Here is a 141,185-nt window from a genome sequence, read left to right as displayed (position 1 = left end):
TCTGCTACTTGCCTCACAGTTGTCCGTCTCAAATTGAAAAAAATATTCATTCTGTGTGTTCACACGAGAGGCACGGATCGTGGGAGACACCGCCGGCTCGTACGCTTGTCTGTGTGTGTGTGTTTGTCCCCTGGAAAAAGCTGTGTTGCTCTCTCCTTGCGCTCAGCCTCTCCACATTTTCAGCCCATTACTCTCCAGGGGGACGAGCTCTGAGCGTCATCGTTTTAGAGCCCACACAAGCTACTTATGCTTTTCCCATGCGCAGTAGTCGGATCTCACTCAGCGGCTCATCTCGCCCAGCATCAGTGTTCCCACAGATATCCTTTTTTTGTTTATTGATTTGTTTTTTGATCCTGCTGATTTATATATATATATTAATTTTTTTTGTGTCATTTTACAATCTATTCTTTGAATGTTTACACAAGCTTAATCATTCGTGTCACTGTCTCGTCCCTGGGTCGTCTCCAGTCATGATGAGCGGAATCCACTGACGCTGATGCACACGCACACGCACGCACACACACACACACACACACACACACACACACACACACACACACACACACACACACACACACACAAAATGTGTCACATGATTCACATGTACAATTCAAAGAAAAAAGCTCTAAGATGACTTGCATAAAAACATTCTATACACCTTTTGCACTTCCGACAGCCACCGAGGTTGTATAAGCCTCCTTGTACAACATATCAAGGTTAAATGACAACGTCCATACACCAATCATTTTGACTTTTAAATCTTTTCTCTTCAAACAAATGCCTGCGGTAAATCCACGTCGACCTTCGTTCCACCTCAATCACGAATGCACATGAAAGCCCCAAAAATATTTACAAATGTCACTCGGTGTACTATCTCTTAAAACACAACCATCACTTCCTCATGTTTCACATTGTGATTATCTTTATCTAATATAATGTCAATATCATATTGAGACTGTAATTTAAGGCTGCTAGTCCAAAAATTTGATCTGTTGTAAGGGTTGGTTAAAAAAAAAAATGCATCCTGAAATGTGTTTTCCACAGATTCCTCTCTATAAAAGAGTTCTGTTTTGTGGGCTAGATACATAAAAAAAAGACCAATAACATATACAGCAACCTGTTGGCCTGTAATATGCTTCAATTCAATGCTCACAGTCATTTTCTTTTCTTTCTTTTTTTCACCAGCGACCGCCACCTCCGACTAATGCAGGGGATGTCTCATTTTGGAGTGAACACTTTAATTACTCAGTCATTATGTTGCCTTACTCGAACCATATCACAATGTGTCCTGGAGACCGGGTGGCGCGCATCCATTAGGGCTATTTTTCTCCAACACCTTTATCCCCGTTGTTCACATAACACACAAGCGTTGTTGAGGTTGTCAGCGGCGCAGCACAGCCACTCGGCCTCCCGGATGCTTGCTCTTCATGCTTCCAAAGTGTCTAAAAACAGACGGAGAGATGGGAGACGGTGAGACACAGTTTAAGCACTCCGTTTTAGCCTGCAGCCCGAAGGCGTATATGATATATAGAAGCCGTCCTTTACAGTACATTTACAGCTTTGGTGCATGAATCACAAAGTGACTCTTATGTGTATTTGTCTGGCTGTGAGCAGACAAGTCTGCCTTGATATGAACCGGGCTCTTTTGGTGCAAAGCTTGAAATTCGTTTGGCGACTGCGTTGTGTTAAGATATATCTACATTGTTTACTGTTCAATAAGTGTTGCGTTTGGATGTTAATGAGCAGGAGCAATATTACTTTTTTTAAGAAAGGGTCTTTGACCAACGTGAGTCAACACTTTTTTTTTCCCTCTTATTTACTGTTTGCACAAAACTGCATCCCCTTGTGTTATAACACTTAGACTCGAAATGATTGAAATGATTGTAAATTATTCAAAGTGTCTCCTTCACCGCAAATGTTCCAATTGGAAATAGACAAAAATTATTTATGTTTCCCAATGCACTTTAATTTTGTTAACACTTCTTGCTATTGAAAAAAAAATGGGGGTAGCCCCTATTGCTAACATACAGAGTGTATTTTAAATACAGTACTGGTTAAAAGCTTTAGAAGACCTCAATTTTTCCAGTTGTTACCGACATTTACAGTGTAATGTCTCATTGTTTCTGAACAAATGAATCATAAAGATTTAATCTGGAAAAATCAGAGCACATTGCTGTTTGTTCTTTTTACCTCCACGTGTTGGTTTCATGGCTGTACACTTCCATTGTTTTCAGGTTGCTGACACCATCAGAGCCTCCCACGGCCAGCAAGGCACCATTGAACACAACCAGGGACATCTGAGGCACGATACACAAGTCAGTATAAAAGAAAGAAAGGAATTTGTTGTTTGGACTATATTTGTTATATTGCAAACGTGTTCAGATGTTTCCATAAAGTGTGAAACCAGTACACTGTGCCATCATATACTTTTGTCACACCATGATTTAAATCATTTTAGCCAACAACTCCATATGGTTGGAAATGTTGATCCACCATTTTGGTCGAACAACTGCTGATATTAATTGGTGGCCAGAGGATGAAGTCTCGAAAATTTGGGAGCTTTTTTCTATCCAGTGAAAAGTTTAGATGTACACTGTGATGGCTAAGGCAATATTTTTTGGTGAAATAATGTTAATATTTGGGCTTTTAGGCAAAATATCTTAATGTGTGATGAATCAGTTGTCATGAAAGACACTCATCTCCCTAAGGATAAATCAAATTAACTTTTGAGATCCTCTCGTGCCTCATCTTGCAAAATCAAAAGGTCAAACTGTTAAATTATTCAATACAATACTAAACAACAACGAAAACAATTAGACTGTGGGGTCCAAAGACGGTAATCAAACTGTAAATCTCTTATTTAATATCAGTAAAGGAAAACAATGTCCCTCCCTCAGTCGTATCTCTCCATCTTTCCTGTTGTTGTTTTTTTTATCATTGAATGTAAATATACGCCTGAACATTGAATCAGAGCGGAGCCCCCAGACATCTGATCTCGTCCATTACTCACGTTGTCCCTCATGCTCCTCATGCGCTTCACAGGGGACCACCTCATGGTGTCGGGGTCGAACCTCTCCGCGGCGCACAGCTCCAGGCCGAGCTCGTCTCTGCCCCCGGCCACATAGACGTGTCCCAGGTAGACGGTGCAGCCGGCGTTCTCCCGGGGACTCCGCATGTGGGCACATATCGACCAGGTACCGTCCGCAGGATTGTACCGCTCCACTGGGGAACGTTTAGAGGGGAGGCAGAAGCCGGATGAGGCCGTATATTGCATATAATACACAGCTGCACATACTGTATGAGTAACACATAACCGGTGCTTATATTTATATTAAACAATAACCCATGTGTTATTGATCTAATGTTGTTTTAGATGTATTTAGGAAGCTGAAAATGTCAAGCTACCAATGATATTAATATCCATTGTATTTCTTTTTTTTTAAATGATCTGCACGATCTTTTTTGTCAGCGCTTGAACAAAAAAAAAAGTTCTGGGAATTTTACTGACGTGCACTTCTCACAGACGGAAATAGTCAGTGACAAGTGGCAGCACAACATAAACCTTGTATATCTTTGGCAAGGTCAACAGGCTGTGGAATGTGTGTGTGTGTGTGTGTGTGTGTGTGTGTGTGTGTGTGTGTGTGTGTGTGTGTGTGTGTGTGTGTGTGTGTGTGTGTGTGTGTGTGTGTGTGTGTGTGTGTGTGTGTGTGTGTGTGTGTGTGTGTGTGTGTGTGTGGGGGGGGGGGGGGGGGGGGGGGGTGTGTGTGTGAGTGTGTGTGTGCGCGTGCGAGAATACTCGCAGAGAAAGGTCGAGCTTGTCATTATGTGACTTAAGTCCTGCTGTGCCTCAAAAAGCTGTCAAAGAAAGCTGAGATATTTTTTCGGAATAATGGTGGGAATAAGTGAATTCACATAACAAAACTATTAATTATTTTTATTATTACTGTAATTCATCATTGTCATTATTCTTTTTTAAAATTTGTGCCATTTGTAACAGGTCACATTAACACACGAAACCTCAACGAGCACTGTCAGACTATTAAACTGAGAATGTAATTAAACTCCAGTTAATCAATTGATAAGACTTTTTGGCACAAGATTATGAAATTGCTTTTTCTGTCTTATATCATTGTAGTTTAATAACTTTGGATTGTGAGCTAAAATAAAACCAAAACGAGCAATTTTGGGGCTTGTCGCGTCTCTCACCTGAACTCAGAGCCATGTCACCGTCGTTCCCCCCGAACACGTACAAATGGCCATCCAGCACAGCGGCCACTGCTCTGGTACGTCTGCTCAGCATCGGAGCCTGAATGCTCCACGCGTTCATTTTCGGATCGTACCTAGAGAAAACGAGGCAAAAGTGTAGCGAGACCAGTGTGACAAATGGTGTGTCAATCATTAATGGTTGCATAACAAAATGTAATTATTTAATTTTTTTTTCTTCTTCTTCCTCTGAGAGTCAAAGTAATGTGAGATGACAGGTAATTCATATCATTATCTCCTTCATTCGAGATGTATGTACTGTACAGACACAGCCTTATTGTACCAAGTCATTTTTTTAATTAGGTTATTGGCACAAACAAGGATGTTTCTTCAAAGGAACCAAGCTAAAAAAAAACAGCAACAGATGGTGTGAAAGAAAAATCTGAATCACTTTTTCTTAATAACTAAAGGAGAAACCTTCTGACTGCAGGATTTTATGGTATTGTAAAAAAAAAGAAAAAAAAAAGGGATGAGACATCTTTCACACATTCTCATTTGTGGAATTGTAATTTTAAAGAGGAATCGCAGATATTGATCTGTAGTGTCACTCTACCTCTCCACAGTATTCATGGCCGTAATGCCATCGTGTCCCCCGATGGCGTACAGGCTTCCGTCCATCGCCACCAGACACACGCCGCTGCGGGGGCTGCTCAAGGGGGCTACGTCTGCACTCCAGCTGTCGGTGTCTGGGCTGTACCTGTCGTGATTAACGTCAATGCGTCGGTGGACGGGATGAAAATCAACGGCTGCTAATATCAGCTCGCGTAGAACCAAGACAGACACAAGCCGTCATAGGAAAAAAATACTTTGTGTTGTGTGTACTCGCTGTTGTGTGCGTTACGCACATATTCACACCAAGAGATAGTATTTGAGTTATGTGAGCATCTGTGTGAACCTCTGCCAGAGTGTTTCCTCTCTGCTTGAAGGCCATTAACAATGGTTTACCTCCCAGCTCAATGCCATTAGAAGAAGAAAAAAGTAAACCAACCAAAACCCAAACTCCTCCTTTTACTTTGCAAATAATTTTACCTGAGATGTCAGAACACACAACAGCACTGTAACCAGCCCTCAGAGAGTAGGTGCTCTCCAGTAACCCAAATGAGAGCTGGCTGGTTTCGGACCATTAACGGCAGATCCGTCTGGAGCAGGTCTTTCCCTACTGGTCTGCAGCCAGCCGGGGATGATCATTAAGAGGCGAACTGGCTGGCATTCGGTCGAGGAGTGACTGTGGGAACTGGGAATAGAGCCAGCCCCTCCGAGACAGAGACATCAGATAAAGTAGGAGGCGAGGAAGTGGGAGAAAATGTGCTTCAGGAGAGTGTGTGTGTGTGTGTGTGTGTGTGTGTGTGTGTGTGTGTGTGTGTGTGTGTGTGTGTGTGTGTGTGTGTGTGTGTGTGTGTGTGTGTGTGTGTGTGTGTGTGTGTGTGTGTGTGTGTGTGTGTGTGTGTGTGTGTGTGTGTGTGTGTGTGTGTGTGTGTGTGTTATTTTGGGCTTTCTCTGCCTATGAAGAATAAGTACCCAGGCAACATGAGTGGATGAGGCAAATCCTGCAAAATAAGGATTTTTGGCTGGTTCACTTTGGGTTATAATTTGGGTTTAATGTCAAAAGGTGTACATCTTATTCCTGCTGTGATGCTGACCTCTAGTGTTCAAAGATGGGAACAACGACTAATGAAAATAGATCTTCTATTCCTCTTGTAAAATGTCAGGCCAGTTTATGTGACACAGGAATTTTTAAAGAAGTGGTTTGAATGAAAAGCCTCCCGGGTGATGTTTCCCTCTGTGTATATTGAACATATCTGGAATTTTCCATTAAAAAAAACATTTTACATGTAAATATTCCTTATATGTAGGGTTGATTTTACAGTTAATGGGAACAGGATAAGCAGGGGGGGGGGGATTATTGATGCCTTGCTTCTGGTTAAAATAAAGTCATACAGAGGGAGCCAAGAAGCTCTTACTTGAATCATTCATTAGATGATTAATAACTGATGACTCCAGCATCATGCTCACTCACACATTACACATTTTTCCCACTCCTTGATAACCAGCGTGATGTCATGAAACGGTTAATCATGTAAGTTTGAATCATCTTATACCAGGAAACAGAAATACAAATTTTAATAAAAGAACAAAAATACAACCGCAGCGGTTTGATGTCTGAATTTAACTGGGACGTGTAATTCAATGGAGCAAGTGACAAAAATAAACACAATCCGTTCAAATGATGATGTGAGGTTCTTACAGCGAGAAATCCTATTGTAATCCTAAGTGTAGTGTGACAATTCAAGATTGAAAATATTTTTCCAAATTGAGACCACACAAATGTTAGTAGAAAAAATGTTTTGAATCTGTACTGTCTCTCACCTCTCCACACTGCTGTAGCATCGGACCTTGTCTTCTCCACCCACCGCGTATATCTTCCCACCCAGCGAGCCCACGGCCACGGAGCCTCGACTGTTGACCATGCGCGCCGCAGATCTCCACTCGTTGTGCTCGGGACAGAACTGTTCCACCAAGCAGGACGGGTCGTCCTGGGTCCATCCCCCGACTACCGAAGCAGAACAGGGTATTCAATACTTTATTTCAATTCGTCACTCAAAACATATCCACATGTACTGTCGTCTCTCTGCTGGCGAGCACCAGGTTTATCTTCATGGTGCTGCCTCGAAAAGAAAATCGAACTCTTCCTTGACGAAAAATGACAATTTAGATATTCTTTTACAGAACTTCCTCTCCAGGCTTCTTTTTAAAATCATAACTTCCTTTTTTGTGTTTTTCAAAATGCAGTAGAAACTAACCCTAACCCAATTTAGACAGCGGATTGGACTGCTTTGACCAGTTTCCATAGTGATGATTGTGGAAAAATAAGGTGTGATGAAAGAGAACTCCAAATTATGAGTGACCTCATAATAAAGATCTACTGATAGGTGGCTGATTAAAGGAAAAACCAAGGGCGTTTTGACCTTTGGAGAAGCTTTAGCGCTATTTGGCAGAGAAGTTTAACACGTCGCTGGCTGAACACTTTTCCCAACTGTGTTACATCATTTTTTGTTTTTTCGGAGACAAGTTGGTCCAGGCTCTCTTGTTTACATCTGCTGGGTTGACATCTGCTGACAGTAAAGGCCGCGGGATTTGATTTACATCATTTTATACTTGCCAAACTTGTGTGAGGACACTTGCATTTGTCATATACAGCCATATACAGCATATACAGCCCCCTCTCACATGATAAATAGACTCATATACAGCAGTAGTCATATACAGCCCCCTCTAACATGATAAATAGACTCCAAAGTTACAGAGGAGTCTGAATTTATTGACACCAGTATGCATTCGTGGCCAGACTCCTGCACCTGAAGGCTGATTAGTGCTGGCAGCCTCTGCGTGGAGGCCGGGGGATGTACAGTCGTTTGGAGACTTGATGAAGCTGCGGTCGATAAAGAGGCTGCACGGTGTCGCTCATTATCTACATCGCTAACTGTGAGCGTGCGGAGACAGACGTCTGTGTGAGAATTATATATTAGCTAAATAACTATCCTGTGAATATTAACAGGAGGCAACTGCTGTGGCGCATGCTCCTGTCCAGAAGGGAGTGGAGCGATCACAGTAAACCACAGTGTCTCTCTGGACCGTGTGGTATCTGTGCATAGACCACGTTTTGTCACATTGACACGTCTCACTGGAAGTTAGTCCCGTTTGTAGGTCGAGCTTCAACAACAATGGATCCTATTTTTCCCCCATAATGCACCTTAGCAGTAATTCTGCTTCAGACTTTATAAAACTCCAGAGCCACAGAGGACAGCACACAGCTATCTTCAAAGTCTGAGTACTGTTCCCCATATACTCAAGTATTTATCACATATTAAAATCTGTGGAGTACCCCTTTAAAAATGAAATATTCCCTGTTTCTGTTCGTAGGGATAAGGTTCCTGTATGGTTTAAAGCATACTACTCCTAACATCAGGTCTCATGGTTTCTGTAAAATATAATTTTGCTTTAACAGCAAGTAGGTATGAGGTAAAATAACGTTCTTCTTAAATCAGACACTCTCCCTGTGAGATTTACACGTTTGCAGGAACTGACCCATAAACATCGTGTTATCCAAGATGTCTCTGGGTGGACTTTTGCTGAGTCCTCTGTGGAGGGAGAGGCGGTGGGACCCTCCGTTGCTCTCTTTGATCAGCATGTGGTTGGGCGCTGGTGCCTCGAGGGCCGCTCTACAACATACAATAAAAAAAATAAAATGAGATAGCGAAGATGTGAGCAAATTGTAGACATTTTAAAGTCCTAACTTTATCACGTTCCTTAGAAAAATGTTTCATATTTAACTTCCTATCATTAATCAAAAGTTGCCATCATTTCATCTACCAAGTGTAAATGATGTATCAGCAACTATACACGCACACGATTATGTAAAAGAAGTCTGAAGTCAACTTTTAAATATTTAGGGTTATATTAGGCTCTGAATTTGGATTGACGCCCTTACCCTTGTTCATTGTACACTCCCATGTTTTATCTCCAGCAGTCAAGATTTGTCCCTCGGCCTCAGAGCTGCAACTTCGTGCCAGCCAGTCAGCCAGTCAGTCAGTCAGTCTCGTCTCTGTATACACTGCTTTGTTCCCTTCAACTACTTGTCACAGCTTTCTGCGCTGAGGGACATTGCACTTGACTGCTCCGAGGAATTAGACCTCCTCCCCCCTCCCCCAAAAAGTGATTCATCCCACCATCTCTTCCGCCTGAAATCCAAGACTCCTCTTCCGCACCCTGCAGCTTCCATACCAAAGGAACTGCTGTTGTCAAGTTTAGGTCCAGACGAGACTCTGTCAGTGAGTTAATGTGTCACCGGTGTGAGTTTAGACCACGTGTCACGGAAGGTCAAGAAGAGTATGCAGGGTTTATTTATTTCTAACCAGCATGAGTTCTTCCTTCCCTCTATGTAGATGAACTTGTGTGTTGAAGGATGTGTGCTTTTGTGTATTTATGTTAAGTGTGTTTCCCTGTGAATTTTTTATCATGAGCTGAAACACGGGGCTGGAGTTTGACCTTAATATGTGTGGGAGCAAATGTGAATGTTTAGTTTGGATTAGAAAAGTCAATGATCATTATTTGAAATATAATTCTAACCTTATACATAGTTATAACCTGGCTGAGCAATAACAATTTTTAGTGGAATAACATGGTCAGTTTCATTGAGCTTTGCAAAAACAATTGTGACAAAAATCTTGTTAAAATCATGTTGATGAATTATGTCTGATCTACTACAAAACAATGACGCACATTCTTTTTTTGAACGTCACATTTGGTTAGGTCATATCAGATTTTCCATTCATATCATATTTTAATCTTAATATTTTAACTTGATGTAAATCTTCCTTTGTTTTCATCAGCAGTTGGAAGATTGTGATGAAGACTATTCATTATGTTTCCAAGGTCAGGAATCAACTGTCACCATCACCAAGTCTGATTATTGACTGAATAAGGTAAAAGGATTTCCCTTTATTTATAATAAGAATACATGTCGTCACCATTTCACATTTTACACCAGAGGCGTCCAGATATCTATTACCGTCCGTCTGTCAGCCCCCCCTCCCCCGAATCTCTCACCCATTCCATCACTTCTTGCGTTCCTCTGATGTTTGCGTGACTTCCCCTGCTACATATACTGTCTGTATTTATATCTGTGTCCGACAGAAACCTCCTCAGATGTTTTATGTAATGATTCATGTAGGTCAAAATGATAAAGGTCAGAACACAAAGTCTATGTCACTGCTGACTCACAAAAATGAGATGAGAGAGAGAGAACGAAAGAGAGGGAGAGATAGATTTAAGATTTACAACAAACCTTTATTTGAAATTGGTTCCTTAAACACAAGTTTAAGCAAGAGAAATGGATAGATAGAGAATATAGATAGATAGGTAAAGAAGAAAGATAGAGAAGATAGATAGGTAGGTAGAGAAGATAGATAGAGAAGATAGATAGGTAGGTAGAAAAGATAGATAGATAGAGAAGATAGATAGGTAGATAGATAGAGAAGATAGATAGGTAGATAGATAGATAGATAAAGAAGATAGATAGGTAGATAGATAGATAGATAGATAGATCGATAGGTAGATAGAGAAGATAGATAGATAGAGAAGATAGATAGATAGATAGATAGATCGATAGGTAGATAGAGAAGATAGATAGATAGATAGAGAAGATAGGTAGATAGAGAAGATGGATAGATAGAGAAGATAGGTAGATAGAGAAGATAGATAGATAGAGAAGATAGATAGATAGATCGATAGGTAGATAGATAGAGAAGATAGATAGGTAGATAGATAGATAGATAGATAGATAGGTAGATAGAGAAGATAGATAGGTAGATAGGTAGATAAACAGACCAGGTGAAGAAGCTGCTGTGCTCTGGCTGACAGGTCCTTCTGAGTTAATCCAACAAGTGATGAGTCTGAGGTCTCGAGGTATAAAATCTCCCCCTAAGGCCCTAAGACTGTGTTGATTAAAGTTTGTTCCTGTGCGACGTCCTGAACATACCTTATCAGAATCAGAGGAGTGAGACCCAAGCACTTTGACTGCCAGCTCTCATTTGGCCACTTTGTGACCTTGGCAGTTTTGTGCCGCGCTCCTCCTGCCTGAGGCCACTTGAGCCATTCGGCTGTAAAATCCCAAATTTTCAGGAGGTCAAGGGTTTATTGAAGACTGTGAGGATGGAAGTAAAAAAAGAAGTGCAGGCCAGCCTCTGGACTCTGCCAAGTAATTGCAGTGATATGTGGTGACACTGAACAGTCCACAATTACTCAAAGCCCAACCCAGTATCTTTTTTGGTTTTAATATCTATAATATGGAAAACTACCACCTGCTCAGAAATCAAATGGGAGCTGTTGTGAATCTGGAATAATTTGGGCATGGTAAGATGCAGTTGGCATTTTAAATGAGGAACTGTGTAGCATGAGGCCAAATTAACAGTAAAGTGTCCACAGGAGCCAGTGGAAAGTAACAGATATTTTCCACACAAGACATAACAGATATCTGTGTGTGTGTGTGTGATGATAATAAAGAAGGACATTAAACATGGACTCTTGAGTCCACTTAGTCTGCATTCTGCAAATGTGTTTGTTTGCAATGTTACCCATACTGGTTCAAATAAAAGTTCCAAACAGCTTCAAAAGAGATATTTTACAGTTCCATTTGGTAACAGTAGATGATGATGATCTTATTTTTAAAAAGTTATGTAGCATATGCACCGGTTCTATTTCACGACCAACAGCTGGGTCTAGGCGCTGCCTGCAGCTATGATAAGATGCAAACACATCCTGAACTGTACTGGAGAAATAACCAGACCAATATGGACATTTGGGGGGGCAATGACAATATTTGTGAGTAAAAGATTTCTGTAACAGATAAATATATGTGTGTGTGTATATATATATATATATATATATATATATATCATTTTTTTCTAATTGGCAATGATTCTAAATGTCGTTATCACACCGAAATGATGTAAGAAACGTAATTTTAGTTTGATATTTTCGCAGTTTAACCTTAAACTTTATTATAAATTAAAAGAAAACACATATACAGCCCAACATATAGAACTTGAAATTAATAAAGTTTTTTTCATATCGGCGCAAACATAAATGCTGATACCGATATATGTTATATCAACCGGTTTTAGCACCCAGCCAATAAATCGAGCAGGCTCTATAAATAAATATTGATTTTTCTCATTTTATAAACCTAAATTGTCTGTTTTTTTTCTTCAAGACAGCAAAAGTAAATTTGCCGGTGCACACGCGAGTGCGTAAAACCGACTCATCATCATATGAATTGGGTATCTGGCCAGTTGACCGTCCGTCTTTTCAGTCAGACGTTGGGGATGTAGTTTAGAGGACAGCAGTCGCTCATGTGTGTGAGAAGAATCCATGCCGTCATCAGTCCTCCCACATGCCAGAGAGTCTCTCGGATGACACATAAGCCCACCTGCAGCTGTCCCCCGGAGACTTCCCGCCGGTCACATGCCACAACAATAAGGCGTGCTGCGCTGCGCCCCTGTAAGTGATCCTCAGCCTTAACACGTCATCACCCCCAACAGTAGGAGAAGACATACAGTACCCCTGCAGTATTAGTGGTGGAATATAAAAGCTGGTGTTGCTGGGTAAGATTTTGCTGATCTGTGATTCCAAGATGCTGATAGAAGAAAAGGAAGAAAGGGATGAGCAAGCAGAGAAGGGGACAATGGAAAAAGAATGGATTGACCTTTTAAACTGGATAGAATGCGAAGAAGCTAGTTATGAATATATACTTTTTATTCAAGGGAATGGAAAATGTGGGGATAAGTCTACAAATATATTGTAGCACAACCACAAAAAATGTTTTTGTAGTTATAGTGATGATAGAAAGGGAAGGTTATAAACTTTTAACAATTTTTCTTCCTCTAGCATGCTTAAATGTTATATGCTTTATTTTTCCATACATACCCACAACTTTTCATTTGAATGTGTTCTCTTGATTTGTAAATTTCCTCTTTTATATTATGTATTGAGTGTGTATATATTCACTTTAAGCTAGTTAGTTAATCTGGGTCGAATCTTTCCAGCGGTCATTTGTTGGACCTTTTATCTTTTAAATGGCTATTTAACTGGTTAAAAAGGATAATCTAAAAAATAATATAATCTTCCTTGATGGTACCTAAAAAAGAGATCAGAGAGGAAAAACAAACACTCTCCAGCAGTGCCACAGTTTTGTCTTCATAAACATTTAATATTTAAGATCTTGAGTCCGGATACATATGACGTGACCCTGCAGGCCAAGTATGATCTTGTCACATCTCAACTTCTTGCAGTTGTAAAAGAAAAAGTGCTGCAGTCGACACAAAAACCCCGTCGAGGAGACGGTGACATAGAGGTCATGGGACGGACCTCAGGAAGATGACCCTGGACACTATAAAGTTAACAGCTGTGCGCCTTCACTTGGTGACACTTTTGACAGATGATCTGGAGGCCTTTGAGTGTAGGGAATATCCTAAAAATGAGCCCTTGACATTTGGATGTAGAGATTTGTTCCTTTGAATTTGTCCACGGGCAGGTCAAGGTGGTGATTTATATGTTGGCTGGAAAGAACTCGTTGCATGTCTGTCATCACTTTGCACCTTGAAAAATCTGTACGGATAATAAGTCGATTGGTCTTTCCAGCAAATTGCAGTCAGGAAAATGATCCCGTTTTTGGTGTTGTTGTTGTTGTGTCTTATTTCTATGTATATGGCAGATGCCCACATTTGATTCAAAGCCGATGATTGCGATTGTGAATAAGGAATTATTAAAAACTGAGAAAATCATAAATAGGAAAATAAGTGGGTGAGTGGAACATTTTTTTTATCTCTACTGATTTTCCCCATCAAAGTCTGAACTGACCTGATGTCATTTGAGTCACTCTTGAGTTTAAAAAGTTTTAAAAAAACAAAAAAAACATCTATGGGTGGCGAGTTAGCGATAAGCGGTGACTTTAGATCTCTGCTTGACACACCTTAAGGGATAGCCACGACTAGCCGCTAGACTCAAATCTCTCACCCAACTTTCGGGGTTCGAGTTGCATTGTGGGTAATGCCAGGTTTTGTGTGGAATAAGATAGTTGTTGGCTTTGGTTCTGCTGCTGCATCAATTTTAATCTTCTTCTTTTTTTTTTGAGACAGTGTTATAGCAGTGCAAAGTATACATCAGTGAAGTATTCTCCACTATAGCATGGAGATTGGCCGAGTAATGAACTGACAGCAGGTCGTGTAGAATACCGTCCCTCCCAGACCTGTGCAAATTAAACACGGCAATGAAATGAAAATTGTCTCGCCATCAAGACATGACCCACACTCGCATTCTAATACTGCACTGAAAGCTCTGGTTTGTTTCGCTCACCCACCTCATTTAAATAACATACACGCCCTGATTCCTGTCCTCTGCGTTTGCGTGTGGATTTTCTATTTTCTTCAACACTGAGGAATTATTGTTATGCTTATAATCACATCATCGCTAATCCCTGAACAAACAGCCGCCATCAGAAACCATTACCGTGCGCAGGCGAGTGTGGGCAGCTCTAATGCTGCACGGCGAAACCAGAAGCAGGGCTCCTCCATTAGTGTGTTCCTGAAACGCAGGGGCTTAGTAATCAGATTCACATGCTCGCTGACTTCCCAGACAGGTCTCACAAGGGCCCTGTATCCGGCCCACACACCACTATAAAACTGCACAAGGCCGTATGCAAGTGCTACCTTTAGCTTACTGTACACGGGGGTATAATTAGAGGAAAATGCACCGCACTATTATACTGTATATCATCAAACTGTGAGTGTGCTCTCTGCCTTGTACCACAGGTTGTCAGACAAACGATGCGTACCTCCTGTCACCAGTAGAGGCGCTAATTTGAGAAACTGGCGATTCGGACTTATTGGTTTATGTTCACCTCAATAATGTCAAATCAAAATTTTACCATACTTTAATAGCTCTGTTTTTGGCCACCACCCCCCTCTCCCGAGAAAAATGTGTGGCCTTTTTAGCTTCTAGAAGCTCCACTACGCTCTCCAGCAATTAAGTGGCTAACTTTTTTTATTCTATTTCTATTCTGTTCACTTAAATAGTATTCAGACACCCGACAAGTTCGGCTTCCCCCTTAAATCTTACTCGGGAAGCAAAATGTGTATTGTAGCAATTAAGTGCCATAACCAGAATAGATTGAATAAAGTGTGAAGGAGATTAACCTCCATCAAGGAGGAAATCGCCCTTGGAATGCAAAACACCATTGATTTAACATTTTTCTTATGTCCCTGATTTCAGGGTCTGCCTGTTTGGAGAAAGAAGGAAGATGTTTGCTCAGGATAAGGACACTGCTGTGTGATGAATGGAGATGTAGAGCTGCGGTTGCACACCTTCATGTGAGATGCTCTAATCTCCTGTCTGTTACACTCCAGCAGGGATTTACCGATGACTGCACTTCACCTCCTGTCTTCTGAGAGCTGGAAACAATTCAAGGGTGGCTGTGCTGGTATTCACCCATCTTATGGCTCGTACTCCACTTTTTTACATTTCAGATGCCAGTGGTGATATGTGAGGATCTGAATCTTGGTCTCGGTGGGAAGAAATCTAAATAGAAATACTCGGTATCTTTTATTGTGACAAATTCCATACAAGAGAATTTATATAAAAAAATGCCACATATTGTATGAATTTGTAGTTAGAAATAAGCAACATTTGTCCAATGTAAGCAGTTGCTAAATGATAATGTCATTATCTTGTTGTCTAATAGGTCGGAGGCACTGCTACAATGGTGTCTTGGGAACCAGGGTCGACCACAGTAACATAATCACCTCTCTTTCATGATTGGACATCCATCACACTACCGGACTCAACAGCATTTTACAGTTTGAGGTTACAAGCACAGAGTCAAATATACTGTAGATATGACTTTATACTCAAACATGAGTTCCTCCACCCTGCATACAGGTTCTGGGATTATAACAGTAAAAAGTATAGAAATTAATTAAAATATTCCATGACCTACAACTATTTTTTATGTTTATATTCCTTATTCTTTATATTTTTGCATTTGTTTCACAATGTCCCTCTTATTTCCACTCGCACACACACTGACCTGTACACCTTCAACAGATTGGGTTGTGTGTGTGTGTGTGTGTGTGTGTGTGTGTGTGTGTGTGTGTGTGTGTGTGTGTGTGTGTGTGTGTGTGTGTGTGTGTGTGTGTGTGTGTGTGTGTGTGTGTGTGTGTGTGTGTGTGTGTGTGTGTGTGTGTGTGTGTGTGTGTGAGGAAAACCGACTATGCAGAACATCCTGAGCCACAGTCGGAACACACTAATTGATGTACAGCACACAGCGGATACGTTGATTAGCCGGGCTAACGTGGATAAACAGATTTAATAGACGGAGGAAAATTTCAACTGATGCACGTCCAGACTATTGGAGTAGGGAACATGCAAACTACAAATGTAAAGTTCATGCAAAGTTCACCCACACGATCATTGTGAAACCCTGAGCCGTCGTAGGCTTGGGTACTAATCACTGAGCCCTGACGCTGTTCGTAATGTGCAGTGAGTGATCAATACTTCGCATAGTTAAAGCAGTTCAGTTTTTTGTGAAAAATCTTCTGGTATACGTTCTGATACAGCAGCTTCCAACACTTTGGATAAATAACTTGAAATTCCTGTTTCGCCATCAAGCATTGCTCATGTCTAATGAACATATTCTTGGAGCTTATATAATATTAAGGTTTGCTTCCCTTTGCCGCCTGCTCCATCATGTCCTTGTGAATGTGCCAGCCTGCCACATGGCTCCACCAGTCTCCTGCTGCTCTGCACCAGACGGGACAGGCCACTCAAGTCATCCACTGACAAAGTGCGCGGATGTTGTGTTATCTTCAGGTAAGATCCCAGATGGATGTCATCACACAAGCTCCCTTTGTTTAAACCTAATGTATGTTGAGTCCAAACAATCTGTGCTTTTGTCAAAGACACAGCAGGGGTGTGATTTTAGCTTCCCACTCATGTAAAGTATTATCCAATGAAAAAAAACTAGTCAAATTTGTAACTAAAATATAAAGTAAAAGATTCTCCTACTTTTTAAGCTTAATAAACCATCCAAAACCCATATTGTGCATTTTTCACAAACTTGACAACAGGGCAGTTTATCTTAGTCCATTAAAAGTTTGAACATTTTGGAGATACGTGGCTTTCAAAGGACAGCATCAATAATAATATATGTAATTATTCATAATAGTTGCGACAGTGATCTACAAAGTAGCTGTGATCCTGTGAGAAATAAAAGTAAATTTACGGGCAATTTGTCACCGATGTTTGCATTAACTGATTCCGATGCATAATGAATCAGGCAATAAGCCAATATTCTTAATTAACGTGGAAATATATGCGGTGCTGAATATAGTCTGGTGGTTAAAACGCCTCCAGGGGTAGCTGCCTCTGCACTAAAGCAGTCGCAGCAGTGTAGAGTCATTGTGTTCTTAATTTTCCCATGTTGTTAATTCATGCATTGATCTTTTTGGTATCTCCCAGCAGGAGAGAAGAAGGCTGCAGCATAGTGGGGAGAGGTCATCAAAGGTCAGTAAATGATTGCTAATGTGAAGCAAAAAAGTTAAGCCTGACTAAATGCAGCACTGCAAATAGTTGTGGATATATGTATGTGTGTGCTGGCAAATCATTGTGCAATGAGCTTCAACCACTTGCCAGTTTTTTTGGTGTTTTTTTTTCGAGAATACAATTTCCCCTGCGCCGTGTACTCCTGCTTTTTCGAGTGCCGGAGCCAGGATCCAAACTGCTGCGTGCGTCCCAGACAGCCTGGCGACCACAGAATTGCGTGCTGCAGGTTCAGTATTTTTTTGGTGGAAACTCCACTGTGTACCTGCCAATTAGAAGTTCGAGTGGCCACAGTGAGCAGCCTTGAGTTTCTGACAGCGGGGAACAGATGATGCAGCACTTCAGGGAAGGGGAGAGGTAATTAGCCCCAGAGGAACAACAGAACACTGGGAGAGTTTTCAAGAGGAAGTGCCAGACCCACTCTCCTGCAGCATCATGACAAGAGAGTACAGGATGATTGGCTCTGTCCTCTAGCACCCTCAAGTGGCCAAATAATTACATTACAGGATGCAAGTGAAGACACTGCAGCTCATTCTGATGGTGAGTATTAACTATACATTTTAAATTTTGTGATATTCCCATCATATATTTTCAAAAAGTGTATGTCAAACCCCCACATGGCATGACACAAGGAGGCAATTTAAGACTGTTAAGTCTGAGCCATTGAGATGAATGACCTGAAGTTGCTCCATAAACACTCACTGAACGGCTTATTGATTATGATTAATAACTCATACTGTTGGAGGTTTGGCTGCTGCGCTCTTCACAAGAGAGCTTTATGTCAGAGAAAGTGATGATGAATGAATGAAAGAATGGATGAATGAACAGTTCACACAACATCACAGCTTCATACATGCCAGATCTAAAATAGCTGAATATAAACTTTTAACTACAGGTCAAAAAAGTCTGAATATAACGGAAACATAATCCATCAACTTTAACGATCAAATCTTCAGACTTTCACTGTCGACAAATAAATCAAAATTACTGGGGAAAAATATATAAAAACAGAAAAATCCGGTTCGAAATAATTACTGCTCATTAAATAATCCATCTTACCTTCCTCAAGACAAAGTTGGCAAACTTGAAAAATTACACCACTCCAATTTGTGATCATCTGCACACCATTTCACAGATAAACAACTCTCTTAAAAAATAATAATTGCATGTACAGTATAAAAAAAACACGATGGGACGAACTTTAACCTTTTCCTGCTCTGTGTATGAATAGTATATAGCGTATATATTTTTTCAAGGCTAAACTTGTTTCATATGCATATATGATATTTGTGTTGTGCTCTTTTTCCATCTTAACAAATTAATTTTTAGTAGACATTGAAACTTCACCAGATCAGGCAAGTCTGAAAGATTCCCAGTAAAACTATTGGCGACCGAGCAGCTCCACTCACAACATGTGGGGTTATTGTCCTGACGGGCGCCTCAGTGGTGCTAATGAGACTGAATGTGGAAGTGCTGCTCTTTGACTTTGACTACTTGCCCCCAAATTTGTTGTTCTGGTCCCACGATAATGAACTCACGATCCTGCTGTTCTAATGTTCAGGCCAACAAATCAAAATAGTTTGAGTAGATAAATGGTTGGAATGTCCAGCTTCAGCCACTCAAAGTGAGTTTCCTTGCGTTGAAATTACACGAAGGCCGTCGCCCTGTCTGCAGAAGCGGCAGGATAAAGAGGCACTTGACCACATGTGTGATTTGTTCACGACCGCTTCGAGCCACTGCTGCTTCATATTGGTTACAAATCACACAATAGGAAGAAGAGGAGGAAATGAAACGTATTCTGCTTCTTCGGTTCTTAGAGAAGCGTCTCCTGAGAAGCAGGATGAATGGTCGGTATGTAATCTCAACTGTCCCTCGAGTGTAGGATATTACATAAGCTGTCTGAAAAACTGGCTCTGAATCGTCGTCTGAGCGCCAACGTCAACAGTCGACGTGGCCACGCTCCCAAAAATTCACTGCAGCAACTTAGATTTCCACGCTGGTCATTGATGATTCGAGCCCTGAAAAGATGCTGAGCAGAGGAAAATGACAAATCATCTCGCCGTGGGGGGGGGGGCGGCGCTCACGTCATGCATCACATCATGGACGCCGGTGGGCGGAGGTGTGTGGCAAGCCTGTAATAAACTGACACATTGGCTCAGTGGACATGGCAGGAAGCAAATGCGGGGCTGCCAAGCCAAATAAAGTCAGACCCCCTATCAGTTATTTGGATGTCATTGATACAGTCTGCAGACGGAGCCCATTTGGCAAGCAGCGGCCCCTTTGGACGGGAAACTGCATGGAGCCGGTGTGTGTGTGTGCTCGGCAGGTTTTTTCGAGGGAGCTGAGGCGTGCACACAGTACGACTTATTCAAATAGCTCACAGAGGAGAGATGAAGCGAGGAATGAGTTGGTCTTTATGGGGAGGAACAGCAGGAAAATGCCCGTTATATAACAATAACATCATATGATGACAAGGCCTGCACAGTCTCTGGGTGACTGGTCGAGAGAGATGCTTGTTGGTTCTCTATTTACGGGGGGGGGGCGCCATCAAGTTATTTTCATACGTATTGTATTTACTGGAGGAAATATGGTGAGGGCGATCACATGTCAGGCTTTTCTTGATGCCTCCGATGAATGAGATGATTCCCTCTATATTTCTCCTAGTATGTCTGGCAACAGGCAGTGCACAGTCAAAACTTCCACAGCACTAATTCTGTCAACATTCAATGCAAGGATGGGACAAATAAATAAAGGTCAGGTCATTTCGAAGGAACACGTTTATCCATCTGCCGATGTGCCCTTGAGCAAGGCACCTATAGCTCCCCATCTGCTCCCCAGGTGTCGCAGCTGAATTTGCCCACCGTTCAAGGTGTTTGTGTGCGGCGAAGAGCCTCATAAATGACAGTCTCGTGTGGTCAGAGGGTTTTGAGCGAAGGTCGGGGGCCATTAAACATGAATGAGGGACCAGTGTCGTCAGGTGGCGAGGGGCCCGGTGCCCAAGGTGTGGGCCGCTCAGGTGTCACCGGCTGGCCGTGTGTGAAGAGAGAGAGAGGGAGAGAGATGGAGAGAGAGAGGGAGCAGAGAACAGGAGATCAACAGCTGAGGAGGTATCAGGTCACCTGGTGGAAAAGACGCTGTTCAGCTCCGGACCTGGACACGTCCGCAGGTAAGATCGCTGTCCTGGCTGGCTTTAATGGGGAATTAGTGAAATGGGGAAAATATAGTACAAAGTTTACACTTGTTAGTGTTGATAGAATTCAAAATGGACATACTGTAGCTAAAGATGAGTAAGAGTGGTGGAAATTAACTAAGTAAATAAACTTTTTTTTTAAACTGTTGAAGTACAGCTTTTAGAAATGTGTATTTGAAATTTTATAAAATGTTCCTGTTATTGTTATTTAATTTCCGAGAGAAATGTATTTTTTTTTTTAACTTTTTCCCACTGTGTTTGTGACACCCGCAGTAACTTTTAATGAAGAGGAAAACGTGAAATCCAATACAAAACAACTTATAATATAATGTAGGTAAAACTAGCTGCTCAGACATTAAAATTTCTGCAATAATAATAATAATAATCCAGGAATTTAATTATTATATAGGTATCTATTGCGCAGGAGAAATATGCCACTCTAAGTACTCGTGCATTTGATATTCAAAGTACAATTTTCTTTTAACACGTATTAATAGTGTTGTTGATACTTGCAGAGTTTATCTCTGTGACAGATGGTGAAGAATGAGGCTGAGTTACGCCTAAGTGTAAGAATCATTAAGAGAGAACAGGGAATAGTATCACGGCACAGGGCTTCAAGATCTCAAGCCAAACACATGCAACCATTTTATATATATATATATATATATACAAATGATATCAATTAGGTTTTACGGCTTTGCTTCTTTTCTGCTTTCTTGAATGTTCTGCTAAAGAGAAACGAATGTTTGCTGTCTTTCAACGCGTTGACGCAATGTACGATAACTGCAGTGAGCCTGGGGCGATTGCAATAAACCCTTAAGAGAACGAGATGGACTGACGATGAAGAAGCACAGGTCATAGTCTTTTTCTTCTAAATACCGTCTGAGGCTGAGGTGCACTCATGCGTAGGTGGGCCACTTAATCGGAGGAGACGGCTGGCTGCCTGCTGCCTCCTGACACCAAGGAGCACCAGCCCGGGCAGAGGACACGGCCGCGGATGCAGCGATTAGGTTACAGGCGCTGTAATTCACTGAAAACAATGGAGGCTTGTTAACGCACTGTGGAAAAACCAAAGATCGGTGTCAGCTTAATTTAGCTCCCCCCCTTCTTACCTTTTTTGGCTGTGTCAATTAAACCCCACAACCGCTGAGTCTTATTCATTGACATGCAGAGCCACAGGGGCTTGACCATTATCCTCTCCTATCAGCCTAAAGACCTCCGGCCGATGGAAAAGCACCTGCGATAACGTAATAGAGTGGATATGCAGAAAAAGCTCCTTCTTCTCTTTTTTCTTAATTAGGAAGTCTGAAAGGCACTTTATGGTGATTTTGACCCGCATGTCGCTGCTTCTGTCCGATGCTAATGAGTCAGTTCAGAATGGAGTCATATCAGAGGGAGTCAATGAGAAGAATCAGGAGGAACAGCAAGACTCTTCTGCAGGATCTTCTATACAAGGGAGGAGGAGGAGACAGAGACACGCCTGTAAGTGTCTAATTAGCATGTTTCGTCGTCTGATTGCTTGAAGAAATACTGTCCTGTGATGTCATCATTGCTGTGAATATTATAAGATGCACATCTCATTTCTTCTTCTTCTTCTTCTTCTTCTTTTGTGGACAGATCCCAGCTCAGCCCTGTAGAAATGCTAAGATGATCCACTCCGTCGCCAGTCTGATCCGGGGAAAGAGCAAACTCCTCCTCCTGGAGAGTCCGGATACTGTGGAGATCTACAAAGTGAGTAGTGAACATTTTGAACTGCAGCGAGAGACGCTTTCCATTTGCTGCTTCTGTTTGTTTTTTCCCCCCAAAAGGTTGAGAGCTCTAATTTAATCTAATGTATTCCTGCAATATTAATAATATGGAGCAGATTTTTATCATCTAAATGCAGCACCCAAAATACATAAACCAAACTCTTTATTGTAATCTAATAATGTACTGGATAGAGTTTTTTCCCCCTCATATTTTGCCATTGATTAAATATTCATGACAGAAAAAAAAACTTCTCCACATTCAATGTTGTTTTTATTAAATGCAAATGAGAAACAGAACAAATGCATATTTTATGAGTTTAATTCTTTTCTGACAAAATGCACAAAATGCATACATTTTATACCCAAACACGTGCTATAGCGTTTGGAACAACAAAACAAGAGGGTCGCAGGTAATATGTAGAACTAAAAAGTAAAGTAGTATTGAAATAACTTTATAAACTAAATAAGAATGATTCACATACTGTAACCTTCGAGTACAGAGACTCAAGATACTTTTTTGAACATTCAGAACAACCTTTGTCCTTTGTTGCGTCTCACGGTTGGGGGACTGTTCATTCCTCAGCTTGTGATTCTCGATTCTACAACTGTCGGAGACAATAGGAAGAACATGTGAACAACGTATTAATCCTTGCGCTTTGAGGAGACACTGTCCCCACTCCCATGTGTCTAGGAATTATAACAATATTCGCAAAATATACATGTTTTTCTCACCTTATCAAATTTATCAATAAAATAGAGAATGTGTTGAAAGCGGTAACCTTCGCTACAAATCACCTATAACTTGTATGAACAAGTTGCTTTGTAACTCTCTTTATAACAGGAATCCAATGTTCAGTACAGAGCATTCAGAAACCATTCATTGCATTTCACCAAATCAAAGTATGATTTTTCAGATGTTTAATCTCTAAGATCCCAAACCAAACGTTCGGGGCCATTTTAAGATTAATCCCTGTGGTTGTCGCGCAGCTGAATGAGCCGACAGCTCGTTCTACGAGAGCGGCTAAAGACGACGTCTACCTGCCAGCCATCGCAACGAAGGCTTCGAGTCTGAGCTCGATGCGAGGGGCTCTGAGCCAGTCCTGCCCTTACCTGTACGACAAGCGGCGGGGCTCGTTCTCCTCAGTTGCCTCCGGAGGTCACCCAAAAAAACAGGTGATTCGAAACATGTGAAGTTTCAATTACACGTGAAGTGAAACGTGCTTTGTTTTTTTTAACTCACACCTTTCTTGCTCTTTTCTACCCGCTGCTCTGTTCTTACCAGAGCAACCTAAAGGCGCAAAGAGAGGCAAAGAAATCCAACGTCACCGTAACAATGACCTACCTCGGACAAGGTCAACAGGGGTCAGGGCTGGATGAACTGAAGGTGCTTCAACAAGTCAACGGAGGGGAGAACATCTGCGTCTTCAGGGGCCCGCTGACCCCAGGAGGTAGGTGCTGTGAAATGCGACGCTGCTTTTCTAGCAATGGACGAGAATTACGTCTCCTGTGCATTAGAATTCTTATATTTCTGTCTTTTAATGTCTTTGTCAATGGCTTCATTTAAAAATGAATCATAGGGAATTTTTTTCGCCACCACATTAAAGAGGGCCGGAATAAAAGATGAGAGGACGTAGAGGTGTTAGAAGCATCTCCCCCATTGTCACACATTTAATTAGTCATCCTCCCTCAAAGCAACATCGTAAAAAAGGATGATGAGGATCGTGGTCTGAGGCAGAGTTTGAGCCAAAGATACAAAGCTGATGTGTGACCTGATAGACTACCATCACACAAAAAAAAAAAATCAGCGAACTCGACAAGTTATTTCATCTTTGCAGCAGCTGCCTGTTACGTCGTCACTCCAGGGACGGATCCATCACTCTGTCAGATAGTGAAGAGGTCGTGGCTTTCAGATATAATTTCTTTTTTACTTTGAGTAAAATTAATACAACAAAGGTGGAGACTATGCACATTCAAAACAGCCTTGATGACTTTTTTACACACCTAAATCATAACAGTAGTATTTTCTTTTGTGGTTTGACCTTCGTTGCACCGTTTAAATTGCCCAGTGTGGTCTGAGGACTGGTGCTGAGGTTATACCATGTTGAAACCTGTTTTTCTTTTTTCTTAGAATCAACAATATTTTGACTCTGTACCTGGAAAATGAAAGCAGCCATAGGTCGGTTCACCCAAACGACAGAGAGAGAAAAAGCATATACTTGCTCACTTAACTCCTAATGACGCTGAGTCACTCAGATAGTTTTGGGTTTTATTCTCAGACCTCAAATGTGTTTTCATTGGAACTACTTTCCCGGTTTCTCCGCAAGAGCTGACTTTGTGTTTTGTCACTGTGGGCTATGTAGAAAATACATTCGACTGGTTCTTCATCGGACCTGAAAAAGCCTTAATTTAGGTCTGGATTGGGTTTCCCTTTACTGTATGTCAGCGGTTCCCCACCTGGAGTTCAGGACCCCTATAGAAATAAAAAAAACAACAAGAGTTTATGGTAACAAGGTAATTAACAAGTCAGGAAAGAAGAAAAACTATATATTTTTGTCTATTTAACTTCTTCATACTACTCCCAGCATGAATATATACAAAACAACACCAAACACAAATAAATCTAAAAACAAAAAATATATATTTTAACAATTCAAATGAGAGAATGTGTAATAAGCCGATTAAGGTGAATCTACTCCAATATATATTATTGTTTGGCACTTACAACCAAAGGTAGAGGTTACGTAAAAAAACAGTGTTAATTTAATAACTCTGCTGCAGAAACTGCAAGAGACTGAGCGAAATGTAACAGCCTGAACGTACAGTTTCAATAAGTCCTCAATGCTGCGATGTTATGGAACGTGACCTGTTGTCTTAACTTTGAAAACAATCTGAACTGGGGCGAAACAATTTGAAAAGCAATTTTTTTTTATTTTCACTCCAACAGGCGACTTGTGACGAGAGGTCGCGAGTGGGTGTTGCTTGACCGCGAATGGTCACAAACCCAAAAACATTGGGAACCACTGCTGTGTGCAATTCCTGGACGTTTAGCGTCTCAAGAGTCTCATAAACACAAGAGAAACTATTCCTGTACCTGCAGCCAGATAACCATTGTACAGGGTCATTCATCCTTCTACAATATTGTCCCCTTTGTGTCTTCCAGAGCAGTTCCAGTTTGTCTCTCGGCGACACAGAGGCTTCCCCTTCAGCGCCACATTGTACGTCAATGGCATCATGGCGGCGAGGATCAGCTCCTGCTGCGAGTACCGCTACGCTCCCGGCTTCCAGCAGGGCAGGAAGAGCTGCTTCAGGCTGACGTGGCTGGCGGGCGGGACACCCTGTTACAGGTTCGATTTCCTCCTCTGAGGCACAGACGGCGCAACATTGGCAGAAAATTTGGAAATTAGTGCCAGTCATAACAAGATCGGCTAAAGCCATTGCTCTGCAGATATAATGTGTTGGGGGGGGGTTGGATGCATATTGCATGACATGGGGGAATGATGGTTGTGGTGGTGCAGGGGAGGAAATACGAGCCATGATGAAAAAGCATTTTTCATCTCTTTCAGATGCACAAGTCTCCGAAACAAATACAGCTCCTGCCAGCAGCTGAACAACGGCACAAAGAAGAACTTAATTCTCCCTCTCGAGCCGAGCCCTGGCAACGGTACAAAGCCTGGAAATTAGTGTCTCAATTTTCCTTCCTTAAGCTTATTCATCATTTATTTTTTTGACTTCAGGCCCAGTCCATGAGTCGAGTGGACTAGTTAATGACACAATGTCCCACAAAACCTTTCTTTCGTTCTGTGTCTTATGTGTCCCAATGCAGGAACCATTGAGTCATGTCCATCATCCCCGCTGTTTGTCCCGGCCAAACCAGAGACGAAACGGGTGAGGAGGATGAGAAAACACGTGAGGGAAGGAGGAGGTGGAGGGTCTACGGACGGCGAGGACCTGCTGGCCGTAGCCGGGTTCAAAGAGACCTCCAAAAAGAAACGGAAGAAAAGTCAAACTAATCGGAAAGAGGGCAAAGGCAGGACGGATGGAAATAACAGAGGGGAGGAGGAGGAGGGGCAAAAACGCAGGGAGGTGGAGGTCTCGCCGAGGTCAACGGTGACAGAAAAATCGTCTGAGAGAGAAGAGCAGAAACAGCAGAAAACGACCATCAGTGTCACATCCCTGCGGAAAGAGCAGCCGAGACTGAAGAAGACGAGCACAGATCTCGGTGAGCAGAAAGAGAGGGTGAAAAAAAGAGGGGGGGAATAAAATGCACCACACTTTCAGGTGGAGATGTGCATGATCTTCAATCCATTCGCATGTGGTATCTCGATTTAATATTCTTTGCGGTTAAAAACAAAACAAAAAAGATTTTTTTTTCTTTTTAAAGATTCATTGCAGGTTGAGGAAGCACTGACTAAGCAAAAGGCAGCGAGACCGAGGGAACGGGGATCAAATGGGAAAAGCAGAGACGGGGAAAGACTGAGGGACTTCTACGAAGAATGTGTGGAAATGAGTGGCGCGCTGGAGCACGGCCCAAACAAACACAACTGGTTCAAGGCAAACAGTGAGTGGAGAAACCGCAGCACAGTAGGAAATGGACTGGATCCCCCCAGGGTGCCGTAACAGATTTACAAAACAGTCTTTAGCAAGAAAAAAAAGGTTGAGTTTGCAACAAAGCGATGCAAACAGAACAGTGTCTGTTTGAAGGAAGACGGATGATGTGCAGGAGAGGTTATGCAGACATTGTTCACAGAAACAGACACACACTCTTGCATAAATAAATCTCAAAATGAATTTTGCATTTTTACGTTCTCACATCAACCGCGGGTACCGATATCGCTGTGTGCACTTGGCTGTAGAAGAGACAGATTTATTGTGTCTGCGATTTTGTATCCAAAGTCCTGGAGAGGTGCCGGCTCCAGAGGAGGCTCTCATCGTGCCCCAAAGCGCCGGGCTCGGATGTGGAGCTCAGTCCAGAGAGTGACACCATCCTGCAGCCGGATGAGGAGCCAGAGGAGGAAGGAGAAGGGAACCCGGGCGGCCCGAGCCCCGATAAAGAAGAGCCTGATACAGAACAAGAACTGCAGGCTCAGGTCTGTGTGAGACGAGAATCACTGCTGTGGTCACGCGCTTGCATGATTATTGTTATATTATGTAGTTTTCCACAATGATGCAGCAACTTGCTGCTTCACAGAACAAACAAATAAGTAAAAACCTGAGAGCGATTCACTGTGAGCAGTGACTTTGAGTCTTTCCTCTTTGGTACCAAAAACGATTATTTTAGTTTTATCTTTATTTAGTTGTAGGAAATTTTGGCACATCCAATCATAAATTCGGTCAATGCATTCAATAAGTAATTCTTAAGGGCCATAGTTATCAGTTGTTCAGGCTAAATGGATCTGTGTACAGTCAGCATAATTGTGATAGGAGATATTTTTTATTGTTTTGCATTATTTGAGCTAGTGGCAGCATGTATAGGTTGAACAGAAGAGGCCCAAGGATCGACCCTTGGGGAACTCCACACTCCAATAAAAATGGATACGAGTTGGCTAAAAAACTAGATATAAAACTCAGAAACAAAAGAAAAAGGAAATGGGCCTGGTGTCGTCAGTGTGGAACATCTGTTCAACTAATTAAAAATGGAGCAATTCAGGACAAATTCATTTCAACCTAAAGGATTATTTCAACATTTGGAAGGTTAATAGACAAACGGTTGCAACAAATGGTCACTGAGTTTTATCTGGGACATGCAGGCGTTTGGCTTTGTCGGACCCATCATGAGGAATAAAGGCAGGAAAATTCCTCACGGTCTCGCAAAGTGGCACAGTGGACGTGGGCCGCCAGCCACACCGTATGTCTCTCTGGTTTCTCACCCCCCCGCATCTCTGTGTTTTAGAAAACCCTCCAGCGCCTGTCGCGCTCACATCTCATGCCCGGGCCAACAACACATTTCGGGCCCTGTGCTGCTCTCGCACACAAACAGAAAGCGCTTAACGGTCGCACCGCTACATTCCCAGGGCCGTGGTTATTTCTTGAAGAGAGAAAAACGTATCTACATGTGCAACAAATTACATTTATGGGTTGTTGTTTTTTTTAACAAATGCTCGGAGTCCGGCGATTAAGGCGAACGAGAAGTTGGACGAGATGAATGTTATCTGTTTGTATTACTTTTTTTTTAAGTCTAGTTTCCCCATGTGGGAGACCATCTCCCCCCAGGATTATAGAATAGGGGGGGGAAGCTTTTAAAATGAAATAGATAAGTATATTGGTGTTATTGTGGTCGAACTCCTACAACATGTTTTCATCGTTCTTCGACACTTGGCCCTATCGTATCTTTCCAAATGCCCAGTGGACTCACTCTAAAATGGTTTCCAATCATTTATCATCATTGAAAAGTTGACCATTGGGAGATATTTCAAAAGTTTTCGAAGAGAACGTTTCTACAGGCCAAATGCAAAAAAATAACAGCACGGCTCAAACAACATACTACCACTGAGCTTTCCTTGTTTCTCATTCGCAGCTCGACGCCATGATGACGGTGCTGAGCACGTCCGACGAGGTGGAGCAGCTGGTCCTGAGGAACACGGGCCTGACGGACGACCTGCTGCTGAGCCTGGCGGGGGCCCTGAAGTCCAGCCGGTCCGAGGTCACCCTGCTCAACCTCAACCTCAACCTCGTTGGCCCGTACAGTGCTCACGTCCTGCTGGACGTCCTGAGCGTCAAGACTCAGGTTAAAGGCTTACAGTAAGTCCCGGTCTCCAAAAAGTGACACTACTCTGTCATATGTCCATTAGATATACAGCTACAGCCAACAGCTGGATAAGTTAACCTAGTAACCGAGTAGCTGCCAGGCCACTAGCAGTGACTCTGCACATAACTCCAAATTGTAATTTTGTGCTGTGGTTTTCGTATGGATCAAACAAAACTAGATAAAATGTTTGTTTCCACTTTTTTTTATGCTGAGTTCAGTGAAGCAGCTGCCGGCTGTAGCATAATACATAACAGACAGACATGGTGGTATTGATCTTCTCATCTAAACTGTTTTTCCCCCAAAATGTCAAACTAGTTCTCTTACTGTGCACCGCAGAGCCAACATGTCCGCGGAGCGGTTGAAAAATACTGACAGAACAAGGATGAAATCTCAACAATACCCCTGGATGCACCAGTTCAAACACGTCCCAAGATCCTTAAGATCTGCATTTGAATAAAGACACCACATATGTCTGACTCAGTGACAGGGAAATAATATCTGTAAGACATACAGGAAGAATTTTCCCATCAGATGAGATGTTTGTTCTATCTTATAATTGCCGTCACGCGAGGGACGACTTCAAGTGAGCAGTTCCTTGAGGAAACCGACACTCATCTCTAAGGTGACCACTTTTTTTTTTTTAATTCTCTTTCTACAGCTTGTTTGGAAACAAACTGCGTGACCACGGAGTGCTGATCCTGCTGAATGGAATAGCTGAGCTGCAGGAGCAAACAGCGAGAGCTGCTGCCGCCGACCAACAGGCCATGCTTCTTCCATCTGAGCAAAGCGTGCCCCTGCAGCTCCCCACCGGGTGGAGCTCTCTCAGGAGTTTCGCACTCTTGGAACTGGATATTGGGGGAAACGGCTTGAGCAGCGAAGGGGTGAAGGTGTTGGCGTCGTTTATGCGGCACCGCTCGTATCTCCGCTACCTCGGGCTGGCGCAGACCAGCGCGGCCGACCTGGCCGCATGGAAGGAGCTGTTCGACAGCCTGAAGGCAAACGCCTCGCTGACTCAGATCATCCTGGACGAGAACAACCTGGGGGACCCCGGGGTCAGGCTCCTGGCCGACATGCTGAGAGAGAACACGAGTCTGCTGCAGGTGGACCTGGACGGGAACGGCGTCAGCGACGTGGGAGGGAACGACATCATGGGGGCGCTGCTCTGCAGGGCGCAGCGGCCCCTGAGGCATCTGAGCCTCCAGGAGAACAACATCAGCGAGGGGCTAATGAGTAGGATACAGGAGGAGGTGAAACGCGGATGAATTCTGACCGCGGGAGTGGAAGAATTCCCTTTGAAGCCACGAGAGCGGTATGCTATACGTGATAAACAAAGCACTGACTTGAGAGGATTCTTTGTTGACATTTTGAGGTCGCAAAGGGAAGAACTGACTCATTTGACTCGTTTGACCCTCAAACACACACACAAGGATTTCTTCCTTCCTGCAGTATAACTGGGTGGCCCCGGCTAAGGCATGCTGCATCTCGATTTAGCCCAGGCAGGTAGTGGAGGAGGCCTGTGTGCTCCAGGGCTGCACTGTGGTCTGCTTGCATTTTTTCCAAAGAGATCTCGATGATCTGAACCGTTTTTCTTCTTTGTGGTGGGGTTACATCTTCACCTTGATGTCTTTCTTTTATACCTCTTCTTCCCACCAGCGTTACCCCTGACGACTGCACAGCTCTTACTTTTCTAAAAAACCGACACAAGGCTCGCCGATCCCTCGGTCCTTTCAACAAATCAGTTTCTGCCGCCTGACAAAAAAAGAAAGCAACCACAGTGATTCATTCCGCCCACGGTATTTACAGGTCGCGGATGACTAATCCGCAATTCTCCCTCCAACAACAACCCCCCGCCAGAACATTTCAGTAGCCACCATTACTGTAGATCCCCACTTCTACAAATCAAAGGAGAGTTACGGACAGCTAAGCCATGCCACGTCAACTATACCTTCATTTTGTTGTTCTCTTCTCAGACAGTAATTCTATTCAGAATCCCAGCATGACGGGAGAGGGGGAAGCAAAACTAGGGCAGATTCATCTGAATTTCTGGGGCCGTCATCTCATTGTTCTATCAACGCCGACATTCTGAGAATAACTGCACCTGTGATCAAAGCTCGTCAAAGTGGTAATTATCTGGTCCTCGTGGGGCTGCCAGCAGTGACTCGCTGAAAACCAATCCCCTCCATATTTCATCTGTAAGTCTTTTTGCGAATTCCTTCTCTGCGGAACCCCGATAAAGACGCTCTGCCAAACCCGGGGAGGATGACAGATAAATGAGGTGCACCTGAAGATTACATCTGCAGAAGTCAATCCGCACTCACGTTGGGTATGTTTTGGCGTTGTGATATTGCACATTTAAAACTCTTGCACAGAAAGAAAAGACGTCTACAGTGCATGTTGTCGCATTTTGTAATGTCATTTATTTCTATCTAAAGTGCAGAGGAGATTCTGTTATCGGCACTTAAAAGACTCGCCTCTTTTTGACTGTTAATCTTCGGAGATCTCAACAGCCACGTTTGTGGCGCGTTGAGTCCGGCGCTAAGTGGAAACACCGCCATGCCTGGCTGAGCATGAGCCTGCAAACAAGAGCTGCACTGTGATTCGCCGACTCCTCCGATAAGGTCTCTGTTGCCTCTCTGTTACACGTAGAAGTCGGATCAGTGACCCCATTGTCCGTCTGCTAATGTTGTCTGCATTTGGCCTGAAACAAATCCCGCGGTGTTACAAACATCTTTCAACATGGTCTTCAAAAGGAAAAGAAAAGGTCTTAAATCATAGACGCTCTGTATGTTAGGAATTTAAAGGTTCAGTCGAGGAACAGTTTCCCCTGTAAGACCTTTGTAGTCGCACGTAGTGCTGCGGTATCCTCACCTGAACCCTTTTAAAGAGAGAAAAGTAGCATGTCTGCGTCTCATACTCAGACGACCGATGCTGTTCTGTGGGGAAAACAAGAGAGTGAACAGTCTCTGGAATTCAGTTACTTGACTTGGGGCAAAGACCAAACAAAATGAAGTGAACAATGATTACTTAATGATTGTGTTTGGTTATTCTGGCGTCCATTAAAAGTGGAAACAGACAATTTTTTGACACCATTAGCATTTACATTGGTTCCCTGTGAGCCTCGCTTTCACTAACGCAATTCTGTGACTGGGTACAAAATGTGGTGGGGGGGGGGGGGGGGGCTCCCTCCATTTACTCAATGGAGAGAACCACGTTTCTTTGTGATGCAAATAGCAACTAGGATCCGAAGAAAAGGAGGGATGGAATAAAAAAAGAAAGACCCTGACACGGATGCTGCAAACTAAGGGATATGTTCTCTGTAAGGGATCAGGACAGTGAGCCTACGGATTTCACGTTCTGTGGTTTGTGTGACCGGAGTGACCTGAAAGATATTTTTCCTGGAGCGTGTGTTTGTGTACAGCCGGCCAGGTGGTGCGTTTGTGTTTACGGAGGCCCGGGGAACAGCAAACTCTCTGTTGTGGCTATTCTGACCGCAGGCACACTCTGATTTGTTTCATCTAGTTCGTTTGAATCCAGTGTTGCTGATGCAAGGACATTTGTTTTTAATACGAAAAGTATTTCATGAGTCTTGAAACATCGCCTGGCTTCGTGGCAGGTTTAAGATGATGACATGCTAATCAGGTAAGTGTCCACAGAAAACTATGATACGTTCTTGATTAACAGCAGCAGCTTGAAGATCTCTGTCTTCCTCTCGACTGTTGCAGCGGACCGTAGGAAGGGAGCAGGAAGTTGACGTTGGCCGGCGCACACCGGAGCAGAGGATGAACGTGGACCGGCCTGGCTGCTGATGAGAGCGTTTCCTAGAAGTTCTCTAGATTTACGAGATGTAGTGCGGCGGTGAGATCTCTCCATAACAGATGTCCTGGAATATTGGTCGAGACCAGGAGGGCAATTTACAGACCAGATATGGTGTCATGGTGATCCATCGGAAGCAACAGTTACTTAAGAACAAATTGTTCTCTTTGCTGTAACATCCAGTGACAGACTTAGAAATTATTTTCTTATTGGATCTTGAAGACTGAACAAATTGTTACCATGTGGTTTGACCTTGAAAAGTGATGCCAATCCTCCATTGATACGCTTGAGCAGCCTCATTCCAAAATGTTTGATTGTTCAGTGCTTCCTCTTGGAATTTTGTCATATTGGTGGGACTGGTTCCTAACCTGGGACCCACACAATATGTCAAAAGACGAAAGTTAGGTAAGTAAAAAGTTATTAATGGGACAGGATAATCAAATCATATCACCATTTTTTGAGATTCTTTAAAAAGATATTTAAAGTAAGCAAACTACATTCTGAATTAAACCTACGATAAAGTAGTCAGACAGACGATTAGGACATTTTAAGTGCGTATAATAAAAGTCCCAAAAACTTCGAAAGTACTGATCACACTAAAAACAAAAAAATCATCTAGTTGCAGAATGGGCTTCTGTCCTGTCTTCAGATTATAAACCAATTGGTGTTCAGTACACTCTGTACCGCCAGATTCACTGCATTATGTCACAAAGCATTTTGATGATGGTGAAAGGAAAGTTTTGGAATCCGCTCCTCGAACAATGGCTCCTGCTGCTGTTTGACATTTGGCAGAAAGAGCAGCTTTTCAATATGGATTATTCATCAGCGGTTTGATCCTCCACTCAAATGTCACCACAACAATGCCTCCGACTTGGCAGCAGCGTCAGTCTTTCCCGCAGCTCCACGGGATAAGGAATTGGCAATAATTACCACATCTAATGTGGCCTTCAGAAAGATTTAGACTTTGTGTTGAAGCACTCCTGCTTTTCAAATTACTATTGGTACCATTTTATTGAGACTTAAGGAGAGAATTGAGAACCTACCTACCGCATCACTACACTGTTGCGCTCTGACTTGGAATAGTTGTAAAATGCAGGAAACGTATGGCAGCTGCAGCAGAACACGGCGTCTCAGGTGACTGATGGATGCAACAGACCCGAGGCCACAAAAATGAAATGTCAAATTAATTTAGCAAACGTACAACTCGACTCCAAAACATGGTGGTAATAAACATGCCGTTCATAAAATAATGCCCTGATATTTAATAACTCATGATTTATATAGAAAATACTTTGAAACGGTTCTTTGAGGTTCATCACTTTCTCTGGAAAAACTGCTACATCTTTCATTTGGATTCATGTTTTCACGGATCTAAGTGCAATATTCAGTCTCTTTTTAACTTTGTTTTGGTCTCCACCAAGGTCATTCCTGCCAAGTACCAAACTTGGCAGGAGTGACCGGCGTCTTTTTTCCTAAACTTCTTCACAAGGGTTAAGGTTGTAGGGTTAGCTGCCCACTGTGGTCCCAATCGAGGTGTGAGTGGTGGAACTGGTGGGGTAAAGTTCGGACAGGTCGCCAGTCTATCACAAGGCCACCACAAAAAAAAATAATCACACTCACATTCACATATACAACTGGATATAAACCCATGGTTCAAACCCAGAACCCTCTTGGTGTGAGGCAACAGTTCAAACCACTGCACCACCAGGCTGCGCCTAAAACTCTGGGCCCCCCCCCAAAACAATCCTTTATCTTAAAGATGCTTACAGCAGAGTCAGGTTGTCATCTTCTGCTCGGGCCATCACTGCGTCATCAGTGTATTATTGTGGCTTTTGGTGACTCCCAGTCTGATCTGATAATCCTATTTTGTTTGAAATACTAATTTAATTTCTGGCATAAACAGTACGAATCAATTTGCCCACATAATATTCATTTTAGGCTGAAAACTAATTATTATTTCTGTCTTTTGATCATTTTCTGAAACCACTGATTAATTCTTTTGGTCTCTTAACACCAGAAAATAGTGATCCGAAAATTACCCAGAAAATTTCCCAAAGTGCAGAGTCCAAAAAATCTGTTCGAATGGATTTGTTTAATCCGATTGCTCCGCCCAAACAAACGGACAAACAAAGCATTAATCCCCAAAATATTCAGTTTTAAATAACAGGAGGCAAATTGAATGCAGCCCACTTGAGATACTAGAACCAGTAAAAAAAATCTGTCATAAATGCTTGGGTTCATGCTAACTCTACCCCTAGCCCATAAACAATTAACTATCAAAATCAACCCTCGTTTCACCTCTAATGTATGTGTTCATGGTTAATCCACTGGGATTCAGAGTTTATTACGCAACTTTTAAACCTATTCAAAACATCCTTTTAATTAGGGGATACATCATTTAATCCGGTGGCCGCAACCTTAACAGAAAGACACTATTATCACTCTAAATGTGGATTTACCTAACAGGAACGAGTAGAACTTCTCTTTAAATTTCCTGTTCTATGTATGGAATGGGTGAACAGAGCACCGGGGCACTCTCTTATTGGATCCAGCTGGGCCTGCACAGAGGTTGCTGCATTCATCTGGCCCCAATTCCCCAGGACATGGGAGTAAAACAAAAGACCCTGTGTCTATCAGACAAGAGAGTTTCCATCGCTAAGGCATGACATGGAAGGACTCATGCTTTTGCACAAGTTCATATTTTAAGGCATATTATAAAAAAACAGAAAGGGGGAGAGGAACAGCCTAAAATGATCATAATCCCTTCATGTCTTTTTTCGCAGCCACAGTCAATGGAATAAATCACAATAATCCGTGCGCACGCCCCGATATGTTACCCATAAATCATGGGACTTCTTTATTAACTAAAGATGATTCATGTGGATATTGTATAGGGACATGAGTTACATTGACACATTGTCTCTCTGCTGGAGCATCCTCCCAATTTCCTGCATATATGCTGAACTTCTAATAGCCATTGTGATGTTGGGATGTACGGGCCGACTGTCTTCTATCACCCACCACTGGTCTGGCGTCCAGTCCCAGTCCTCGAGCCACACGTGCCAATGGTTATAGACGAGGTCCAGCATGGCAGACATATGTGTCTGCCCCCCCCCCCCCTTCTTCACCCTCTCTTTCCACCACAGCACATCCATGTTTTCCATGAACCAGGCTCTGGGCTCTCGAGACAGAATGGAAGGTCTTTGCTTGGATTGGAACGAGGTGCTTGTCGAACCGCTGTCAGGTAGGAAATCCGTGATAAAATTGCGGTTCTCTTGCCCTTCGGGCTGCGGTGTCCCGAAGGCCGACGTGAAATGGGCTATCGAGTTATTGCCTGTCAAGGACCACCAGCACAGGAGTGAGTACCACAAACCCTCCGTGTCCCAGAGAAACCATATCTGGGAAGAGTTTACATAACAATTACATAACTCTCTACATGCCTACGTTGCACGGGAAAGGATGGACGCTGACAGCTATTACTCATCCCCCTTTTTTTCCATGTGCATTAAAGAAGTCTGTCCTTTCCTTTCCTAGGTAAAGACAAGTATATGTGTAGCAAACGCTTATTCCTAGAGCTCCATGGTCCAAAATGATTAAAAACTATCAGGATAACTAATCAAACTTGGACTTTGCAGCTCACAGTCTTCATGCTAAGCTAAGATAACTAGCTGCTGGTTGATGCTTTGTGTTCATCACTGCAGCATTGAACTGAACCAAACTAACATTGGACAAGCAAGAAATAGAAGAGTATTTCACAGCAATGTTGGACTGCTCCTTTAAAAAGCCGCTCCTTGACATACTTGACCTCCCCTGGCGGGCCTTCGAGCACACCTTGGCAGTCCCTGGGCCACAGCTTGAGAACCGCTTCCATAAAGGCTCCTACAGCAGTCATTACAAACCCCCATGAAACCGGACACCCCCAGATCGGAGATCCCACTCAGGACTCCTCCGCCCCGCCGTGGGGACATTGCCCTTCTTGTCTGCGGGGCGAAAAACTGGCGGTGGTAACAAAAGCCCACATCCGACGTAGCCCCGGCAGGTATACGCGGGGAAGTTCTCCTTTCAAAGCGGTGAGCTCCCTTCCTTCCTGGCCCGGAGAAGGATGCACTGTGAGGGGGGGGGCTCTGTGTGAGCGGGAGGGATCCAGTTGCAGGCGGCTGAATCGGCGCTCTGTTGGGTCTCCCCTGGACACTGTCATAGCGTGTTTGCTGAAGGCGGGTCAACGAGGACTTTCTTTGGCAGAGGAATTTCACAGCACACGACAGCGCGCACACACACAAACACACACACACACACACACACACAGACAGACCAACACACTCTCACACATTGGTACTAGTGCAGCCCTGCAACCCTGGTGAGAACGGATGTTGATGTTGGTGCAGCAGGAGGTGAAGGGAGTTTGTCACAAAAAAGCTCCAATGGTTCAAATTATACTCGATGACATTATTCGGTCGTTTGCACAATGACAAACAAACGAGTGTTTTAGACTGTGAATTCACAACGGATGACGCTGTTCAAAGTTGTACGACCGCTCTCACAACAGTGGCTACATGTCAAACAGAGCCACGTTTTACCATCCCGTCCCCTTTGTCTGTTTGTTCGTCAGCAGGATTACGGAAAAAAAACTACTGTACGAATTTCCACTAAACTTGGTGGAAGGACATTTGCCAAGACAGAACCCACAAAACTTTGGCACGGCCATGGACAAGGGGTTACAGCGATCGCAAAGAGCAGAGGTTCGGCTCCGTCGTGAGATTTAGCATTTTTTGAAATTTTCCTCTATTCTCGCGTGAAAAATTAGACAATCTTATTTTAAGGAATCTGGTACGTTTAGGGGACTGATATATATGAGTGTGTGCAAAGTGGTTTGGTGATTCTTTATTGTGACTGGTCTTCACCTACTCTGATTATACAAGGAAGAAAATTGCTCAGGATCCCAAGACCATGTCAAGCTGAAGAAACACGTGTTTTCTCAGAATGTCCATAAGTAGTTCTTCCATTCACTTTTTTAGCATTTTCAATTTTTATTTCCCTACATATATTTGCTTCTGATGTTTTTATTGTGCAGCAACTTTGGTCATTTTTAGCGTGCAGTCTAAATGAACTTGACTTGGTTCCATCAATTTGTGGGTTCCAACAATGTCCGGCTTGGATGAAATGAAATGCGGTTTTAAATTGGAGCCCGAACAAAAGAGTCGAGTGGCTGATTCTCGGTCGTCACAAATACAATATATAAATGTCAAAGACATTCCTGTGGAAAGTTAGAAATAGTGTTGTCACTACATAGTTTGTCCACAAGAGAGAACTAAAAAAAAATCTCAAGGTGCACTTACATACCCGTTGTGGAACGTTCGACGGAGTCCAGAGGTTTTCATTAGCGGACAGATTTTGCTCAGTTTCTGTAAGTGTCCAAACCTTGTGGATTTCTCATCCATTTGGACTTTAAAACTGAATTTCTGAGCTTCTAATGGCAACTGAGTTGCTTAAAAGAAAACTGTATAGATCATGAGAAATATAATATTTGACAATATATCATTTAAAGCTTACATATGACAGTGACACTGCGACGGAGACATTCACAACACCAGGACGCTGACACGGATGCAGCTAAATTCAAATCTGCCGCCCTTCTTTTTTTTTTATTCACGTCAAAATATCTCGTGGAAAAACTGCTATTTAGTCTTGGTGATACAACTAACAGTACATTTCACGGAACGTTTTTGTTTTTGGTGTCCGTGGAAAGTTTCCTCCCAGGTGAGTGTGTGGGGTGGCCGATGGGGGCCCTTGGGCTCCTACAGCCCTGCTATTTCTAAAATCCTGTGTGTGGCCCTGCAAATGTTACAAATGTTTTCAGTCATTTGTTGCCACATATAACATCCTGCAGGATTTCTGACACACAGACACACACACACACACACACACATACATACCCACAAACCTTTATATGTTACATGTAAAAAAAAACAAACCCAGATGGACACACCTTCATCCAGCTGAAGGAGCTCGTATAGCCTCAAACTTTGCGACAGAGGGAGGTGTTCCCCCTCCCCGCTTCTCCACATTTCCCCTCGGCGCACAGTAAACTTTCATTTTGGGGAAGTCGACGCGCGCACCCACACACACACTTACGCACACTTTACGCACACACACACTTTACGCACACACACACGCAGCAAGCAGCGTTGCTCGTCACCTCGTCCTGCCACTGTTCCTCGGGAAAGCCGGACCACAGGACTTCACCTCACGTTCATTGTACTTTCTTTCCCCCCCCCCCCCCAAAACGCGCGGAAGGAAGAAATCTCAGAAGCGCACAGGTGGAACTCTCCGGCGCGTCTCTCTTCTTTAATTCTCTCCCGCCCTCCTCTCCTTTTAAATTCACCCTCATCTCCCGGAAAGGACACACCGAGGATGGATACTACGAGGAACAGGACAATGTCGGCGCACAGCCGGTGAACCTGACACTTTCTGATTATTATTCTTGTCTCCTTCTTTCTCTCTCTCTCGTCTCTTGCGCTCCTCGAGCCCGCTCCATGAACACCTGGAATGGAACAACTTCATCCGACCTCATCGTCCGGACTGTAGTGACAAGACCCAGGAGAGAATGAAGTAACCGCGATGGAGCCGGACAATGCCCCGCACTCCAAACTCAAATCCACTGGAGTCGGGGGGTGAGTTAAAAAAAACAAACCTTATCTGGTTCAAGAGAAGTCAGTCTTTCATGTGCACATGAACATCACCAGAAAAAGAAATGCATGTACCATGCACGCATTCGACTTGCAAGTGTAGTTGTACTGTTTCCCACAAGTTGTCTGAAACGCTGGCTGCAGGATGTGTTCAGAGTTCCTGGAGGAATTCTGGCGTTAATATTTGTAAAAAAAAAGCATATATATATTTTTTGTGCAGTCTGCAGGTATAAAGCTTATGGAAAGTATGTGGTTTTGTTTCCCCCCTGCTCTTCACAGAAGTTCTCTGCTGCACAGTTTGTTGAGCTTGTGTCTTTTATTTCTGCAGCTTGTCTCACAATGAGCTGCCAGACGGTCTGGGACTGATTTCGAGGGGGAGATGTATGAGAGGAGGAGAAAGTCCTCTCCTCCCTCCTCCTCCTCCTCCTCCTCCTCCCCGCCGAGCATCTCACTCAGCTGGTTGGCTGTGCCGTCCCAATGGGAGGGGGGAAATGAAAAACTGAAACTGTTGCATCATGTAACCCTGCCTGCTGGACATAGGATGAGAGGCCTGGGTCACAAATGTCAGTGAGCGAAAAGCAGTGGGACTGAAAGCCGAGGGGAAAAAAAAAAAAGAACTTTTAAGAGCTTCAGCTGGCCGTCACTGTGAAAGTGGTTGACCGGTGGTTTTCCTGCGGCTCTCGCGTACGAGACCAAAACTGCTTTTCTTTATGGCACTTGTCACCGAGCCTGTGCCACTTCAAACACCACCGGCTCAACGGGCTGGGCAGCTTATATAGTTTATGTCTACTGTAAAGTTCACACTCTTCAGAGGCAGCAAATCACCTCTGTCAGCCTCGACCGGGACACTGAACACGCACGTAGTCACCGGGGGCCGAAAAGTGGAGCCAGCGCCAAAGAGCCTCAAACTTGTATTCTCCGGAATGACCAGCAGAGGGCGACTCCACTGGTTGCTAAAAGAAGCCAGTTTCTGTAGACTTCCCGCTTGACTTGTAACGTCAGTAAACCTTTTCCTGAGGAGTTTATGGTCTCAATCGCTGGTTTCAAGTCTTCTTCACCACAGCATGATGTCCATTTGGTGTTTTAGCATCCCATTTAGAGTAAAATAGACGATAAAGTACAGTATGTATATTCGGTAGTGTAGTATGTGATCGACAACTAATATCTTAGAATGGGTGCAGGTCACAGGTGTGGTTTAAAGAAAACATGATGGCGCTAAAAATGCCCAACAAACCAATGGGAGACATCATAGTCGCCACTTGGTCTTTACATTTAAATGCCACACGGAGAAATCCCCAGTGGAGTGTCTCTGTGCATTGCCCGATGCAAGGTGAAAAAATATCACTGTTGCCACGTGGAAAAGATGTGGACGACCTAACCGAAGGACCGAAGGATCACACGGCCCCTTTTGTAAGTTGAGGAAATCCCGCGGCCTTCTAGACCCATCACATCCATTTAATACCCCGCAGTCCGAAAAAAAAGTGTAAAAAGTTCATGTGTCGGAAATAAAATGCCACATTAATATATATATTTATGAAAATGACTTGAAACATCCATTCCCTTGAAGTCGTAACGTGGTGCAGTGCAGCAGCCGGCGCAGGGTTGTCTGAGGTGGTCCGCTGAGCAGCAGCTTATCTGGTCGGGCAGTCGGGATGAGACGAAAGCCCGTTGTTTTCTTTTGAAACAGATGTTAGAGTCTTGGAACAAAGCGGAGCCGCGGCTGATGCTTTCACTCATTCTGCAGCTCAGGTCTCATCACCGCTGTGGTAGGTGGAAGATCCGAGCTCATCCAGACTTAGGTTAGGGATTCATTAGATGCAGAAATGTACATGTATCACTTATATAGTCAGTCCCATCTGCTTGGCAAAGCCTTAAAAATGTAAGATTATCTTTAATTCAAAATTGTCTTTAATTCTTTAACTCTGAAGTAGGATGCGAGGATTCTCCAAATCCACTGTTCGGTACGGACCTGCTTCTTTTTCTTTTCTTCCTACACTGCTGACCTGAATCTGTCGCATGTCCCCGGGTCACCATCCATCTTTTTTTCCATCCCTCGATCACGATTGGACCAAAATTAGTCACGTGACACATGCAACAGGAAGACAGTAGTGTAACGTGTGACATTTACCACATATACAACTTGCCCCAACTCTGAATAGAATAATAATTTCCCTGACTCATATGTGATGTGATTCTAATTGTGAAATGAAAAAAAGAATAGTATTTTTTTGTTGTTGTATTGTTTGTTCAAGGACAGAGGATGTTGCACCTAGTATAGATTGTTAAACCCTATGAGGCAGGTTGTGATTTGTGAATATGTGCTATACAAAAAAATGTGATTGATTGATTGATTGATTGATTGATTGATAAGAGTAATGTCACCGGGCTGCGACTGAAGGCGTGACGGCAGGTTGTGAATGTGGTGGTTCCATCAAGCTGTATGACGCTACGTGACTGAAAAGATTTGTATCGTGGTTTCGTGGTCGTTCTGTTCTGGAGACTTGATGATAAATTATGATGAATAATGATGATGATGCTTTTGGCTGACGATTGTATCAAGTAAGACACGTGAGGATTGAAGGTCAGCACTTACAGTATCATTGCTTTTGCATTTTTAGAGAATAAACATACATTAGACCATATAAGAAAGATGAACGAATAGTAATTGAATCGCCGCCTGAACTGTACCTTGATTGTCATCCATCATGTTTTCTTTCTCTTCTCAGGATATTTCTGATTCTCTGGACGATCCTCTCTTGCACCTGCTCTCTCAGGCTCGCGCAAGCACAAGGTACGTACGATTAGGACACGGGTGCCGTCTGTGGCGTCGTCCCTTGTTTGTTTGGGACCGTACTGAGGAAAGCAGCTGTTAACTGTTAGTATTACGGTATTACAGAATTACCCACAGAGTGGGTAAAGAGGAAATAAAAATGGATTCATGGGAGGTTGCAGTGACACTTTCAGGTGTCCCCTGTGCACTGCACCACTGTGAGAAAGTTCCGTTTCTAAACTGGGTGATATTATGAGCAGATTCAGCAGAATAGAAGTGGAACAGACTAGAGACAAGTCTAAATAAGTAATATCACCTTAACACGGGCCCCTTCCTGTTCACATTGTTTGTCCAAGTTATCCAGGGACGTTCTAAAACTGCCATACGCTGTCGATGTCTCCCTCCTCTGTCAGCATCACTGTTTGATCTGTCAAGGTCAAAGAGCGCTCTGATCCGCTGCGTTCACTCGTCCCCGGGAAGCACATTGAGTCGTCGTTGTCGATCGCGGCTTCCCTTTGCCGACCGCTCCCGCCGAAGTGGCTTGAAGCCGGATTAGCGGGGGAACTTCAGACGTCGCTCAGAACGCAGTCTCTTGAGGGGCATTGTCCTCTGAGCGGCTCGAGGCTGGTGGAATGGGAGCGTCACGCCGTCCTTTCTCCGGATCCCGTATTGTCAGGGGGAGCATTTTGAAAACCCGATGCACTGTCTGATGCACTGTACTTATTGTTTTTCCTGAAATGTTTAAAAAATAGCTCCGTTTCTTGGGGTTTCAGACATTTCCTTTTAAATTTGACTGACCTTTGCGTTCTGGAGCCGCTCTGTCCGTGCGTCTCTGAGCCTGAGCAAAGTCAAACCCTTGTATAAGGTCTTGATAAAGGGTCTCCAAGGTGTCAGATGAGCCATCAGGCCCCGCGTCACAACATTTTCCTAGTGCACGCTCTCTTAAGTTGACTCACAGTCAGCTGTTCCTTGATGTCTGCTGCTGCGGCAGGTTTCTGCTACACGACTCAAAGTGCAGTTAACCATGCCTCGTCGGGTTTAGCCGCCAAATCAAAATCTGCCAGATCAGCCAACGCAAGCCACTGCACTCACTCACAACAACTGTTTCCGGCAATTACGCCATAAATCTGCCTTTGTACGTTGATCATTTCCTCCCATGTTGACTACTGAATGTCTCAAGATGCTGACCTGCGGGCCCCCGGCTGATCCTCCACCTGTAGGAGGCCGTTCAGGGCAGAGAGACACCAGTCGTGATAACAACTCATCCGTGATCCATACCGCTGATCCTCCGTGGGTCGGTGGCAGGGATCATGGGGCGAGAGTTCGGGTACAGCCTGTGCAGGTCGCTATTGAATTGCAGGGCCAACATACAAAGACAAACAACCGTTGACGCCCACATTCACTGTCTACTGTGCGTGAGTCTCCAGTTGACTTGAGCTCCGAGTCTTTGGACTGTGGGAGGCAGTCGGGAGTACCAGGAGAAAGCCCACGCGGCCCTTTCACGGCGAGCTGACAGTGCTAACCACCACTAATAGTAATGCACTACTTGGTGTAAGGAGCTATGAGGTTCCATTGCTCACAAAAAACATCCATTTGAATGTGGACTAGGAATTAGGTCTGGCTGCGATTCAGACATTTGCTAGAATGTAACGGCCGGCCGATCCATCAATATGCTGAGCCAGAGGCCGACAAAATGCTCCCCGTTTCTTGACAAACAAGAGTTCTTGAAAACACGGGTTGCAATCTGTCTCAATTGCCTATCACTTCCTATCATTGTCTCCATTAGAAGACTCTAAGCGGGAAGCAGCAGCTGCAGGAAAATCTTTAGCGGACATTGACAGCATACTAATAGTGGAGATCCATTTGATTTGTTTTGGTCTGTGCGTGTGCCAGCTGTCTGAGGAAAGGTTTTGTTGTTTGTTCTCCAGCAGCACTTTCTTCTCCAGGATGTTGCTCGCTCCACTTTTAGCCATGAAAGCAGATCACAGACCACAAAGTAACGGGACACTCTCGCTTCTTTCATAGCATATTAACAATTCAAATTTTGTGGCGTATTGGTAATTCAGCTGAAAGGAAAGTCTTTGTTCTTGCAGCAGTGTTGTGTCTTTCTTTTCTTTGCTATGGAGCTGACCTCCCACCCCCTGAAGACGGGTTTCCCTCCTCACACGCATAGTGTCTATATTTGCGTGTCCTCTGCGGAGCCATAATTCATAATTTAGCACTTTATCTCAGCGTTGCCCACATTTGGTTTGCATTAGTCTGGAAAAGGATGGACATTTGAGATCCATATATACGCGTACAGTTTCTACATTGCACGTATTGTTTGGATTTTACATTCTGTATTGGGGATGTGCCGATCGGCCGGTGGGACGACCAATTCTTTATTTCCCAACCTTGCTAATCTAAACAGAGAAGCCTTTGTTTGACATGACTGATGACTTGCGCTGGTGCCCAAACAATAGACAAAAGCAAGATAACTGGAACATTTCCATCCTGTTGCGATGTTTGAACCAAAAACATATTTGACTGTCTAAAAAGCGGCAGAGTGTTATGCTCGTGTAAGTAATTTCTTGATTTAAAAAAACACAACAACCATGTGCTGTTCTTTCAGTGGTTCTCAGTTTGGGACCATCAGGTTTGGCTCGGAGGTCACTGAGTACATTGTTTTCCAGACTTGTGGGGTGACTCAGAGGTTAAATGAACCGTTATCGTCTCTCATTTTAGCTTTATTTCTTGTGACATAATAAATGGCATCAATTTGATGCTACAGCTTGGGGAATAGTCTTTCTTTTGTGCCATTCTTTCTCAATACGAGAACGGATTGGTCCGTAGTAGAGGCGAAGGCCGTTTCTTGCTGAAGTTAAAAGTGGATTTAATCAAACTCAACAAAAGGTGTGGCTCCAATTAGGAGCAGCATACAGTTGTATATGTCAAAATTATCCATATTTTCCTCCCGTGAGATGCAAGTAGCAATTAAAACCTGCAGAACACACCAGGGTATTTTTTTTCTTCTTGAGCCCGGGCCCCCTGTCAGAGCGATCATCTTTAATCAGCAAACATTACCGGAGAAAAGTGAGATTGCTTCTCCGTCTCTGCACTAATATACCTCTCCCCGCCGCACCAGCGTCCTCTTCGGGGACTCGCTGGCTCTCGGAGATTGTTCTAATTAAGACTGATGCAACGGTGGCATCATTTGCTGCAATCTCCCAAAACTGGATGTTGATGTATGGCTCTGCTGGAGAACGTTGTGCATCCCTTTTTTTTTTCTTTTTTTTTTACATTGCTTTTCCGCTGCAGCCGTGTCCATTAGTCTCACTTTAAACTCGTGAACTCACCCGCTTGGCATCACAACGTGTTCAAATTATCACTCGTGCTGCCGCACATTTGTTTACACTTTGATGCAGATGAGCAATTTTCAGTGGGAGATTGTAAATAGGTGTCTTACTGTAATGTGGAAAATTCTTTCAGACAGCTCATTAAGCGAGCATATCAAATGAACTGTGCCGGGCATTTGAAAAGAAATGAAAGAAAGAGCTGGAAAGAAGAAAAAAGACGCATGTTCTTTCAGGTTATATAACATTAAATATCTTCATATCATTATATTGTCACGGTAGGTAAGTTCCTGTTTGCTATCTCTTGATACTTAAGGTCTACAAAGATTAGAGTCTCTGACTTTGCTCTCTCGTTTTGTTTCTGAAGATGTGGACGTTCTGCAGCAGCTCGGGCTCACCGGCCGAAGGGCCGACGGCTCATCGCCTTCCAGCGCTCGCACCGTCCCTAATGGCATCATCCCCTTCAAGTCTGGAATCATCCTCACCCCGAGGGCGCGCGTCCAGGCGCCTCTGCGCACCGTCCTCCCTGCTGGCTACAGCTCGGCCGACCTCTCCGTGATCCTGAGCTTGTCCGTCCACCGCATCAACAGCGCTTCCCTTTTCTCGGTCCTGTCGAAGAGACGGAAAGTGCAGCTGGCGCTGCAGTTCGTGCCGGGAAAGCTCCTGGTCCACGCGGGGCAGAGGAGCTCCGTGAGCTTCGACTACGATGTCCACGATGGCCGGTGGCACAGTCTCGCCTTTGATATCCACGGCCATCGGGTGTCCCTGCGCACTTCTTGTGGGAGGAAAAGCCTCCATGCAGATTTGCATTCTAAAAGAGAGGAGGCCCTGGATGCAGAGGGCTCGTTCCTGCTGGGTAAAATGAACCACAACTCGGTGCCGTTCGAAGGCGCCATCTGTCAGTTTGACATTTATCCATCTGCCAAGGCAGCTCAAAACTATTGTGATTACATCAAGAAACACTGCCGAGAAGCCGACACGTATCGGCCCGCGTTTCCACCCCTGCTACCTCTATTTTCCACACACTCAAACATCACTGTCACTCGTTCAACTCCGCTGTCACTCACGGAGCTTTCCAGAAAGGACCAGAGACCTGCTCTGGCCTCGACCGAGGAAAACACCAGGACTACAGTTCTCGCTCCAGCCGACCGCCCGCTGGTGCGCGACCGAACATCTGCGACTCAGACCGTGAGCACTCCAGAACCCGGTGCCGTGTCCGTTTCCCCAGCGGCTCGCCCGGGCTTGGGAACGCCCTCAAAGTTTCCGACTCAAACAGTCACTACGTCTCTTAGGATCAGCGCGCCGCCGCCGAACCCAACTCTGCGTGCCGGAAAGGACGCAGAGCCAGGACGTACCTACGCCGACGGGAACAGCGCGGATTTACCTGCTTCCACCAGACCGTCGGAGGCGAAGCCAAACCTCCGGACCACAGCTGCTCCCACACAGGGGTCTCCTTCAGACGCCCACCTTCCCCATAAAAAGCAGTCGAGCACAGTAGCTCCACAGAAACCCGAGCCAAGAGTGACCGGCGCGCAGGATGTCCAACCCACCTTGTTTATTCTCGTCACTCCGGCTGCAACAGATGGCTTCCAAACATTCGACGAGGAGCCGACCCACTACTCGCTGCTGGCCGGAGCACCTGGACTAAAGGGAGAGCCAGGAGCGCCGGTGAGTGTGTGCGCTCCAAACAAAACACCGCACAAAGCCGCTCCCATGAAACCCGAGGCACGAATTGATGAAGCACATTGATCACGACTTGAGTGCACCTCTGTGTGCATGCTCCGCCCGAATATCGGCCCATCTCATGACTTGTTTGCAGGGTTGTGTTTCTGTGTTCATTCCATGAAGGGATTTCCTTATGAATTAGAGCAATTGAGTTGTAACAGAGGCACGTTTCTGTTGTTGGCAGCCATTTTCTTATGCTTTGGGCCAATTTCCTGATACACATTTTTTTCACATATGTTTGACAGTTTTTAGTTGGTCTTCCCTTCCTCTGGAAGGTTTGGATCTGCCGCCGATGGGTCTCCCGGCGGTGTGGTTTCGCCACTTTGGCAGTCGCCAAGCGTTTGCGTCTCCGGAGTGTTTCGCTGATTTGACAGTGGAAGTGTGTGATCTTTAATTTGATCTATTCCTTGTCTTCGGTTTCTCTTCTCGATCCCCGGACGCGGTGTTAAAGATTTTTCTATTCGCGTCAAATTGATGCCGATTAGCGCGGGATTTCCCCTTTTTTTAGCAGCGGCGGCGGCGGCGGTGGAAATAGTCAGGTTCACCGCTGGCCTCCGCCTGCTCGTCTGAGTGCAGGGTCGCTGGCGGTGAGGTGTTAGATTCTTCTCTGAGGGGCGTGGGCCCGCTGAGAGAACGGATGCCTTTAAAATGGGGTCAAAGGTGAAAGAAAATGAAGTTCTTGTGCACAATCTAGACTAAGAATATGAAGGTCTACGCGATATAAATATCTCCCACTATTGAGAGCGGCAGGCAGACTTCCTTGGTAAGAATGATTGGCGGGAACTGTAGGAAATGTAAATGTGTCCGTCAAGTATAGACTCTACAGTTTAGCAAAAGAAAAAGGTTATTAAATCAAATGCATACTTCATTAAAAGAGAGAAAAACTTTCACAATAGCATGTGGCAGACCCATGTCATGGAATATTAAATGTAATTGGCTTTTTATTGGATGGAGTTTTATATCGCTGTAAAAATTAATAAAAGCATGAAATCTACTTAGCGTGCAGGGCGCACAACAAGCTACAGGGACAAAATGTTAGAATTGAAAAGATGCCGGTGAAGAGAAATTCAATCATCATTTTGAATCAAATCGTCTTAAGGTTGCAGGCTATAAGTATTTTATCTAATTTTATCATATTGATCTGTACTGTAGACTGCATACATCCATATTTTACCATGTGGTTTGTCAGGAACTGTGCCTCCGTCAAACATAAAATGATTTCATCCCACATTCTGCACTGTTCAAATTACATCTCTGTCTTGTATTAGGTCAGCTTTGACCAAAAATATTACTTTTAAGTAAAGCTTTCCTTCTCCGGCAGTGATTGGAAGCCACAGCTCTGCGTGGCCCTGAAGCTGCTCTGACTGTTCTTTCTTTTCCTTTTCTTTTCTTTTTTTTAACGAGACAAATAAGCGATGCCAATCAATCAAGTCCTGAAGACTTTCACCATCCTATCACTCACTGATATTTAGTCTGAGCAGATTGCCGCCGTGAGAGACATGGGACCATATTGTCATTTTACTTATGAAGCACTTTGTTGACTTATTAATTTACCTGAACCGCTTCCAGCTGTTTTTTAAGGCCCATTTTCCTTTTCCCTGCGTCTTGAAACGTCTGGAATCGCCCTGGGAAAATAAAGATACAATCCCAGACGTCTCGAGCAATGTCAGGTTCCTCAGACCCCCCCCCCCCCCCCCCCCCCCCCCCCGTCATTAGATTTGACCCTTTGGAGCTTAGCTAATCCATGTATGAAATTGTTTTAAAGCTAGCCGATGTCCACAATTAATGTGATCGGCTGTGCCGGTGCTGGTGCCGACCTCCCTGCCAGGACAATGAGTCAGACTTACAGTCCGCGCGCTGCAGCGGTTACGCATAGAAATAATATTGGCTGCAGGGGAACAGGGCCGCTGCGGCTTCTAACGAGACATTTTCATGCCTGCCAGCGCCTCGCTGACCGAGCTGCTTCGCAACTTTAAGGCCAACTTCATCACAGGGGAGCTGAAGATGTAGTTACCGATCGAATACCTACCTGGAGTGGCTTTTCATCTGGTTGTTCTTTGTGCTGAACGCTCTCCTTTCTACTCAACGCTTCCTTGAAATGACACAGCAAAAGGCAGCAACTCTTATTTCTTCCCTCTGTCCCCTGACATCTTTTATCTTTTCCTTTTTAGGGCCTTCACGGACTTTCAGGGTCGCCAGGGAGGCCAGGGAAGAGGGGCCCGAGGGTGAGTGTCTCCCCAACCAGTGACAAGTTTCCATCTACCTTTTCTGTCGCGTTTTTTTTCCCCCCACGATTGATTCTCTCTTTCTAAAAACATATTCCACACGCATCACTTCATCTTAATGATGCCATGGTCGTTCATCATCATCATAATCATGCCCGATCCCACATCATGGTTGCGAACACACCGTTGGAAGCGCGCCGACACCGAAAGACCTGAGAGCATTTTGATCAAGCGCTCGGCGACATCTCCGGATCGGGGAGCATTATTCATCCAGACGTTAGTTTTCCCCGGCTCTGGGTTTGATCAAGCTGCGCTGCTCCGCTGCCAGAGTCCATCTGCGGAGCTGGAGAGCAAACAACCATGAGCTCAAAAAAAAATCTGCGGGTTGGCAATTTAAAATAAATTCAACAGATACGGTGGGTTTTAGACGGACACGGACGAAATAAGGGAACTTGTGCAAGATTATATATATTTAGTACAATATACATAGGACAGGTGATTTTTATTCCAGTGCTGGCGCTTAAATTGGACGTACGTCCTCTGTTGACGTCGGTGAATGCTTCTAGTGTTTTGAACCTGGTCGTCTGCAGAGGAAATTCAAGAAGGGGGTGAAAACATTGGAAGACCATCTGTCCAAAAGTGACAGTTTGTTGTTTTGATTTCTAGCCTGTGCCCTTTTCAATTGAACCGTCTTCCCCCTGGGAAAACGAACGGCGCACAAGTTGGCCACTGGGCCCTGAGCTGAAATAGAACCGCTAGAACTTCAAAATGGAGAGAGATAGCAATTTTGGTTGCTGTCCTGCAGAGTTCCTGCTGAAGTGCTCCTGCAGAGCACTCGTGCTAGCAATGAGAGTGTGTGCGTGTGTGTGTGTGTGTGTGTTTGCGTGTGTGTGTGTGTGTGCGCGTGTGTGTGTGTGTGTGTATGTGCATGTGCGTGTGCGTGTGTGTGTGTGTGTGTGTGTGTGTGTGTGCTACCTGCCGCGGCCCGTGAGACTTCGTGCGCCCTGCGGTCGGGCCTCAGAGGGGCGGGCTGTGGGAACCCAATCTCTTTAAACTTGGAAGAATGAGGGCTTTGTCCCCCTCTTATTAAAGGCATTTAAGACCCTGTCTGGAGCTCAGCAGCTCGATGCAGTCGTGCACCGACCTCCACCAGCGGGTTCATTCGTCACCATTCGAGCTCTTCAGCTCTTTTCTCGTCGGAAAAAAAAGAAAAAGGCAAAAAAAAGAACCAGATTTACTAATTGCTTTCTTGAAACCCGTCAGACTTCCCCTGAATAGTTGACGTGATTATTCTTCACATCTACACGCATGATCAACAGAAAACTCTCAAGCCCGCGCAAACACGGGTGTATTAAAAGTGACCGTCACCGTCAGGAGCAGGTTTTCATTTTGATAATCATATTGTTCTTCATCAGTAAGTCGATCGAGAGCGTTCTCCCCCTGTTCGAGCTGCTCAAACACTCATTAAACCCTGTTGGCACGCTCACTCATCACTAAATCTCTGCGGCAGCTGGAATGAGACCCCCCGTGACAGCGAGGTGTCATGTCTGACCGGGCAGACAGCCTCTCGCACGCGGGAGCGTCGCCCCGCGTCCGTTCCTGCGTTCCTCCTCCTTCCTGCGGCCGCGAGGCCGGCATGAGTGCGGACGTTCACCGGGTCCTCGACGGGGGAGAAGAAAGGCTTGAGAGCGGATCAAAGGGGGCTTTGTGCAGAGGGAAACGGACCTACCGGCGAGCGAGTCCGCGTGTGACGCTGCGCCTTTTTCCTGTGAAATTGAAAAACATTTGCATAATCGCCAAAGGAACGGTCGACACTGTGCCACACTTCGGAGACTCGGCTCTGATGTTGCCGCCGGAAACCCAACAGATTTATGCGTGTAGCAAAAAAGAAACGAGATCCTTCTTATAGGAATCACAAGGATGCATGACTTTAGGTTTTTCCTCTGTTATTATTAGTTACAAAGACACTTACCCAACATAAGCTGCTTTCCGACATGCGCCGAAGTCCAACACTTCCCCGAGAGTTTCCGGAGGGGCTGTGTGTGAGATTGAGAGCATCTGACTTGCACAATCTCATCAGAGTTCATCACCACTGAGCCGTTCCGAAGCATCGACAGTGAAATTAGGGAACATTATAGCTATTTCTCCTGTACTACTTGAATATTAACACGTAACAGTACGTACTAGTAGTATGTGGTTAGTCGACCTACTGTACCACACATCACCTCTGCTGCAAAGGAGGTGATGTGATTGTGTTTCTGGCCGCAGCAACATTGTTAAATCAGCGCGTCAAATAAAAGATCACTGCGGGTCAGAAACATGAATATGATTCTTGAACAGAAATAGATGAGAAAAAAGGCACTCATGATAGTTTTCTGTACTGAAACTATTCGTCAATCAACGGGACATTTAAAAAATGCCAAACACTTATTGCTTAACACTGCTTTTCAAATGATTTTAACAATTAGCACCCAAATTCTTGCCAAATAAAATAAAAATGTATCCATGTAGCACATTAAAAACAAAACAGGACTTGAGCCAAGTGGCTTTACAATCAAGGCAAAGGAAAACAACACAATCATTTAAAAAAAAAAAAAAAGAATAAAAAAAAAAGATAAGGAGTGTGATGATAGAGACCAAATCTGTGCAAAAGAGAAGGCACAGAAGAAAAGACCCTTTTAAAATTAGATTAAATAGTATCCATAGTGGGATAAGATCTGATGTGGAAAGGCCAAAGACCCCGTGTTTCCACCCGTGCCGTCCACAGGAGGTGTTGGCGGGTCTGCTCGGCTTTGATACCCGGAAAACAGCAGCACTCCCTGTGTCATTCCTGTAAAAGTCACCGGATCACGTCGTAAAAAAAAAAAACCCCGGTCACGGCTTTGGCACACAGGTGCCCCTCACCTGCAGGCCTCAGCTGTGTGTGTGTGTGTGTGTGTGTGTGTGTGTGTGTGTGTGTGTGGGTGTTTATTCCACTCATCACCCACGCCGAGATAGACGGACAAAGTGACTCATTCGTCCCATCATCCCCGTTTCCACCGGGACAACGGCCGCCCGCCGCGTCATCAGCACCTTGTGCACCGCGAGAACGCAATTTGTAATGTTCTGCCCGGACCTCCCCGTTGCTCTCTCCGTCTCCTCTTCTGCCTATGCTTCCTCTCCGGAGATAATGACTTCCATACGCCTTAACATCGGGAGGAGTGGAAGAGGGAGTGCTCTCCGCACGGAGGAGGAGGAGGAAATCTGTAGATGAGCTTCTGTTAAGTGTCTCCACATGTCCAGCGGCAAGCGCCTGCGAGGGGAGAGGTCTGGCCAGTGGCTATTGGACTCGTCTCCACAGGCCTGATAATAGAGCGCAGATAAATAACGGACTTACACCTCTTGGCCTCCTCCGGCTGTTTGACTGAGAGTAATCCTATCCCTCACTTTCACCTCCAGCTCGGGGAGCGCGGGGGGGGGGGGGGGGGGGTCGGGTCTCTCTTCACAGCCCCGTGGAAAGTCTGAACGAAGATACAGTGGCTTCCTGTTCCAGCCATCTGAACATGTTTCAATGCTTTTTTTTTTCTTCTTCTTTTCGCTGGGAGAAGGATTTTTTTTCCGCGCTCAGCATTTCTGCCAGTGTGCAGTTGAACGGAGGACCCGTCTGTTGGACGCCGCAGGAAGTTGTGGCCGTGTTTTTCCAAACAGTCCCTCTCTCTGCAGCTTGCTTTAATTTGTAGTCCTCTCAGCCAGAAGGAAAAATAAATGAAAATAAAAAAAGTCCGTACCCCCCCCTGGCCTGGAGACGGTGCATTTCGATATATACGGGTGGCGTCGCGAATTACATCTGAACGCATTGGGTGCGTGTGTGGCACAAGAAGGCATCTGGTGAAACTATGGTATGATTTGAAAAGTGGCCTCAACTTTGTGGGACCCCATGAAACCGTTGAAGGGTGTGGGGGATGAGGAAAATCACATCCATATGTCATAACTTTCACCGGCCGACGGACAGACAGACAAGGGCAGGGCGGCGGACACAGTGTGTCTCACAGAGCAACTATACACAAACACAGAGGGACCTCGGGGGCATCGCCGACCCTCCCCACAACACAGGCGGTGGAAGGGGGGGGGGGCAGGATGCGCACACGTCTGTGAATACCTCATATATCGTCGCACTCACTCCGGCCTCTTTCGCTGACGAAATGGAGGCCTGCTGACCCCGATGATCACCTCTACTCTCGTCTTTCTTAATCACGTGTGTGTGTGTGTGTGTGTGTGTGTCTGTGTGTGTGTGTGTGTGTGTGTCTCTCTGTTTTCCAGGGTCCCCCCGGCCCACACGGAAACCCCGGTCGTCCCGGACCTGCTGGAGTGAAGGTACGGCATTGACTAATCAGTTATGCTATCTCAAATGGAATTTGTTTTCATTTTTTGGAAGGAAAATACACCCGGAAACATTAAGTGGATCCTATGATTCGTTCCCTGATCACAGATCCATCAATCTTAAAACGACACTGGAATCTATTTCCCCTTTCGGATTGATTGGCAAACACTAGAAACGGTTCTGTTTTTTTTCTAACCCTTTAAAGGAAAAGACCAAATTCAGCAATCGGTTCATACTAGTATCACCTATGTGGCCGTAGCCCAACACTCACCAATCGCTTTATTAGGCACGCGTGTTCACGTGTGTTTATTCGTGCAATTATCCCGTCAGCGAATGGAGTGGCAGCAGCGTAAACGAATAAAATCGCGCACATCAGGCGCTTCGGTTGATGTTCACGTCAGACACCAGAATAGCAATGAAACAAAACCAAAGCAAATCAATTATCTGCAGATCTTTTCAATGGTGCATATAGACACAATACTTCTTTTTGCTCCAGATCTAACTGATGTACAAAGGACGTTGGAACAACATTGTGTTTCTCGTGTTTTTTTCTTCCTCTTCTTCTTCCTCCAGCGTTTGTTTGTGATTAAACTTCACTTCGCCTCTTCTCACAAAAGCCGTTCATGTCATGTCCGACTGACTCATTTGCAAGTACTCGACATCGGCCGGCGCTTCCGAGCTGTCAACAGAGAGAGAGGCCCGTTTAACATGTCGGCACAGTATCGCGGAGGAGCGTGCCGTGCATGTTCGATTTTGCCAGAATAAAACGAGAAAATTGCGCCGGCATCTCGAGCCCCTCGTGCCTCCAATTTCAGCATTTTTTTCCACAGTCTTTTTCGAAGCTTCAAAAACACATAATTGCTTCCATGCCTTGGATCGCCGGGGATAAACCATAGCTCTTATATCATACATGTGTTGGCTGGAGCAGAACCAAACCTGGCCCGGTTCAGTTGGACTTGATTTGCACCGCGAGACCACAAACAGGCGACTGTCTGGTCTGGCACAGTTCTCGGTTTTTTAAGGGGGGGGGGGAATCCACCAGCTGGATGAAAACATTCTCTCTGTGTCCGCAGAAATCTTGTTTTTTTTTTTGTTAACATGTTTAACGGTAATGAATTGAGACAAGATGATGATCAATCAGCTACTACTTGTAAGCAGCCTATCATTAGACTTAAAACTTAATAGGTGTGTAATCAGTGGAAGCTACGAGTGCTTATTAAGGCCTCGAGCTCGCATGGGAGAATACCAAAGTCCGCTCCATTTTGAGCCTAAACTCCTCGGCTAATCTGGTTGCGGTGAAAACCTCTGGCGAGTGAAAGGACACAGTGTTCATGTTTGCATATTGCTCTTGGCCGGAGCTGCTCTCCGGGCTCCGTTTGGAAATCAGCCTGGAGAAAAATTCCCAACGATTTTTTTCCAATGCCGACACTGACACGCAGGTTTTAATGGGCCGAAGTACCGTAGGTGGGACGGTTGTGTCTCTGTCCACGACGTATTGTTTTAAAGCGGCGCATGTCTTTCCGCCCAAGACCGAACCGCTAGTGTCCTGTTGCCTTTTGGACGACAGATATTTTCGAATCCGGGCAAAATGTCAGGATTAATTGGACCTAGACATCTTCTGGACATCGCCTGTGCCAGACGCGTGCACGACTACGGGAACATTTCTGGACCATTCTGTGGCGTCTGGGTCAACACTCGCGCTCGCTCCCTCTAAATTCCCCCAGAGATTTCGCTGCTGCACTCCCACATGGACTCACCCGGACGTTCTCGGGAAAGTTTACTAACGGGGCTGGCGGGAAAAGTTCAGAAATGTGTCTGGAGCGACATTTGTGGACATTTGCATACTCACTTACGGCAGATTTCAGGAATGAATGTTTGGAGTTCATTGCATGTCTGAAAGCGGCGCGAGGCCCCCGCCCTCCTTTCCTGGAGGTGCTACCCACATGATTGTGCCAAAGTGGGTCATGTGGAATTAATTTCCACATGCAAATGAGTTTGCTAAACGAAATCCGTGCGTTTGAAATCCGTTGTTTCATCACCAACATTGTTCTGAATTTTTTTTCTCCAAACACATGTTTTCTTTTATGTCTCGAACACTGACACAGGAAGTCATATATCTGACATCACAGTACAATTGCGTAGTTTACTGGGCAGCCCTTCCACGACTAGTGCGACTGCACGTCAAATGCTGGCCCAGAATGCACCGGGAGGATTCCCACTGCCCGAAAAGGGAGAAGAATGTACACGTCCCACTCCCCGTCACCTCCCGCTGGACCGGTGTAAACCAGTGTAACAGGAGGGCATAAATGGAGCGCGCCTTTGTGCAAACACATCGGCCACACTCACCAGTAAGGAGGCTGAAGTCATAACTCTTTTATAAGTGTGAATGCAAAGTGCAAGCTCCCGAGGAAGGGCCGCTGCAGGCAACGCAGGAAATATGCAGCGAGGGGGGAAATCTTGTGCCCGTCCCGGAGCAAAGTGTTTTCCAAAAGTGCGAAAATTGATATTACCTCTGTTTTTGTGTTCTAGGGACACAAAGGAGACCCCGGACTGTCCCCTGGTCAAGCCCCAAAAGGACCAAAAGTAATGCCTAGTATCACCTCTCCCACTTTAAACAAACTATTTCGATTATTGTCGGTGTGTCGAATGTGACCTGATTTGTCATTTCAGGGCGAGTCTGGTGACAAGGGCCCCGCTGGACTGCCTGGCCAAGCCGGACGAAAGGTAGTGCTCACAAATATTTCAAAAACAAATTGTCTGTTTGTGCAAATCGACTAGAAATTAAGTGATATCCGACTCCATCGCACACGTGTGGAAAATGCATATTCCACGTCTTCGCATCTGTTCTTTTACCGTCCTCAAAATGTTGTCGGGGCAGAGATGGCCGAGTGGCGTTGCGTACACGGAGGACGAGTGAATCGAACGTGCGCGCTCCACCGTGGCCCTGTCTCAACCGCCTTCGCGGACAGACGCCTGTGATTTTGCAATGTTTAGAGGCCCCGGCCAAACATGGATGTTTGAGCTCGTGTCTGGAAAGCGGCCTAACATATCGCAGACATCGAGGAGCACACCTGTGTTCCGACTCCCCCGCCGGTCGAACTACTCAAAAGGTTTGAATAGCTCGGCCGTTGCGTCATCAGTATCGCAGGCCTCCGCACAGTGCAGAAGTGGGAGGGCAGAAGTTGTGCGGGGCTGAAGCTCACGTTGTAAATGTTTCCTCCAACTGCGTGTTATGTCATCCCCCCTCTGTGGAGAGCAGTCCTCCTTAAAGGAAAAAAAAAGAAAGTAGGACAAGTTCTGAATGTGGGTCAGTTCTGTGATCGGGTCCTGCTCAGGAATTATTTGGTCCACATTGTTTGACTCCTTCGCATGCCGCCGTGCTTTGGGCGGCCGACAGAGAGGGACGGTTCGCAGCAGAGTGTTCTCTCTCTCCGTGGCCTCGTGCATTTTATCCTTGGCCTTTCCCAAAGTCTGCTCACACTAATTACACATCTCCTGTGGACCAGAGCCCGTTGGATATCCCACACATGCATGGTGGGCAAAAGACGTAGCTGACGGATTTCTTTTGCTGCTCAAGACAATGTTTTGCATTGGTTCTTTTTTGACGGCAGTGCTTTTTATTAGTGATTTGCTTGTCTACGTAATGGCGCATCATAAAACATACCTGTTATCGTGAAAGGATTAAGTTGGTGAAATTGTGAATTTTTGTGCTTTTGACAAATCACAAGAAATAGACCTAAACTAACAATACTTTTAAACACCGTTAGCCCTTCTCTGGCAGGCTGCCCAAGCCCATTGGTTCTCACTGAAGATTATTATTATAATTTTTTCACAAATATGGTCACAAATATCTAGGTTCTCTTAGAAATTTCTTTTATAGCTAATTATTATTCAAACAGAAGTAAGTAGTGGTTTGATTCTGGACTATGTTCAGCCACATATCAATACACGTTTCGCGCTCTAGAGAATATTTAAAGGAGCAGCGCGGCCGTGCGATTGACTCCAGATGAACTGCGGCGATCATTTTCATCATATGTTGTTTATCAGTGCTATGCTGCATGTGTCCCCTAATGCTACGCTATACAGCAGGGAGCTGTCTTTCGGGCAATTAAAACTTCACACACGCTCAGAACAGGATAATGAAGACCCGGCATCAGTGATGAATAACCACAAGTTGCGCCCATTGTTCATGCAGTCGTGTATCACGGGGTTAGGAACTAATGTGGATTGTTTTTGGGGCAACAATGGCGCTGCGTGATAAATGAGCTATCGTGTTTTTTGCCTGAACGGGCGATATTTTTTAGTATGAGATTAACATAAATGTATCTTTTACCATCGTTGGGGTTGGGTTAGGGTCTTAATGTGAAAAAGTTGGTGTGTCTAATCAATATAGAGCAAGTGGGCTGGAAGAAATGTTTCACAATGCGCTTGTAGTTTCATTGCTAAGATCAACAACAGAAGTCCAGTAGAATGTTTGCTAGACCCGATTCCAACAAACAGCAGGCCTAAAAAATAATTAAAAAAACTTCTACAACAAACCCTGGGTGGTGAGGGCGACAACATAGTTCATTTCCGAGCCAAAAACTATACAAATTCAACATTTCCCCCCCAGATTCATCTTGTTAGCGTGGGTAAAACATTGGAAACAGCACCTAAACCTCACAAAAACTCCCCACTGAAACCCAAATGTAAGAAATACATTTTGGATTATCAGCTTCACATGAAGAGGAAACCCCCCTATGTATTTGGTGGAAGGAATTTAGTGGTCTCTCAGATTTAAGTGTATCTAACAGAATTATTATTTTTTTTATCTGTGGCGCAGAGAGGACTTGTATTTTGCCAAGCTAGTGTTGGCAGACTGACCAAAGATCTGTTTATGATGGTTTTTAATGGAACATGGTTGTTTTCCTGAGCCGGTGGAACAGCAATTGAATCAATTGTTGTCAAATTTATATTGTTTTCTTTCATTGTCTACCGTGCATATGCGAATACAAATCCTAAGCCCTGTTGGCAAGGAGACCATTTTGTTGTATTTTTTTGGCGCCTCTACTTTCTATGATGCAGATATAGTCGACATTGAGAGTAACTCTTGAAACGCTCTACCCAAACTGCCTTTAGCCCACAAGAGCCCGTGAGAGTTGGTGACACTGTGACTAGTAGCTTAGTTGCCGAAATGCGGATACCTGCATACAAGGCTGTGGCCTACAGATCCACATTTATCCACATTTGATTTCCAAGTCACCACTTTCTGCACCGTCGGCTATTTAGCAGGTGACTCATACCGTACTCGGTTGGCGAATCAGTTCTCACAGTCCTTGGCAGGTTTGAGTCATCAACCAATCCCATATGGCCTTGTGTTGTCATATGAGTGAGATGCACAGTCATCAACTTAGTAATGTGACCCTAGATGGGCTATTAACTTGTAATGGATAGTGTAAATCAACTTAGTTTTATAACACATTTTAAGTGCTTGAGGCATCTGGATAGAGAGGCTACAGGTGACGACATGAATGTAAACTTGACAAGTAGGTGAATATACATTAGTTTATCCAGTGTTTCCCATAAATTACTTAGACTGTAAACGGTCCGCCATAGTCTAGCTTGTCCCGCTACACTTTCATAATGAAACAAACATATTTTTTACGTACTCAAAATAACAAATACGATCTCTATCTTTGTTTTTTGCGCCGCTGCGAGCTCAGCTGTGTGCGACGCTCTTTGCCTCGCTCTCGCTCGGTGGCTCTGTCACTGTCTAGCTCTCTCCACCTCTGTGTCTCTCCCTCGCCATCGCCGATCCCATCTGCACCAGTGTGCCATCAAAACATCCATAAAGTTTTTTTTCCGCCATCAAAACCTCAGTAAAGTTTTTACCATCATCAAAACATCCATAAAGTTTTTTACCGTCCTTGCAGGCAGCCCTCGGCCCGTGAGAGTCATGCAGCTCTCAGCAGGCAGGGATACTGTTGTCTTACCTGTCACTAGGGCCCATGCTCTCGTGCCGCCCACAACCCTCCCACCTCCGGACGCCTCAACTACTGTTGACTAAGAATATGACTCATCAGGCAGATGAATATAGTATTATATTTTCCAGAAATGTTCCACCCACACCCCGAAACCTGTGCTGCTCTTCAATGGAGCAACACCTTAGCTAACACCTCGTCAGAGATCCATCGACAAGTCGCCAGCTCATCACATGGCCAACATTCAGAGACCAACAACCATTCACCCTTATATTCATACCTATGGTCAATTTGGAATCTCCAATTAACCTAACCCCAATCTGCATGTCTTTGGACTGTGGGAGGAAGCTGGAGAACCTACGAGAAAACCCGCGCAGTTTCGAGGAGAACATGCAAACTCCACACAGAAAGGCCCTGGTTGGTGGGTTTGTTTCGTTGTTAGAGATCTTTTATGTTATTATGAGACGTGTAAATGTATTTTTGATTAATTATGAGACTGTGGCGGGACAAATTAGATTGTGGCAGACGACTACAGTCGAGGTAATTAATGGGGAAACACTGAATGAACCTAATTAGTATGGTGTTAAAATAGGCTTACATTTCCTCTGTGGATTACAGACCATTTTGATTTTGTAGGAAATTAGAATGAGAAAGAGAAACACCACTGAATTACCTGACCCGTTGTGTTGCAACAGCCTCTGTTATAAAAAATAAAAAAGTCATAAAAACGTGTGGGAGAAAAAAAGTCTTCAGACTGGCCAACTTGTAAATTCGACACACTACGCCTTTCGTATCCTGCTGTCATAAATACACTGGCGAAGATAGGAAGAAACAAAACACTCAGTACAGTAGAGTTTAGGAATTGGATGTCAGAAGAACGTGAATTAAGAAAACCATTGCCACACATCATAAAAAGTCCGTTGTAAGCAACACTTGCACACACACACCCCTGTCCTCATTTGGAATACAATTGTATGAGTGCAATAACGTCTTGGCAGGATCTCCAACGATCTGTTATGCAATTGGACAATGAAAAACAGAGATTGAAAAACCATCTGGTGTGTTCAAGGTTCCTCCATTCAGCGAAGTAGTGGGTAGGACTTCCAACTTTAAAAAAGAAGAGCTCTTCCTCTCCTTGTGACTCATGGAACGTGGAGTCATGGGAAAAAGCTGATACTCTTCCTGCTGATTTAGGGTAATTGTGGCTCTTTGCTGGGTGTGGACAGGCAGAGGGCAGCTGATGGTAACAGACCCCCCCCCCCACCCCCCTTTTTCTGTTGTTCTGTTTCCTGTGATGATCGGCTCGGCTAGGACAGAGCGATCCCGCGTTTAACCTCAATGACACTCGCGTCCACATGCGTAACGGCTGACAGCCATGCAAATTATTAAAATGCAGTTTTGTATCGTCTAATAAAAAACCAGGGCAGTCATCTTGGCCCTGCTGAAACCCTCCAGACACCTCATTGCTTGCAGCTGTGCTCAGCTGTGCTCGACTCCCTCAGTTCTTTTCTTTTTGTTGTTTTTTTGATCATACTCTGGGTACTGCGAGCCAAAAGTCCTTACAGCGCACTTTCGTATTCAAATTACACAGAAATTCCATCGCCTGCCACAGTTTGAGGCTCGAGGTTCGTTCCTCTTGTCTGCTCTCGTCCGAGCAGCCGGCAGAGCTTTGACCTGCTGCAGCTTTATGGAGCCGTTTCGCCGAGTTTTCTGCTCAGGGCCTTGGTCCGCTGCCAGAGAAAGCCTCTCTCACTGTGGGAAATGTGTAAAGATGTAATGGGGAGGTTGTCTGGGAGTCAGTCAGCAGTCTTGCACTGTAAAGTGAGACGAGATTCATTGTGTGTGTGTGTGTGTATTAAAGACGAAACACAGGGGAGAGTATCACCAGCCCTGGACCCGCGTGTCTTTCACGCAGCCAGTTCTGATCATGGCACACTGGAATAATGCTCAACTATTTTATTAACTGTGTGGCCCTCAACATTTTTCCTTCCTGCTTCCTTGACTGTGTGTGCGTAACGAAATTCTCATACCTTTATTAGCCGAGTCCGACGTGTCCAAGAAATAAGTGTTAAGCTTGCCAGGTGGGAATAATTTTTTTTGTGTTATAATTAGAAAAAAAATCAAAATCTATGGAAAGAACAACGTGTTTTTTCATCCCGCCAAGTAAAGTCTGTTACTCATTCTGTACAGGGGAGACACCGCTGCTGCTGCCACACTTTGCCTTTTGGCTACGGGGTTGATCTGGTGTGAGTTACACCAATTAAAATTGGTTTGCTCCTCATAGAGAGGGAGAACTAATGGAGAATGTGATCCCTTGCCATCTTTGTATCACACACTGGATTAACGGAACTGTGAAAGCTGTTTTTGAGCCCGTGTAGTTTAGGATACACACTTCAGGGACAGTCTTCCTCTCCCTTCTTTCACTGTACTCGGCTGTATTAGTCTCTGCTGGAAGGCCCAGAACATTCTTATGTCCTTTCGTGGCTGCAGTACTTTATTGGCTCCTGCAAGGAGACTCATCCACTCCCAAAGATCCTGTCAGATACGTCTAACACGAAGCACATTGCTGCAGCAGATAAACGGACAAATAATTAAGAGTTTGACAGAACAGAGTATAACAGCATTTGATGGAATTATCGAGGCCGGTGGATCGGCATCTGGCTTCACTCTTTGGACTGAAGCTGCAGGAGGTGATGTGAGTGGGCTCGTTTCTTTCTATTTCTCTTGTAAGAACGTTTTTTTGGACTCAGAACCAAACACTGAGCACTTGTCAGAGATCAGCTCACGGTGGTGTTTCAATGTTCAAATTTAGCCTCCTGTCGATGGTTCAAGAAGCAGCTCCCACGTCATGATGACATCACAAACTTGAGTCCCTTGGTTTGCAGCTGTGGGATCATTGCGAAATGTTCCAATCATTGACTAAGATAAGTTAAAACAATTCAAATGGACAAAGTCCCCTAGTCTAGAAAGTGAAGTGCCGGAAAAATGGCAGTTCACAAATCACTGGGTGAAGTCTTGTTGGGCTGCAGGTTGGTTCCAATGCCATGTTATTAATGCATTTTCCTTTATTAATATGATAACACTGGAATGATATCAGCCTTGTTTGTGTTAGCCAGGGGCTGCCAGCATGATTTTAACTTAACCATTCCAGGCATGTCAGCCTCACTCTCCTTCAACCCCCTCAACTTCTTCTGACCCACCGGTTGGTGCATCAATATTAACTCACGCTGTGCAGCCAAATGGTTTTTCAAAACCCACAAAACATCCTTTTAAATTCTAATCAAGTGTCCAAAGTTTCCACAGACAACATGCCTCATGGCAACAGCCTGTGTCAGGTTCCATTACTGCGAAAAAGGCTTGTCGGTAAATAATTCACAAGACACACACGTCTACTATGGAATATTCTCATTTAAAGAACATGGTGTCCCAGATTTTAATAATTTACTGGTTGTAAGCACAAGAAAGCTTAAATGAAGTGTTGAAAGGAGAAGATCAGACTATATTGTGTGTCCACAGTTTGGAAGGTTTTTATAACTTTACTCTATACGGTAGACTAACAGTAAAGAGTGTGTTTAAAGGAATAGTTACAAAATTTTGGGAAATTATTTTTTCTTGCAAAGAGTTAGATCGATACCGTTCTCGTCTGTGTGGTCAATATTGAAGCTACACCTCGACTAGCATAGGCTACAGACTGGAATCAGGAAGTCACTCCACTGACAAAATAATAGTCTTGCACACGGTCGCCAGTTAACTAATTGTCATTCTGTACTTTTTAATTGGACATATAAAACAAACCATATGTTAATTTGTAAAAACAGAAAAACAACTTAAGTTAAGTTTTAAAGCTAGCTAGTTGCTAAGCTAAGCTAACTGTCTCCTGGCTGCATATTTAGCAAACAGATATCAGAGTAGTATCAATCTCATCTGACTCTGGGCAAGAAAGCTGATACATTTATTGCATAAACTTAGTGGACAACAAACAAATTGTTATTTTGTACTTTTTAATTGGACCGGTAAAACAAACCATATGTTAATTTGTAAAAAAAAAACCCCAACTCTGGTTAAGTTTTAAAGCGAGCTAGTTTCTAAGCTAAGCTAACTGTCTCCTGGCTGCATATCTAACAGACAGATATGAGATTAGGATCAATCTCATCTGACTCTCGGCAAGGAAGCTGATACATTTAGTGCATAAACTCAGTGGAGCAGCCTTTCAAAGTTGAGCCCGCCCTTCACAGGACGCTCGCAGACGGAGATTTGAATCCTTACGCACACACTCTGGCTGCGGGGTTGAAAGTAGTTTGCATCTTGGTCCTTGGTGGTGACTTGTTGCCAACACAGCTGGTCGCTGTGATGACTTCACACTTGAAGGGATAGACCTGTGTTATCAGTCAGAGATGACTTCACGTGACTCTATCTGCTGTAGGTCGTCATTGTGTAAAAGATTGATTCATGTTGCAGATAGCTGACATGCTCCATTGAGCCCACGGGGCATGAAAGTGGTCGTCACTCGGTTTCTCTTTTGGGTTTCCCTCGCGGTCTAATTGGTTGATTTAATTTATCCAAGATTATTCTGAACAATTCTGAGTAGTTTTGACAAACTCATACCAAAGGCAACAAATAATAATAAGAAATGGAAATGTGCTGGTTTAGAAATCATCAAGATCTTTTTACTCAGTTAGTTTCACTGTTATTAAGTTTCTGTGGACCCACGTAAACTAAACGCTCTGGGTTGATTAAAAATTGTTTTATTAATCTTTTTTTTTTTTTCAAATGGAAACAAAGTCAGGTCCTCGCCTACATGATTTCAGTCCCTGTGGTGTTAACTGAGATGCTTTGGAGCACAAACTGATCAATTTGATTACAATCGACCAAGAGACATAATCCCTTTCTCCAAAGTAAAATTTTAAAACATTGTATAACACTGCATCATTGTTGGATGTCCTGAACTCTTAACTTATTGTTTTGTTTTTTCTATCAACAGGGACATAAAGGTCCTCCTGGTCCTTCTGGTCTCCCAGGTGAACCTGTGAGTACTTTATTTCTCCAGTCATGGATTCAGTTCACTGTATATCATCCTCTCAAGGATAAACATTAAATATGAGGGATTTCTTTCACTATATTCTCACTATTTTTTCTTCACTAGTCGAACACTAAGGTGTAATGTCACTCCCCCTTGTGGGCCACTCAGTAATGAACATCAACTGTACGTAAAGATGGACGACGTATCCACTTCCTCACATTGTACAAAAAAGGAGCTAAAGTATTCCGGATACGGATGCAGCCATTTTGCACTGCTGACCTCAATTGGAGGCAGAGTCTGCGAGGTCCCTCGGATATATGTGCTGGACCAATTTGCGAGTCAATCTCAGTTGTTGATCATGATGCTTCACTCCTTTTTTTTTTCAATAGCAACAAAAAACGTAACTATCTTGTCCACTCTGCTAACATGGAGGCGGTGGTGCCATACTGCAGCCGGCCACCAGAGGGCGATAGAGACGATTTGGCCTCACTTTTGGGCAGCCGTCATGTCGTCCATCTTTATATACAGTCTATGGCAAAGAACAAATTATTAATTTCAGTCTCTCTAATAGTAGCGCCCCCCTAGGTCAATGAGTGTAATGGGGAAATTGCTAGAATGCAACATATGAAAACAGCTGTCGTGTGATTTTTTCCCCCGGCTCCTCTGCATCAGTCCCGCCCCCATCTCTTTTAAGTGCTACCATGCCGTCTGAGTCCACTCTGTGCAGTTTGCACGTCTGATGGCTGCTGTGTGTGTGTTAACCGTAGGTCAGCGTTGTGTTTATTCATTCAATAGAGGAGGTAAGAGTCTGCAGAGACGGTTCCCATAAGACACCGGCACGTCTTTCCATTTATAGTTACAAACGAGGAGAAGAGGAGGAAATGGCAGAGAACATATTAACACAGAGACATTGGGACATGGTGATGGGCGGGGAGGAGGGGACGTGAGAGAGGACCCGCGTTAGTCGGTTTGGGAGTCTTTGGCGGGAAAATCTGTGCAAGGGGAGTGTTTTGGCAGAGGTGCAAGGGAGCAAAAAAAAAGTTTGGACACTAAACTCCTTCCCTCCCTCATTCCCCCCTTCCTGATTCAAATTCGTGTGTATCTCTATCTCGGAGAAGAATGCACTGTGTCACAAAGAAGAAAACTTTTCCCGTCTCCTCTGGTATTCTCTGGAGAGGATGCACTCTTCTCTTTGTGACTACAATAGCACACGGCTTAACACTAGAGACATTCCCCTTTTGAACGAGCACTCGGTGACAGCGGCGCGTAAAACAACTCTGCATTACCTTCCTTAAAAAAAAAGGCAAATCTGTTTTTAGTTTTTTCAAATATTGAACTGACTCGTCCATGTTAACATAAGCTAGTTGTATTCTATCTTGCCTTTTTTGCTGCCGCTTGCTTTAATTGTTTATTGATGTGTTACTGCCACCAACTGTCCCTCAGTGGAACAGCGTGGTTTGCATTTCCTACATATTTGAACTGTTGTCCCACTGCAGACAATGCATGCAGTGGAACCTGTATGTTTATGCGTGTCCTCGTGTCAGTAGAGCCCGACATACAAACAAAAACATGGACCGGCTGAGCAAAACACTGACTGTAGTGCCTAATGATTAAAAGCGCCACAGGGTACCTTTAAATGAGTCCCAGTCGTTGGGTCAAATGATTAAATGTGCCTTTTAATAAAGTTTGAAAATGGACTTGACTGCATTATGTTTAGAGGTGTTCCTAATATTCTGCTAATATTAAAATAGCCTAGACAAACTAGGAATATAACACAGCTCCTTCCAACACCACCACACCATAATGGGCTTTGTGAAGACAGATGATGGTGCAGAGCTGTTGTATTGGGCTGCTTTAGATTACACAAGGGGCAAGTGTATATTGTTGTAATATTTTCTGCTTGTATTACTACTGCAACTGCTGCCGCTGCTACAGTGACTATGAGCTCTCTGTGGCCAGTGACAAGAATTCTTATAACATTTTAAAAAACAAAACCAAACCCTGAGCACTTGAATTTTCCAGTATATTAGGGAAAACTGCAAAATGCAGAAAGTGTTGCCAGCGTGTGATGAATGCGGTCGGCTTCATGGATGCATTGTCTGCGATCTCTCGCGTGCCCTTCGCTAACTCATCCCTTTTGGCTCTTCCCATACATGCAGAATTAAACATTCCTCTCGGTGGGAATGCATTCGGTCTGGTGGCGCCGCACGGAAGAAGTGACTCATGAGTCGCGCTGCGCTGTGATTGAGGATAAACATATTGAGAACTGTGCTCACACAGTGGTCTTAACAGCCTGCGGCATGACCGCATTGTAATAGCACCTACTGTCGGATTAATTGAATGGTTAGAGTGGCAACGTCTGCAGTGGCGCCTCCTCGCTCCCCAAGCAGCACCGACTCGACTAAACAAAAGGTCTTTATAGAAAACCTGAGAGCTTTAAGACTCCTCCATGGGGCCAACTGAGTGTTGTTTATGAATACAGGGCTTGCTTTCACTTTTTATTACTATCTCTTTGTTATTGTCGCAGTCAGTGAGGCTTGCAACAGGAACCACCAAGTATTTTTACCTGAAGAGCATCGCTTCCTCCACTTTAAATTTCAGTCCTTCCTTCCTTCCTGCCCTTTCCATGTTTTAGTCTCTCGCCCCCCTCTAGTGCTGATTTCAGTTCTATCTCTCTCTCCACAGGGCGAACGCGGAGATGATGGAAGCCCTGGGGCCAAAGGCTATCCTGGCAGGCAGGTGCAGTAAATCTAGTGCTGCGGCACTGGTTGAATAGAGCCACACACACACACACACACACACACACACACACACACACAAATAAAGAAAGGCACAAAGATAGGATAATTGTGAATTCAGCTTTTGGAAAATATTCGGTTGATTTCGACCTTTTAATAAATCAAATCGCAGCTCTGCTGACGGTCAGATTGATCAGTGGAATTGGAGTTATTGGGGGAAACACTGAAAACTTGTTGTGTCGTCCGCAGCTAGAAAATCACATTTAGAGATATTGGATGCTAGGAAAATAAATAAATAAATAAAAAATCTCTGCCATGGGCGTCCAGAAAAACCTAATTTGGGAAATCCAAATAAAAAGTTTGTGGCGGCTGAATGAAAGAAAAGAAAGGGAGCGACAACAGCTCCAAACTGTCAAAGCACCTGCGGCGGACTCTCGGCGATGGACGCCCTCTGGCCGAGTGAGGAAATAAAATGTCAAAAAGGTTTCCATAGTAACCACTGGCCCCGGAGAAAGAAAAGGTAATAAAAGTGTGACTAATGCCACAGCTCCCCGGCGACAAATAAGCCGCCCCTGTCCTTCCAAACCGGGAGCGTCAGCCCTTCCCCTACTTAGCGACGTTTAACACTACGAAGTCAAACCTGGGGAGCGTTAAGAGTTCCTCTGCATTTTAAAATCTGTTTCCTCTTAGCTTAGCTTAAAAAAAAACAAAAAAAAAACAGGTGGGCAGCAGCTCACTCACTCGCTTCTCCCCGCATGTTTATGATAATGTAGAGTTCAGGGACGGGGTCCGGGCGTTGGCCTCTGCGCTTGAGCGCACCTACTATGTCAGAACTCTGGTTCCCGTAGACACTTAGTAGAGCTGAGAGCTGATCTCAGTTGTAGGAGCAATGTGGTTTCTGCACCGGCGGATTTGATGGCAGCGAGAAATTGATGCGAACGCCGCCGAAGCATAAACGCCGCGAATGTACGCCAAGACACTAATTAGACTTTTCAAAAAAAGGCTGACGCTCAGCGTCGGGTCGTGGGGTCAAATCAAAAGATTTTTCTTCCAATTAAGGACTTTTCACAGAGTCGTAACTGAAGTTCCGTCACAGTTTGTAACCGCAGAAATGTGTTGTGTCATCTGTTACATTTAGGGCTTTCCTGGGCCCGTAGGAAAAATGGGGCCGAAAGGACTTTGGGTAAGTAGATGCCAGGAAAGAAAAGCAGCTTTAGCACTGATTTGTGTTTTAGTAAATGTAGACACTTTTAAGGAGGTATGTTTGTGATGTAGTGATAAAAAGGTGCTTTGAACGTAATCACTGTATATCTCACACTGAATGGCACCCTCATACACCCTTCCACTCTGGGCTTTGGTGCAGAGATGCATGTTTCCTCTTAGTACAGCAAAACTGTTCGGACTTTAATGTTTTTTTTTTCAAATAAACTGTGAAATGCAAGCTCCATGAATTACCCAAACCAGTGTGGGTTAGTTAAAACTGTGACATGCACGCTCAATGAATTACCTAACCGTTGTTGGTACTTGGAACAATAATCCCAGTGTCGTAAACGCCTCTCGCCCGCGCCAGTTGACTCCGTGATGATAAAGACAGATGTTTTTGCTAATATGTATTTAATGCACTGTAGGAGCAATTAACTTTGGGCTTCTTAAAATCATTTTTCCTGCTTGGTAATGTTTGGCAAATATCATAAAACTATATTGGCCTGAGTGCGCCCATGATGCAGTCAGAAGTTAGCATCTCGTATAATGTTGCTGTCATTTCTGCCACTGCCCCCCCCCCCCCCCCCAAGTTTTTCCTGCTCTTCCTCCGTTGAGCAGCATCGGCAGAGAGAGAACTTCAGTGATCCCTGATGTGAGGGTATGTGCCCTTGGACTACATCGTGGAAGCCAGCACCATGCAGTCCATGGGCATATACACTTGCCTCAAGGCTTGGCTCTTCTAGACCAGCTCGGCTGCAGCAAAAAACGCCTGCAGCGCTGTGATCAGATCAAAGTCTCCGACCTCAAAGTCCTTTTATGGATTTTTGCACGTGTTGGTGTTGTTGACATCTAGCAGTTCTGTCCATCTCCATCACGTCCGCTCACGTCTCACTCTGCCTCTCTTGTCCATCTTCTTTTTTTTGCCTTTTCCATCTGTCTTCGCCTTATGTGTTTCCTCCATTCCATCTTTTATTCATCTCCTCAGGGCCACATTGGCATCCCTGGGCTTTTTGGCCGTCCCGGTCCCAATGGCGAGAGAGTGAGTATTAGTGGCTTCGAGAGTAAATACCCACTGGGTTGAATTATATGACTGTCCACGGGCTAAAATGATGAAATAGGAATAGACTGCATTTTTGGAGGACTCCAGGCAAAACTCGCTTTTATAAGTAATAAGCAGTGCGAGCTGCCTCATATACTGCATTGGATCAAACCTACAGGGGAACTGACCTACACCCCAAAGTGTCTCTTGCCCCGGATAAGGTCATAATGTCGGAGGAAGATTTGAATTTATTTAAAGCCAGCCAGGAGTCACAACCTCCCAGGAAGAGGATCAAAACAATCTCAATCAGTCTCAATAATTTCATACCAAGTTTTGTCAAATTTGTTTTCTAATTTTTGCCGCCTGTAGTCTTATTCTCAGTTTCTGCACATGGAATGCTCAAAAGCTAACATGCTAAGGTTTCACTTTGAATGCTTGATGCAAATTAGCATGCTAAAATAGCATTTTAGCTCAAAGTAGCTTAAGTTAGCTTAATTACAGAAGGCAGACGAGGACTTTGGGGTTAGGGGTTGAGAACTTGAACTTGAACCTGAATGGCTGAGTGTGAAATGTCCGCAAATGTTGAGTAATTTCATTTAGGAACGGAAAAGTTTTTTTCTCCAAACATTTTTTCTTTCCTGTAATGTAGCCTAAGTGGCATCCCGTAGCTCCGCAGGGCTGCTAGCGTGGCAAATCATCTAATGATTTCTGGTTTTCTTTTACATTTTCACACCTTCATCCCTCCTTTAGTTCCTTATTCCTCTCATCTCTGTTTTTTCTTTCTGCTGTTTCCAGGGTGTCCCTGGCGTTCATGGGAAGAAGGGCGAGATGGGTAGGCCGGTAAAGTTTTCTCTCAACATACTTCCCAGACAACATTTTTAATGCAGCCTAATGAAAGTGGGGATGTTTTGTCTTGATCTATGGACCCTTAACTGCGGCGCAGAGCTGCTTTAAGGCGTATTACGTGACCATTACTCTGACAGATACTCTGGTTCACCGTGAAGCCCCACCTGGCCTCGCTCGTAAATCTGTGGAGGAAAAGCCGCGGTAACTTCCACGCTGGCTCAGTGATGCTGTAGGGATTATTATATGGGTTTGTTAGGGATATACAGGGAGAGAAAACAGCCTAAATAGGGAACTGAATGCACAAAAATGTTCTCGTGTCAGCAGATTGCACTCAAATTACGTTCTCAATCTCTTAAAATCAGACATTACTGGCCGCGTATCAAAGTCAACGACGGCTCGTTTATGAATCTTGTATGATTCATTTTCTCTGGCCGAAGGTGAATAGGAACATATATATATATATATTTATTTTTTTAATTACTTTTCTAGTTTCGCATCAGACTGATACGATAATCTGATGTGTCAGTTGTGGGATTGGCTCCGGAGTCTCTGCCCACGAGACGAGGGAAGTCTGTCGTCATTGGCGCCTGGAAGTCAATTTTCCCGTCCTTCCAGGCTTACATGGAAAATAGTAATACTGCACATAACCACTTATGTAAAAGCTGCTATTTTCCCCATGTTCAGCCTGGTTGTACATGTTCTCTAAAAAATATATATATATTATTATGCGCTAATTGTCTGTGACATAGGCCGGGGTCCACAAGTATATGCTTGTTATTGCCAAGCCATGAGCAAGCCTTTTCTGTTCCTCTGCGGCGAGAAGCGAGGTCAGTGACTTTGCGTTATAACTTCTTTTTTTCCCCTCCTTCTTCGGTCCTGAGTCAGCAGTGAAGTAGTTTAACAGAGAAAGACCAGGAAATGAGATGCCGTGTTTGATCCAGCAGAAATGCAAAAAAACAAAACATCTTAAAGACCAAAACAACTACCACAAGAAAGCAAATCCCGTTAGTCAGTTAGAAAGTTGGCCTCTATATGTATTCATCAAGTAAATGTTATATCTTGCTCTGAGCAGAATGACTAGACATCCTTTGGACAGACATGATGAAAAATGGTTCTGCTAACCCTCGCTGAAAGTTGCTGTCAAGATGAGAACAAAGACTGTGCATGTGTTTCTGATCAAACCGAGTCAGTTTTTTTCGAGGACATTTTTGGAAAGAGGCAACTTTTTCCACATTTCCTGTGGGCTTCATGTTGCACCAATTACCCCTTATTGCTCTATCCACATTTGCCTAATGTCCTAGAGAAGCGAGTCTGCCACACAAACAACCCCGTCTCCCGAGGTCTCCAGACGTTCCCTTTGTGTGCAGACGGGGAACGAGAGACCTCCGCTCTCTTCCGCCGTTTACCGTCCCTCTTACCGTGAGCGCTCGCCCCTCTCTGTGGGCGAGTGCTGAGCCGCGCTGGTTGCGGCGGGTCCTCGCGTTGACCTTGGCGCACTGTCAAGCACACGTCGAGCGCGTGGCCTCGCGGCCGCACCGCGCCTCTCGTTCTGCCTCTACGACGGCGTTACAGGCACCGAGCAAAAGATCAATAAATGAATGAATTTCAAAAATATACCACGCAATCGGGCTGTTTCAGGGCCAAGCAGCTTTATTCAGCCATTTAGGCAAAGTCCTGGGGGTTCGGTCTGCGGGCTGCCTGGTGCGGAGCGCGCACACACACACACACACACACACACACACACACACACACACACACACACACACACACACAGACACTCGGGAAACACTCAGCCATGGAATTTCCTGTCGGCCTCCCAGGAATGAAAGCACTGGGATCACATTTGATGGGATTTGCTTGGCTTTACTCTTTTTTTTTCAAGGGGGGGGGGGGGGGGGTTAATTATAAATCATGTGATGTCTAAATAAATGTAACATCAGCATGGATGTTTTGACTGAATGAATCCGGTTACGCGACCGTCCTGTGTTTGTTTGTGTGTTCAGGGGTTTCCCGGTGACATTGGAGAGAGGGGACCCCCCGGGCCCGATGGAAACCCAGTAAGTGAGATGATGTTGATTCATCCGCCCCCTGTTAACTTTTTTGGCACAGACTTCTGACTTTAACCCTCCGCGCCGGAGACGAACGAGACACTTTAAAAGATCAATGCAAAAAGAGGTGACTGCTTAAAAAAATGCTGCTACAGCACTTCTCCTTCGTCGGACCAGTGGACTCTGTCCGAAAAATACAGAGTGACAAGAGTTGGAAGTTACTTGGGTTTTAGTTTTATAGAGGGAACACGTTACTGCGGCAGAAACATTGGACTGCGAGGCACATCCACGCAGTCATGCAGTAACTCACTCAGCCATCATACCTGATACGAGGGCAGCATCAGCAGATTTACTCGCCTCTCCACTTTCCTTCAGTCTGACCTACGCTGCCCGCGAATGACAGGGGTCGGGGGTTAGATTGTGATTGGCCGACCCTCCGAGAGCCTCCTCCGGGCCTCGTTTCCTCTCCCATCGGAGGGAAGAGGGGATGTTCCATTTGGCTGAGTTCGTCTCCTTTCATTCACAAACGAAAAAAAAAGGGGAGGAGGCCACGGGAAGGCCACACTGCGGGGGCCGCGTTGTCATCCAACTCCCCATTGGATGCGCTTAGTGTGGAGAGGGATGCAGACATGGCAATGTGGCTGCGGGGCGCATCATTCGGACAACAAGCCTCTGTGTCAAGTGCCAAGTGCTCACTCAGTATGCTAAACCGGCTGGAAAGACACATTACTCGGGCGATCGCTGGAGGAGCAAACTAGTAAACAAACAGGATGGAGAGATGTGGTGAAGGCTCCTCCCCCTGCCGCAGATCAACACCTCCATCTGAGTTCACGTTCATCTTTTGTGCATCTCTCTCTCTCTCTCTCTCTCTCTCTCTCTCTCTCAGGGTGAACTTGGAGCTCCTGGGCCATGTGGAGTCCCTGGTCTTATTGTGAGTGTTGTTGTATGCTTCCCATTGCTTTTTATGGTTTTATATTTTGTGATTTATATTTCATACTTGGCGTCCATGTTTCCTTTTAAGAGCCTCTTTGTTCCTTCTGGAAAGCAGACGCTACCGTTTGGAAAAATTGCTAGATGACAAACTTTGATTTGACCTACTTGCTGTTCTTAAAGGAGACATATTATTCTCGTATTGAGGCCCATCATTTTATTTGGGGTTATTACTTGAAAATGTTTACATGTTCTTATGTTGAGTAAACTTCAGTTTCCTCAGACTGTCCATTCCTGCAGCTCCTCTTTTCAGCCTCTGTCCGAAACACTTGGTTTTAGCTCATGTCTCTTTAAGGCCCCTCCCTCCCCTTCCAACGAAGCCCAGTCTGCTCTGATTGGCCAGCTGGCCCACTGTGTTGTGATTGGTCAGCCGCTTCCAGCGCATGTAGGAAGTGTCAGTCTCTCCACTCTTGCTTTACCCGGCTTTGTTGGGGGCGAGTCAGACTAGCCGCTAGTCGCGCCTTATGCTCTTCCGTTACATTGTGACATCACAATGGTACGGAAAGCATCGGCGGGACTGCCGGGGGGAGGAGCTCCCTTTACCGCACACTTTGGCCATTTTTACTTTGCAGACATTTCAAATGCTCAAAACACATATGACCATAGGAAAGGGAAAAACTGAAAAAGCATAATATGTCTCCTTTAAGTTTGTTTGGTGTGTCTTGATCTTTTAAATTAACTCACAAAAAAAATATACTTTGCCCGTTATTCCAATTTTTTTTTTTTTTTTACATATACCTGTATAATATATATAAAAAAATTAGGGTTAAGTTTTATCTGCTCACTCAGTTTAGTAACGTTATGTTTCGTGTGTGTCGTTGCTGACAGGGAGACATGGGCCCTTTCGGCATTTTGGGCTTAGCAGGACCGCCTGGACTCAAGGTAAACAAAGCGGATATGTTTTATGTCTCTGGTTTTGATATTAGTTCCATCGAGTTGCTCATAAACACTCCTGTCAAACACTCTGCTATTTCAGGGAATGCAGTTTGTAAACTGTGTGTGCTCGTTCACAGCACGGTCACCATCTTTTTCTAACAGCCTGACACGAGGTAAACCACGGTTCACATGGAGAACTTTGCTGTTAATGCTTTTTTTTTTTTCTTCTTCTTCCCTTTCTCTTTGCTTCCAAGGGAGTCGCAGGAAGCCCAGGGGACCCAGGACTGAAAGGTGATAAGGTGATCTGCACACGTCTTTCTTAGACCGCTCACCTTTTTTCAAATCCATGACTGATGGAGAGCACGTCGCAGAAGTGCAATAAATGACACACGGCGCTCCTGTGGTGCACGTCGATTGAATTCATTTTTTGGTTATTTTGTTCTGCATTTCTTCTTTGCGTGTTCTCAGGGGGATGTCGGCTTGCCAGGAGAGCAGGGGGAGTCTGGATTCCTAGGGGACAAGGTATGCGTATGCTGGGGGTAGAGAAGGTCTTGTAGGTCTATTTACGCAGTATATTTATTTGGATTGGTGGTTTGATGCCAGGCTTCTTCTGCCTGCATGTCAAAGTGCACATGTTAATATGTCCTTAGCTGTTTACGGACATGAACTCCAGACAGACACTGGGTCCGAACGCGTTCGTAGTTCGTCGTTCACATGCGAAAGAACGCAGCAGGAGACTGTCCGAGTCCTGCGCGTTGAAAAACAACAGGACCCATTACCAGAACGTTCAGGCGAGGGGGTGGCGCTTCCCGGGTGGAGCGCTCACTCGCTCACCGCCAATCACCTGGAGATCTTCCTGTTGTACTCTCAAACGGGCTCAATCGGACACTTTCCAAATTTGACTGGGGAGATCCGCCAGGAGAAGTCCTGTAAAATGTCTGGAGCAACATGGAGCGGAAACATCTGCGTTCTCACATACAGCCCGTTTCAGAAAATGTCTGAAAGCCACTTTACTGTACAGCCTCGTGTCTCTAAATGCATTTCCATTCATGCGATCTGTTTGTCTTTTTGAACCTGGCCTTTTATGTCACAGGGTATTCGCGGGCCACCTGGGTTGCGTGGTCCTTGTGGAAAACCCGGGCCTCAGGTATTTTTTTCATCCCCCCTCTCAAACACAGAGCATCCCGCTGAATCAGAAGACAAAACAACATTACATAACGCTACATGAAGAGAGCAGAAGCTCGGCGATGCACTGGGAAGTCGGTGTCTCCTCGATAAGACAGCTAATCTGTGATCAGGGCATCTCTTCACCCTTGTAGCGAGATCATACTTATTTTTCTGTCAGGCAATTTCTTTTCACGCTTCACCGCCTCCGATGCTTTTATGTTCCCGGCAGGTGAAGCACTGTGCCGATTTTCCCGAGCGATCAATAAAAGATTAATAAAGTATCTAATGGAGTGGGCTGGGAGTGACTCAGACACGGCTTCTCTAAAATCTTTTTTCATTTCTGCTTTAGCTGTTTCAGATTTTTAAAAAAGAAAGATCTGGTCTGAAGGCAAATGACAAGAGCGGAATTCTTCACTTGTATACAAAAGGCAGATTTCAGGCGCTCGTGTTCAGGAGAGTTTTCAGTGGGAGAAATTTAAGATTAACAAACACAAACAACCCGCTCAGAGAGCAGGACAGGGGCAGGTCCCTGGTGCGAATGCTCCCCGAGCATTAGGACTAATCCACACGTTGGCACTCGTGCTCGCTCAATATCTCGAGTGCTCTCTGATCTGCTGTTGAGATTCCTGGGAAAACCCACTCCCTCTGCTCGCTCGACCTGCTCACACGATGCCTGCTGCATCTCGCGGCGGTGATACCGTGGCGAGTAGAAGTCATTCCTGTCATTCCTCCTATCGGAGCTCCAATAGTTCGGGTGATTTATACCGCAGCTTTAGGAAAATAAGCTTTTTCCGTGCATTGTGCACATACTGTATAGAGAAAAGAAAGAGAAATGACAGGAAAAGATAAAACACACAAACTGAAGGAAGTATAAAACAATATACAGCGACAATTTTTACAGTGTGAACAGAGTGTTTACAATTTAAACATGACTGCACATATTGAATGAGTAATAAGATAATGAACTTATTACTATGTATATTAATTATTTGTGAACATTTCCAATAGGGCAAACCTGGTGAAAAGGGCCCTGATGGTTTGCCCGGCCCTCTCGGCCCAGAGGTAGGACAGATTATATCTACTTCATATTTTTCGATAAGATGCATATTTGTTTTTTCCCCTCTCAATGCAATGCGGCTGGCAGAGAGCATGCGCCGAAGTGATGGTTGATTCTCTGTCGTTTTGCACAGGGCTTTCCGGGTGACATTGGCCCGCCAGGTCAAAACGGCCCCGAAGGACCCAAGGTCAGTGTCTTGACACTCAAGACATTAAATCGTCCAGCTTCAGAAAATGAAGTGAAAGTTCACTTTTCGGTGTTGTTATCCACAGGGGAAGCAAGGGACAAGAGGTTTGCCAGGTCCAAGAGGAATAACTGGACTTCAGGTGGGTTTGACTTCTGTGTTTTGATTAAAAGAAAGTAAAGATAAAGACGTTTTTTCTTCCCCCCCCCCCCACTGACCCGTTACGGCGATTTTTATTTGCCAGGGTGATGAGGGACCAGTCGGGCCAGATGGACCCGCTGGACTCGAGGTGAGTGCTGACTGGATATTCCCTGTGACTCAAGAACCGGTTAGAAAAACACCCACACACCATAATCATGTAGCATCTACTACACACACACACACACACACACACACACACACACACACACACACACCAGACCACAACACATTCCACACAGAGCACCGTGTGTCTCCTTCCTAAATTTAGGCCTGGTCTGATCTGCGATCTGTGGTCTGTGATGGACAATGAGTCCGTTGGCTGACTGACCTCTCCATTGTTCTGAATGCGTTTTGAAAGACGGCGTGGACTCGTGTTACCAGACTGGTCTGCAAATTGCTACGCTCCTTTCTATCATGAAAAAATAAAATCACACACAAACAAAACAAAACCATCAAAGCAACTGTTTTTTTAAATTTTCAAAGCAAATTCAACGCCGTCCGTCAAATGTAGTTTAATGTGATGATTGATTGATAAGATACTTAAATATTCATGGAACCTATGAATTTACTCTATTAGCCCCCATACTGATCGAAATGTTCCTATCACCATATTGAGGTTCTCAGTTCTCAGTATCTGAACACAGAACCCGTTGCATAAAGAGGCCACGAAAGATAAACTGAGGATTTAAGACGGACGGGACAAAGATAGCGGCTTTTTAAAATTGTCCTCAGTGAAAAAAAGTGTTTTCGTTCATCCGAGTCATCCGAGGCTAAACAATAGAGAAGACTTCTCCGGTGACACTGGTGAACCTTCCAGCCGCAGGTGATTACTGAAAACAAACACAAGTGACCGAGTGACTTCAGTGACTAATAAGAAGCCTCTGCTGCAAACAGCTCTTTGTTGTCTTGATGATGAAGTGGGTTTTTTGTATTTAAAGGGATGTTGATGTTGTTTTGGCATCAATTGTTGGCTTGTCTTTTTTTTGCCTCTGCCACTTGAGGCAGAAGCAGAATCCCACACTGCACCTTCTTCACAGAGACTTCATTGTTTTGTTTTGTGTGTGTGTGTGTGTGTGTGTGTGTGTGTGTGTGTGTGTGTGTGTGTGTGTGTGTGTGTGTGTGTGTGTGTGTGTGTGTGTGTGTTTGAGAGGAGCCGCCGCCGTACACTTCCATGTGTCATTTTCGCTTTTTGTTCAGGGCAGGCCTGGGAGGCAGGGATTCCATGGATTGACAGGCCCAGACGGACTCAAGGTCAGACCCAACAGTTGCACATCCACCGCCAAACCACTGTCATCCCTTACTGAACATTCTCTCCCTGGTTCACTTTTATGATAATATATCATCTGACTATGTGTAAATTTGATGTTCACCCCCCCGTTACCACAGGGGAACAGGCATCCGAGCACATTTCGACTGATTTGAACTAAAAACGAAAGGCATGAATAAGTTTGTGATATGCTAATTGGCTGCTTTGCTGTAGGGCGAGACTGGGATAACTGGCGAGGTCGGCAAGCTTGGCGAGAGGGTAAAGGCTTTTCTCCCTCTTTCTGCTGATTTCTGTTTGATGCTGAGTGTGCGTGTCTGTGTGGGTCTATTTTGTTGGAGCCCCAGAGCTGAGCGGCCCATTATGGGAAATATAACTTCAGTAGAACTAAAAGTAATAAGAGACAAGTCCTGACAGCATGTTCCCTCCCCTTCAGGGACTGCCGGGTTTTATCGGGCCCGTTGGAGAGATGGGCATCGCCGGAGAAAAGGTTTGCGCCGTCTCAATTTGTCACACTTATCTGTGCCGAAAAGCAGATTAGCGGCTTTTTCATAAAGTAAATAGATCTAACATGGCAACATAAAAACTTAAACTCAATGAAGGAAATAAAACGAGGAAACACTGGGAAACAAAAACAAACAGCATCACATCAACAGAAAGAACTGATACAGACGAGGGCAATCACACGGGGTGGGCGGAGCTAATTGGACAGGTGAAACACATTAGGAACAGGTGCAGACAATCACAGAAGTGGGCGGAGCTAATTGGACAGGTGAAACACATTAGGAACAGGTGCAGACAATCACAGAAGTGGGCGGAGCTAATTGGACAGGTGAAACACATTAGGAACAGGTGCAGACAATCACAGAGGTGGGCGGAGCTAATTGGACAGGTGAAACACATTAGGAACATGTGCAGACAATCACAGGGGCGGGAAAACACAAGAAAAGTAAAGTGGCAGAGAAAAAACAAGACACAGGTGCAAAGGAAGTGAAGAGACGTCAAAATAAAACAGGAAATATAAACTCAACACTAAAAAAAACACGGCATAACAAAGGTTAAAGAACAGTCACGTTTTAAAGTATATAAAAAGAATCTGCTATGCCTATATTTTGTTTAACATTGTTTACCCCCCCAAGTTTTTAAAAAAACTCTGAAGTGGGGGACACCATCCCCTGTCACTCCCTCAGTGAGGGAAAGAATATTCATGATATACAAATAACACAGGCCCCGCCCACCACAGCTGCTCTCGCTCGGTTGCCCTGTGGAAGAATGTGGGCAGCAAGATGGCTAGCGGCAACATTGGCGAGATTCAGTCATAAGACTCTCACCAACTGCTAATGCTAACGCTAACTGTCTGCTGACACACCTGTCGTCCGCTCATGGATGCGCTGCCTCTGCGTGCGCTGGAAGTTTACGGTTTCTTTGCCTCACACATTTGCCTTGCATATTCAACAGCGATTGGTTTTCTGTGTTTGGATTCGTTTGAATTTCAAATTGCAGAGAAGTGGCACAGAAATCTCCTCCTCCACAGGAGGAATGTGAAAACACCTCTACAGTGACAACATGGGCTCAGATACAAGTCCCTATAGTCAACGTCAGACATTGTAATGGACAGAAACAGAAGAAAAACACTTTTTTGAGTGAAGGGGGACTTTAACGTGACCAGAACAGTGACACAAGGGAGGTCAATCAAAACATAACTAAACAATAAATTCCATAGGAAAAAAACTGAGTTGACAGGGGCAGAATCATGATAATATCTTAGACATTTTGATTGTTTCCAATTTGAAAGCATCACTTCCGGCTTTGTGAAACTTGTGATTTTGAATATGTTTCTGATATTTTTTTCCTACGTCCCTGACCATTCCTTCTAACTTTTGGCATTCTGTACTATGGGAAGATACATCGGGCACCACACACCACATACCATCCGGGGGAACAGGAACAATGGTCATAAGTCCAAACCCCGTCTTCTCACCATTAATTCAACAATTCAATACTGTTCTAGAAAGGGCACTTTCAATTCACAACAAAGACATAATTCAAAAACACATTATACTAAGGCAAAAAAATAATTAATCTTATAGTTACTACTCAAAAAACCAGAGACCACCGACCTTATCTATTCCTTCTATTCGAATAATAATACAAATAAATTATCAATCAAACAACACTGCCATTCTAACCTACCTACCACGCAATGTCACCGTCGACCACCGCCACACACCAAACACCTACACACATAATACCCTTCCAACACCTAACCCAACCCACAACCTAAACACAATAAAACACCAAATATCAATCCTATTTACCCAACCAACAACTAAACACAAACACAACTTTTTCACTTAAAACTTTACACAATTAACCTTACTCACAACTCCCTACAAACCACTTTTGACAAACACCCAACACAAATCAATACATATCAAAAACACCCTTAATCACCAACTCCTTCTTTATCATCTACATTTTCATCCCCAAATATAAAAATATCCCAAATTTAACTAACCCAAAACCCACAAACCACAAACCCCCTCTCACATAACTACCGAACAATAAAAACATCAACCAACACACACACAACACCCTACACACCCAACACACACCATCAAAAAAACACACAGCATCTGGGGATGGAAACAGCTCTCCACACTCTAGACACACGTCAGACCCACATTCAACAATCGTAACCCTTAAAATCATCCAGTGAGGTATAAGTAAATAAATCCACAGAAATTAAATCTTTGTGGCATGAATACAAAGGCAAAGGAGTACGGTCAAATTATCCAGTGATTCTCTCCAAACCACCAACACAACAACTTACAAACTGTGTGTGCTAAATAAACAGAAAACCAAGCAAAACTCACCAACTAAACCAAATATCTCCATGGAAAACAACTATTCTGCTGGAAATCATGTGTTTCGTGTGCTTCCCCTGCAGCTGCAGCAGCAGCAGCAGCATAACATATTATTTGGATTAAATGGAAGAAGAGTGAAATCCAGCCATCGGCTGTGTGAAAACACCAGAAGGGGTTGCTCAGCGACACCTCCTCCACGAATGCATTAACTGTCTCTCTATTTCTACATAGACGCAACAAGTAGATTAAGAATATTCATTTGTAAAGCAGAGGAATTTCGAATATGCTAAGCAGCTTGTCCCAACATCGTGCTACAAAAACAGCCCCGAGTTTCGGGAACATGGGAACGCGCGAGTGTGCGTCGCCGCGTCTGCCACGAGCTCGGGATAATTCCGGTGATTCCGGCGCAGCAGGATCATTGGACCGAATGAATAATTGATCTAGCATGAATAAGTGCTATAATTATGGCGTTTCATTCTCTGGGTTTGTTTTACACGGCTCGCCCTCATATCACAAGCAGTCTCCGATGCAATATTTAATAACCGTTAATAGCTGGAAATTACATCAAGGCTCTGGAAATTAGATTTTGCAGACCGGATGATTAAACACCATTCTCCTTATTACAATGTTCAAAGTATTCCCCCAGTCATCGGGAAGAGGAGAAACAGTCATAACATGTTTCCTGTGCCCAAAGTTTTCTGTTTGAAATTGTGATATTACCTTCAACAACAAAAAAAGAAGATTAGAAATGTATTTCTCAGGACACACATTTAAAAAATGTGCTACTTGGGTAGGGGTAAAAGCAATAAGACGTATTCCTATTCCTTCCTTGCTTTCTGTTTGTTTAAAATGTGTAGTTCTTTGTTTTACTTGAAGTTAGTCTAAAAGCAATTTCCTATGTCCAGTCTCACTCCTTTTCAGTTGTCAAGTGACACATTTCTGTGACATGCAGCTAAGTCGTCACCTTCATTTTTAATCTCTGGGGTTTCCACTGTACTCTTGAGCTAAAAGCCATAAAAGTGGTTCAATTTAAAAGAAAGCCTTTGAAAGTAAATGTGCCTATTCAAATCAAATGGGAAAAAAAAGAACTGATTATGGAGGGAGGGATGATAGTAAATGTATATGTTAAAAAAATGTAATAAACACAACATGTTGATCTTAATAAGTCCCTCCCCCCCAAAAAAGAGCCAATGGATTTAGACACAATTTCTCTAATCGTGTGCTTTTTCAAGAATGACGAGTGACAATAACTTGAAATGGCCTCACTGAGTTTTGACTGGAGTCGAGGAAATTAAAATTGTACAGGTTAAAAAAGTCAAATGATCCACTCTTACGTCCGAATGTCATGCGGTGTTAGACAGAACAGATTCTGGATGAACCAGAGTTACTTTTTGTTGGTTTTGTATAAAAGACAAGATATGAAAGAAAGGACATGTAAAGTTCAGCCTTCCTTCAGAAATCTCATTAAATCTAAAGTATAATCCATAAATCCGCTACACCTCTCTCAACAGTCAGTCGTCATTATTAAGGCCTTATACAGGCAGGACTCTGCTCTGGTTCCGCTCAGGTTCCCTTTGACACGAGCTGCGTACATGTACAACAGTAAGACACAGTAAGTTCTGTTGTGTTTTTTTCTGACCGGGGTATATAGTTTGGTTTAAATTTTTAAAAGGCAAGGATGAATCATCTGCAGGCGTCCTGACCGTTTCCCCGAGGCCATTTTACAATAAGCCCAGTGTGCGCTGGCGGTACCGCTCCGCGTGCGAGCGTGGAAAGATGCGGACAAAGTCCACACAGTGTGGATTGGGCGAAAATGCCAAGTATTTACAAAACAGCCACAATCTTTTGATTCGTGTCTCTCAACCGGGGTACACTATGAAACCAAGGGAACTGCCTCCCGGGCTCCACTCAGTGAGGATGACAAAGACGCAGATAGACGGGGCTGATCCCGTTGACTTGAAGTATTAGACGACATGTGCCCCGGGGTCTATTTTTCCAGAGCTGTTCATCTGTGCCAACTTTCGCTTCTTTGTGCAGGGTCCAAGGGGTCCCGATGGCCCGGCGGGGGAGACGGGGCCCGCGGGAATAAAGGTGAGCACACGGCGAACTAGGTCAGAGTTAACCAGGGTCAACGAAACACTTTTCAGAAGCGCTCGTTGTCTACATGCCAAACTGCCTCCGAGCGATGTCGGGCCGTAAGCTTCCTGATTGCACACCATCAAATCTCTCCCATGGAAAGCGGGGATGAACTAAATGACTCCAGTTTCTTAAGAGAAGGAGGCGGGGCGGGGGCGGGGGGGGGGAATAATCCTGAGAACCTTTCAAAGCAGCTTTGTTCAGCAGTCTGTAATTATTCACTATTTTTAACATCTAAAGAATCTTCAGAGGAAACTCGTTGACTACAAATCTAACAACGGAACGTTTAATCAAAGCGCCCTTAAAACATTGATGGTGCTTGGTTTTACTTTCGAAGTCGGGAACAGTTCAAAAAAAAAAAAAAAGGCTCAGTTAACTGATTTGGATGTTTTTCTTTCCTTTCGCAGGGCCCTGATGGTCCACCGGGGAAATTGGGCCTCCCTGGAGAGATGGTAGGAAAATCAGGCTTCTTTACTTGACTTTTCATAAGGGCCTTATTCGGACGATAACGTCGGGTCATGACCTCTCAAGGTCGCAGGATAAGTATCTGGGATAAGTGATGTTGAGACTTTTGTCCCAGCGAAGAACAATTTCCCCTCGCTGGCTTGAGAGGAGACGCGTCTCATTAAGGCAGAGAAACATTCTTCCAGTTTTTATATAAGCCGTATATAAGCCGTTTGCTTGTTGTTTCATAAAAAACATGATCAAGTATCTATTAAAATTGGTCCAAAAGAAAGTAAATAGTCATGTTCAAATTGTTTTTCTTTAATTCTATCTGGCCTTTTTGATGTTCCTCAGCTGGCTTGTGAACCTCAAGAGATATTCAGTCAATTATTAAAAATTAAAATCGACGATTTTGTCAACATTGCGTTGAAATCACGGTTTAGGTCATTTATCAAACCAAAGTTTCCATCCTTCACTGGGTTCCATCTAATGAAACTCGAGACTTGAGCACTCACTCTGTTTAATATCATTGAAAGGAGGACATGGTGCATGCAGAAAAACTTAGCGTGATAGAAAATGTGTGCTATAGAAAAGCGCTGAGTGAATGTGGCTTGTAGAGCAAAGCGCCTTCAGTGGGCAAAATGCAGTTCTATTTTCCATTTATGCTGACGGTGCCTGGCCGTGCGTTGGCTGCTCCCAGACGTGCACTGACGTCGGCACATTTTGCGCAACTTTTTTCTGGAGGGGCTGTAATGTGAGAACGCCGCCGAGTGTCTTCCGGAGATGTTCCTGCTGTTGTGAACGCCGCCTGACGCCCGTACAGTAATTTGGCGGACATTTCCCGGAGCTCGTGTCTGAAAGCAGCTGATGACACAGTGCAGGGGCAAACAACACCGTTGAAACCTGTGTGACTGTACTCATTGCTTTCATTTTTATCTGTTGTTGTGTCGCTGCAGGGAAAGCTTGGCGAACCCGCTGAAGTGGGGCCGAAGGGATTTCCAGTAAGTGATTGGGGGTTAACGGAGGTCTGTGTTTCGAACAGTCTGGGGGTCTTGGGGTGGAGACACTTAGGGGAACAGAAGTCTACAGCGGAGAGATTTGTGTGGTGAACTGTTTCTCTAGTGGGTGTTTTGGTATTTTAACATGTGTATGAATACCAGTAGTGTGTGTGTGTGTGTGTGTGTGTTTTATAAACAACTGTATTATTTTTAGGGTGTTCAAGGACCCTCGGGACCTCCAGGAGCCAAAGGAATTGCAGGAGAGCCTGTGAGTGTGTTCTTTACCTGCATGAATGTGGCCTATTATGGTTCCATATTTCAAAAAAAATAAACTTCATTATCAAACAGCTACTGTATGGTAATGATTTTTTTTTCCCCCTCTGTTTTTTTTTAGTTTTTTTTTTACTCTATCTGATGCAGCCATGTACATTTTTGGAAGGTTGCGGAATCTCAAAGAGGATATAGACAGAAAGCCGCGGTGTCTCGTCTATAATGGCCCGTGGCTCTCCAGCACCCACTGTGCGCCCTCCTCCTCGCCCTCGCGCATAAACTCAGAATTTCCACTTAGACATCTTTTATTCAGTGCATCCTACAAAACCCACAGCTTTGGTGGAGAAGCCCTGAACAACCTCATCCTCTTTCTACCCCCCCCCCCCCCCCCAAGTCTCACAGACACAAGCGGAGAAGCATTGAGTCTGAGACAATTTGATTTACACCAACTCCTTCCCGGAGCGGCAGCTGTATTGTAGCCTGAGCGTGTCTCGATAACGGCGGGGCCCGTTTCCATCACTTACAGAAGCTTTGGCTCGGTGTTTTGAAAGCTCTCAGCCCCGCAGATTAACTTATCTCCACAAATCCACACTCCCCCCCCCCCCCCCCCCCCCCCCCCCCCCCCCCCCCCCGCCTGGTTCTTATTCCTTCCCTTCTTCCTTTTGTCCAAGATTACAGACTTCTCTCTTTGCCAGTTTGTGTTGATGCCTCTGCTCTGTCACCGCAGGGACCGGCGGGGCCACCGGGGACGATGGGGCCACTGGGGGAGATGGGGCCGACGGTGAGTTTGACCACGAGTCCCGCCGACTTTTAACGTGAGCGCTGGAAACTCAAGGCCGCGGCTGTTTTTTGACAGGGGCCGCCGGGGAAGGCGGGAGAGAGAGGACTGCCTGGTGACACTGGGGAGAAGGTGAGGATGACGATTCATGCTGTGGACATCCTCATTGATTTATACAGTGATCTGGTGGATGTGTTGTTGTTTTACGTCAAGGAAATTGTTCTAAGTCCTCGGGTCATAATGCCTAAGTTCGTGGGAGCAAGACTGGACTTTTTGAATTAAATTGCATTTTAAATTATATTTTGTAGAGAAATGATTATCAAACAAGCCAATCAGAGTTCACTCACTGAACTCCTCCAATTGGCTGAAGTTGTGCCAAAGTAAACCTGAGACGATTCTCGTGCATTCCATGTTAAAATATAATTATTCATAATTGTTTTTCCCCTAAAAATAACAACTTGCTTGCTTGTTTTTCTGTTTTCAAAATGTCCATTAGTGAGCTCTGGGTTTAGGCCGCAGACATAAGGCACCAAAAGAGAAAAAGGATGTACAAATAAGTGATATTCATGGCCAACATCATCTTTTTCTTCTTCTCCTGGCAGGGTGCCGTTGGTCTGCATGGCAACCTTGGGGAGCAGGGTTTGATTGGCCAGAGAGTGAGTATCCCATAATTCAGATTCATTTGGTACACGTGTGTTTTTCACGTCTTCTGATTGCTGCCCTTTGCCACATGCCAAATATAATATTTTTTTCATAATTTGTCTCATCAGGGTGAGCTAGGCATTGACGGGGAGGCTGGACAAGGTGGACCAGATGGAGCCAAGGCAAGTATCAAAAATAATACAAATTTGAGATATACATCACTTTTTTTAGAAGAAGAACTGGTTTTAATTATAAAAACAGTAAATGAAAAAAAACAAAAAAGTTCACTCATGGCTACGTAACCACATTGTCACTGATTTCAACATGAATTATCTCCCGTCCCGAAGCCGTCCGTGAACCCCGTGAACCCCGTCAACTCGTCTGTGTACTGTAGCGGCTGGGTGTAATTAGAGCAACTTTGAGTATTGTTTGCCCCTTTTGTACAGTCGGAGCTGCACTGTGTTGACGCTTAGTTGAAAACAGATAGAGCGGCTATTTTAAGAGCTCCACTGTCTGGCAAGTATTGTGACACAGAATTTTTTTGGGGGGGGGGGGAAGAGAACACAAAAAGCTTCCATATTTCAATGGAGCCAAACTGCTGGAAGTGTGGCTGACAGACCCACAAACAGCTTGTGGCTCATAGGGAAGGTAGTACAATGTGAGGACAGAGGATTAGAATAGAGTCGACCTGAGCGAGTGTTCAGCTCTGTGCTGTGCACGGCCTTTTTCTGTTAGTCGGCAGAGCAAAGCACTCTGAGCACTTCTTGGCCCGAGTGTCTGCTCCCGAGTGGACAGCGGCCGCTCGGGGGGATTTGTAATTTGAAATCGGCGCATTGTCGTTGTTCACTGCGACATTAATTGGTTGTTTGAAATTCTACAAACGATCGCAACGCCACAAAACATGACTAATTATGGTAGCTTATGGACTCTGATGTCAGATTCGTAATCCGCATCTGAATACTTCAGTTGAAATGAACCTTTTCTCGTGACCGTGAGCCAAAGGAACTCGAGCTGTCACCTCTGATTCCCTCTTACGCTCTTATTAACGGTTGAACGCCTAAGTTCTCGTTTCTAGGTGCTCTTGCATGTCTGCAATAATCAGCTGCTCGCTCTCCACAGCCCATTTAAATAAAGCGCCGTATAATTGTGGGAAACAAAGTGGAACATGATGTTGTGCTCTTGCTATTCTTGACACAGAATAACTCTTAGTGCCAGTCAGTTTAGATGGGTAATGCTGTGAGGGGCGCGTGTGATAGCGTTAGGAAAACAGAAAAAAATGGTTGAACGATACATTGAGATTTAGAAAATGAAACATTTATTTCCATTCTCTATTGTTTCGGGTCTCAAACAGAGCTGCAACAGTTTATCGATTAGTCGTCGAATACTAAATTAATCGTCAACTATTGTGATGATCGATTAATCAGTTCAAGTGGTTTTTCTGGGAAAAAAGGCCAAAATTCTCTGATTTCAGCTTCTTAAATGTGAATATTTTCTGGTTTCTTTGCTCCTCTATGACAGTCAAACTAAATATCTTTTAGTGTGTGGACAAATCCAAACATCGTCTTGGAGTTTGGGAAAATGTTCACCATTTTATGGACCAAACAACTGATCGATTAGTTGATAGAAAATAATCGTTAGTTGCAGCCCTAGTCTCATATTATATTAAAACCTGCGCTGATGTGTGCACTGTTCTCTTTCTCCTGGAGCTTATCTAAACCTTTAGATGGTGGATTGTTGAGCTGATGGACATGTTGGCTTTCTTACACGAGTAAAAGAGTGGGACGGACAAACCTGCTTCTGTCAGTTCAATTGCGGCGACTCTGAACACCTCTTGATCTGTTTGTGCGGCTCACTTTATTGCATCTTGAAACGTGAGACATGTCAAATCACGGTGACGTGCTTTCTTTTGCGTCACTCCGGCTACGACTGCTGCAACTATCTGTGTACGTGCCTGAGCCGTCGCTGCAGAAACTGCAGCTCACTCCGGAACTTTTATGTCGAGCCGAGCCGTGGAGCTCGCGGCTCTTTTGTCCCGGCTTCACGTCACTGTGTGTTGGCCTGTGTGTTATTATTTAGGGCCTGCGGCGCTCTGGAGAAAACCCAGATCTACTCAGAGCTCCTAACTCCATTGCATGGTCACCTTTTTTCACCAGACCCGCTCTTCTCTCCTCAGGGTGAAAAGGGGGAAGCTGGTCCAGAGGGCGCCAACGGAGACGGGGGTGAAATCGGCCTGAGAGGGAAGGACGGAGGTCCGGGGCCCCCTGGACTGGTGGGTGTGAGGGTGAGTGTCTCAGCAGCCGACTCCACATTTCGTCCAGTTCCCGTGAAATGGCAGCTCTTTTTGTCCACTTACAGCCCCGTTCAATTTTCTTTGCAAGGGTCAGGAGGGTAAACCTGGCCAAATTGGTGAAAGAGGAAAACCTGGAGAAAAGGTTCGTCGGTTCACTTGCTTTGGGCCCTTAAAATGCACCGTTCATTCTCCGACGCCGGTCAGACTGTTGGATTGTTCTGTGATTGAATAGTTCTCTGTTGAAGCAGTAAACACTGAGGTCGGTATCCTCCACGTAGGCATGACGCTGGAGGTGCTGCTCAAGTAGACTTTCAGTATTAAATGTTTGAGTTGCCAGCGCGCACACAGCTGCTCAGGGACGTTTTTTTGTACATTTAACGGCACACACCTGCCCTTTGGTGGCGTCTCTCCAGGGGAGCAAGGGTCTCCAAGGTCACCTGGGGGAGACCGGGCCAGTCGGGGAGCGCGGGGAACCCGGCTTTGTCGGACAGAAGGGAGCGCGAGGAACCATCGGGCCAGTGGTGAGTTCTTGCCGGGGCTGATTGAAGGACTTTCGTTGGTTTTTTCGGGAGGATGTGTGCTAAGTATATTCATAAATTTCCCCAGGGTGCTCCAGGGAGAATGGGCCAACAAGGAAATCCGGGCATATCAGGTTACGAGGTGAGAAACTCTTATATGAAAGTGAGGCACCTGACCAAAACACCACATCACTGCTGAGAGTAGCAGAGAAGCATTTATTTTTTAATGTTTGATTTAATTTATTGAACATTCAATATATTGGTTGTGTTGTGTCTGATGCACAAATGTAGAACATGACATAGATAACATCAGGCGTGACTTCTTCTAATTATATTATTTATATTTATTTACATTTACTCACATTTTATTATGTTGATTATTGTCATTTATTTTTACTGTATTTAACTTTATTGACCTTTTACTCTCTTGGTATAATTGATTTTGTGTAGTACTTCGTCATTTTATTCATTTATTGTTTTGATACATCTTTTATCATTTTATCTTTTATTATTGTCTTTTCAAAAGTTGATTGTGTAGTTATGCAGGAGTCTAATTAATTCACATTCAACATCCTATGTTTTGTCAATCACCTGTATGAAAGGTGTTGTCTAAATAAAGTTTGATTGATTGTGATGAAGAATAAACCTGCGTTCTGTGTATGAACTGTACATAGTTAAAAAATGGTACGATGCTACTTTGACATACAGCAACTTTCAACACTGACTGACTTCCATCTTCCCTGGATTAAGGATAAGAAATGAATTAAAATAGAATCAAATTGTAAAAAAAAAAATATTATGACCATGACTTGACTGACGATTCAAGAAATAGCATGTTTCATTGCCCCAGAAGATGAAGTGCTGCCCGGTTAAAGCCCCGAAATGAAATTCACTCACCCACTCTTTTTCTTGTCACAGGGTCACATGGGGCCACAGGGCCCGCTGGGACCTCCTGGGCCAAAAGGTGAAAAGGTACATTTCCCCAAATCATTTTCTGCTCTTTGATCGTGTCTGAAGGCCTGCAACCTGTGACGGCTGCGTTATTCAACATGCAGCGCGTTGTCTTCGAAGGACATGGTCAGTTTATTTGAGGCAACGGAAAAACTCCAGTTTTGTCCCTAATTAGTGCTGCCTCTGGTCTGTCCCGTTGTCCTTGCAACGTTCCTCGACTCCCCCCCTAATTTGATCGATGATACAAACTAGGACACATCCAATTAACAAAGTGCTGTCAAATGTATATAATTAGCCGAGCACCTGGGCTCCCCTGCTCATTATTTTGGGGGATATTAGCGCCATAATTTGTGTTTATTTGACAGGATCAGCACACGATGGAACACGCTGCACCAATGTTTGATGAAATGCTCATTTGCATTTTTCTTTTTCTTTTTTGAGTCCCTGGGCAGACGCCATCTGGATGTGGATATTTGTTACGTTCTCTTTGCCAATATCCTCAAAATATAATAGCGAAGCTTGTGCCATAATTAAATCAATATTGCGCACTTACACGGGTCATTGTAAAATGAATGATTCTCAATTAAGACAATACAAAGTATCCGCCATCACAGTTCTGTTAAAAGCACTGCTGCCACAAAATCGTTCCTTTTCCTCCTGGACATCGCTCATCGTCCTCTTACCGTTCGAATGCCTGCTGGTCTCTTCCTTTTATTTAATTTGACACATGCAGAACACATGACTTTTAAAAATCATACACACACATTTGTGGCTTTTGGTTAATTGATTCCATAAAGACCCCTGGAACAGACACTGGCACCATTATGTGAAACGGGATCATTGTGCGTAATGGCACGGGTAATGATTTGCGATTCATGAGTAGGATATTGTTATTTAATTTCAAACAAAACATGCATTGATTTCACACAGACCATTGGGTTTTGTGGGAATACCATTGATCGCGGTTGTTCGTCTGTTCCCGTGTTTTGCTTGTTCAGGGTGAACAGGGGGACGACAGCAAGGTAGAAGGTCCTCCGGGTGCCCAAGGTGACAGAGTGAGTTTCGTCCATGTGCCAGTTTTTCTTGTGTTGTTTGTAGGCGCCGCTTAGGGTCGTTTCATTAATTTGGTCCCATGTGAATCCAGGGTCCTCCTGGAGACAGAGGAGAGAGAGGAGTGCCAGGTGACTCCGGACACATTGTAAGTGAAAAATAAAATAAAATAAAAGACATTTTGTTTGCGTTTGTCGTCTGGTTTAGTGTTGATCAGGTTTAAAATATTGTTCCGTACACTGAACTGAAGACAATGACATTTCATAGGGTCAAATGGGTTTTGATGGAAAGAGAGGCGAAGCTGGAGCTCAAGGGCTTCCCGTAAGTATCCCAATTTTTTTCTCTTGAATTGTGGGACCGTCCGAACACAATCCAATTCAAACACTAATGGTCATTTTAGGGACATCCTGGGCCAAAGGGACAACCGGGGCTGAGAGGATCCAAAGGTGATCAAGTAAGGACATAAATAATAGCAATTTTGCTGTTGCAGTGTTGCTGGACAACCATGTCAGAACTGTGAAACTTCAACTCTTTTATGCTCCAGGGGCAGAAAGGAAAATCTGGGGCAACAGGCTCACCTGGGACCAAAGGACCGCCAGTGAGTCGGAGGCCTTTCTTGTCTTAAAATTATATTTAGAAAAAATTGTTAAAAATCTTGAGGAATATTTTGTGATATTGGACTATAGATAAATACAATTCGACCTAAATTAACTGTCAAATCAATTCAAAACATTGTGATCGTCTTTCATAAGGGTCTAGAGGGTCCTCCTGGCCCACGGGGGGTTGTGGGCAGGGAGGGACTCGAGGGGCTACCTGGAATTGACGGTCTGCCTGGTAAAGATGGAAGTAAAGGAGTCAAGGTGAGGAGAGTGAAGTGTGCACTTATTTTATATTTTTATAGTTTGTTTGCTAAATTAAATGAATATCAGCTCTGGGTTTTTTTCTTTCCGTCTGTAGGGGGAGCAAGGAGAAGATGGAGAAGTGGGCTTACCAGGAAAATCTGGGCAGCCAGGTAAAACCGGCGTGACGGGGCTTCCTGGAAGCCAAGGCTCCTTTGGACCGAAGGTGAGAATGCTGGAACATTGCTCTTGCAAATTAAGTTTTGATATTATTCAAATAGAGCTTCGTCTTAAATTGCACAAGCATTTCTGTATAGATCCCAATGCAATGCAGAATTTATTGCCAGTATCGAGCTGAAATTGCCAACGCAGCTCAAATCTGCCAGGGATGTCTTATGGTGCCAAGGGCACCTCTCTTGGCACCAACACGACGCCTTTTAATTTGGAGCATTTTCCGATCTCAAATGCCAACGTCTGCACAAAGACTTTACACAGCCTCTACGGGGACCTCATGTTCGCCGCAATCATTCGGGAAGTTAGTGTTGCAAAGTAGCGATGAGTTGGCACAAAGCGGATTTGCGAAGCTTGACAAATATGACATAAAATTTACATATGCATGAGGGTGACAAACAGAGGCTTATTTATTGAGATTTTCACCCCAACCGCCTGTGGTGGGTTGCATTCTGATTTGATCTTGTATTGGTGATTTACATGCAGATATTTACTGAATCTGGACTGGATTTAAAGGTTTTAAAGGTGACATTGTGCTCATATTCAGGTTGGTACTTTTAATTGGGTGAACAACCTGAATAGGTTTACATGCTTTAATGTTCAGAAAAGGCATCAGTGTTCTCATACTGCCCATTCCTGCAGCTCCTCTTTTCACCCTCTGTCTTTTAACCCCAGTCTGCTCTGATTGGCCAGCTAGCCTAGTCTGCAGTGATTGGTTAACCGCTTTAACCAATCCCTAGAGAAGTGAAGATCCTCAGATTGCAGGTGGGGTTACCCCCAAAAAAGTCCAACTCTGACAGTGGGAGAGAAATCTGAACCAGTCGGCTACGACTGCTTCGTCTGGGTATCTGCACTGACGTGTGAGTGTTTATGTGTGTTTTTGTGTGTGTTGTCCAGGGTGAGAGGGGTCTCCGAGGCCAAACTGGTCCATCAGGAAAAAGAGGCTCAGTCGGCGGGATGGGACTACCAGGAAAACAGGGAGACCAGGGACCCAAAGGGCAACCAGTGAGCACCGACTTATCAAAATAACTGTAGTGTCATTACACAATAACTTCTTTGCTTGTGCAATGATGAAGTTTACCATACTTTCCCCTCTCTGCGTGCATCAGGGGGACACTGGTGGACAAGGATTCCCAGGGGTGTTCGGTTTGTTTGGGCCAAAGGTATGTTCCCCATCAAGCTCCACCCACAAAACGATTAACTCATGTCAATCAGACCGATAAAGTTATAGTTTTCTAGTCTGAGCTAAGTTCTCAACCCTAAGGCCAGAGTTATGTTAAATGTTATGTTAAAGTTGAAATGCCTAAAATTGTCTCGAGGTGCGTTACATTATCTCGGTATGAAAGCTGTTGGGTATTTAGGTATTAATGTAACATGCCTCGGGATAACATCTGCTACACCATAATTCGGCTTTTACTTACAGCACCGCCGCTCTGTAGATTATTGCCAGCTGAAGAAACAAAGCAGGCTTTACTCGCGTCTCACTCTTTCATTTAAAAAAAAAAAAAAAACCCTGAGAGTGACGCTGGACATTTACCCACTGTGGGAGTTGAACAGGAGTGTGAAGCAGACGATGAGCTTCAAAAGTGTTCAGTAGTTTATAATGTGGCAAAAGGAATTAATGGGGATAATAAAGGTCAGTAGAATCCAATAAAAAATGACTATGTGACAAACTTATCAAATATCCTCAGTCTGGGAGTCATTTCAGGGTGTGTGTTTCCCTAAAGTCAAATAATCTGAATTTTAGGGCTTAAAACATCTTGGTTGAAGAATTTAGTTTGATTATGACGATTCATTTGTTTTGGTGAGTATTGTATTGATTACACTGTGACTGTAACTCCAAAACAAAACAAACATGGAACCAATAACCACTCATTATGTTAGTCTTACCTTAAATTGAACTTCTTGTATCCTGTAGAAACCCTGGATTTTTAATGACGGTATTTATGTATTGTACTGACCTTATTATAAACATATTTAAATATATTATAAATTCCTTTTCCTCAGATTTACTCCATTGATCAAAAATAAGCTGTTTTTCTTATGTTACTATCATGGCAAACCCTTAAGTTTTACAACTGTTTTTGCTGAGATTAAACTAGGAGCATATGCACCATTAAACAATGGGAAGTCTATAGCCACACTAGACTAGCACATTTGTTTTCTACTATGAACGTAACTCTTTTGTTTGGTGTTGCAAAAAGATGAATGTAGGAGCCGCAGACTGTATGAAAACATCTGTGTGACACCATCCATTTTGAAGCTTGTGTTTGGATTTACTGCTCTCAAAGAGCAGAGGAACCTGGGTGGCAATCCCCGCCTGGAGACTGACACTGCTGTTGTGTAAAGCAAACATAAACATGCCTCTTTTTAGTAATATGTGGCATCCAAAAGTGTGAGACCACTTCCCATGTTCAAATGAGATAACTTATTGATTTTTCAAGTAGTTTCAAGCCAAAATGCTAAACACTTCCTGGTTTCCATCTTGTAATATTCAAGGACTTTTAGGTATTTCCAGGTCTGGCATATCACACACAAGACAACTAATTGATTCATTTAAAAAAATGGATTACTACTAATAATGGTGGTTGCCATTTGCCTAGAATTTTTTTCAATGCATTAAATCCTACTTTTTTCCAAAAGGGGTCAATAAAGGTCATTGGTTAATTAATACTAGTTTAACCTTTGACTTACCATAACTTATCCACCAATTGTGTATTTTTAGGGACCTCCCGGAGACTTTGGCCCTGCGGGGATACAGGGACCGAAAGGACCTCGTGGTTTGAAGGTAAGATGAAGGTAAATGTGACTTTGGTGACAAATATCTCCGCAGGATTTCAGGATTACAGCCAATGCCGGTGCCCTAAATTCCACAGTTGCCGTGAAAAATAAGCGCTGCTCCATCGGATGCTCCATCACATCACGTGTCCTCGGTCACTAACATGCCCACTTGCTTTTCCCAGGGTATGGAGGGAGCTTTGGGCCCCGTTGGCATCATTGGCCCCGGCGGTCATCCTGTATGTAGCTCATATCTCATCCTCTCTGCCAAGCTTTATGTGAGTTCCCTCTGCTTTTCCGTCAGTGATGGAGTGATCCTTGTGTCTCCTTTCTCTCCGTCAGGGACCCCAGGGTGACAAAGGAAGTCGGGGGGAGATGGTGCGTGGTGCTGTTTTGATGAATCCCTTTCTGTCTGTACTGTGAGCACAGAGTAGGATACTTAGTATGGAGACGGCGCAGCACTCTGCCTGCTTTTGCCCTCAGCACATTTCATTTCCTGTTGTACTCCACTGTTTGTTGTTACACTCACAGTGACACTTGGATGCTGAGGAATTCCTGTCAGGGTGATAAATGTTGGCCGCGTGCTCATCTCAAGCGTTTTTTTAAAGAGGTCTGCTGAGTGCTCGTACGCAGGCATAATTCACGAGCTCACTCCTGAAATGCCAACACACACATGTAAAGGGGTTTTGCCGCGTGTAAATAGGAGTCGCTGTGCGGAAATAAGATTCCTGAGTGTAGGCTTGCAAGGATGCGAGAGGGCAATTCAATAGCAATACAATAGACAGTAGATAAAGAATGAATGAATTGGTAGCGAAAAGATGAATAATATCTGGTCTGCTTGCAGACTCATTCTTTTACTGTGGTACTGTCCACTTACGAATATTGATTTATTTTTCTTTGATTTCCACCAGGGGTTGCAAGGACCAAGGGTGAGTAATTATTCGCCTCTTGTAGCTTCATCATTGTTCTCTGCTCAGGCCTGTGGACTAACTCACTATGAAAACAAACAAAATGAACTGCTTGATCATCTTCTATTAAGTCTGAGTTCGAAATAATTCGACACCTAATATGGTTCTGTGGATTTTCAGGGATCTCCCGGTCCTCGCGGACCAGCGGGACCACCAGTAAGTTTGTTCTTTAGTACATTTCTAGATGCATAATATGGAAAAAATATGACATTAAATTAGCTGATTTTCCGACCATGGGCAGTAGTGCTGGGCGATGTGATGGTCTTATATCGGAATCAATCTTAATTTGGCGTATGATCTGATTTTCAAAGGAATCGATCAGATCGCGGGCGAAGTTTCTGCAACGCCCTGGAGAACATAGATACCGTAATGACCCTTATAGAAGACAGTCTTGTTAGAGAATACTGCGCGTGCGTTCATTACAACCAAGTAAATATACATTTTGTTAATGGAGAGAGTAGCAGCGTAGAGATGCTCCGATGGCGCAAAGAGTGAACCGGTCGAAAGTCTAGTTGTACTTCAACAAACACGAAGAATAACAAATGTTTTGCAAGTAAATGCGGTAACACGAGCGATCTGTCGTAAACATTTAGTGAAAGTGAAAGTACACTCTATTCTGCTGGTCCAAGTCAAAGACCGGATGTCTTATTTTTTTTTAAATACATTTGATTGTTTTTTGTCTTTTTCTGACAAAAAAAATCGAGATTGAGATCGTGGATGGAGATTTTTTTCCCCAAAAGATCGTCTTAAGATCTTTTGTCCAGATCGCCCCCGAAGCCTATTGGGCAGCATATAATACAGGTTTCTCTCTTTGGTTTCTAGGGTCTTCTCAGCTCGACCCTTTCACTTGTAAGTATGTTTCCCCTCGTGCAAATTCACGTTTTTTGGGGGGGAAATGAAGACATGTTGAAGAACAAACAGAGAGGGAAAAACGATCCCAGTTGTGCTTACCTTGTTGTCTCACTGACCTCTTATTTTCGTAGGAAAATGAAGCACTCGGCGCAGCCTTTCAAGTCATCATTGATTCCCACACGGCGCTGAGGCAAGAGGTCAGCTTTCGAAAGAAACAATGCTCCTTCTTAAGAATCACTGTTGATTGTTGGGTCGGTTCTAGGGCGTACCAGAATTCATAACCCATTATGGGAAAGGATAAGCGATATAACATTAACATTTATGTCCAAAGCAGAACTTTCAGCACATGGACCAGCCAACGTTAGACCAGGGCACGGAGATTTTCAAGACCCTGCAGCATCTGAGCACGCTGATCCAGAGTTTAAAGAACCCGCTGGGAACCCGCGACAATCCTGCCAGAATCTGCAGGGACCTCTACAACTGTGAGCACAGGATGTACGACGGTGAGGAGACGTTTTAAACTGCTCCGTCACGTCCACGCATACATTCACTGCGTTTTGATAGATAAGAGCCACCCCCTTCCTCTTTGACAGGCACTTACTGGATCGACCCAAACCTCGGCTGCAATGCGGACACCGTCGAGGTGACGTGCAACTTCACAGCGGGAGGACAAACGTGCCTGAAGCCGATCACAGTGTCCAAGGTTTGCCTCCGTCAGACAAGACACTCGATAAAATTTAAACATATCACTTAGATGGAGACAAGATCACTTCGGGAGAATACTTGTGCAGAGTCAGACAGTGGACGACTATTAAATCCATGAGTGCTTTTGTCCCTGAGGATAATGTTTTCCTCATGTTGACTTAAAAAAATCTCAAGAAGGAGAAGAGCAGCTCAGAGTTTTAAGAACGGCTGCGTGAGTGTTTATATAATGCCATTGATGTGATAAATAAAGGAACGCAGCTGTTCATTTTCTGGCTCTATACAATAAACACCAGCGCTATTTGGATGGATAAATCTTTCAGTGAATCTCGAGGCGTCCCGTTTAATCTCTGGACTCGGCCAAGTCGCCATAAAAGGCACACTCCTTTGGCAAGCAAACATCTAGAATCTTAAACTGTCCTTCATCCTTTCTTTCTTTTGGACGTCATTTTTCAGGCCTTTAATACAGCGGGGGGGGGGGGGAGCCCTCATGGCCAGAACCAATTCCTGCATTAACACTAAATAAAAAATAATGGGGACACACAATCTGTGATCCAGATGTAACTAATGCTCATTTATGTCAGAATTGGAGCCTGTTATCAATTCCCACATTGAGTGTGCCCAAGTTCTTCTATTAAAGAGACCCAACACTTGCCAACAACCAAGTCCAGTTCTAATGTTTATATCAAGAATGTTGTTGAAAAAAACCCATTAAGACAGGCCTATTTTCTACATTACAAATAATTGAGAAACAGCATTTTTGTTTTATCTACTTTAGTTGGCTCCAGCCCCTCCCGTGTCTTTCTTTTTAATGAAATCTGACCTTAAATAATGGAACTCAACAATCCGTAACTTGACAAAAATTCAACTTGCCTTACAGTTGGAGATCGGAGTGGGTCGCATCCAGATGAACTTCATTCATCTTTTGAGCACCGAGGCCACGCAGCACGTCACCGTTCACTGCCTCAACACACCCGTGTGGGCGGCGGGACCCTCCCTGCAGCCGTCGGGCGGGGCTGTGAGCTTCAGGGCCTGGACTGGAGAGAGGATCAGAGCAGGGGACCTCCTGGAGCCGCACATACCCATCGACGACTGCTGGGTACGCGCTGCTACTATCGTGACAGTCAAGACAGTGCACAACGTGCACATCCTTTAGAGTAGTTCAACATTTTGCAAAAATACACTTAATTCGCTTTCTTTCTGAGTCCACTGTATCGCGAGCCAAGTGACAGAACCAACCCTTCCATGTATGAACTGTCTATCACCTTGTGACTTGCAGATCAAAGATGGCCGCTGGCACCAGACCCACTTCATCTTCCAGACCCAGGACCCAAACTTACTCCCCATCGTGGATGTGTACAATCTACCGCCGACAGCAGAGCCTGGCGCACGCTATCACCTCGAGGTCGGACCCGTGTGCTTCTTATAAGGCCCAGTGGAGGGAGGGGTGCGGGGGGGGGGATTACTACTTAAATGTAGTGACTGCACGGGGGAGACTCGTCCCTCAGACTCCCCACGTTTTGTCTGTACGAAATATGCTCGGACTGCAGAAACAGGAGTGGGCCCCCGAGGAAGAAGGCCCGTTGGAAAATGCAGAGAGAAGACTTATCAGCCTATGGAAAACAATAATAAGCTTCTTTTTCTTCTTCAGAGACTTGCTTTTGATGTACAAGATCTGAATGCCCCCTTTTGGAAGTAGTATCAAAGTGTTGTTTTGTGTCATCTCTCCGACCATGTTGTACCATATTTTCTTCACGGTCTGATTTATTGCAAGAGCCTAAAAAAAGGTTGTTTTTTTCCCCAAGAGATCTGTACAGAAATATGGAACATTTTCATCCGCAATTGCGATCATTCACATTTTAATGTTAAAGTATTATTTATACATGTATATGTACTGTATATTGTAATATAAAGTGCAATAGTTATCGTTCCGCGACCTTTAGGCATATACGGTATCAAAACCATATCACTCATTCAGGTATAGTGACACAGAAATGCTGCCGCCAGGTACGTGTTGTTGTTTTTTTTATGAGCCTTTACGAACTGTCCAGTGCTGAGAGACAACTCATTCATACAGATATCTTCACATTAAACTGCTGTGTGGTACTTTCCACGTTTTAGGTGGGGCCATGGTTTCCGCAGCGTGAACCGAGAACAGTGTGTCAAGAGACGCTACCTCGTACTGCACCTCCCATCCCACAGCAAAAACAAGCCGCTATACCCGATGTGATCTGGGATGACACGGAGGTGACTCCCTGGTGCTGCAACAGTTGACACTCGTACGATAACCTCCTCAACGCAAGGCAGCGTCTTTGCTCCCCTTTTGAAGAACACAAAAAAAGGGAAGACTGTAAAAAAAAAAAAATACACGCAGGCCAAATTCATTAAATTATATTTTTTCGGGAGTGTTTTAACATCTTTTCCATTTGTTCAAATGTAAATCTTCAGTGGAATCTATTTGAATATTTTTTAAATTCAGTTTAGTGATTTTCCAGCTCACAACTAGACATCAAGGTTGTTTTTTTTTTAAGCACATTCTTAGTCATTAGAAGCTTTTCAGTCTTAATTTAGAGGTTTTGTTTGTTTAATTTAACCGTCCCGGACTATCAGCTGTATTTGTGGACATTCGCAGCCTTGCTTTTTTAGTCACTGTTGATGCATTTGTCACTAAAATGTGCAGCAGTTACAACTGGTCCCACCGATCTATACACACTCAGAGGATTTTTCACAATACACAACATAAAACTACCACATTACGCAAGCTTACAGGTCTGTACAGACATTTTATGCTGTGTGAATGAAGTCTAATGAAAAAGGTAATTTAATAAATGTCTGAAACCTTTGTTGATAAGCACCTTTCAATGTTTTTTCTTCTCCGCTCCGATCATAGAAAAAATTTCATGGCGAAAAAGCAAAGCGAGATAATAAAATGCATTTAAACTGCCTACTTGGGGGAAGGGCATTTGAGCTTCCTTCTGTTCATTTCACACCTGGAAACTGTCAAAGTCCTGACAGCTACCGTCGTTGCAGACACGGAGAAAAATGGTGTCCTTGAAGCAACGCCTCGTTTTCCTCTCTGCAACAATTCTCCTCAGTTTAATCTTCGTGGCAATATATGTCGATTCTGTCAACTGTTGGATACAAAAACACACAAGTCGTGGGAGTTTTACAAGCGCTGTATGTATTTGCAGACATTTGTTAAAACACAAGTCTCATCTCGGGCACATGGCATGGCGACCGCCGTCAATCGGTAGGTTGACTCCGGTTATGAAGCTGGCGGCGTCGGACGCCAGGAAGGCGATGCTGTGGGCCACTTCCTCCACCTCGCCCGGTCGACCGAGAGCGTGGGTCTGCTCACACTTCGCAAGAAACTGGTGGTGGAAATAACACGGAACAAGGATGGGGGATACATAATTATTCATTGTACGACCATGATGCCAAAAGTGTTTTAGTGCCGAGACAGTCAGTGGTGTCGCATCATGACGTGTTACCTGCGCATACTGCTCCTCATTCAGTCCTGCTCTCTTGTGGACCTCTGTTACAATCACACCTGGGCTGAAGGGATGAAAACATGAATATATAATAAAGTACAACAGAAACCAGAGAAAACTTGATTTCTGGGATTTCTCAATGAATTTCTAACAATCTAAATAAATGGAACTAAATGAACTAAAACAGAAACATGAAAAATGGGAAGAAAATGTCAATCTAAAAGAGCAGCTATTAAATTTGTATCGCACATACCACACAGAGTTCACTCTGACTTGCTTCGACGCCAGCTCTGAAATAAAAACAGCAGTCGTGAGCTCTTTCACTTTGGGAAATTTTACAATGTTGAACGTACGAAGCTTAAAACTCACCGAGTGCTATACAGCGCGTGAACTGGTCAATGGCAGACTTGGACATGCAGTAGGCCAGCACACCGGGGAACTACAGACAAAGAGGGAGAAAAAAACAAAACAATCACAGGTCTCAAAGATGCTTCAAAATAAACACGGAGGGCGTCTTTGTCCTGCTTTGTCCCGTTAATAACACCCACTGATCTCTGTCCGTTGACGCTCGACACGTTGACGATGGAGCCTTTGGTCTCGATCAAGTGCGGCACACAAAGTTGAGTCAGGTGGTACACAGATCTGGAATATGAAGCAAAGGTTAGCAGACAAAAATATGAAGTTGGGGGACTTCAGTCGGTGTGTTTTGTCTTCTTGAGAGAGTAAAGGACACTTACATCCTAAGATCTATGATGGGATTCACCAGTGCGATAATATCACCTGTATCACACCCACACACTGATACTATTACATTTAGATTAGGTGCCATTGGTCTTGTGTTCCTGTGGCCTGATGTTGAAGTCTGTGGGTGAGCGCAGATTTTTTTAATGTTCACCTTTGTTTACAATATGGCCTCTATTAAGGAGAGACAGGAAACAGGGTGAGGGTGGAACGCACCTCAACCATTCAGTTATCGGGTCGGTCCTTCATAGTAATTTTCAGTCATACCCCAACACATTCATGCATCTTGAAATATTATATAGTGTATCCATACAAGAAATGTATGGAAAAATTGTCATGTGGATTTAGTCAAGTTTTTACACATATTGTGAATACAAAACTTTTTTTTAACCTATCATTTTCTTAATTTCCCAAATCGCCAAATACAGAAAAGTGATAATTTTCAGTTTCAGTCAGGCGCAGCAACTTGAAAATTTTTAAATCTATCAATGATCTTACAAAAGGTTTATCCAATACCTGCGACTGACTGCCTCTTATTACGAATATCAACTTTCATCTCTCACTACACAACAACACTTTCTACAACTCGATCCGAAAAACATGTTGTGCCATAAATCTCTTGTTCAAACTTCCATCACAGCATTTCTTTAGGAAAACCCACGTCAGATCAAAATGTATTGCTATTATTATCATGATCACATTGCACGGACACGCCAACATGATGTTGGGACGTCCAGGTCTTGTGAAATCCTACCTGACGTTGATGTTCATGACCATGTCGTACTGGGCTAGGTCGAACGTCTCTATGCCGCCCATGGCCAGGATGCCGGCGCTGTTGACCAGGACGTCCAGCCGGCCGAAGTGAGCGACGGTCTGCTCCACGGTCTTCTTCACCGTCTCCTCGTCGGTCAGGTCTCCAGGGAGGAGCAGAGGCTGCGCAGTGAAGAAAATAAAATTGAAATTTTTGCTGACATTATTCACTTCAGTTTTGTTAAGTCTGTATTAAAATCTCCTCTGCCTCTCTGTAAAGACACACCGTGACTACAGAGCTGCAGTAGATCAACCAGAGCAGCTTTTAAGCGGCAAACTGTAAAGCTCAAACCTTTACACCCCAGTCCGTCCACTCCGCTCGGCTATACTCCCTAACTGCGAGAGTCACATTGGTTAAACGAAATGGCTATTGACATTAGGACAGCAGAAACCCTACAAACTTTCTGTCGCAGACTGAAAAAAAAAATCTCCTGCTCAGACTGCACCTCAGTCCATGAATGAAATGAAAACATTTTTATGTACTCGTGTGATTCCTGCACTTGTTTTGGTAACATCATTATGGTTGAACGCACACTTATTGTAAATTGCTTTGGAAAAAAGCATCAGCTAAATCAATGCAATGTAATGTTAAAGCTTTTATCTGCGACAGGAAGTCGAAGTCCTGGGACTCGCTACCTTGACATTTAAGTTTTAAGCGTCTGCTTAATTCAGCAACCGACTGGTGCCCATGACGAATCTGCAATGTTTCTATATATATATGCTTTATTGTATTTGTCACCTTTTCATTCCTCTGATTTTTTATGTTCATAAGTAGGGCTGCGACTAACGATTATTTTCACGATCAATTAATCTGCAGATTTTTTTCTCGATTGGTCGCGTCGGTACCTCGGCGGCTCCACAGTCGACGCACTGTTTCGCGACCTTGTTGAGGTTCTCCAAGTCGCGGCCGTTCAGAGCCAGCAGGGCTCCAAGTTTGGCGAACAGGACGCTGGTGCCTGCCCCGATGCCCGAGCTGGCCCCCGTTATCAGGGCCACCTTCCCCCTCAGGGATGACACCTACAACAACACACACAAAGAGAGATACAGAGACGCACGACAGATAGAGACAGAGACACACACACACACACACACACACACACACACACACACACACACACACACACACACACACACACACACACACACACACACACACACACACACACACACACACACAGAGACACACACACAGATAGAGACACACACACAGATAGATAGATAGAGACAAACACACACACACACACACACACACACACACACACACAGATACACACACAGATAGAAGCAGAGACACAGAGACACACACACACACACACACACACACACACACACACACACACACACAGAGATACACACAGAGACACACACACACACACAGATAGAGACACACACACAGATAGATAGATAGAGACAAACACACACACACACACACACACACACAGATACACACACAGATAGAGGCAGAGACACAGAGACACACACACACAGATAGATAGAGACAGACACAAACACAGATAGAGGCAGAGACACACACACACACACACACACACACACAGATACACACACACACACACACACACACACACAGATACAGGCAGAGACACACACACAGATACACACACAGATAGAGGCAGAGAGACACACACACACACACACACACACACACACAGATACACATACAGATAGAGGCAGAGACACACACACACACACACACACACACAGATAGAGGCAGAGACACGCACACAGATACACACACAGATAGAGGCAGAGACACACACACACACACACACATACATACACACACACACACAGATACACACACAGATAGAGGCAGAGAGAGACACACACACACACATACATACACACACACACACACAGATACACACACAGATAGAGGCAGAGAGAGACACACACACACACACAGAGCGAGACACACACACACACACACACACACACACACACAGATAGAGGCAGAGACACACACACACACACAGACACACAAACACACACACACACACACACACACAGATTACAGGACAGGTCGACCAGGTGTCCACGCAGTGACACGAATTAACGAGCTGTAATTCAGTTAATATCCTACAAGCATTACCGGGAGAACTGTGACATGTCGTCGTGATTCAAAAGCAACAGTGTCAACTCACTTTAAACGCGTCGTCTGACGCCATGTCTGCGGCGAGGTGATGACTCGCTGCTAGAGCCCGTTGGACATGCTTCGTCCACTAGTGATGACGTCACGTGACCGACCACGTGCTCCGTCTGTACTTCTGGGCTTCAGTTCTTCCACAACACCGTGGATATATAACGATAGACAATATTGGTAAATAATTACAGTTGCTTTTAACGTTTTCTCCATTTTATTTACATGTTTCTAATTTTGCAAGTATAAAATGTCACTGAATCCTGATTAAGGTTTGTTATGGCTAGAACGATATATGTATGTATATATATATATATATATGTAAAATAATGTACATTGTTGCACTGTTCAAAATAAAGAATTACGTACCATCCATTACTGAATCTGTCCTCTTCTCCGGCATGTTGAAAGGTTCTGGTCACCTCAACTCCGGAACTCGGGAACAACATTATCTCAGATTTTCCCCAGTCATACTTATGGGCAATTTCCAAGTCGCCAATTTGTATTTACCATAATTGCGATACTACGTGAATGCAGGATGAATTACAAAATTACATTAAGTTCAGTACAAAACCAAGAGAATTTATTTACACAGACCATTAAGACAGAAAAAACATCCAAATCTGTACACCAGTTCTGTATAAAGAAAAAAAAAATTGTCTGGTGTCAATGTACGTGAACGAAATGGAATGAAGAGTTTAAAAATAACTTTGCATTACAAACACTGTGAAAAACCGTCATGAGCATTTCTTTTCAGTTATAATTAAAGATATAGCTGCAACCGGTTGAAATCTGACAGATGGATCTCGCATCAAGTTATTTATTTAGATATAATAATTTTCACCCAAAATGACATCAATTCTATGTCATACCCATTAGAAATTCCTGAATTTTGTTAACTCAGCGTTTCACGGCCTCGGCCATTCAGTCATTGACGTCTATCCAATCTTTAACATGAACAGAAGTTATCAGCCAGGTACCACTGTAACACTTTGCTTTTTTGGAGAACAACATAGTTCACGACTGTGCTGGCGGCCTTTTCTGCATATTCTGAAGTCCACGTGGGCTATCCAGCAAAAGGGTTAGCGTGAATGGTCACATCCTTTATCCGAGTTTCAGTCAGTGGTCGAAATGTCTTTTCATTGACGGGCAGCTTCTCCAGCTCATCCAGCGTTTCCAGCCCATCAATAATCCTACAGGTTGGAGAGAGTGAGAGCAATTTCAGCAAATTTTAAATCAATCAATTAAAAATGTTATTCAATCAATAACTGATAAATGTATTGTAACCAGCTGAAAACCGGGTCTAAACAATTTTCACTACATCGTCGTCTTTAATATCCCCGCCACTACTTTTGGTCTCACATATTCAAACACTAATTTGTTGGTAATATACAGGTGACATACTTTCCAAACACTGTATACTTCATGTCCAGATGTGGCTGTTTGGCATACGTGAAGAAAAACTGGGAGCCATTCGTGTTGGGGCCATTGTTAGCCATCGAGACCACTCCTCGCACATTATGCTGAAATGAGACAATTCAAAGAACACAAAAGTTTAATTATTAAACTTTTGAACCCTATGTAAAATGATTTAGGTCACACCAAGCAAACAGTTACTCACTTTCAAGTGCTCACTGAACTCATCTTCAAACTTGCGACCCCATATACTTGTTCCTCCTTTGCCTGTGCCTGAATTAATTAATTGAAATTACAAGGGGGGGGAAAGAAGAGGTGAGAATGAGAATTCTGACATTTCTGGTATTGATCAGGTGCAAAACCAGTCGCGTACCTGTGGGGTCTCCGGTCTGAACCATGAAGCCTTTGATATTTCTGTGGAAGACTGAGCCACTGTAGAACCCACTGGCACACAAAGCGAGGAAGTTCTGCAGAATTAAAAAAAAAAGTTTTTTTTAAAGGGGACACCACTTTATTATACTACAACTTCACCAATGAAAAAGCATCCGAATGTTAAGTTTAGACTCTTGAAAGCTACAGTACACACAGTTTACAATAGAATATTGTTTCTCCATTAATGTCCAATCACACTCCAACCTTACATAACAATGTAGAGACCGTCACTTTGCACCATGAGCTCATGATAAAACTAGAGCTGCAACAGTTGATCGATTAATCAATGTTAATGTGAAAGTGTGGCCATGTGTTTTTTATATATATAAAAGAAACACCAGCAGAGGAAAATGAAACTCACCTCACATGCTCTCGGTGAGCGCTCACAGAACAGTTCGATTTTAATCTCCCCAAGATCCGTTTGAAGTGTAACAGCCTGTAAAATCACAACAGAGGAAAAAAACAACAACGACTGAAATCATGAAAACTTTTAACCAGCACGTCAGTTAAAGGACATCCGGTGATGCTAGCTGTCTGTGTTAGCTTGTCGCTAGCAAACATGAGCAAAACACTACGATACAACGAGCGTTGTTTGCAAACTGGCTCCTGGCAAAAAATCAACGGCGTTGAACCAGGACATTATTCAATAACTTATTAAGCCGTTTTGTTCATCGAATTATGAGAAACAATGTACAAGAAACTCCAACAACGATATTTACCATTTCAAACGCTGCGTCTACGAGCAAGTGCGTCGGAGAAACATGTCCGTCCTCGGCCAGACACCCGGCGTTCAATGGTTCCGCAAGGAATATACAGTTATTTAAAATGGTTACACTCACACACACACACACTCACACTCACACACACAACGCATACGTTTAATACACGCACGTTTATATTATTAAAAAGTAAACAAGTCAAAATGATCTTCTTGACTCTGACACCACAGATTCCTCTCACCGTTTTCCAGAATTTGCTTTTGAGATCATTTGATCATGACAAGCACAATTCTGACACAATGAAAGACTTAAAACTGGGTTTTGACACAAAAGGCCACTTAAAAAACACATTAGGTAGTGACGGAGAATGCACTGTTAGGCCCTTTTGATTTAATAAAAATAAAAATAAAACTTTTTCTTCGTTTTCATCAAATTCCATGTCCCCTGTATAATATGCAAGATATCTGGGCACTTCCATGTTAGTTCTTAAAACTTTTCAGCTTCAGCTCCAGGCCCTTTTTTCGCAGGTCCCCCCTTAAAAAATGACATACCCAAGAATGAAATGAGTATATCTTTACTCAGAAAAATTAGTATAGATGTTACTGGGTCAGAGCAAATGAAGATGGAACACAACATAAATGAAAGATGTCATGTCAGCCTGAAAAAAATTATAATTTCAGAGTGAATACCCACTATGCAATAATGCAGATGAAGCCCATTCCTCTTGGAAGTCATAGAAGAGCATCTGAACCTTATCTGTGTCAAATTTCATGCTGAAGCAGATCAAAGTCACAGGCTCTAGTAGGGACATGGTCAGACAGACTCTCCAAATCGGCACAGTTGTTCCATGTGAGGTTTCTCACTGCAAAACCCATTCAATTTTCACTTAAACTGTGTAAACACTGTGTGTTTTACATTTAATACAAGGTGGGTGCTCATCTGTCTCCAAAAATAATCTTTGTAGTGCGGCGTAATGACGTCAGAGCTGCTAGGGACACTGACGTAAAAATTCAAAGGGCCAAAAAAAAAATAATTGTAAGGGCTGTAGGTCAGCAGCCCATTGGTCAATCTGTGTGACAAGTGTATTGAACCGTCAGAGCCAAGGAGAATCGACAGACAGCCATATCCCTGTCAACAACACCATTGGCTAACTCTGAGGAAGTAAGCACAATGTGAGGACTTTGATAAGTCAAAGCCCTTTTCACATTAGAAACACCAGCCTGGTTGTGAACAGCGCTGGAACAGGCCGTTTGACAGCCCAAAATGACGAGTAACCTTTGTGGATTTATGGATTTAAGGAAGAAAACTCAAAGATATCATGACAAAACATCAAAGGTAAGACATCATTTATGTATGTTGCTGTTTGATAAAACATTTTTTGTTTGCTCTTCTTCGGCTACTTGTTCTGATGTCGGTTGGTCGCAGAGTGATAAGAAACCCACGGGTGGAATCTGTAGAGTCGGGGCTTTGCTATGGTATGTAGCTTGTGGTGTACAATTGTCGTGTTTATGCAATATGCTGATTTAGTTGCTTGCTATTTGAAGTGAGTTTCGTTTAGGTTAAAATGGTGGATATTGGCGTGTAGCAGAGTTTCTCCCTGGTCGGTGCATATGCTGTATGGCTACAATGCTTAATGTTGAGCATAATTATATGTGATTTGCTTCAACTTCAAAACGGTTGCTTAATGCTCTTACATGACACTGGAGCAAATAATACGACAGAGAACTGTCTCTTTCACAACATCCAAGCAGAAGCTAAACAGACACCAATACAAATGTGGTCAACCAAGTTTATTTTATTCTTACCCAGTGGATGCTGACTCTTTGTGACATCATTCATGACAATACTATTGATGATTTCCCTTTACATGAAAACCTTTTGGCAAATAATAATAATAATACTAATGATTCAAATTATGCACAAAACAATATTTGTACACTACCTATGATTGGGATCGGTTTGGGTACATGATTTTGTACCCAAAATGATAACTTTGAGAGGACAAAAGAAAATGGACATCAAGGGGAGACAAAGTCCCATCATGCAAACACACATACTGTACACGCAGGTAGCACTCACACACACTTCTTCTGTGCTAACCACAATTCAACTATTCCGACATGACCCAGCTCAATCAATACCTGGTCATTGATGGAAAAATAAAAGAAACCAAGTGGTTTCTTTAAAAACAACTACCAACACATTTTGTTTTAAACCAGCAGTCCATATTAAATACACAAAACTAGAAAAGAACATATAGAAATGTATATAAAATGTTATCACAGCGGTTTAAATAAATTTAAAAAAAAACACCAGGTATAATTTTAAAAAAATAGGCAATCAACTCAAAAGAGAAGTGAGTACTAGCTGGTCTACCTGAGAAATGTAGTCATACTATCATAATATTAATATGTCAAAAGGAAAATTTAGTCAAATGATAGAGGAAACACAGAGAACAAAACAGTAACAAAGACTAATGAGACAAAAATCTATTGACTTATACCACTTTACTAGCAACCTACACAATGTTTTTACTAACATACTGACCATTTTACTTGCAGTGCTCGCTACAAGACTTTACATTTCGACACCTGCGATGTCGCCTTTAATTAGGATAGTTGATTGTCTTAATCCGTGGTGTATTGCTGAGGCATTGTGGATATCATTTTTTTAAATGCTCCAGTTGGGATTTAAAGGTGAGGGGCAAACTTTAATTTGTTTTTCTACGTGGCGTTCTAGAAATCAGGGTTCCTACAAATTTTCCATTGAAAGAAATTCCATACTTTTATTTCAGACCATATTTGACATCAGAGTAGAAATATTTACTAAGTAAATATTATTATATGTTATAAAATTATATAAGTTATTGCATATATTATTATATAAGTAATTATTATCATGTAAATAAATCATTTTTAAATCCAACTGTTAACATATTACATTCTGACTGTGTACACTATTATGTTGCACTTGATACACAGAAAGTCACGGTTTCTGCGGATTGATTATTTGAAATACTGATACTTCAGATTCTGACGTTACCTGTTCTATGACTGATTCTTATATTAAAAGATTTGATATTCAAACTCAGTAATTTTGTGTAGAAACCGTAGTGGCAGGTACAGAGGGTGTGTCGCTATGGAGACGTTTATCACTAACTGTGGGAAAATTATTCACTAGACAAGAAAGATTGAGACATATCATTATTATTCTAAAACCTTTGGATTCACATCTGTTCAGAGTCCAGTCTGGACACAGAAATATTTTCTTCCATACTCTCTTTTCTTTTTTCATACTTATCCAGACCGGGAAATTACTTAAATCAAATTCCGTACTTTTCCATACCCCCTAGGAACCCTGAGAAATACTTCAACAGAATCAAACACCATTTTAATCTCATGGCTGGCAGTCTTTCACTTGAACCTTCCCATACCAGTAAACACACCAAACATGCGTTGTGTACATTAGGTCGTATACCATTATTTGCATTTACCCAAATTTAACGTGACAGAGGTGCTATAGTGCAAAAGCATTCTCCAGGCTCCTCCAGTCTAACTCACTCGAAATTTATCACCATCGCCTTAGTAAAATGAACGTGACAAAAAGAATGCCCATGCACATTCTACAACTACATCACTACTAATGTCTACATAGTTTAAATAAAGGCAATATTGCACAATAACATGTCCATGAAATAAATGTTCCATTACTATTCCAATGCTTTTTGAACCCAGTTATTGTACTGTATATTGCTACTGTCCATGTTTTCTTGCAGTTAGGTTTATTGAAACATAAACTGACTTTTTTTTCTTTTTTAAATTCTCAGAGTAAACACAAGAACCCCCGTTGTGTGCTGTGCTGTTTCAGAGCTATGCACTGATGTTGATCTTCCACATTTTTTTAGCGTCATTGCTCACTGTGGCAAGACACAAGGGCACAGAAGTCTCTCGAAGGTAAAACGTTTGAAACCTTTCTATGCAAATGATCACAATCTGAAACCGGAGAAATACATGATAACGGTTACATGACCTGATCTGATAAAGTATGGAAGCCCCTTAATGACAGGAAAAATTAAATTAAATAAAGATTCTCATATCTCCTACAGTTAGGAGAGATGATGCAATTCACGTTACAAGGATCCTAGCGGACGTTCGCATACGTCTGGATACGGAAAGTATCAAGTAAAATCTGTAAGATATTACTTTGTAATTATGGCTTTGAGAATCTTTTCAAATTTCTAGTATTTTTTTCCTCTATTTTTATTCCTATGGCAGGGGATGGGTAAACACAAGAGATCGGTTCACCTCGCAAAAAAACCTTCATCCCCCTATGAGCTTGTGTAAAGCCAACTGCTAAGATTTTAGATCAGTCTTACAAATAAGGGCCTCATCTTATACCTGGTGCAAAGCGGTGCCAAGCGTGACACTAGCGTCTTAATTAGTTGAAATTACCCCCATCTAGAGCCCAATTTGTCTAAATAGCAAATTGCCCTTGCACATATCTGAGCCCCCATCAGCAGATTTGGTTTTAAAATTAGGTGTTTCAGACGCATTGTTTGGCGCAATCCTATCATGAGGTGGTGGAAAGCTATTGCGCTTTTGACAAAGAAAAGGCGTAGTCTAAAGTCAGTGGTGCAGTATTCCACGGTTATTTTTCAGTTGCTTTAACAAAATACCAATATCCATCTAAAGAGACAGGTGTGAGCACAAAGTGAAAGCGCACGTTTCATTTGTTTTCAACAATACGTACATAACACAACAGTACGTAACACAACCGGTGTAAATCATAGTTAAGGCAACCGACTGAAAATCTGTGGTGTTTTCAGAAATGCCTCATAATGCTGAAATTATTGGCAAAAATTTCATCTTATTCTTTTTATTAAGTGGATTGTGGCTTGATTATTTGTAAGTTTTAAGCTTTTGGAGGTAAAATCAAAAGTTTCAAATTTCCCTACGAAGTTTCACATTTTGGAACTTATTGCATTTTTCTTTTCCATAAAAAAAAACAGGTTAAATTATTATTCGATTCACCGTAATTAATTATATAGCAAGTTAGGAGAAGTTTCCATTGAAGATGAATATAAACTCGTGCACAGGTGAAGGTCATACTGAACAATATGTGGGTAATGCAGTTCAGCTAGATTAAAAATAACTGAATAATTTCCCTATCAAGATACAAACATCATATTACAACATTGTAGTAAACTGAAAAGAACACAAGGCCAGGTGCTGAGAAAACACATTTGATTCCTTAACTTGCAACACTCAACTATCAGGGCATACATACACGTAGACCAGAGGTTACATCATATCCACCAGCGCAAGGGTATTAAGCTCATCTAGTGTTTCAGCATCTGACTTAGTGTCAAACATGTTGCAATCACATTTCAGTGTCACTATGTATAAACTTAATTTGAATTCTTATGACGCAGGCATGATTAATCTCACTCAACATTTGTCAACATTATCCCCAAATTTGTTAATTTTGTTTCGTGCATTTTAATTTAAAGAAATAAATGTTAATGTAGCATGGCCATGCTCATGTTCCCACTCATGAGTATACTGACAGTAAGGGTTGGATATCTGCTTCCTGGTAAGATGCTCCAGTGATATAACTGTGGGGGTCGATGTTTTGTAATACTCATCCACATTTTCCATTTCAAAATTCCAGACTTTTTGCAGACTCAAATTTCCTTCTTCTCTGTTGATTTTTCAGACCATATTTGACACCAGAGTACAAATAGCTTGATATTTATTAAGTACATTTTATTATATAAATTAATATTATAAGTTAATATTCTGATTTAAATAAATCATTTTAGAAATGCAACTGTTAACATATTACATTCTGACTGCGTATGCTATTATGTTGCACTTTAGACACGTTTTTTCCAGAAAGTTGATTGTGATGCGCGGCTTGATTTAGAAATATTGATACTTCCAATTCTGACGTTACCTGTTCTAGGACTGATTCTCATATCAAAACATTGATATTTAAACTGTGATAATGTGGTAAATGTGTATTTTATCATCAACAGGGGACACGGTACAAAGTAACTAGCTATCACCAGGATAATCTAAATAATGATTAATAATTGATTAATCATTCCACCTGTCATAGTCATATGTGAACTACGGCTCTGTAGAAACCGTAGTGTCAGTGGCAGGTACAGAGAGTGTGTCGCTATGGCGACATTTATCACTAACTGTGGTAAAATTATTTACTAGACAAGACTGAGATGGATCATTAGTATTCTAAAACCTTTGGATTCACCTCTGCTTGGACTTCAGTCTGGAAACACAATTTTTGACCCCTACTCTGTTATCTTTCTTCCATACTTATCCAGACCTGGAAATTACTCAAATCAAATTCCATACTGCGTAGGAACCCTGCTCCACTCTGCCAATGTAATGTAGGGAATCACACTTTCTGGTCGAATACCAGCCCCTCCTCTGCAGCACCTGCACTGTGAACACAGTATCTTCGTTGACCCTTCACCTCCATAAACACAAGGATCTCTGAATCTACCATATAGGAGTTGTTCGTAAGGGGGGGAAATGGGGGAGTTAGGAACTAAGAGAACAACCAGAAGCTACCAGAATTTCTGTTTTGGTTTTGCCAAACTGGCACTGGTTCTCGATACCCAACCTTACTGGCAGTACACACTGCAGCAGGTTTACTGCCACCTTCAGTGAGCCTTCTGGGACAGTATGGGCATTCCCACCTGTGTCGGGGGCCAAGGTATGGAGTATCTGTTTTCGGTCACAGCGACAGACCTGTTCAAGCTTGTTCTTTGTCAACTTTCCACAACTGTTCCTTAACCTCCGTGGGCAGAGTGTTGAAGAGGCCCTCTTCCACCACAAGACCGGTCCTCTTTAGCTGTCGGCACTCGCCCAGCTCCACGGGCAGACATTCCAGACAGTTCCCTCTCAGCTCTAGCTGTGTCAACCCGGTCAGCTCTCCAAACCGCGATGGCAGAGTGTGCAGGCAATTATTCCCCAAGTTCAAAGTGCGAAGCTTCTTGCACTGGAAAAGCTCATTAGGTAGACTCTCGATCTTTATTTCGGGAAAGAAAAGGAGATAAAAAAATAATTTGTAACTTTCACATTCCACATCAGCCTCAAAGGATACAAACAATACAATGAACAATAATAAAGACTAAAATGATTATAAAAGTGTGATACTGGATTCCTCACCCTGTTAGCTGTCACTGCAAGGTACTGAAGATTCTGGAGGAAGCCAATGTCCGTTGGGATATAGGTCAGGTTGTTATGGCTCAGGTCCAAGAAGCGCAGCTTGCGGCAATAAAACAACTGGCTTGGAATCTTCTCAATCTTGTTTCTGTTCAGGTACAGCTTCTCGAGGTTAGTCAGTGTGCCAATCTGGATGGGAATGTAGGCAATCTGGTTGTACCAGAGCTTAAGGCAGACGAGCCGATGAAGGTGCTGGAAGCTGATGATCTCCTCAATGGTCTTCAGGTTGTTGTCCTTCAGGTCGATCTCCTGCAGGTTGTGCAGGCTGAAGATGGAGTGCGGTATGCGCTCTAGATCACAGCGAATGAGCTCCAGTTCTGTCAGGTTCACCATCTTCTTCAGGCTGTTGAGCACCATCAGCTTGGTGCCTTCGTTGTTGACAGAAAGCTTCTGGAGGTGCAGGCCCACGTCAGTGACCACCTGAGGTAGCTTGGTGAGATTGCTCTTCAGACGAAGAACTTTGAGCCTCTTGAGCTCCCGGAGCCCATCGATGACGATGTAGCGGTTGTTCTCAGCACTGAGATTCCCAGTCAGATGAAGCTCACTCAGGTTCTTTAAGCTGTAGATCCATAGGGGAATCTCTTTGATGTCGGTGAACTTGATGTGCAGCGACTTCAAGTTCTCGCGCAAAAAAGCCAAGGCTGGAGCTTCGATTTTAGCTGGTGTATGATAAAGCCACATCTCCCGCAGGTTGACCAGCTGGGCGATGATCGGGGGGATGGTGACATCTGGGATAAGCTCTAGTTTAAGGACCTCCAGCTCCATCAGGTCAAACACAGTGTCTGGAATGCCACTTAGCATGAAAAGGTGCAACTCCAACTTCTCCTGAGAGTTCTTAGTTATCCTCTGCCTGAGCTTGTCCAGTGTCCACTCATTGTTGAGGTTCAGCTGCCGCAGTTTATTTTCGCTGACTTCTGAGAGGAACACAGCAAAGCGTTTGGAGTACAGAGGGTCATACTGATCTATCATGTGCAACATGAACGCAAAGTCATTCTTTACATCGGGTATGTCACTGTAGCTGCTCTCTTCCCGTATCGACTCAAAGGAGTATTTCTTGAGAGAGCGACGCAGCATCCAGCAAAGTGTGTACATGCAGATCAAACCATAAACCACCACTAAGCTAATGTAAAAACAGGCTAAGATTTTAAAAAGTGTAGCCAACGGATGAGCGCAACGGTAGACGCTATACCCCGTCAGACTCTCTATATTTACGGAGCAGTCCACGCTGAATTTGATATCGTGCACATAATACCCTGTGTAGCAAATGATTAAAATAAACTTGATGACTTTTATGATAGTCTGTCGGATGTACAGTCTGTACACAATGTCTCCTTCCTCAACGTGTATTCGGAACTTCTTTACTTTTTCAAAAAGGGCTTTTGCTTGCTCACCCTCTTTTTTGTCCAAAACCCCCGTCTCTGTTCTGTCTACAATGCCCTGCTCCAAGCGTGTCTTTGTCCTTTGGAGCATGGGAACACTTGCCTCAACATCCTCGCTGATAACGGACTCCTTGTGGTCCATCGAGCCGTTCATTTTCATTGGTTTTGGGTCACTCTCTTCGACCACCGTCTCTGACAGTGCCCTAGTTGTCCATGGGGAGTCGAAGCATTTCAGCAAGATGGACACAAAGTGCTCCAGTTTGGAACTGGTTCGTGGGAACTTAAACCAAAAGTTGCTGCAAGCTAGGAAAATGAGGGTGTGGAGTAATACTAGGTAGGGGAAATACTTGGCAAACCAGTGCAATCTATTCTCATAGCACACGGCATCCACATAGTTGTACTGGTGGCGGTCCAGATCATACTGGATCCCTTTGGGCTCCAAGAGCAGTGATGTGGACTGGGTGGCATTAAAGTTCTTCTTGCAGGTGTCATTGACCACCCATTTGCAGGGCAGGCAGATCATCTTGTCCTGGGTGACCTGCAGTGTCCCTCCAAACACGGAAATCATGAGCATGACAATGGAGATATAATCGGTGAACACATCCCACCATGGTTTCAGGATGCGGTATGCTGGCTGAGTGTCCACAAAGTACCGCAACTCGGTGATGGGGATCATGGTTTATCTGTGGGAGGGAAAAAGAAGATTTCATAATAGTAATAGAGATGAGTGATATACTATAAAGTGTTGTCCAAGATCAAAAATCTACTCTCCATCAATGCCTGAACCACAACACAATACCAAGCTGACAAATCAATACTACAATGCTAACTAACAAGGTCATACATCAGAGCATTCCAGACAGCTCATTTGAAGGGTGCTCGGAGTAATGAAAAAGAGATTCCCAATTGTTGTGACAAAGAATAGCTTGAGTGACTTCACTGGGTGGGTGGGATACTGTGTTATTGATTAAGCCAGTGCTAAACACATACAATTAATCTTGCTTTCAAAGGGCTGTCAAATTGGACAAAGCATTTCCAAATGGCAAAGCAGTCGTCAGGAGAATATAATAAGTCCATTTATTTTCCTGCATTTTAAATTTTAATCCCTGCCAGATTTAGGTGAAGAATCAATGGGCTGTCCTTATAAACAACAAAAATCAAACATGCAATGAGGCAGCTGCCTAGAAGGTGTGTGGAGGCTGTAAACATGATAAATTAACAGAGCAATCATGTCAGGTTGGCTTGATCATAAAAAACCTTTGCGTCTGATTTTCCAATGGGAGAGCACTCAGGGACACAAAAATTCCACTTTTCCTGTTCTGATTCTAATAAAAAGTATTTAATGAAATTACATTGAAAATTCAAATTGTATTGTTACACAAACAGAGATAATATGAACAATAACCTGTCAGTAATGTTGCTGAAACTGATCCAGGGTTATTGTATAGATGTATCATTACTTGGGTGAAGTGATATAATTATATGCGGCGTCCGTGTTACAATAGCAAACGTTGTAACCATCAAAGATTTTGCCATGCCATTTGAATTCAGGAATGTGTACCGAGATGTGGTTCCTGTTGACAACCGGTTTCATAGCTTTCCAACCTTGGGGATTGTACGTCTCTGAGCTGATCAGTTCCTTTTAATGATGTCAGCATGTTTTTCTTACAGTTTTGCATTGCAAAACAATAATGTCAACAGCATGTCCAATGCTGCCGGAGACTTGTCAAGGGTTGCAAGACCAGTAATATGCTGGAATGTTTCTTCAAACCATAGGCTGTAATTCCAGGAATGTCATGTATTTGACACCCACAAATGTCAATGATTTCCTTACAAAGAAGCATTGTCCATTAACAAGGGTAAGCGTAATGCCAGGTAGGCAGGCTAAGCAAATTGTTTCATTGACTAAGGAAACCAAACGGAAAACAAATGTACAAATATTCTCTCCAGAGACTAAATGAAGGAAAAACAAAAAACAAACAATTAAACTGACACTGAAAACCTGTGCTGGGTTAATCTATTCCCCACAGAGAAAATTGATCATTAATCATCAAGGAAATCAATTACGAATCGGACCAATAAACAGACATGATAACTGCATCAACAAAACTGTATCAATTCCATCCTTATTTGGGTGTTTTAGGCCATCGTGAGTAATGATGCAAATCAATGACCGGGACTTGCTTCGTAGCAAAATTTAATGTATTTATACAATTTTTATATCAATGCAATGAGGTGCATGATTTTGTCACATATTTACTGAATTCGCCCCAAGGCAGACATTCCTGCATGGTTATATCAATAATTTTTCATTCATGTTTGAGATATATTTATGAAATAAAATTGTGTAAGAGGATTTTATCCATATCATTTAACCCTACAACCAGAAAAATTAAATTTGTATCCATGCGACGTCAAATCTACCCCTCGTACACAGGTAGCAAGACTTAAGTTATCACCTCAAAAAACATACATTAACATATTCTGTAGGCAATGCACTGTAAAAACGGGCTTGTACTTACAAATCCACACTTTAACACGCAACAACTCCATGCATAACAAGTCAAGAGAGATCCACAACTACTCCCTCCCTGCTGCCCTGCAGCGGAGCCAGATAGAGCCCCTCCAGATCAACCCATGGCCTTGCGCAGAGTGTGACACACCCAAGCCGGAGGAGTCACTCTTCTGCAGATGATGTTCCGTTTTGGCTTGTTTAACCCAAACAACACGACCGCCAGAGGAGCCACCTCGCTCCCCTGCTCTCTATTCTTAGCCATTTCCGTTAATAATACCCAGAGTATTGTCTGTGGGGGCCTTGAGAAGCACCTCCCTCGACCTTCAGGACGAGATCCTGTTTACCTTATGGAAGCCGCTGTCTCCAACCAGTGTCTCCCTGGAATACTCCGCCGTCACCTCTTGCACCCCCCTCCGTAAAAAACACACACCAACACACACACACAAGAACTTTTCTTAACTGGCATTCATCACGGCTTGTACTTTCTTAGGAAACTGTAAAAAGCTGGGGGAGTCTTGACGCCTGGTCTGATCCACGGCCAAATAAGCGTGTTTGAGCTGGCCCCCGGGTTCAAAGAAACTTGTTTTTTTGGCGAGCACATGAGTTGTTCCAGTGAAGAAGCCTGCGTTGGGTAGATGATGCGGCACCAACAAACATGTACATGCAACACACTCACCAGGTTTTTGGAAAGGTGTTATCTGTGCTCCGGTGCCTGTCGCTGTCCCTGGTGGACCAGCCACTCTCTGTGGATCCAGATCTCCTCGTGGAACATTGTAGGACTCATCGCCATGGGGGTTTACTAGAAGATCTGGGGAGGTTGGGGGAGAGAAGACAAGTGGGAGATAGACATGTGGCCCCAGCATATTTGGGAGTGACATACATCGGGGAAGGCACAAGTGAAATAAAGTCACCTGCGTGTGAATATGTTATATATGGTGATAGAAAAGAACAATGTGTGTTTGTGTGTCGTCACAGATGTTCTTCATGTACTAAGTGTTCGTCAGTAAGCGCTAGCATGGGATGCCTTTGTCATCTGGCTAGCTAGCTAGCTAGCTGCGCATGCATTTCAACTGAAAGGGAAAGCTAGGTGGTTGGGTTTTTTTGTACACTATTTAACGACATGACAAATTATTCTCGCGGAAATACTCTGGTGCCTAACAAGAAGCCACCCGGCAGCACTGAACACGAACATGAACGACTATTTATTTGAAGGGGGGGGGGGCGCTGTTGAAACGAGTTAGCAAACTAAGCTAGCCTCGCCGTTAGCCTGGGAGCTAACCTAGCTTACACACATTGAGCACCCCGGCTCTTTCTGTCACTGGCAGGTTGTTGTTGTTGTTGTTGTTTTTAAAACACGGAAGTTAACATGTCGGCGGTGGCCACCAGGGTGTTGAAACTTACAAGGTTGTGAGTCGCGCCGCGATCAGAATCCCAACTGCTCACGTTAGCATCAGTAGCTGTCGCTGACAAAGTGTGTTGTGCTGTTGCTAGCGGCTCAGCTGTGCTAGCTTGTTGTTGTGTTTCCCCCCCCCCCCATTACACCGCCCAGCCGAGGGCTGGCAGGGCGCCGCTTTCAACACACGAAGAAGAACGATATGATCTCTTCTTCTTCTCCTTCTTCTTCCCGTGCCATTCAGAGAGGGACAGGAAGAAGGAGATGTTGGTGTTCTGACGGCGGGGATCGCAGCGTTGTTGATGTTTTTGTCGTTGTGTTTTTAACCCCCAGATATGTTGTCATCGACCTCCCGGCAGATTGTGCTGTCGTCCCGGGCTGCGCTGCTGACGAGGAGCCGGTTGTCTGTGTCTAAAGTGGCTGCACGTCCAGCACACGGTGTGTGCAGCAGCTTGCACACAGAGGACACATCGTGGCACGGCCGCAGCATGGGCTCCAGAGGAGCCCCGGTGAGGGGAAGGGGACCGACCCTCCACGCTCATCAGTCTAATTCACCAAGGAACTTCTGCACAGGTCCAGTGGGACACAACTGTTGGAAGTGTGAGCAGCCCCTCGACACTGCACCTGCCTTCTTCTGTGTGTCATGCAAAGTGGTCCAGCCTCCTGAAGAGGGGGTGTCCTACTTCAAGATCATGGCTTGGTGAGTAGCTGCTCTCCCTACCCGCTCTCCCTACCTGAAGAACACATCAGTAGTTGATGCCATTCTGTGACCCCCCCCCCCCCCCCCCCCAAAAGCATTTCACGTGACCTCGTGTTGCTTCTTTTCAGTGACCACACGTTCACACTGGACACACACCAGCTGCAGAAAAGATACCTGCAGCTCCAGAGGTCTCTGCATCCAGACAACTTCAGCCAGAATTCGGTGGTAGGCAGGGGGGCAGGGGAGGCAGGGCGGGCAGGGTCTGAATAGAGATCAGCCGGGGGAGATGGGACGGTGAGTCAGCGACGGCTTTCCTGTCCAATAGCAGCAGTGTGGCACAGGAAGCTGGATCCCCGACCCTTTGTCTCTATTAGGGCCATTTGGACCGTGTGATATTTTTTTTCCAAAGGGAAATAATTCTGGCTTTGTTCAAGTATATTGGCATATTTTTGCCCCATTGAGACGACGTTCCCCTAGATTAGGGTTATCAGGCAAACAAGTTCAAGGAGAAGAAAATTTGAAAGATGTTGAAAACCATAAAAACAAATGGTAACGTAGTAGAAATGAATGAGTGGACTACAAACAGCTTTGGAGTTTTTAATTTCATAATTGTCAAAAATAGTTTATAAGGATTATTTAATGACATTATTGATGGTTTAGTTCTAGTACCGGAGGCGGTCCCAGTAAGACAGCACGCACAACACCAGGACTCTGGAACTGGTCTTCCTACACCTTTATTAATGTTAGTAATTACACCATCATAACATCTGTGAAATATGTCTATTCACAATTCCAAAATCCTTAAAGTATAGAGAGAGAGAGGGTAAAGAAAGAGAAAGTTAAAGTCAAAAGAAACCTCAATTGTTTGACCCCTTGCCATCCTCCATGTATCCATGTATTTCATAACTTTTGGATCTGTGGTGAAGGGAGAAATGATGGTTTACATGTCCCAAAAAGAAGCTGCAGTTGAAGTGGGAAAAGCCAGTGTTTGACTTAAAACATGTTTAGCCAGAGTCACGACAGCAGTGTGAGTAGCAGAAATTCTACCAGAAACAAACCAGCAAAGTTAAATACAGGTCAGCAACTAATGACTATGTTGATTATTGATTCATTTGCCAATTTATTTCTTGATTAATCAGGTAATCATTTCGTTTATGGACGCTCAGAATATGGGCCTGCTGTAATTTCCCCAAGGTAACATACTCAAATTGCCCTGTTTCATATGGCCAACAGACCAAAACCTAAATTTACTGTAGTCGACGTGCTACCACGAAGACGAAAGAAAATCACAACATTTTAGAAGTCATAACAATGAATCTTTGGCTGTTTTGTTTGAAAAACAACTGAAATTCCTGTAAAAACAATAGTTGCAGATCATTTTTCTGTAGCTCAGCAAATCAATTATCAGGCTGATTATTTAATCACTTAATGTAAACCATGTATTTTGCCAATAAAAATAAAACGTCTTAAAGCTGCACAAAACAACGTTGCTCGCTAGCTTACAGCAAAAGACAAATACTAAATTGACCATCATTTTAAAGGGGCATTCCACTGATTTTACACACAGAGGTCTGTTTCAAGGTTTCAAAGCAAGTGCAGTGTGAGCAGGTGTGTAATGACTTATAGGGTAGAGTTTCAAGACATGGGTTGCTACCAATGGAATGGAAGGTTGCCCATGGAAGGTGCTACTGTAGCGAGCTGCATCATGGGAAATGTAGGATATCGTGGTTTTGGAGGTTGACCCATACAAGGGAGTATAATTATGGGATAATTCTGCCTGTCCTGCTTCGAAAAAATGTAAAATAATACGAAGCCCACTGCGCATTGTGATGGTTTATTCTTAAGGACACAGATCTGAGTTTGGTTTTTCCACTCGCTGCTGTAAGAAAAGAAAAAAAGGTCTTATCATTCTCCTCACTTACGATTTGTCTTTTTTTTTCGTAAGCAGACAAGTGCTCTTCTCTAGCAACGGAATTCTGTGTGGATAAAATAGATTCGAGGTGCTTGGTAAATCACACTCTGCTGCCTGAAGCACAGTGAGGCGGCTGAGAAAAGTACGAGCACGATTTGCATAAAAACCTTGACTAGATCATCTTTTAAAAGTGTCACGGGAAGAAATACGACTCGTGCCAATGCATCTGAGCAGTTTGACTTCCAATGTGTTATTTCGCAGAGTAGTAAATAATAGTGGGGGGGGGGGGGGGACAAAAACATTTCACATTACTTGTTTTGATACAGGGGAGGAGCAGAGTTTGTGTTGCCTCACCTGTAATTTATTCCGCACGCTCAGGTGGAAAAGCACAATGCAGACTGCTGTCAGGATGCGATATGAAAAGCAAAACTCACATTCAGCCGAGTGCGAGAAAGGCGAGGTAGCCGGACTGGTTTCTTCACACACACAACCTGTCCAATGTTGTACCGACTCTGTTTTATTTATCAGCACCTCTGGCCATTTTTTCTTAATTAGACATCGTCCAGCCTCTGGGGGCCGACATCATGTCCAGAAAACTCATTACTTATACAAAGCTACAAGGCAGCCACCTACTGCACTGGTTGTTATTACAGAAATGGCTCCACACGGTGGGCCCATGGGCCCCCCGAGCTCGAGACTATTGATTTTCACGAGAGCTGACAGACCCGATAGCTGCAAAATGTACTCCACCTTTCTACCATTTTTCCCACATATATTTCAATTCCTTGTTTCCGCTCATCTGTTGTGTCAAACTTGCACCTGCATCCCTTCAAGGGTCCCAAACTGCTTGACTACAAACGGAGTAGCTGTACGTCACGCACCCTAATTGACAGTATCTCCGAGGGGTTGGTGTTTAGAGAATTGACAGCGGTATAGATACGGTTGGCAAGTTGTAAAAAAAAGAAAAGAAGAAAAAAGCATCAGGATTTTATTCCCCTTTTGTGACAGATTGATGTGTAACTATGCCAACGTTTCTTGTTCAAAAAAGGCAAAGCATCACGATGATACATGTTTCCTTTCCGATCCCTGCCGGGAGTAGAAGCACACTGAAACGGAACCCTCTTTTTGCAGAGAGAGCAGGAGTATTCAGAAAACCAATCTGCGCTCGTGAACAAAGCGTACACGACTCTGCTCAAGCCTTTGAGTCGCGGTCTTTACATGGTGAGTCCCCAAATCCCCGCCTCCACTTCTTTTCGTTTTATTTCCATAACTCTGAGCTCTTCTCTCGTTTCGGGAGAAACCGTCCTTCACCATCTGACGTTCAACAGTATCGACATGCATTTTAAAAGGAAGCCCGATGAACCCCCCCCCTGTCCTGCGTTTTAGCTGGAGCTGGAGGGCGTGCGCATAGAGGAGGGCACCGACGCCGGGGCTGATGCGGCGTTTCTGATGGAGCTGATGGAGGTCAATGAAGCCGTTGATGAAGCGCGGACTCCGGAGGAAGCCGATACGATCGGCCGAGACACGAGAGGTAAACAAATATGTCCGGTCCGTTTATGTATTGAAAGCCTGGTTGAGTGATTAGAGCTAACTATCGAAACACAAGTCCTTAGTTTATTGGTGCTTATAATAGATCTACTTAAAAAATAAAAAAAACTTCTCTCCAGGCTTTAAAATGTGTTTATCAAGATGAAACGATATGAGGCTGATCACTGAGCGTGTGGAGACGTGCTTTTATTTCATGGCTTATAGTTAAGATTACTGCTCTGGTTGATTTAGGGGATGATACCTGTGGTTGCCATGGTAACAGCAAGTGGTGTATCATACCACAGTTAACTCTTCTTGTGCAGCCACTGTGTACATGAACAACTGATGTATGTTTTTTGCAATGTAACCAAACAATGCAAACATGTAATTATGTGTAGGCATATGGGCAATTTGAGACACTTATAGAAAGGTTATTATATAATTAAACACATTGGCTAATGCAGGAAAAAAATGTAGAGCTGCAACAATTAATCGATTAGTAATCGACCACTAAATTAATCGCCAACTATTGTGATAATCGATGAATTAGTTCAGATAATTTTTAGGGGAAAAAAAGTAAATATTACTGAATGTCTTTGGTTTGCGGACATTTTTCACCATTTTATAACATTATATGGACAAAACAACTAATCGATTAATCGAGAAAATAATTGACAGATTAATCGCTTATGAAAAAAAAGTCGTTAGTTGCAGCCCCAAAAAAATGATGACCACAAATAGTACGGGATGTGATTTCATGAAAATCTTAAAGATTAAAACTTTAACTAGTGACAGAAAGGCTTAACATAATTACCTACCTTTGATATACAGCGCACACAAAAAACCTCAAACCACTGACGACAGATCTACAGTAACTTTGTCTTAGTGCATTTAATTGGTTGATCAAGTGCTCGATGATGTGCACATGAAGCGTCTTGACACAACATATCCTCTTTGATTTTCTTTCTACTGTATGTGTCACTTCAAATCAGGCACTTACTCTCAGAGATGAGTGTGCTGTTGAATTCCTGAGGAACAACAAGCACAATATTTGCCATGTCTTGTTAGCACTTGCCGAACTCCAGCAACTCGTCTCCTCTTCACTTCGCAGGGAAACTGGCTGACCTGACGGAGCGGATAGACGCTGCCCTTCGCACAGGTATTACGTCGCAATGAAATATATTCTGTTTCCTCCTACGCGTCCGTTCTTGTTTGCTTTTTATGATCTACGCCGAAGCTTACCTCTTTATGGCGGCGAACGGGTCATTGATTGAATTTCCTTTGTATTTATTCTTTTTTCCCCTCCTCATTAGGGGAGCTTCAGACTGCCAGAGCGCTGCTTGCCCAAATGAAATACCACGCCAACATCGAAGAGAAAGTGAAGGAGAAACTCCGTGAATTCATGTAATTTCCCCACGCTCACGTGGAGCGTTATTTAATATTTTAAAGCCACTTTTGTACAGAAGACATTTGTACAGTTATGTAAAATGATTGTTCAAAACTTGTTAAGCGCATTACACAACTGAAATTATGGTGATTATAACTTAATATGCTATTTTTGATTTCAAACTGTGTAGATATATGAGAGTGTAATTGGATTCATACCGTCTCTTCCCGTGAATTTTCACTAATTTTCAAAAAGCCCAATCACATCCACTTGTACCTAATGTATCATTAAAGTTGGCAGAGATCTATTATTGGCCGTGATTAAAATGCTGCTCAGGGTGTTTATATGATTATCCTGCCTATCACTTCAGGATTTCTGTCACGCTCACACACGCAGACACACGGGCCCCGTTTCCCTCTGTTCCCCAGGCTGCCTTTAGGGGGAGACATCACACCTCGACAACCACACGCAGGAGGAGAGGCAGCACATGTTGCACAAACTGGATGTGAGAGCAGAACCAAGTGCTTTAATCGAGGCAGACAACTTATTGCATCACGAATGGCGTTTTTTTTTTTTCTTCCCACGTGTAGCATTAACGCCGTGATAATCACGAAGAACCCGTGTCTGAATGACGATCGCTCGCCGTGTAAGTTCCACGTTGACCCCCCGTGCACCTGTGCCTGCGAGCACGCCCGCCCGCCGTGCAATCCCCCCCCCCCCCACCACCCCCGATTGTAAATTCATCTCATTCACCATCGTCCCTCGTATTTTTTGAAGGTGGTTCTTTGATAAACGCCGTAGGGAAGAATCGCCCTAATCTGTAATTACTTCGCAAATTGGGAAGTTGCATCAAAGCCACTGATCTGAGGAAGTGATACCACACTGAAATACGCAGGAGGTGGCAGGGGGTATCACTTAATGTGAGAGCAGAAAGTGAACCGTCAGATCAGGTATCATGTGAAAAATGTTATTTGAGAAGCACCAGTGTCGCAGCCTGAACCAGTTTGTGTGTGTAAGTGGCTTCATACTGACACCGCTTCCCCGTGCAGCCCAGTCGATTGGAACAACGCATCCTGATGGGTTGTTTTATTAAGTCGGCACGAACAATGTCACGTGTGTGAAGCTGTTTCATTTCTTCCTTATTTTTTCTTTCTCACCCTGGAGAAGCAGTTTCCTCAATGCACACGGATAGACAGTGAATTAAACGGGAGCGACTCCCACCAGAGGCCCATTTATTATTCATGTCGTAATCGGAAAGGCATCTACGGCGCCTTTTGAATTAATGGGAAAATGTGATCGGCCAACACACCGAGGCCACTGCTGTCTCTCAGAACTCTTTGAAATTGAGTTTGAAAGAGACGAAAAGGAACAAGGGGGGGGGGGGGCCTCACCTCAGCCGGGCTGTGAAATTGACTTGGATGGGAAAGCTTGGCAAAATGAAGTAGGTACACGGAGCCACTGTGCAGCTTCTGGAATGAGTTAGGTCAGCATCAGGCACACTACCACACAACTTGCCGCTGCTGCTTACAGGGATTGGCTGGCCACAGTGCTTCTAAGTTAAGTCCAATGTTCTGTGGGTTTACACGAGCCAGTGGAATTCCTCTTTCACTGCGGCAGTTTGGCCTTTTAAAGGGAAATCCTTATTCGATGTCGCGCTGGACGAGAAGAGCTTTGCATTAAGAGTCTATACATGAACTTGAACCAGCTACTGGCTGTAGCTTAGTAAAATAAGAAGGCAGAAGCATTTTTCCTAAAAAAAATAAAATAATAATAATTATAATTGCTCTGTTTTGCTTTCACAAATATCGTTTTCTTGCGACCCGAATGACTGATCTCATGAAATCTTTTCTAGGCATATTGGACAAGTGCTGTAACATGCAAAATCATAGGGGAACGGTTCTCACCATCTCGATTGCTGCATTAGTCATCGCCACGTGGCCTTAAAATAAATATCACCACAAGATGAACGTGTTCTCCTGACCCGCGTCTTAATCATAACGTTCCCAGAGTCACGTTGAGACTTGAAATGGTGGGGGCATTGCCCAACAGAAGAAAAAAAATAATCTCGTAACAAGGAAGTTCATACCGATCTTCAACAATCGGCAGCCAATGAAAAGTCCGATTAGCACAGGTTGAAACCTGCGGAAGATGACTCACTGGAGCTTAGCTTTCGCTCTTTTTCCTCTTCCCTTTGCAGCTGAGCAGCAGTCTTCATGATCCTCGTCCGTCTGCGTAGCGCTTGTGACTCAGAGTTACAGTCCCCTCATCCCACAAGACACCTCGAGCCCGCTGTGTGGGTGTACTCGCGTCTCACCAGGTAGTAATGCCATTATAATGTTCCACTATCAGGCGGTCTTATACCCTCCCCTTAATCCGCGTTTTGATGTTGTTCGCCTCGTCTCTTTGCCGAGCCGTGTTGCCACCTCCCCCGTAAAGCCCCTGAACCGTAACCTACTTTGACACCTGTTGCTCGGCTTTTCTGAGTCTTTGACCCTCTGCTTTTTCATGGCCTTAGTTTTTCTTTCCGTATATTTGAATATGGAGTTTTAAGCTGCGGAGGATGATGATCTTCCCAAAAAAAAAATAATAATAACCTAACAACACAACGCCTGACATGTCCGTATGCCCGACTGATGCGATGTGATAAGACGAAGATCCTGGGAAATAGCAGCTGGCTGCATGAAACAAATACCAATATTAAACCCATTTTGTTAAAACCCAAGACTCCTCCCTATACCTGCAGCCACTCCTAATTTGACCACACCCCCTAAAACTGAACGAAGGGATCAACGGACGCGAGTTCAGATGGACTTTTCACCTTTAAAATGTTTTATTAAGCAATACGTGGCATATGTTGTTCGAACGTTAACATTGTTTTGTGCAGTGCCATATTTGTGGATGCATTAAAGTCCAATACCACTTTACTTCAGTATTATTTGCTTGAGAGGATTTGGATTTGTGATGTTTTCCTTTTTATTATTCCTTTTGTATAGAAAAAAGAAAGAATCACCCATCCTGTCACCTGTGTTTAACTGACGTGCCCTGAACCAACACCACCACCACCAACAAGAGAGTTTTTTCACCTTTTGCTTTTTAAAAATGCGGGTATAAGCACTCCATTTCTTTTCCCCTCCATCCATTATCGTCATTAAAACTGTGGATGCGATACTTCAAGCGCTCCAGATTGCTTTGCCCCCCCCACCCCCCCTTTGACAATAAACCCCCTTTCTTCTCGACCGCATGTTTCGCGAGGGAGAATTCCCCGGAGGTGGGGAGCCTCACTGTGGCAGGCGAGCTGCTCTTCTGAAGCCTTTCACGTGGGCCCTGCTGAGAGATTCTTTTCTTCTCTTTTTTTTTCTGGGGGAATTCTCTGCTCTTCTCAGCAGTATGAGGCAAAGGGCGTGTGCATGTGCCTGTGCACACATTTCTGTGCTCGTGGAGACATGAATCGAGGGGCCATGTCCATTTCCGGAATTTCCCGGCTTGGGATAAACAAAGTATCTATCTATCTATCTATCTATCTATCTATCTATCTATCTATCTACCTATCTATCTATGTCGTATCTTCGAATCCCGCGGACTTCACGGAACTGGGCAATCGGCAAAAAAGCAATCCCCTTATCAATTGCCTTCCCTAGAACCTCATGTCACATGTATTCCTCCGGATGATGTCAGATTTGATCTGGCACACTGCACCAATCAAACACTTTACACCGCGTCTCGTAGTCTGCATAAGAAACTGTCTGCATATTCCAGGATTTATCCTAAGACAATTAGCTCTCTTCATAATCCAGACCAGTTGCATGTGTCCAGTGTTCCACTGGTGCACACAGTTATGAGGCGTCATGTTCTCCCGCAAAAGGTCCGGCTATGCACGAAGAGGAGACCCAAGAAAGGCAAATCCATATGTTGTTTCCATCTACAAAAATGAGTAATCCTATAAAAAAACAAATATTTCATATCTAAAGCGCAAACAAGTACAACATTTCCCCAGCTCTGAAGAGTATAATCTAAAAAAAAAGTTAGATTAAAAAAGTTTTTAATCAAACATCAGTGAACAGCAGGTAGTGGGTGGATCTGCACTCTTAAGTGGGGATCGGCTGTCCCATCGAATCACCAGGAGATATTGCTTCACGAGGCTCCTTTGTGGCTCTCGGGTTGGGAAAGAGCCTTTGAAGGTGAAGAACCGGGCGTTTTTAAAACAAAGCTGTGCGCGCGTGGAGACAGATCAGCCCCATCACTCTCAGCCGGTGCGATCGCTCCCTCCGCCGCCCATCTCGCAGCAGTCACGTCGTCCACGGCTCTCACCTTCTCATCTCATCGGAATACCTTGCACGGGCCTCGTGTCTCGGCGGCTCATCAAGCTGCGGGTTTCACTCCGACATTGTGGCTCTCAAATGGCTCAGGGAGCGAAATCTCTCTCACAAATCTCTGAGAGCCAACTTAAGCACTCCTTGCTCCTCTCAGTGCATCTTCTCGTCCCGGCAAAGGTTCGCAATTAAACCATCAACGCCGCATGCAAACGGTGACCTGACAAAAGAAAAGGAGAGGACGTTTTCACCTTGGGGGCCCCTTTTAGGAATATCACAGACTCTGTATGAAGACATATTAATTCCGTTTTCTGTCCTTATAGTTTTATTTGTTCGTTAGACAGCTGTAAAACACATACACATATACAGTACCCTAACCTTGATAAAAGATTTTGTGTGAATGAAGAAGTAGATTGGACATCCGGCTCAATTGAGCCTCTTCCTGCATGTGTGTATCTCAGCATTAAATTATTTTTCATAAATACACAAATGACCAATGAACGTTGACATGGTAAACGTGCCCCTTTTCCTTTACACATCCAGCGTGATACAGAGCAACATGGACATTCATTTGGAGCCGAAGTCTGGCCACCTGCCGAAATGCAAGTTCAATACCCTCCTCTCCTTTAAACTCTGCTGTGGTCTCCAGCAACTCCTGAGACACATCTGGTCCTCTAGCAGTGAAATGTTTCCCTGTGAACACCAGCGAGTTCCTAACTTTGTCTGTCTGCTGTTTTTTTTTTTGGTTTGTTGCTGAAATCAGTTACCTACGGTGTGAGTGAAGGAAAACTGTGGACAGACAAAAACAAACCGCTGAAAGCGGCTAAAACGCTGCACAGAGCTAAAGTGAACCACACACATATATATATATATATATATATATATATATTTAACTCATTCAGAGTTGACCGAAAAAACATTGGTTCGTTGTTGCAGGTGATTATACATGTATGTACACATAGTTATGCAGAATATATTCAATTTCTGTGGATAAGTTCTCCTAAATATTACACACTGTAGCTTTAACTCCAGAAACTCGCAACCTGTGGAATTCACGAACGAGGCAATACCTGGAGGCTATTATGATTTTCAAATCAAGAATTTGCAGCCGCTCCCGTTCATTAATTCGTAAGGCCTTGCCGTCCAAGCAAACAGAAAGAAGCCGCAGTCCCCCTCGGTTTTGTTGCTGCCGATATCTCACAATGATGACTCTCTTTACTCCATGCATCCTGCCCAAGTTCAGCAACAATCCAGCCTTTTTTTTCCCTTCCTTTCCCTCCTGCACCTGTTTCTATGACAACGCAAGTCCCTGCTGCAACTTTGAAAAAAAAGGAAGAAAAAGAAACCCATATAAACACGCAGGCCAGATAACGGATTTGATTGATGTCGCTCCTCGCCCATAGGGGCTGGCATCGCGACCGATACGGGGTGTTGAGGCCGACGCGCCAAGATCCAAAGGTGATCACTTTTGATCTCGCTTGATTTCTTGAGATATTAAATTGTGTATTGAATGTCCATCGCAAAATTGACCCGGGAGGGAGGGAGGGAGGTCGTGTATGTAGTCAGCCGCATGTAGACATGTAGTGCAAGTCCGGACTCTTTCCTGCCACTTCCTGGAGGGATGGGAGAATATTAATGTCCGTTAATGAACTTTTCTTTCCTGACCAACCCCCCTAGGAAAAATGTTGGAGTGAGCCCATGTGAGAATACGGGCAGGAAAGTCTCCGGAGAAAAGAGCAAGTGGGCGTATTGATGACCGTAATCCAAAACATTGCTTTCTGCCGCAGGATTATCATCCCGTCACAGAGGAAGACGTTCCTGTTGGTTTTGAACGCATCCGACTCGGACAGTCTCCCGCCGCGTCGGGGATATGTGAAACAGGAAAACAGTTTCCCAGGGTTTATATCTGAAAGAAAGAAAAGGTCTTTTAAAATCCATTTCTGTAGAAAAATGAGTATTTGTACTTTACTTGAGTATTGGGGTTTTTTTTTGTGGAAACTTTTTACTTTGACTCTATTACATTTGAAAGTCATGGCCGTACCTTAGTTCTATGTTTGAAAAGTTATATCGACAGCAATTACATTGTTGGAGGTGGGTTTTTAAGAAAAAACAAACATTTTAAATAGAAAATGTTGGTCCTTTTGTCAATTGGATTGTGTTTCTCTAGGATTAGCAATATATTCAACAAGCCTGTCATTCTTCAGGTTCCATGAGCAAATCACGCATTTAGTGTTTTTAGTTTTTTTTTAGAGTCATTAGGTTCTTTACATGTAGCGTTACAGTATACAATGCGTTGAGATGAAGAAAAAAAACCTTAACTTTGAGTTACTACTTTAACTCAAGTAATAATTTGACTCTTTCACTTTTATTGGAGTAACATTTATATATATATATATATATACAGTATATATATATATATATATATATATATATATATATATATATATATATATACTGTATATAAAAATTGAACGCGTGATTATGTGTGGCACGACGACGACCATAATGATGATGATGATGATGATGATGATGATGATGATGAAACACCATCCTCAGTTTGAGTCTCTTGCCGATCACCAGAGTGGAGGGACATGAATCACTCCCGGGGGCTGTCAGTTGGCGTCGGCCAGGAGACATTTATCTTTGGACCCACGTCAGTAATTTGCCGATAATGATCCCGTTGACAAATTCGCCGCCTGAATCTGTGCCAGTGGAGCAGAAGTTCAGAGGCAGCGGCAGATTGATGATGCTTGTCTGCTGTTACTCTGTGGCCCCCCCCCCCCAAACTTTACAGTCATAAGGACTGTGTGTGTAAAGGAGACAATACAGACGAATGGCCCCGCTCGTGAATTTAATGATATGTATGAATCATAGTTTGAGCGTCTTCTAAGGTGTGTTATCAGGGTGCTTTGTCGCATCCGCTGTGTTTGTCAGGAAGTTGCACTTTGATTGACGGCCAGTCGCGGAGCGGTGCTGAGGATTTGTTTGCCGGTGCCGGCTCGCTCGCTCGCTCCTCCCAGATCAGCTTCCGTCGTGTTGACGAAGTTCAATCCTAAAAGTTCAGCCAGGAGCTGAAGATAATGTTTTGTCAAACTTATAGCAAAAACCAGCTCATTCAGCAGGTGTCAGATCTCTTGGTGTATCTTACTCTCTTGCATTTGGACGCTGGGAATTCCAGCTGCCCTTTCCCGTCTTAATGCACAAATCTCCGAGCACAACCCGATATTCACCGGGGAAAAATTTGAAATTAATGAGTGTTATCTTCCGCGCAATTGAATCCGCTTTTTGCGGGAAACATTGGAATCCTAATTTTCAGGAATCACCTTTAATCATGCAATGTGTCAAGATGAAAAATTAACGCCATTAATTGGTATTTTGAATTTTGAATAAAACATTTTCTGGTCACAACGCTGCCTTGCTCACAGTTCCCGCCCAAAATAAACACAAAGATACATTCAGATAATGAAGAAAACTCTTAAGGCCACTTGTCAAAATTGTTAATTTTAATAAACTCAATGTTTGCAAATGGTCAAATTTAATTGGTCTCAAAGAGCAATGTGGTGAGGGTTGTTTTGACACACACATCCTGTTGAATGGAACACATCTAGTCTTGGGTTAGGAAATAGTTTAGCCATGCCATATCTGAATGGCTTGTCAGCGTGTTTCTGAGTCCTGAGTGCGATCGCATCAGCATTTTTGACAGTGTAGGTCATGGGAAATATCTTCTTTTTTTCCAAAGCAGATGGTCTCACCCGGCTCATTAGAGTTTCCCACCTCAGTCAGGATCTCTCCTCCTCTTGCCGCAACCTCCGCCGTCACCCCCCCCCCCCCCCCCGAACATCTCAGTGAAATACTTCCTCATTTCTCCCATCTCATACCTGTTCATTTAACCGCCTGCATGTTTAGACAAATACCGTCTCATACCTATCCATCCAATTATATGAACTCGTACAGCGGCTTTGACTCCATCTGTTTTTTCTCTGCCTGACAAATACTTGCCAGACGACGGGGGAAATATTTTTGAAGTCTTGCAGCTGTGTAGTGTGCGCGTGGGTGTCATATTCCACTCTATATTTCATTTAACGACTGAGTTTCTGACTGTAGCCATGGCAACCCAGTCGCACCGCAACCCCTTCCCGTGATGATAATACCATATTAAAGGGGAATTTTTGTAATTCAATGTAATGGAATTCGCTGTAATTGGATTAGTATACCATTGCAGCCGTTGCCCTTATCTCCACAGCTCTCTGGGAAATCTCTTAGACGCTCCGCCCGCTGATGTACTTTCGAATGTCGGCCGGAGCAAACGCTGGTGCTCCAGAGAGCATATCATCCACACGGACTCTTGCAGATGTATAGAGTATGCAAATGTGCAGAAACCATTTAAACCAGCGATGGCGAGCTGTGATACATCACTGCTCTGAACAAAGAATCGTGGAATTATTTTTTGGGGCAAAAAAGGCTTTTGTTTTCACTCTGGCGACTTGAATGGCTGCAAGGCCGCCACCTGCCTCTCCATCATCTGGCACGTCGCCGCCGCCGATTCCAGCTGCCCGCTGGAGGAGTTGAGGAGAGGGGATTTGGAGAGCCGGGGCAGATGTGACAGCTGAGTTGACATTAGCCTGCGTGGGACAACATGCTGCTCGGAGAGAGAGGGGGAACTGCTCTGCACCGGTAACTGGGAGGATTAAGGATGTTGCCTGCTTCATTATGTCCGGGGACAAGCTCTCTGACTCGGCTGCCAAAGTGTATTTTCTGCCCACTGCCCACGGGTAATTTTTTTTAAGGGAAGGAGACGGAGGGTTTGGTTCGTCCAGGTGTGAAAAACCTGCAAACTGCAAAATTGAACAACACCGGGTTGACCTCGGGGAAGCCAGCCGTCAACCTGGTGGCATCAAGCAGGGGGATGCAAATGAGTCGGAGCTCTGATGACCTTGTGATTGTGAAGAAAATATATTCCTTAAAAAAAAAAACGTCAAACGGGGGATATGTCGAGATGCCTCGTCAAAAAAAGAGATAAATAATGCACACAATATGTTAACCCCACTGGGAAATAAGCTACAAAGTTAACACGGTGACATTAAATGTAATATTCCTTGGCAGGACTCGGGGCTCGTCTTCATGTTAAGGCTGTGACTGACATAAACTGTCGATCACGATGAGGATTTGCTGTCCGAGTGGAATCGGCCATTCTGCTTGTATTTATTCCTGCACAGCGAGACCGAACCTGCTCTGTAAAATATTCCGAGCTTTCTCTTATAACGAGGATGAAATTGACCCTCCAACTGTACCGCGCGAGGTGGAATGCGTGTATGACACGACTTCAAATGCCCAACTCACCTGGGCAGCATAATCATCAGTCTGCATATTGTTAGAGTGATGGACAATTATGTCATGCCGGTTTTCTCTTTTCCTAACCGCAACATGTCTACTTATTTTCTGTATTTCTTATGAAAAGTTGCACCCGCACCAAGTTTGCCAACGTATCTGAGCAGAGAAATCAAATATTCATCAAGGTTAAGGGGGCCCTAGTATGTCTCAATGTGAGGATGCTCCAGGATTAATTTTCTTTCCAGTTTATGGACTCCAAAATGTTTTGCACTCTGCTCTCTCGGCTCTTCTGGGACTGTGAACAAAACGAATACAAACTCCCACATGTGCTCTATTCAAATTTAAACTATCAAATGTATTCATTTTTTTTTGTCAAATTACATCCCACCACACTTTCACGTGTATATAGTAGCACATAAATTAGATTTTCCTTTTTTCAGAGCTTGGCAGTAACGGTCAATTTCATTGCTTTATTCACTTAAGCCACATTATTGCCTTCTTTCAGGTTTTACATTCAGTTACAACGACTAATATAACAGAGAGCAGACGACGCACGGGAACATAAACCTTTCTAATGACCCCGACCAATGACTGGCCTGCAGATTTATGAGAGTCCCGTTAATGTGGATCCTTTTTCAGAGTTCAGTCACAAAGTGTTTGGTTCACGAGCTGTTGGCACTTAAATCGCAGCATCACACACACACACACACACACACACACACACACACACACGCACACACTGATGGGATCTCTGTTACTAGGGCAGCATCTGCACCGATCTAGATTAGATTAAAAGACAGATTGGCTCCCTTTTATATTCTAAACATAAATTTCATGTTTGGAGCTGAGGAGCGTCACAGGAGAGACGAGCAGTGGGAACTACAACATCACTGGGAAAAAATATCCGTGGCACACACACACACACACACACACACACACACACACTCACCCAACCACCCAACTCAAACCCCTTCAGGGACAAGTCGTATGCAATAGACAGAAAGCAATGAAGTCACATTTTTCCCCCATTAGAGATACACAAGCCCGGGAAGTTAAAACAGGAATCTCACATGAAACACCCCCCCCCCAAAAAAAGTGCATCAATGATTAATATAAATAGTGTTTGGTCATTGGCTTGAGAACAACAACAATTGGGGATGTTTGTTTATGTCTTAAAAGATTCAGACTTCAAGACAGGGGGAAGTTTTTTGCTCTAAAACATTTTTTCTTTAAGCATAACCCCATAATATTTTATGGTTGTTTTGCGGTGCAGTAAAAAACACACTTATTCCTTCCCTTAAGGAAGAAAGCTGGGGTCGCTATTAATGAGTCGACCTGTTTTGTCATAAACTGAAAATCCGAAAACCTCAACCTGACTGGCTCAGATGAATTCATTTTGAAAGGGTTATTTACGCAAATAATAAGCCTCATTTTTCCACAGTGAGTGTTTTTTTTCCTTTTCCAGTTGAGTTGCAACTAGTGTCACTAACAAATGCTGCTTCTTCAAGTATTTTCAAAGATAAAAGTATTTCTCAATTTTTTTTTTAATTGATCAGATTTGCCTCCTGAAATTTGGATCCGTCCCTTAAAAAAAAGAAAGAAAAGTAATTTGATTCCTTTTGACGTAAATGACACAAACAGATCCGCGAGGGCTGAATTCAAGGATCAAACGCAATATCTGCAGCTTCTAAACTGACACGAAGACAAAAAAAACAGAGACTGCAGTTGTCGCATAATCATCGCCTGAGCCCTGCAGGCTGAGATGTTTAATTACAAACCCGGCGCATTTCCCCTCCACAGTTTTCACACCACTTGAATTCCTAATTTCTCATAACCCAAAAAGTTTTTCCCGTAGCAGTTCGTCTGCCTCTTAACGTCGGTTGATCACAGCTGTGTTGCACTGCGGTGTCCGCGGCTGCGGCGCTGCCCCCTTAAAGAACCCCTCCAGTCACGTTTTAAAGTATATAAAAATAATCTGCTATGACTGACATACATTTTGTTTAACATTTTTGACCCCCCAAAAAAGTTGGAAAACCATTGAAACCATCCACTCTCTCTCCCTCATTGAGGAATTCAGAGACTCTGAATATTCATGATATGCAATATAACACAGGCCCCGCCCACCACAGCTTCTAGCGCTCGGTTGACCGGTCGAAGAATGTGCGCAGCAAGATGGCTAGAGGCAACATCCGCGAGATTCAGCCATAAGACGTTCGCGAACTGCTAATGCTAACGCTAACTGTCCGCGGACGCACCTGTCGTCCTCTCGTGGATGCTAACTGCTAATGCTAACTGTCTGCTGACACCTGCTGTCCTCTTGTTGATGCTAAGTGCTAACGCTAACTCTAACTGTCTGCTGACACACCTGTCTTCCTCTGGTGGATGCTAACTGCTAACGCTAACTGTCTGCTGACACCTGCCGTCGTCTCGTGGTTGCTAACGCTAACGCTAACTGTCTGCTGACACACCTGTCATCCTTTCATGGTGCCTCTGCCTCTGCTGCACTGGAATTTTCTGGGTTCTTTGCCTAACATTGGCATATTCGACAGCGATTGTTTTTTTTGTATTTGGGACGTACCAAATCTAGCTTTGCCCAGGATTGGTTGGGCAAAGCCTCTATAGTGACAAAATCTGCTCAGGTACAAGTCCCTATAGTCAATGTCAGACATTTTAGGGGGACTTTAACTTCTCTGCTTGGTGGATTAATCTGCCGGCATGGTCGTGTCTCCTGCCTTCCCCTCTTTTCAGCTCCGACTGTCGTCAGCACTGTCGTCGTTTCCACAGGCTATGTATTGCGACGATCCCCACGAGCGAGCCGTTAGAAAACAGATGTTTTCGTGACCCCGCGGGAAGTGGAGCGAGTGGGTTGAAAGTGCTGGCGCCCTAATAGCCCGTATTCCCTCGCCATGCGTGTGAAGCAGTTATGGTGCACAAACACTTTGACGGGTCCGTCTTCTTAACCGTCGTCTTCGGGCTTCGATTTGTGACTTGCCTCATCGGAAAGTCTGTGTCTTTAGTCGTGACTCGTAAAACCGAATCTACTTCAAGCAAAAAAAGACGACGGGAGCTGTTAAGAGGATGTCGATGCTCCTCTTTTAATGGATGAACCTCTCCGACGGGGATTCAGTCCCGCCACCTCGTTGTTCAGACACCCTTTAGGCATTCAGGCTGTTAAGAGCTCCGTGAAAACACGAGAAACACTTAGTCTTTGTGAGGGGGAAGTTGTTTACAAAGCACCTGGCGCCTTTTAAGGGATGAATGCAAGGTTTTTTGAAAAGCTTTTCCGAGGGGGATTAGGACCAAGGAGATAAGGGCACCGCTCTCTGATCTTTCTCCGTTTAAATGCTTAAAAGGGCATCTTCAGCTCAATGTGTGTAATTCATTATAGCCTCCCTTTGTCTTTCGGCTGTCGCCTCGTGGCAGTGACCGGCCCCGGGACGGACGGCCGCCGCAACGCAGCCCGAGAGTTTACAGTCAGGTCCAAAATCTCCGGGCTGGCGTATCCCTCCCGCTGAGAGCTGAGGTCTGCCGCGAGGGCCCGGCACCCGCACACACTCGAGGAGAGAGCGCCAAAGAGTTTACCGAGGTTCGCATGGGGAGATGCCCGCGGGGGAAATTACCCCTCCAGCTCCTCCACTCTTGCTTTTGTACAAACTGCCTGTCTTCCCTTTCCCCCTGCGCTGGCCTGCACCGTGTAGAGGCGTGGCCCACGCGCCCCTCGGGGGACACATTCGCCGTCTATAAAGTCTATCGCAGTGGAAATTGTGTGTAATTTCAGGGGCTGTTAACGGCGGGGAGAGTGTGCAGGCGTGCATGTAGCGCTACACCGCTATCATCACACTGGAGCAGGGAGGGCACCCGGGGCGGGATCTCATATTTGTTGCTCATTTGCCAGTGTTTGCCCGCGGAACATGACACGCATCACCTGACGCAGGCGAAACAAGGGACAGGGCGGAGCGGGTAAAGGCCGATGGGAGGTGGATGGTGTAAGAGGGGACATTTAGAGAAGGATGCAACAGCACTGTGTGAGAGACAAGCGATTGGAATAAGAAAGAGCAGGAGAGAGAAGTGAAACGGGATAGTGGGGAGGGAATCCGAGGAGAGAGAGCGAAGCCTGAATCAATATTTATACAGAGAGGCGAGACAATTCTGAAGCCGTAATTAAATTGGTGTCATATTTCATTCCATTACTGGGCCGGGCGTGCATGCAAATGATCTAAAAAAAAGGGCCTGGTTTTCGAGTGGATTTCATTTCTCCCATGACAGTGACTGGAATCGAGCCGGGCAGAGAAGAAAAAATACTACTTCAGAATTCATGAGCACATTGTCAGGAACTTGGGGACCGTTCGGCCCCGCCGATCCGGGGGAGGTGGGGGTTACGATACGAAATCCCTCTCTCGGAGAGACAGTCGGCTCCACTGTTAAACTGGCCCCCGCGCTCAAAACGGGGAGGAGGAATCGGTGGTGTTTCGAATAACGATGGGCGAAATGAGTCGGCGCCGACGCTGATTGGAAACGCGGTCTGATTCCCAACATCGCCGAATCCAGGAGAATGAAATTAAACATCGCAAAAGTATCTCTTACAGCGTAAAGCCGCCTGTGCCGACGTGTTGTGGTCAGGCCCGGACTCGGAGCGTTCAGTAGACGCTGTCATTTTCACAAGTCCATAGCCTGCGATGTGAATGACTGCCGTATCGCTCGAGTTAGGCTAACAAAGAAAGATGGCATGGCCGCCTCCGGAGGGAGACATGCCCTCCTGTTTGCTGCTAGTATTAGTTTCAGGTGCTGCCTCCCTATTACAGCGCTCAGCACTTCTGACAAATAGAATTTTGGGGGGGCAGAACAACACAACGCGTCTGTGCTCCGTACGGCCAATTAAAAGTTTTTCCCCCATCCCATCTCTTCGCACCCTCAGTATCGGCTGCTTCTTTCTTTCAGTTTCACCCCCACCGTGCAGGGAAAAAGAAAGGATCAAAAGGACAGAGGAGTGCGTTCCAAAGCGCAGCATCAGTGCCCTGCCACACCTCACTGTTACCTGACCTAGTTGGTCTCCTGCGAGGGGGGACGACCCCCGACCCCGGGAGGGAGAGCGCACCACATAGCGAGGAGGGATGGAAAAGCCTCCGGAGCGGTGCCATTGTTTCTGCCACCGGGGTCTGAAGTGCTGCCAGCGGGGAAACGCGACATTAACGTCCGCAGCGGTGGAAAGAGCAGCAGCTGCTTGTGTTGTGTGTTCCTGTGCCAGTGCCCATTGGGAAAAGGAAAAAATTATTATATATATAAGGTTGTCAGATATGACGTGTGTTTTTGAAAGTTCCTGGAATTTCATGTGTTTGTTGTTATGTGTTTTTTCACTACTGGTACTGAAGGGGGGGGGGGAGTGAAGGGGTCAATACTGTAGATAGAGAAGTGTAAATGTTAAGGATTCCAAAATAGACATACATAAATACAAAAAATCACAGTCATCCATCCAATAATTGTTCTCATCATAAATAAGGAACCACCAAACAAACGAACAGAGCCCCCCCTCAATACCCCCGCCCCCCCCGCCCCAAAAAAGAAGATTCAAAAACAGACTTGTGAAATTGCAGAACGTATCAAGTAAAAGTGGTCATTATACAGAACTGTGCTTCTATATCATATTATGTTTTATATTATTACATAATTAGTTATTTTCACTGTAGAAGAATTTAAAATGTAAGATGCATTTTCATGATGTACATGGCCAAGCTACAGCCAATATTTGCTAATTCACACATTTCATCTTGATCTATTAAAATCATAGTATTTTATCA

The 141,185-nt window shown here is 43.9% G+C and overlaps 8 protein-coding genes and 1 long non-coding RNA gene across 33 annotated transcripts in view; 4 read left to right on the top strand and 5 right to left on the bottom strand.

Annotated features, from left to right (window-relative positions):
- The window catches only part of kcnt1b (potassium sodium-activated channel subfamily T member 1b), a 60,034-nt gene extending 59,674 nt beyond the window's left edge, over positions 1–360 (bottom strand). For all 15 annotated transcript variants that reach the window (XR_007030129.1, XM_047328914.1, XM_047328917.1 and 12 more), the window contains exon 1: positions 1–360. This exon is cut by the window's left edge and continues 17 nt beyond it. Coding sequence is in view for 14 of the 15 variants with exons in the window: in XM_047328914.1 (XP_047184870.1) it covers positions 1–50 (50 nt within the window). In the remaining variant the exon portion in view is untranslated.
- Positions 1–15,895, top strand: part of LOC118313330 — a 16,917-nt gene extending 1,022 nt beyond the window's left edge. For 2 of the 6 annotated variants that reach the window (XR_007030132.1, XR_004794443.2), the window contains 5 exons: positions 2,235–2,315; positions 3,089–3,194; positions 6,649–6,832; positions 9,654–9,746; positions 15,091–15,895. This is a non-coding gene — a long non-coding RNA (uncharacterized LOC118313330). The remainder of the gene's footprint in view (positions 1–2,234; positions 2,316–3,088; positions 3,195–6,648; positions 6,833–9,653; positions 9,747–15,090) is intronic. The other 4 variants (XR_007030134.1, XR_007030133.1, XR_007030131.1 and 1 more) reach the window with 4 other exon arrangements.
- LOC118313329 (kelch-like protein diablo) lies at positions 737–8,994 on the bottom strand. The gene is made up of 8 exons (XM_035638675.2): positions 8,753–8,994; positions 8,350–8,483; positions 6,631–6,814; positions 4,817–4,960; positions 4,207–4,340; positions 3,011–3,222; positions 2,191–2,297; positions 737–1,442 (listed from the first exon to the last, which is right to left on the bottom strand). The coding sequence occupies exons 1-8, from the start codon at positions 8,773–8,775 to the stop codon at positions 1,382–1,384; spliced, it is 999 nt and encodes a 332-aa protein (XP_035494568.2). The 5' UTR covers positions 8,776–8,994; the 3' UTR covers positions 737–1,381.
- Positions 15,896–17,991: 2,096 nt separating the features above from the next.
- On the top strand, positions 17,992–34,159 carry LOC118313328. 4 transcript variants are annotated; one of them, XR_007030185.1, is made up of 14 exons: positions 17,992–20,581; positions 21,906–22,087; positions 22,223–22,336; positions 23,341–23,526; positions 23,636–23,801; positions 25,514–25,697; positions 25,917–26,014; positions 26,177–26,572; positions 26,735–26,911; positions 27,247–27,440; positions 28,868–29,091; positions 29,757–31,716; positions 32,618–32,737; positions 32,821–34,159. XR_007030185.1 is itself a non-coding variant. In XM_035638673.2 (12 exons), exons 2-12 carry the CDS (start codon positions 21,962–21,964, stop codon positions 30,358–30,360), a joined length of 2,469 nt encoding a protein of 822 aa, XP_035494566.1. In that variant the 5' UTR covers positions 17,992–20,581; positions 21,906–21,961; the 3' UTR covers positions 30,361–32,174. The 4 variants fall into 4 exon arrangements, 3 of the variants coding, with proteins under 3 accessions (XP_035494566.1, XP_035494567.1, XP_035494565.1); XM_035638673.2 differs by lacking the exons at positions 32,618–32,737; positions 32,821–34,159 and having other exon boundaries at positions 29,757–32,174; XM_035638674.2 differs by lacking the exons at positions 32,618–32,737; positions 32,821–34,159 and having other exon boundaries at positions 17,993–20,581; positions 21,977–22,087; positions 29,757–32,174.
- A 4,754-nt stretch (positions 34,160–38,913) lies between these two features.
- col27a1b (collagen, type XXVII, alpha 1b) lies at positions 38,914–100,758 on the top strand. The gene is made up of 58 exons (XM_047329296.1): positions 38,914–39,582; positions 42,324–42,388; positions 46,067–47,367; positions 49,596–49,649; positions 53,949–54,002; positions 56,539–56,592; positions 56,680–56,733; positions 64,951–64,995; positions 67,675–67,728; positions 68,866–68,910; positions 69,916–69,969; positions 70,765–70,809; positions 72,819–72,872; positions 73,750–73,794; positions 74,682–74,735; positions 74,984–75,028; positions 75,198–75,251; positions 75,823–75,876; positions 76,905–76,958; positions 77,087–77,140; positions 77,226–77,279; positions 77,382–77,426; positions 78,536–78,589; positions 78,819–78,863; positions 79,039–79,092; positions 83,471–83,560; positions 84,013–84,057; positions 85,006–85,050; positions 85,262–85,315; positions 86,045–86,098; positions 86,174–86,227; positions 86,698–86,751; positions 86,866–86,919; positions 88,911–89,018; positions 89,116–89,169; positions 89,441–89,548; positions 89,634–89,687; positions 90,464–90,517; positions 91,495–91,551; positions 91,641–91,694; positions 91,814–91,867; positions 91,947–92,000; positions 92,091–92,144; positions 92,299–92,406; positions 92,504–92,611; positions 93,514–93,621; positions 93,726–93,779; positions 95,342–95,404; positions 95,580–95,633; positions 95,737–95,772; positions 96,306–96,323; positions 96,483–96,518; positions 97,185–97,211; positions 97,346–97,411; positions 97,549–97,717; positions 97,808–97,917; positions 98,797–99,015; positions 99,196–100,758. The coding sequence occupies exons 1-58, from the start codon at positions 39,530–39,532 to the stop codon at positions 99,343–99,345; spliced, it is 4,971 nt and encodes a 1,656-aa protein (XP_047185252.1). The 5' UTR covers positions 38,914–39,529; the 3' UTR covers positions 99,346–100,758.
- Positions 100,759–101,074: 316 nt separating this feature from the next.
- Positions 101,075–105,253, bottom strand: zgc:101858 (uncharacterized protein LOC449555 homolog). The gene is made up of 8 exons (XM_035641135.2): positions 105,121–105,253; positions 103,805–103,975; positions 102,903–103,081; positions 101,956–102,049; positions 101,777–101,846; positions 101,661–101,697; positions 101,408–101,471; positions 101,075–101,287 (listed from the first exon to the last, which is right to left on the bottom strand). The coding sequence occupies exons 1-8, from the start codon at positions 105,142–105,144 to the stop codon at positions 101,129–101,131; spliced, it is 798 nt and encodes a 265-aa protein (XP_035497028.1). The 5' UTR covers positions 105,145–105,253; the 3' UTR covers positions 101,075–101,128.
- A 424-nt stretch (positions 105,254–105,677) lies between these two features.
- ppil3 (peptidylprolyl isomerase (cyclophilin)-like 3) lies at positions 105,678–108,599 on the bottom strand. Its single transcript, XM_035641137.2, has 7 exons — positions 108,377–108,599; positions 107,684–107,734; positions 107,326–107,400; positions 106,906–106,999; positions 106,738–106,805; positions 106,521–106,639; positions 105,678–106,309 (listed from the first exon to the last, which is right to left on the bottom strand). Exons 1-7 carry the CDS (start codon positions 108,416–108,418, stop codon positions 106,183–106,185), a joined length of 576 nt encoding a protein of 191 aa, XP_035497030.2. The 5' UTR covers positions 108,419–108,599; the 3' UTR covers positions 105,678–106,182.
- A 172-nt stretch (positions 108,600–108,771) lies between these two features.
- Positions 108,772–126,101, top strand: hscb (HscB mitochondrial iron-sulfur cluster cochaperone). 2 transcript variants are annotated; one of them, XM_035641133.2, is made up of 7 exons: positions 108,772–109,018; positions 120,557–120,923; positions 121,052–121,148; positions 123,967–124,056; positions 124,222–124,366; positions 125,474–125,521; positions 125,676–126,101. In XM_035641133.2, exons 2-7 carry the CDS (start codon positions 120,559–120,561, stop codon positions 125,768–125,770), a joined length of 840 nt encoding a protein of 279 aa, XP_035497026.1. In that variant the 5' UTR covers positions 108,772–109,018; positions 120,557–120,558; the 3' UTR covers positions 125,771–126,101. The 2 variants fall into 2 exon arrangements, with proteins under 2 accessions (XP_035497026.1, XP_035497025.1); XM_035641132.1 differs by lacking the exon at positions 108,772–109,018 and adding an exon at positions 109,064–109,158.
- Positions 109,459–120,577, bottom strand: lrrc8ab (leucine rich repeat containing 8 VRAC subunit Ab). Of its 2 annotated transcripts, XM_047329305.1 has the most exons (5): positions 120,232–120,577; positions 119,507–119,638; positions 119,175–119,241; positions 114,880–116,998; positions 109,459–114,739 (listed from the first exon to the last, which is right to left on the bottom strand). In XM_047329305.1, exons 4-5 carry the CDS (start codon positions 116,989–116,991, stop codon positions 114,464–114,466), a joined length of 2,388 nt encoding a protein of 795 aa, XP_047185261.1. In that variant the 5' UTR covers positions 116,992–116,998; positions 119,175–119,241; positions 119,507–119,638; positions 120,232–120,577; the 3' UTR covers positions 109,459–114,463. The 2 variants fall into 2 exon arrangements, with proteins under 2 accessions (XP_047185261.1, XP_035497023.1); XM_035641130.2 differs by lacking the exon at positions 119,175–119,241 and having other exon boundaries at positions 120,232–120,576.
- Positions 126,102–141,185: the final 15,084 nt, after the last annotated feature.

This window comes from Scophthalmus maximus, chromosome 19 (assembly GCF_022379125.1).
Source record: "Scophthalmus maximus strain ysfricsl-2021 chromosome 19, ASM2237912v1, whole genome shotgun sequence".
Classification (NCBI taxonomy): Eukaryota; Metazoa; Chordata; class Actinopteri; order Pleuronectiformes; family Scophthalmidae; genus Scophthalmus; species Scophthalmus maximus.
Note: the sequence above shows the minus strand (reverse complement) of the source record. Positions and strands in the feature narration are given on the sequence as shown.

What these genes read in the sequence shown, in the direction of transcription:
- LOC118313329 (XM_035638675.2), bottom strand. Translation starts at nt 8,775, where the DNA reads ATGGGAGTGTACAATGAACAAGG. An exon ending in GGAGTGTACAATGAACAAGG is followed by an intron (nt 8,484 to 8,752) that starts GTAAGGGCGTCA and finishes TGTATGTTGTAG; the next exon opens with AGCGGCCCTCGAGGCACCAG. An exon ending in TGCTACAGCAGTGTGGAGAG is followed by an intron (nt 4,961 to 6,630) that starts GTGAGAGACAGT and finishes TAATCACGACAG; the next exon opens with GTACAGCCCAGACACCGACA.
- lrrc8ab (XM_047329305.1), bottom strand. Translation starts at nt 116,991, where the DNA reads ATGATCCCCATCACCGAGTTGCGGTACTTTGTGGACACTCAGCCAGCA. An exon ending in TTGCAGTGACAGCTAACAGG is followed by an intron (nt 114,740 to 114,879) that starts GTGAGGAATCCA and finishes CCCGAAATAAAG; the next exon opens with ATCGAGAGTCTACCTAATGA.
- col27a1b (XM_047329296.1), top strand. Translation starts at nt 39,530, where the DNA reads ATGGAGCCGGACAATGCCCCGCACTCCAAACTCAAATCCACTGGAGTC. An exon ending in TGGGCATCGCCGGAGAAAAG is followed by an intron (nt 79,093 to 83,470) that starts GTTTGCGCCGTC and finishes ATTTTTCCAGAG; the next exon opens with CTGTTCATCTGTGCCAACTT. An exon ending in TGGGGCCGAAGGGATTTCCA is followed by an intron (nt 85,051 to 85,261) that starts GTAAGTGATTGG and finishes TATTATTTTTAG; the next exon opens with GGTGTTCAAGGACCCTCGGG.
- hscb (XM_035641132.1), top strand. Translation starts at nt 109,092, where the DNA reads ATGTCGGTTGGTCGCAGAGTGATAAGAAACCCACGGGTGGAATCTGTA. An exon ending in ACTTCAGCCAGAATTCGGTG is followed by an intron (nt 121,149 to 123,966) that starts GTAGGCAGGGGG and finishes CTCTTTTTGCAG; the next exon opens with AGAGAGCAGGAGTATTCAGA. An exon ending in GATCGGCCGAGACACGAGAG is followed by an intron (nt 124,367 to 125,473) that starts GTAAACAAATAT and finishes TTCACTTCGCAG; the next exon opens with GGAAACTGGCTGACCTGACG.
- zgc:101858 (XM_035641135.2), bottom strand. Translation starts at nt 105,144, where the DNA reads ATGGCGTCAGACGACGCGTTTAAA. An exon ending in TCGACTGTGGAGCCGCCGAG is followed by an intron (nt 103,082 to 103,804) that starts GTACCGACGCGA and finishes TTCACTGCGCAG; the next exon opens with CCTCTGCTCCTCCCTGGAGA. An exon ending in GTCATGAACATCAACGTCAG is followed by an intron (nt 102,050 to 102,902) that starts GTAGGATTTCAC and finishes TTCATATTCCAG; the next exon opens with ATCTGTGTACCACCTGACTC.
- LOC118313328 (XM_035638673.2), top strand. Translation starts at nt 21,962, where the DNA reads ATGCTAATGAGTCAGTTCAGAATGGAGTCATATCAGAGGGAGTCAATG. An exon ending in ATACTGTGGAGATCTACAAA is followed by an intron (nt 22,337 to 23,340) that starts GTGAGTAGTGAA and finishes GTTGTCGCGCAG; the next exon opens with CTGAATGAGCCGACAGCTCG. An exon ending in CAACTGGTTCAAGGCAAACA is followed by an intron (nt 26,912 to 27,246) that starts GTGAGTGGAGAA and finishes TTGTATCCAAAG; the next exon opens with TCCTGGAGAGGTGCCGGCTC.
- ppil3 (XM_035641137.2), bottom strand. Translation starts at nt 108,418, where the DNA reads ATGACTTCCAAGAGGAATGGGCTTCATCTGCATTATTGCATA. An exon ending in TAGACGCAGCGTTTGAAATG is followed by an intron (nt 107,401 to 107,683) that starts GTAAATATCGTT and finishes GTGATTTTACAG; the next exon opens with GCTGTTACACTTCAAACGGA. An exon ending in GCTCACCGAGAGCATGTGAG is followed by an intron (nt 107,000 to 107,325) that starts GTGAGTTTCATT and finishes TTAATTCTGCAG; the next exon opens with AACTTCCTCGCTTTGTGTGC.